Source organism: Capricornis sumatraensis, chromosome 15 (genome assembly GCF_032405125.1).
Source record: "Capricornis sumatraensis isolate serow.1 chromosome 15, serow.2, whole genome shotgun sequence".
Classification (NCBI taxonomy): Eukaryota; Metazoa; Chordata; class Mammalia; order Artiodactyla; family Bovidae; genus Capricornis; species Capricornis sumatraensis.
Window position 1 is genome coordinate 70,517,112 of NC_091083.1, and position 139,035 is coordinate 70,656,146.

General features: G+C 45.5%; 2 protein-coding genes, 2 long non-coding RNA genes, 5 other non-coding genes and 1 pseudogene across 12 annotated transcripts; 5 read left to right on the forward strand and 5 right to left on the reverse strand.

Moving 5' to 3' along the window:
- The first annotated feature begins 41,833 nt into the window (after positions 1-41,833).
- On the forward strand, positions 41,834-60,842 carry LOC138091179 (lipopolysaccharide-binding protein-like). The gene is made up of 10 exons (XM_068986819.1): positions 41,834-41,954; positions 42,669-42,783; positions 45,753-45,881; positions 46,695-46,850; positions 49,677-49,740; positions 52,707-52,806; positions 53,844-53,935; positions 56,457-56,756; positions 59,590-59,649; positions 60,792-60,842. The coding sequence occupies exons 1-10, from the start codon at positions 41,834-41,836 to the stop codon at positions 60,840-60,842; spliced, it is 1,188 nt and encodes a 395-aa protein (XP_068842920.1).
- Positions 60,843-60,864: 22 nt separating this feature from the next.
- LOC138091075 (lipopolysaccharide-binding protein-like) lies at positions 60,865-68,329 on the forward strand. The gene is made up of 6 exons (XM_068986739.1): positions 60,865-60,982; positions 63,544-63,611; positions 65,035-65,080; positions 65,981-66,044; positions 67,250-67,326; positions 68,217-68,329. Exons 1-6 carry the CDS (start codon positions 60,905-60,907, stop codon positions 68,247-68,249), a joined length of 366 nt encoding a protein of 121 aa, XP_068842840.1. The 5' UTR covers positions 60,865-60,904; the 3' UTR covers positions 68,250-68,329.
- A 4,375-nt stretch (positions 68,330-72,704) lies between these two features.
- On the reverse strand, positions 72,705-72,836 carry LOC138091979 (small nucleolar RNA SNORA71). Its single transcript, XR_011145999.1, has one exon. It is a non-coding gene; the product is annotated as a small nucleolar RNA SNORA71 (small nucleolar RNA).
- An 889-nt stretch (positions 72,837-73,725) lies between these two features.
- On the reverse strand, positions 73,726-97,951 carry LOC138091428 (uncharacterized). Its single transcript, XR_011145933.1, has 4 exons — positions 97,809-97,951; positions 96,044-96,105; positions 92,258-92,312; positions 73,726-76,049 (listed from the first exon to the last, which is right to left on the reverse strand). It is a non-coding gene; the product is annotated as an uncharacterized lncRNA (long non-coding RNA).
- On the reverse strand, positions 95,468-95,600 carry LOC138091973 (small nucleolar RNA SNORA71). Its single transcript, XR_011145995.1, has one exon. It is a non-coding gene; the product is annotated as a small nucleolar RNA SNORA71 (small nucleolar RNA).
- On the reverse strand, positions 96,573-96,707 carry LOC138091978 (small nucleolar RNA SNORA71). Its single transcript, XR_011145998.1, has one exon. It is a non-coding gene; the product is annotated as a small nucleolar RNA SNORA71 (small nucleolar RNA).
- A 12,441-nt stretch (positions 97,952-110,392) lies between the features above and the next one.
- On the forward strand, positions 110,393-117,300 carry LOC138091631 (uncharacterized). 4 transcript variants are annotated; one of them, XR_011145936.1, is made up of 6 exons: positions 110,393-110,492; positions 113,199-113,379; positions 113,930-114,161; positions 115,294-115,366; positions 116,663-116,840; positions 116,927-117,300. It is a non-coding gene; the product is annotated as an uncharacterized lncRNA (long non-coding RNA). The 4 variants fall into 4 exon arrangements; XR_011145935.1 differs by having other exon boundaries at positions 114,038-114,161; XR_011145938.1 differs by having other exon boundaries at positions 110,410-110,492; positions 113,204-113,379; positions 114,038-114,161.
- LOC138091599 (EKC/KEOPS complex subunit TPRKB pseudogene) lies at positions 111,688-112,543 on the reverse strand (annotated as a pseudogene).
- Positions 112,558-112,691, forward strand: LOC138091974 (small nucleolar RNA SNORA71). Its single transcript, XR_011145996.1, has one exon. It is a non-coding gene; the product is annotated as a small nucleolar RNA SNORA71 (small nucleolar RNA).
- LOC138091977 (small nucleolar RNA SNORA71) lies at positions 115,888-116,021 on the forward strand. The gene has a single exon (XR_011145997.1). It is a non-coding gene; the product is annotated as a small nucleolar RNA SNORA71 (small nucleolar RNA).
- Positions 117,301-139,035: the final 21,735 nt, after the last annotated feature.

Genomic DNA, 139,035 nt, shown 5'->3' on the forward strand with positions numbered 1-139,035 from the left:
GACATGAGTTTGAGTAAGCTCCAGGAGTTGGTGATGGACAGGGAAGCTTGGCATGCTGCAGTCCGTGGGGTCGCAAAGAGTCAGACATGACTGAGTGACTGAACTGAACTGAGCACTTACCCAAAAACTTATGTGAGATTTCTGAGGCCTCACTGTAGGCAATGACAAAGGCTTGACCTGATGGGCCTTGTGGAGGAAAACTGCCCTCCCCACACCAATCTTGGCGCCCAGTAAATTCACTGTGGTCCCCAAGGGGAGCTGCAGTCAGAGACGCAGACACCCTGGCTGGGCATGCTCCTTGCATATGTGCATTCCTAACTCAGAAGCCTTCATTCCTAAGTCTCTTTACCTGAAACCTTGGGCCAAGGTCTTTAGATGCCTCTGCCAAGGACCATATCAGAGAGCGAAGCAAGGGAACCTTGAAGACTTTTTCCCCACAATGACTCGTTGTTGTTGTTGTTCAGTTGCTAAGCCTCCTCTGACTCTTTGGCAACGCCATGGACTGTAGCCCAACAGGCTTCCCTGTCCATGGGATTTCCCAGGCAAGAATACTGGAGTGGGTTGCCACTTCCTTCTCCAGGGGATCTTGCCAACCCAGGGACTGAACTCACATCTCCTGCACTGGCAGTTGGATTCTTTACCACTGAGCCACCAGGAAAACCCATAATGACTCATGCTCAGTACTTGTCCACTCCCAGCACTCTCCCCATCCCCACCCCCTGGCTCAGGGTCCAGGAACCTGCTCAGAGGCTTCTGTTTGGGGATCCTCATCAATGAGATGACCCCAATGTCTACACCAATCCCCCTGACCCACCTGCACGCTGTCCAATGGAGGAAATGCAACAGGGGCATCGGTGCTTTCTCTGGTTTGAGTCTTGCTTATATTTCGGGTTGAGTGACTAAAGGCTTTGCTGTGACTTGCATTTGGGCCTGTTGTTGCTTTAATCAACTACACTGACAGCCCAGGTGGCAGCCCAGCTCTCTCTCCAACTCAGCTGAACTCATGACAATAAATAATGTTTCAGGGAATAACCTTATCCATACATCATTTCTTATTCATGCATCCACACATGTACAGGAGTCAGCTCATCCATGAAATAAATGTCCAGAAATGGAATTCAGTCATTTAAAGAGATTTTTCCATCAAGTTAGCAGCTGGGTATTTGCTCTCAGTCTCCTCTTTCACCCTCCCCACTCCTCCTGAGTATACAGAAGGAGGGGCTCCCTCAGAATCACAGCGTTGGCTTGAGGAAGGTTGTGTAGTAAAGAATTCAGCTTGGCTCAGAGAGGTCTGGGCTTTGTTCTTCTGGGGACTAGATCCCTCATGCCATGAGGCACCTAAGCCTATACACCACAGCTAGAAGCCTCCAGGTGCCACAACTAAGGCCTGAGACAGCCAAATAAATAAAGAAAAAGATGGCTCTCTAAGAACTCCTCCTGACAAAATCCAAGTGTTGGCAAGAATGTGGAGTAACTGGAACACTCGTCTGCTGTTGGTGGGAGTGTAAGTTGGTACAACCATTGGAATGACCTACTACAGTTGAATGTGGCTATGCCTCAGCGATCATACACCCAACTGAAATGCCCTCATATGTTCACCAAAGACACTTACTGGTGTGTTCATGTATGCTCGTCATCACAGCCTCCAGTTGAAAATAACCCAAATGTCCATCAGCAGCGGATGGACTCATGGTGAAATATTCACAGCAATGAATATTAAGCAGCAATGAACAGAAAGGAACTTCAGCTGAACATTTATATGCCAACAATTCATTTAGCCATCCCATTTACAGTCCCTCTCTCAAGAAAGCTATGTAACTTCATTTTCTGGGGAGGGGAGTGGGGTGGGGTGGGTTGGGGAGGGTGGTGTCTCACTATACAGCTTGCAAGATTTTGGTTCCCTAACCAGCGATTGAATGGGGCCACAGCAGCAAAAGCACCAAGTCCTAACCAATGGACCCCCAGGGAGTTCCCAGTAGCCTCATATTTTTGGCTTCTCTATTGGTTAGTTTCGGAGAAGGCAATGGCACCCCACTCCAGTACTCTTGCCTGGAAAATCCCATGGACGGAGGAGCCTGGTAGGCTGTAGTCCGTGGGGTCGCTAGGAGTCGGACACGACTGAAAAACTTCACTTTCCTTTTTCACTTTCATGCATTGGAGAAAGAAATGGCAACCCACTCCAGTGTTCTTGCCTGGAGAATCCCAGGGACGGGGGAGCCTGGTGGGCTGCCGCCTATGGGGTCGCACAGAGTTGGACATGACTGAAGCGACTTAGCAGCAGCAGCAGCAGCAGTGGTCAGTTTATAATTTCAGATACTACATCTGCACTTTTGTTTCCTGCTTCATCAACTATATATAGATTGCATCTCTTAATTTCTCTTTACTCATGGTGACCTAGGACCTCTCTGAGCCCAAGTTCCCTCAGCTGCAAAAGAGCAGATGGAAAGAGTTGGACTTGATAGCTAGTCATGAATCCATTTCTCCTTCCTGGGCACATAACTGTTTCCCAGCCTCCCTTGCAGTTAGATGTGACCTTGTAACTGACCTTTGGCAAATGGAATGTGAGCAGAAGTAATCTATGCCACTCTGGGTGTAGCCCATAAACACCCCCATATGAGTCTGACTCTCTCTCTCTCCCCCATCCCTGCCCCCAGCCAAATGTTCACACCCAAGGTAACTTGAGATAAATGTCCTGAAGATGTCAGAGCCTGCAGCAACCTGGGTCCCTGATTGATGGCTGTGTCATGAACTTCCAGTACTATGTTGAATAGAAGTGGCAATAAGTGGTCATCCTTGCCTTATTCCAAGAGGAAAAGCTTTCAGTGTTTCACCACTGAGTAAGATATCTGTGGTGAGCTTTTCATATATGGCTTTTATTAGGTTGAAGTAGTTTCCTTGTTTTCCTAGTTTGTCCAGTGTTTTATCATGAAAGGCACTGAATTTTGTCACATGCTTTTCCTGCATCTACTGAGATGACCGTGTGATTTTTATCCTTCATTTTGTCAATATGGTGTATCATTGTCATCTGTTGAACCATCCTTGCCCCACACAGGTAAATCCCACTTGGTCATGTTGTATGATCATTTTAATGAGCTGTTGAATTTGATTTGCTAGTAATTTGTTGAGGATTTTTGCATCTATAGTCATCAAAGATACTGGCCTATAGTTTTCTTTTCTGTCTTCGTTTGGCTTTGATATCTGGGTAACACCGGCCTCACAAAATGAGTTTGGGAGTGTTCCCTCTTCTTTAATATTTTGGAATAGTATGAGAAGTATTGGCACTAATTCTTCTTTAAATGTTTGGTAGAATTAGTGAATCCATCTCTCCTGGGCTTTTCTTTTGGGGGACATTTTTGATGATTGAATTTTTGATGAGTTCTATGAATTCCACCGATCTCTGTAAAAAGACATACGTGTATACCTGTGGCAGATTCATGTTGATGTATGGCAAAACCAATACAATATAGTAAAGTAATTAACCTCCAATTAAAATAAATAAATTTATATTTTAAAAATAAATAAATAAATAAATAAATAGGTTCATTGATTTGCCCTGTTCAGTTAACCCTTTTTTTCCTCCAGCAAGAAAATATGCACCTAATTAGACCACAAACAACCAAATAATCTCTCCTGGTACAGAGTTTTAAAAGCTTGTCATCGGCTTTACAGCTCATTTAGCAATCAATTGTGAGGCACTGTGAATTCCTATTTAAATATTTTGTTGTCTTATTTCTCCTGAGTTTTATGTCTAACCTCTGTAAGTAGATTATACTTTCCTTGAGGGCAGGAAACAGATATTATATGCCTTTGTATCACCCAAGGCTCATTGAAATACTGAGTCAGGCACTTAATATGTATCTGGTGATTTGATTTGAAGTCTCTTGTCACTTAACCTAATTTTCCAATCTTTTCCCCAGCTATGGGCCACCCCAGGCCCTTTTCACATAGCTTTTCCAGTTTTAGTCTGCTGTTAATTGTCTTTGTGCCTTTGCCTTTGCTATACCACACATGCTCAGCGGCCCTGTATTTCCCTTTTATATCACTCCTGTTCAGATCATAGAACTCCCCAAAGGATGTTTCACCTAATTCTCCCTCTTTGCAATGGCTCTAAGCTCTCTGCTAATGCTCCAGAGGGTACTCAGGAGGCAGGTGAACCATGAAAAGTTAATTCAGGAGGGTGGAAACCCCGGTCAGCAGGAGAAAAGAGAGGACCTGAAAGGTCAACACTTCAGAGGGTAATCAAGATTGCAGGGATTAGCATAGTTAATATTTTGGGAATTTTCTGATAACTTGCCATTTCAGGAGAGTCTAGGAATGGTTAAGTCATGCAGAGAGGGAGTATCCAGTGGGGTGGACACTTCAACAGAAAAAGTTTCTTTTAGCTCTAACAAGGAGATGAAACCAGTCAATCCTAAAGGAAATCAACTCTGAATATTCATTGGAAGAACTGATGCTGAAGCTGAAGCTCCAATACTTTGGCCACCTGATGTGAAAAGCTGACTCAGTGGAAAAGACCCTGATGCTGGGAAAGGTTGAGGGCAGGAGGAGAAGCGGGCAACAGAGCATGAGATGGTTGGATGGCATTATCAACTCAATAGACATGAAATCGAGCCAACTCCGGGAGATAGTGAAGGACAGAGAAACCTGGTGAGCTTCAGTCCATGGGGTCACAAAGAGTCAGACGTGACTTAAGAACTAAACAACAACAAGCTCTAACATTCTTTGATTCAAACTTACCATTATGTATTGAATTGTATCCTCCAAAACAGATATGATGAAGTCCTAACCTCCAGCAACTCAAAATGTAATTTTATTTGGAAATAGGGTCTTGATGGAGATAATCAAGTTGAAATGATATCATTTAAGGTGGTCCCTAATCCAATATAACTGAAAGTGAAAAGTGAAAGTGTTAGCTACTCAGTTGTGTCCGACTCTTTGCCACCCCATGGACTGTAGCCCTCCACGCTCCTCTGTCCATGGAATTCTCCAGGCAAGAATACTGGAGTGGGTAGCCATTTCCTCCTCCAGGGGATCTTCCTGACCTAAGGATGGAACCCAGATCTCCTGCATTGCAGGCAGATTTTTTACTGCCTGAGCCCCAAAAGAAGCCCCAGTACGACTGGGGTCCTTATAAATTTGGACAGAAACAGACACCCACAGAGAGAAAAGATGATGACAAAGGCAGAGATCAGACCAGAAGTGTGAGACAATATATTTCTATAGTTTTGAGCCACTCAGTTTGTGGTACTTTTTTTAAATGTTTTTTTTTATTCTGGTAAAAGTCACATAATATAAAATATATTATTAAACCGTCAGTTCAGTGATGCTAAGTATTTTCGGATCATTGTGCAACTCTCACCATCACCCATCTCCTGAATTTTTCACCTTCCTAAACTGAAACTCTGTCCCCATTAAACACTAATTCCCCATTCCCCGTCCCAACCCCACCCCACCTCCAGCCCCTGGCATCTACTAATGTACTTTCTGACTCTAGGAATCTGACTATTCTAGGTCACAGCAGTCCTAGAAAACTAACACACTTACCTTCTCCATGCTGCCTTCCCTTTACCCATAAAACAGGAATTTGATGTCAACTTCAGGCTTCCCTGGTGGCTCAGCAGTAAAGATCCACCTACCAAGGCAGGAGACATGAGTTCAATTCCCGGGTCAGGAAGATCCCCTGGAGAAGAAAATGGCAACCCACTCCAGTGCTCTTGCCTAGGAAATCCCCATGGACAGAGGAGCCTGCCGGGCTACGGTCCACGGGGTCACAAAAATTAGACACGACTTGGCGCTAAACAACAACGTCAGCCTCACAGGAGTGGGAGGGTTTTCACTGAGATAAAGATACCAATGGGTTTTTAATATCATGCAAAAGTCAGCTTATCACTGAGTTTGCAAAATAAGCACAGCTGTTCTAAGGGTGCTTTTGAGAGGAAAATCTTCTAAAGTGTTCCTTGGGAGACAGCCTCCAAGTTTGCCATGTTCTTTTCTCAGAAGACCCCAGACAACTCAGCTCCCTCAGGACCAGGCCTGCCGGCCCCTGTGAGTCTCAGAGGTGCTGAGGAAGACCATCTGCTGGTGGTAGCTGCTGATGCTTAGTGTTCGATTCTTTGGAAAAACTCTCTTTGCTTCTTAGAAGATTCAGTTTCCCCAGTCTGTGTGCCAATATCCACAATATCCATAAACAAACCAGAGCCTCCTCCCAAATCTCACTCTCTAAAGCTTATATTCAAGTGGGGAGAATGAGGTAATAAAAAAACCATAATAAGTTAATTATACAGTAGGTTAAGACATGATAATGGTTTGGGGAGAAAACTGCTACTGCTGCTGCTAAGTCATGTCAGTCGTGTCCGACTCTGTGTGACCCCACAGATGGCAGCCCACTGGGCTCCCCTGTCCCTGGGATTCTCCAGGCAAGAACACTGAAGTGGGTTGCCATTTCCTTCTCCAGTGAATGAAAGTGAAAAGTGAAAGTGAAGTCTCTCAGTCGTGTCCGACTCTTTGAGACCCCACAGACTGCAGCCTACCAGGCTCCTCCATCCATGGGATTTCCCAGGCAAGAGTACTGGAGTGGGGTGCCATTGCCTTCTCTGGGGGAGAAAACTGAACAAGGTTATAATCCAGTCTTCATTTTGTTGCTTGAATAGTCCCAGCTTTAAACCATTAGGAATGACTTCAGGTTGGTTCCTGGGTCCTTTCACTACAGCCCCATCATCTTCTGAGCACTTCCTTACTTGCTAACATCATAATATGTTCCAAGCTCATGGCTTACTTTTCCTGCCCAAGCTCTGGAATTAAATATTTCTCCAAGAAACCTTAGTGTATATGTGTGTGTGTTTGTGTATGGGCTTCCCTCATGGCTCAGACAGTAAACAATCTTCCTGCAATGCAGGAGACTCAGGTTTGGTCCCTGGGTCGGGAAGATCCCCCGGATAAGGGAATGGCAACCCACTGCAGTATTCTTGCCTGGAGAATTCCATAGACAGAGGAGCCTGGCAGGCTACAGTCCATGGGGTCGCAAAGAGTTGGAAATGACTGAGCAACCAACATACACAAAACCACACACACATGTGTGTGTATATGTAAGTATGTGTGTGTGTGTGTATATATATATATATATATATATATATATATGAAAATGGTATTTAGAAACCATGATCTGGGCACTACATCTCAATGAACAATGTGCTCATTGCTACTGTCTTGTCAGTGCCTTCTGAGAAGACAGAACTAGGAAATACACATGGACTACAAGTCAGACATGACTGAGTGACTTCACTTTCACACATTGGAGAAGGAAATGCAACCCACTCCAGGGTTCCTGCCTGGAGAATCCCAGGGACAGGGGAGCCTGGTGGGCTGTTGTCTATAGGGTCGCACAGAGTTGGGCACGACTGAAGCGACTTAGTAGCAGCAGCAGCAGCAGGAGCAGGCTAACATTCATACACATATTTGTATTTATTTCTATGCTTAGCAATCTATAAATATATGAAAACAGAAATTGGGCTTCCCTGGCGGCTCAGTGGTGAGGAATCTGACTGCCAATACGGGGTTCGATCCCTGGTCTGGGAAGATCCCACATGCCGAGGGACGACTCAGCCTGCGCGCCGCAACTACTGAGCCCACTCCACATGGCAGCTACTGAGCCCACTCACGGCAGCTACTGAGCCCACTCACCCTAGAGCCCAGGCTCTGGCCGAAGAAGTCACCGCAATGAAAAGCCCGCCCGCCACAACTAGGGAAAGCCCACGAGCAGCAATGAGGACCCAGTGTAGTCAGATAAATAAATAAACATAATAAATAAATAAATAAAATTTTAAGAAAAATCCATTGATCAGGAATTCCCCGGTGGTCCAATTGTTAGGACTTGGCACTTTTACTGCCAAGGGCCCGGGTTCAATCCCTGGCCCCGTAAGACATGCCAAAAAAGAAAAAAAAAATCTGTTGATCAACTTGTTTGGGTCTATTTATGGACTCTATTTTGTTCCCTTGATTTGTGTCTATCCCAATGCCACTGTTTTGATTACTGCAGCTATATAGATAAGTGGTAAAATCAGGTACTGTGATTCCTCTTAATTTATTCTTCATTTTCAAACGTTTTAACTATTCTATCTCCTTTGCCTTTAGGTATGCATTCTGAAATCAGCTTGTCTGTATTTACAAAAATCCCTGTTGGAACTTTGATAGGAATTATAAGTAAATTTGGGGAGAAATGTCAACTCTGATATATTGAATCATCCAATCTGTGAACACAGTCTATCTCTCCATCTATTGAAGCATTTGATTTCATAACATTTCATTGTTTTTATCATACAGATCCTGTACATATTTTATTAGATTTATATCTAAGTATTGCATTTATAGAGCTATTGTAGATAGCATTGTGTTTTTAATTTCTATTTCCAATTGTTCATTGGTAATATAGAGAAATAAGACTGATGTGACTTATTTCTGTGTGTCAGCTTCCCATCATTTGACTGTAGGTTTTTTTATTCCATAACGACATTACTGGATTCCATCTCTTGATCTCTCATGAAGAAGTTCTGCTTCAATATTCATAGATTAAATTAGTCCATGAATTTCCTTTTGCTGCTTTGTCAGGTTTTGATACTTGTCTTTGCTCAGGCTGCTGTATATAACAAAACACCACACATGGTGTGGCTTTAACAACAGAAACTTGTGTCCCACAGTTCTGGGGGCTGAGAAGTCTAAGATCAAGGCGCCAGCCAATTTGGTTCCTGGTTAGGGTCCAATTCCTGGCTTGCAGATGGCCATCTTCTGGCTGTGTCTTAACACAGCAAGGAGAAAGGGAGATGTCTCCTGACTCTTTTTATAAAGTTACTAAAGGAAATCAAGCCTGAATATTCATTGGAAGGACTGATGTTGAAGCTGAAGCTCCAATACTTTGGACACCTGATGTGAAGAGCTGACTCACTGGAAAAGACCCTGATGCTGGGAAAGATTGAAGGCAAGAGGAGAAGGGGACGACAGAGGATGAGATGGTTAGATAGCACCACCAACTCAGTGGATATGAGTTTGGGTAAATGCTGGTAGACAGTGAAGGACAGGCAAGTCTGGCGTGCTGCAGTCTGTGGGGGTTGCAAAGATTCGGACTGGATTTATCAAGTGAACAACAACAATCCCTTCACGAGGGCTCAGCTACTTCTGTAGTTATTAGTCTTTTTGGTTTTCAATGTCTTCTTAAGCCAATCCTGGTAATTTTTATTTTTTTTAATTTATTTTACTTTTAAATCATCTTGATTTTCAAGAGGATTAACATTGCATCATATTAAATAGGCTTTCATAATTTTCCCCCTTACCTTTATACTGCATAATATCATGCAACAATGGAAAAGGATAAAATAAATCTATCTGTGCTGACATGGAAAGATCTACAAGACAGAATGGGAGGGAAAAAAAGTAAATCTCAGAAAAAGAGAGAATCTATTTTAAAAAATAAACCTTTAGGGACTTCCCTGGTGGTCCGGTAGCTAAGACTCAGCACACCCAGTACAGAGGGCCTGGGTTCAACCCCTGGTCAGGGAACTAGATCCCACAAGCCACAGCTAAGAGTTCGAATGTCACGACTAAAGAGTCTGCACGCTGCAACAAAGTGAGAAGATCCTGCACACTGCCATTAAGACCCAAATAAATAAAGCAGAGCCAAATAAATAAATATTTTTAAAAGTAATTTAAAAATAAAAACAAGCCTTTGTTTTGGAATTAGGATCTCCTTTTTTATATATGAAACGGATATAAAATGGTCTGAAAAGATACCCACTAATATCTAGTTGTGAGCAAGAGGGACTTTTCCCGTGGGCTTCTTTTTAGAGGGGCTGCTCATATTTCCTCCAGGTGCACCCCACCCACAGAGAACACACCCGTCTAGGGGCTGAGACTTCCTTCCAGTCCAGCCTTCCTATTCTTGGGACCCAGAAATTCCTTCCAGAGTCTGGGGGGGTGGGGTGGGGGGGTGCCTCGCCCCAGGTACATCCTCCTGAGGATGGAATGCAGCCTTGCTGTGACCACTGCTAGGCCCAATCAGTCACCAAAAGGCACTGTTGAGGGGTGTGGGATGTGCAAATTGGAGTCTCCATGTATGTATGCAAGAAGCTCTGGTGGTGTAGACAGAGCCGGCCACAGAAAGAGAAGGGAGGCCCTACCACCATGTTCTGGGAAGGAATTCTGGAGAGCCCAGAAATTTTAAATCCAAATCCAGTTTCCCAGGTCAAAATGAAAGTATATTTGTCCAGGTAGGAGGATAGACCCTCTTATTTAACGGTTTGGTGGTTAGGTTTATAAAAAGTATGTAGATCTATGGCAGGTGGGCCTTGGTTTGACTCTTGTCCGGGACACCACCAATGTCATTGAGGGTCTGGTTCATCCTCACTACTTTTGGACTTCCCTGGTGGTCCAGTGTTTAAGAATGCACTGCCAGTGCAGGGTACATGGGTTCCATCTCTGGCCCAGGGAGATTCCACATGCCACCAGCCCCTGTGCCACAACTACTGAGCCTGGGCTCTAGAGCCCACAATTACTGAAGCCCACAAGCCCTAGAGCCCATGGTCCACAACAAGAGAATCCACCACGATGAGAAATGTGTGTGCTGCAACTAGAGAAAGCCTGTGTAAAGCAACAAAGAACCAGCACAGTCAATGATTAATTAATTAGTATTTTTTAATTTAAATTTATTTATTTTAATTAGAGGCTAATTACTTTACAATATTGTATTGGTTTCGCCATACATCAACATGCATCTGCCACGGGTGTAAATGTGTTCCCTATCCTGAACCCCCCTCCCACTTCCCTCCCCGTACCATTCCTCTGGGTCATCCCAGTGCACCAGCCCCAAGCATCCTGTATCCTGCATCAAACCTGAACTGGCGATTAGTTTCTTATATGCTATTATACATGTTTCAATGCCATTCTCCCAAGTCATCCCACCCTCTCCCTCTCCCACAGAGTTCAAAAGACTGTTCTGTATATCTGTGTCTCTTTTGCTGTCTCGCATACAGGGTTATCATTACCATCTTTCTAAATTCCATATATAGGCATTGCTGCTGCTGCTGCTGCTAAGTCGCTTCAGTCATGTCCGACTCTGTGCGACCGCATAGAAGGCAGCCCACCAGGCTCCCCCATCTCTGGGATTCTCCAGGCAAGAACACTGGAGTGGGTTGCCATTTCCTTCTCCAAAGTATGAAAGTGAAAAGTGAAAGGGAAGTCGCTCAGTTGTATCTGACTCTTTGCGACCCCATGGACTGTGGCCTACCAGGCTCCTCCGCCATGAGATTTTCCAGGCAAGAGTACTGGAGTGGGTTGCCATTGCCTTCTCTGATAGTATACTGTATTGGTGTTTTTCTTTCTGGCTTACTTCACTCTGTATGATCGGCTCCAGTTTCATCCACCTCATTAGAACTGATTCAAATGTATCCTTTTTAATGGCTGAGTAATACTCCATTGTGTATATGTACCACAGCTTTCTTATCCATTCATCTGCTGATGGGCATCTAGGTTGCTTCCAATTAATTATTTTTTTAAAAAAATCATGTTACTCCCGGGAGAGAGGTGGAATTTGAAGAAGGAAAGGGGAGAAAGAGTGTTATGGGCTAAACTCTGTCCCCACCAAAATTCATACATTAAAACCCTAAACCCCACCCCCACTCCCTATATTTTAGAATGTGACTGTGTTTTAGAGATGGGGCCTTTTAATTGGGGTGATTAAGTTAAAATATTGGCTGGACCCTAATCCAAAGTGAGTCGTGTTCCTATAAGAGGAAACTTGGACACACAAAAGGACACCAGAGGCTCATGGACAGAGGGGTGAAGGGGCAGCAAGAGGGCAGCTGTCTGAACCCCAACAAGAAAGACCTCAAAGGAAACCCATCCTGCGGGCCCCTTGGACTTGAACTTCACGCTCCAGAACTACAAGAAGGTAAATTTCTGTTGCTTAAGCCACCCAGCCTGTAGTATTTTCTTCTGGCAGCCTGAACTGACTTTAACTTTTTACTCTATTTTTTCTTCTTTGACTTTTATTTCTAATGCCTGTGTATCTGTGCATTATTTATGTAATTAAAAGATACATATTAAAATGTTCCTTTATCATGCTTATCTTTCATTTCTCATCCTAATTATGTCTTCTCTGTATGTGGTCTTTCCCCCTTTGATTAGGCTAGCTAGTGGCTTCTCTGTTTTACTGTGTGGGTTGTTTTTTTTTTTTTTCCTGCAATGAATCAGCTCTTCCATTTAGCAATTCTACCTTTGTTTTATATTTCAATTGATTAATTTCTGCTTGTCTTCATTCTGCCCTTCTTTCCTTAGATGCATTTTGCTGCTCATTTTGTATCTTCCTGGTTGGAATGCTTATTCATTTATATTTGTCTTTCTTTTTCAGAAAGATGAAATTTCCCTTTCATGATGGTTTTAGCTGTATCTTATTGCTTTAGACACAGAGTGTTTGCATCTTTTCTTTCCAAACTGGTCTGAACTTGCAATTTTGACTTTCTTTTGTTCTCAAATGAAGTTTTAAATTTTGAGGTTGGTGGGGGAGGGGGTTGCAACTAGAGATTATCATATTAAGTGAAGTAAGTCAGAAAGAGAAAGACAGATAGCATAAGATATCATAATATGTGGAATCTAAAATATGACACAAATAAACCTATCTATGAAACAGAAATAGAATCACGGACATAGAGAACAGGCTGGTGGTTGCCAAGGGGAGGAGACTGGGGGAGGGAAGGAGTGGGAGGTTGGGGTTAGCAGATATGATCTTTTATATATAGAATGTATAAACAACAAAGTCCTACTGTATAGTACAGAAAACTATATGAAATGTCCTATGATAAGGCACAATGGAAAAGAACATTTTAAAAATAACTTATATACATATATATATAAAATCACTTTGCTATATAGCAATAATTAACACAACACTGTAAATCAGTTATATTTCAATTTTAAAATAAATACATTTTGAGGAGGAGGTTTTAATTTTTCCATGTTCTTGGGCTTTTGCCTCATATCTACTTTTTAATTCCTGCTTTTTTTACTTGATGGTCAAAGAGGTCTCTACAATTTCTTTTGGGGGAGAAAGGTGCTGATATTTTCTCTATGCTGTGCTGTGCTTAGTCACTCAGTTGTGTCTGATTCTTTGCATCCCCTGGACTGCAGCCCACCAGGATCCTCTGTCCATGAGGATTCTCCAGGCAAGAATACTGGTTTGGGTAGCCATGCCCTCCTCCAGGGGATCCTCCCAACCCAGGGATCAGACCCTGGTCTCCCACATTACAGGCAGATTCTTTACTGTCTGAGGCACCAGGGAAGACGTTTTCTCTATAGCCATGGTCAATTTTTCTGAATATTCTCATGGGTGTTTCAGTGAAAGATACATTCTCTGTTTATGTATTCATTTATTGACATGATGTCATATTATCACTAATATCAACCTGATCCGTTGTTTGATTCAGATCCTCTGTATCCCCCTGTGGCTCTTGGTAAAGCCCTTTTAGCCAGTGTAGTTCAGAGGATTCATCTCTGTTCAGCTGGCATTGTATAAGGGTAATGGAAGAGAGTCCTTCTCACCTCTCTCTCACCTTGCCCTTGGCTTGTTGGTTTGATACAGGAGCCAGCTCAGAGAATGCAAGGCTGTTAATGTTACGGGGTCCTCCTGCCAGCCCAGGTTCCCATCACCCCAGGTCTTGGGGACAGTCATAAGGTATGACCTTCACTAACACTCTTGAGTCCTCCGCTGCTCTGAGTTCTCATCTTTCCAAGTAAAGATGTTGGCCAGACCCTTCCAAACCTTCTCCCTTACTTTTAGGAATCCTGCACCTACATGATATCCGAAAGATAGACAGAGGCTCCCCATGTCTTCCTTAAACATGTTACAGATAGTTCTGCGTGTCTAGAAGGTGCTTTTGACTGTTTGCTCAGCTCTGCCTTGTTCATTACAGATGACACGTTCTCCTGTTACTTGCTCTGTCATTCCGTCTCCACTGCGGCTGTTGTTCACCTGAGAGGTGTTGGAAGGGGTCATCAGGGCCGTCACTCTGCCACCTTCTCCCCCTCATACACATCAAAGCCAATAGCTTCTGTCTCTTGCTGCTTTCTGTGAAAGCCAATATCTATCTGGATCTTCACTAAATTGAGAGACTATGGGCTGAAGCATCTGACTCAAAATAAAAGCTATTAACTCCGCGGATCCCCGGGGATACCTCAAAGGTCAGTCTGAAACTTGAGTTCAGCGGGAAGCCCGTGCGCCTGCTGATGAGGACAGACATGGCATGTTAAGACGCCATTGAGACAGAATACAGTGGCTTCAATCATATCCCTCGGGGACAAAGAGATGCTCCCTATCGTGTCCCCCACAGGCAGTTCAGTGTGGCTTCCAAGTGAGCTGCCACCGTGCTGCCCTGGTTTAATAATATTCCTCTTATTTTCCCCAGCAATACCAAGGAGTCTGTTGAGCTGTCTATAAACACAGTATTCTCAAATCTCCTTTGCTTATTCTTTACTCTTTTACCTTTCTCTTTCCCGTCTTGTTCTTTTTTTCTTTCTTCTCCTGTTCCTGTAACAAATTCGGAAGCACCAGTGTTTCCAAAATCCAGGAAGTATTTTTATAACTCTGTTTGTTTGCTGAAGATCTTATTAGTTCTTTCTCCTTGTCTTGTTTTTGCTCAGTCATGTCCAACTCACTGTGACCCTTTGGATTGTAGCCCATCAGCCTCCTCTATCCATGGGATACTGGAGTGGGTTGCCATTTCCTGACCCAGAGACCAAACCTATGTCTCTTGTGTCTCCTGCATTGCAGGCAGATTCTTTGCCTGCTGAGCCATCGAGGAAGCCCCTGTTAGCTCTTTCTTTAACCATAATTCTCATCTTCTCACAGTATTTTACAAAACAGAGTAAACTCCCATTTACTGTAACCGGCAATTATTATATAAAACATTCTTCATGTGTATTGGTCAGCTTTCAGCAGGTTGTGCTGCAGAACAAACAACTCCAAGATCTTAGCAGCTGAGCCCCACAGAGGTTTATTTCTCACTCACATGACATGGCGGTTGCAACTGTGCCGTGTCCTCTTCCTTCTGGGTCCAGGCTGCAGGAAGAAAGGGAAGATCAAAGTGCAAAGTGCAAAGTGCAAAAAATCTAACCCCTTTTAGAGGGTTTTTCCAGGGAGCCCACCCTTTCCTGTTTTGGGTGGGTCATCCGTCAGCCTCCTACAGTGCAGGCAACTGCTCTAGCACCTGTTCCTGCAGTTTACAGCAGCCAGCAGCACAAAAGGCCCGTAGCTTCTCCCAGCATCCTCACCTTTGGCAATTTTGTATTTGAGTGCCTTCACTGAGATATGTCAGTGGTATCAGGAAAGCTTTCTCTGGTATGAGAGAGGGTAGTTTTCTGACAAGTTCTACCAGCGCAGACCTCAGGGACTTCTCTGCAGCTCAGTGAACCACAGTTGTGCCCAATCCAACAGTCTGGACCTCAGGCTAGAGGAGGACGTAGGGAAGGGAAGCTCTGTCTCAGCCCTGAGTGTGGAGACTGCTCCTTATACCTGCTACTTCACTGTATTCTTCAGAGTTCTCTTTACATCTTACTAGCCAACCTCTCTATCTCCCAATTCATCCCACACCCACCCTTTTCCATTACTTCAATCCTCTGTACTAGTCAATAATTCTTTATCTTAAACTTTTCCTATTCAAATTACCATGTGGTTTTTCTCCCCTGATTTAATTCAGACTAATACCCTGGCCCAGCTCACATCTCATTGGCCAGAACCAGCTGTCAGTACCAGGAAATGTAGCTCCTTAGCTAAGCGAGTGGCCACCTCAACTAATCCAGGGTTCTAGTAAGATGGCAAAAGGGGAGTCGAGATCTTTCATAAACAACAGGCAGTGTCTGCCTCAACAGCAGTACGTACTGATAAGGATGACTTCAGGATCTTTTCTAGGACACTTCCCTTGACCACACCCATTGGGGAAAACCCCCACCTGCCCACATCTCCAGGTGAAAATTCCTACCTGTCCATGTCTCTAGGCTCATTTCACACCATCTTCCCAATACCATGGATCCCTTCCCTTGAAAATCCCCTCGATGCAATCTCTTAGAAAAGGATTAAGTAAGCAGAAACAAATTCAACACATATGGTTTGTTTTATTATGAGCATTACACAGACTGAATGTTCCACAGTGTCCCCATGAAACAAGAGGGGAGGGGTCTGGGCACAACCTTTAAAAGAATGACATAGTCTTTGGATACAATATAAATTGGTTAGAACCATCTAGGTCCAAGATGGTGGAAGATTCGACTTCCAGTAGTCCTTGAACTTCATTTTATGCTCACTATAATACATTATCATATGCTAAATGACACCAGGGCCCTGACAGTTCTAAAAGAAAAGTGAAATGTGAAACAGTTAGTCGCTCAGTCAGTTCTGAGGATAATCATATAAGGCCAAAAAGTGGGTGGCAGCCTAATTTCTGGAAATCTCCACCCCTTCAGAAGAATAGTTGAAATAATCTTCCCACTCATTAGCCTATGAAATTACCCAGCCCATAAAAAGTAACCGCTTCATATTTTGGTGCCTCTCACCTTCTGAGATGGCCCACACTCTAAGGAATGTGTATCTCTCCAAATAAAACCACTTCTTACCTATTGCTTTGTTTCTTGCTGAATTCATGATGTACTGAGACATAAACAGTCTGAACTGCATAAGTGAGAAAGGGAAAAACAAATATTGTATATTAATGCATATATGTGGAATCTAGAAAAATGATGGAAATGAACCTATCTGCAAAGCAGAAATAGAGACACAGAAGTAGAGAACAAACACATGGACACCAAGGAGGGAAAGGAGGGGTGGCATGGAGTGGGAGATTGAGACTGACGTATATATACGTCTATGGACAGACTAGATAGCTAACGCGAACCTACTGTAGGGCACAGGGAGCCCTGCTCCGTGCCTGCGGTGACAAAGAGGCAGCAAACACACACATGCTGCTGATTCACTTTGCTGTACGGCAGAAACTAACACCACCCTCTAAAACAACTAAATGCCAATTAAAGAAGAAGAAAAAGAACCTGAATTTCAGTAGGTCTTGAGACCAGGTATCTGATTTTAATTAAAAGACCGTGGGTTCAATCCCAGTCTGGGTTTTGGCTGAGTTCAAGTCCCAGTCCAAGTTGTACAGTTTCACCCCCAGTGTTTGAAATCTCCCCAGTCCTTCCAGCCTCCCAGGGTCTAAAAGACAGCCATCCCATTGGCCCTCCATGTGGTATGGCCCAAGTCGTGACTGCTTTCCTGGACATTTGAAGCCCCCTTAACAGGGAAACTTACACTGTGTCTGTCCCTTGCAGCTCCCTGTTCAGTTCCCCTGGCCCCAAAGCAGGAAAGAGCATCCCCTCTTTTCTCAGGAGGCTCTCCAAGCTCTCAGAGCCTGTGCCTTGATAAATTCATTATTGCTCCCCATCTGCTCCTCTGACTTAAGTATAAGTTCCACTCAAGATGGTAGCAGGAGGTGGTGACAGGGACTTACTGTGTGACTGTGAGGAGGTTAACAATCCCCTCCCTGCGGGTAGTTGTGAATGTTAAAAGAGAAAGTAAGAGTCCTGCTAGTCACCCAGTACGTTCTCAGTGAATGCTGGCGGGAGTATTATCGGAGCTTAGGAAACTCCAAGTGAGTTCTGACCGCTCTGAGGTCCTGAGGCATCAAGGGAAGTCACTGTGAAGGGACAGGTAGGGATAGCAGAAGACAGGCTGCTTAAGCACGTTAGCTTGAATTCACAGGAAGCTTCACTAGATCTTTCCAGAAGCAACATTGAAAGGGGTAGACTGCACTGCCATCTATTGGCCATGTCTGAAATTGTTATGGCTGAAAGGAACATAGACCAATAGACAGACACCTGGTCACCTAGAATGCTGGTTAACCACACAGCTTCCCCCTTCCTCAGGGGGTACTGGGTATGTTTATCGAGTTCCTCAGGGGGAATCTCATGCAAGTGGTCCAGTGCTCCCTACCTCTTCCCATGAAGGGATGCTATTTTAAGGTGTGAGCAAAAGTGTTTACAGTGATGTGATGCACTGAGATGCACTCCTGCCTGAAACACCTAACCTGAATCCAATTGTGAGGAAACGTCAGAAAAACCTAAATGGAATGACTGGCTGTACTCTTCAAAGATGTCAAGGTCATGAAAGGCAAGAAGACTAGAGAACTCTTACCAACCCAAGGAGACTAAAGAGAAAGGACAACTGACTGTAACATATGAACCGAGATTTTCTTTTGCTATATAGGAGATTATGGGACAACTGACAAAGTCTGCTGATAATAGTATCGTGTCAATGTCAATTTCATGGTTTTGATCATTGTAATAAAACTATATAGGAGAATGTCCTTGCTTTTAGGGAATAACCACAAGTATTTAGGGGTAAAAGGCCATCAGGTCTGCATCTGACTTGCAAATAGTTCAGGAGGGAAATATATATAATAATTACATATAATTATTATAATCATTATATTATATCATACTATCATATTACATATTATTAATAAAATAATATTAAATATTACAGTATAATGTTGGTATAATATATTATATAATTTTATAGTATATTATAATTATTATATATCTATTATATAATGATTATACATATAATTTTGATAAAGAGTATTGAGGAACTCTTTGTACTATTTTTGAAACTTTTTAACAGTCTGAAATTATACTAAAATAAGTTTGAAAAATTTTTTTCACAGCCCCACTGAGAAAATGGTGACATAATGCCACCATAAGTTCAGTCACACATTAAAACCTCATCTTTTTACAGAGCTCTTAGTAGACACTGGGCTTGTGCTAATTGTCATGGTTTATCACAGCAATCCTATAAGAGCAAGGCTATTCAGTTCAGTTCAGTTCAGTTCAGTCGCTCAGTTGTGTCCGACTCTCCATGACCCCATGAATCACAGCACGCCAGGCCTCCCTGTCCATCACCAACTCCCGGAGTTCACTCAAACTCACATCCATCGAGTCGGTGATGCCATCCAGCCACCTCATCCTCTGTCATCCCCTTCTCCTCCTGCCCCCAATCCCTCCCAGCATCAGAATCTTTTCCAATGAGTCAACTCTTCGCATGAGGTGGCCAAAGTACTGGAGTTTCAGCTTTAGCATCATTCCTTCCAAAGACCACCCAGAGCTGATCTCCTTTACAATGGACTGGTTGGATCTTCTTGCAGTCCAAGGGACTCTCAAGAGTCTTCTCCAACACTATTATTCCCTTCCAATTTTCACATGAGGGAAGCTTCACCTCAGAGGGGTGAAGTGATCTGCTCAAGGTCACACAGCTAGCAGGTGATTGAGCTGGAATGGGATCTCTCAATCCAGAGTCATAAAAGTCCAACTAGCAGCACATGGGGGACAGGGTTCACGTTATTGAAAGGGCTGGGGACCACTCCTGTGGTTGCCAGATTGAACTCTACTGTTTTCTCAAACATACTTGGCCTTGACTCTGCCTCTGTCCAGCCCATTGCACCTGGATGCCCTTCTCACTGTCTTCAATGTCCCTCCCTACATATTCTGATGGGCTGAGACACTTCCTCCCCCATAGTTCCTTCCTAAGCCCTGTACCTAGGCAGGCGCTCTCCCCGCTCTGCAGTCCTGTAGCCCTCTTGTCACTTGTCTCTCAGACACTATCCCATGCTCCATCTCCCACTGTAATTCTTTGGCCGAGGCAGAAGAGTGTAGCTACGGCTGGCTCCAGCTCTGGACTCACACAGGCCTGGCTTCTAAACCTGGCTCTGCCATTTACTGGCTGTGTGTACTTGGGCAAGTCACTTCACCTCTCTGAGCATCTTTGAGATAAAACAGAGCTATGATAACCCAATTCATTATAAAGAGAAAGAGAGGACTTCTCTGGTGGTCCAGCAGTTAAGAATCTGCCTGCCAATGCAGGGGACACAGGTTTGATCCCTGGTCCAGGAAGATTCCACATGCCATGGGGTGAAGAGGCCCATGCATCACAGCTACTGGACCCACACTCTAGAGCCCACATACTGCACCTACTGAAGCCTGCATGCCTTAGAACCCATGCCCTGCAACAAGAGAAACCACCGCAGTGAGAAGCCCATGGACCACAACTAGAGAGTAGCCCCTTTTCTCTGCAACTAGAGAAAGCCCTAACACATCAGCGAAGACCCAGCACAGCCCAAAAATGAATAAATTTTTTAAATAAGAGAGATGAGTTATTACACAATCTTTCCCATAACATCTGGCAAACATCAAGTACTAAAAAAATGTTAGTTACTATTCTGATGTCCCATCTCCATAAGGACTATTTTAAATTTCTTCAGATAAATCAGTTATGAGCATGTGCCAAAGTTTTATTTCGATCGTGCCACAAAGCCCTGTCACAGCTCTCTTTTGTTAAGGACATTCCCCAGGAAAAGAGGATGGTTGGATAAGCATTATTAAACTGAGTACAAGACAAAGAATGTCTGATAATCAGCTGAGTGTTTGGGTAGATGATTTCCCCAAGGAAGTTTTAATCTTGTTAAAATTTATCAGAAAATTGCTTAAGCATTTATCAAGAATGCTAATTTCCTCCCAGAAGGCATTTGTGAATTGCATCAAGCAACAGAGTTCTATACTGGATCGTGATGGGAACACTCTTCCCTTAATCAAATTCGTGCTAATCAAGGCTGACATTATTTGAGGATTCACTATATGCCCAGCCTGGAGTGGTGTCACAGGCCTAGCCTTGAAGTAGATCCTGGGTGCGTTTTGTCATTGGCCCCTGCTCCCACTTTGTTCAGGGTCAGACCATGCAGGAGGCTACAAAATGCTGACAGAATTGGTGAACAGTAGCAGCAGCCATCACATCTCATGCTTTTGCACGATGTGGGATACCCTCTCCTGTCCTGCACACCACCAAGATGGAAACAAATGGGTTTCTGAGAGCAGAAACCATCCACTGTAACTCCAATATGATGGCATGTAAGTAGGTGCTATTCGGGAGGACATGACTTGGTTAGACTTTCTGGTCCAAAACTGTTAACAAAGTCCTTTACCAGCTAGATGACAGTGCTTAATTCTGGCCACAGAGTCCAGCAGAGCATTCCCAAGCATGGATGCCTTTCCTCTGACAGACAATAAAGATTTGGATCCAACTTGCTCATTAGCTTCTTTAGGGACTTGTTGAACATCTTGCCACTGTACGAACAAACAGATGGACTTGGCTGTTGGCCGTGAGGATATTTAGGAAGGAGCAGATCTACCTATCCATTGTGAGAAGCAAAACACTGTACCTGAAGGGGGTACACTGCCTCCCAGCTGGTTTTGGAGGAAGTCAGGGGTCTTCAGAGTGTAGTGCCCTGACCAGCAGCATCAGCATCACCTGGGGATTTATTAAAAATGAGGTCTTGGTCCCTACCCCAAACTTACTGAATCAGAAGCTCTGCGGTGGAGGCCAGCACTCTGTACTTTAACAAACTATCTAGGGACTTCCCTGATGGTCTGGCGGTTAAGAGTCCGCCTGCCAATGCAGGGGATATGGGTTTCATCTATGGGCTGGGAAGATTCCACATGTCAAGGGGTAACTAAGCCCATGGGCCACAACTACTGAGCTCATGCTCTAGAGCCTTTGCTCTGCAACAAGAGAAGCTACCTCAATGAGAAACTCAGGCACCACAATGAAGAACAGCCCCTGCTTATCCCAACTGGAGAAAGCCTGCACATAGCAACAAAGATACAGAGCAACCAAAAATAAATAAATTAAATATTTTTTTAAAAAAACAAACATTCCAGGTGAATTGGGTGCACATTCAAGTTTGAATTGTTAGGTTAAGTTGTAATATGTCTCTTCTTCTCTCTCTTTCCCTCTATCTTCTCTACCTAGCCACCTCCCATTATCCCCCATCCTTTCTCCCCTACAAAACAACGCCTTCCCTGAATCCCCTGGGATTGAATCTAAGTACTCAGCTGGATTGTGAGACTCCTGGGGGATCACCAAGAAAGATGCAAGATGATTAAACTCCAGAAAATTGTCACATTCTCTCAGCTGAACCTTTGAGAGCAGGCATACCTGGATGAGCTAGAAGACACTCTGATAGTGTCTGAGGCCACAGTACCACACGCTTCTGAGGCAGAAACAAGATCAGACCAGAGTTTGGAGTCTGTGCTCTCCTGGAGCCAGCCTTAGCTGTGCAAAGATGTTTGGAGCAAATAGCTTAGGGGAAGAACAGCAAGGGGGAGAAGAGGTGGAGAAATGGCTGTAGGCGACCACAAAGAGGCCTGGCGCAATGGAGTCATTCAGAGAAAAATACAACCTTTGTGGCATGATCTATGGAAATACATCAGCATGTACTGGGCTCTTGAGTGGATTTTCTGAAGGTCTGGGAGCTGTTACTCAGAAGTTCAAGGAAAGGGTAGCTCTTGAAGACTGGTGAACTTGGGACACCCATGAGACACCCACAAAAAGAAGACACAGTTCACTGATTCTTTATATATATATTTATTTATTTATTTATTTATTTAATTTTTGCCTGCCTCAGGTCTTAGTTGCAGCTCTCAGACTCTAGAGTGTAGACTCAGTAGCTGCAGCATACAGGTTTAGTTGCCCAGAGGCACATGGAATCTTAGTTCTCTGACTAGGGATCGAACCCACATCTCCCACACCGGAAGGCAGATTCTTAACCACTGGATGACCAGGAAAGTCCCTACTAATTCTTTTACTAAACATTCGGAAACTGCCATGGTGCATGTTGGACTTTAGGCATAGGGCAGATCTGGTACCTCACGCTGGCAATGTGATCCCTTCTAGCAAGCTCTCCAGCCAGCTCCACAGCCATCTCTTGGTCTGCTTAGACCACTCAGGATCCCTGGAAGCTCATGGAAACTAAATTCCAAAGGCTCCTGCTATGGACTGAGCTATGTACCTCCCAAAACCAGATATTAAAGCCTAACCCCCAATCAATGGTAATAGGAGTAAGGAATTAATTAAAGTTAAATGAGGTCATAAGAGTGGAGCTCTAATCTGGTAAAATGAGAGTCCTTACAAGAGACACTGGCATATATACAGTGGAGTATTATTAAGCCATAAAAAATGGCTCACCCAGGTAGGTCTGCTCTCAAGATCATGGATGCACCTGGAGGGTATGATGCTAAGTGAAATAAGTCAGACAGAGAAGGTCAAATACTATGTGTTATCACTTATATGTGAACCCTAAAATATGAAATAGGTGAGGGAGTTTTCTGGTGGCCCAGTGGTTAGGACTTCACCTTTCAATGCAGGGGTACAGGTTCAAGGCCTGGTGGGAGAGCTAAGAGTCCACGTGTCTCTTGGCCAAAAAATCAAAACATAATACAGAAGCAATATTGTAACAAATTCAATAGAGACTTTAAAAGCGGTCCACATCCAAAAAAATCTTTAAAAATAAATAAGTAAATAAAATAGGTATAACACCAACAAAAGACACAAGGGAATCCTTTCTCTCTCTCTCCTCTCTCTCCTCTCTCTTCTCTCTCTCTCTCTGTCATGTGAGCACATGATGAGAAGGTAGCCATCTGCAAGGCAGGGTCTATGGCCGACAGGTGCATGAAAAGATGTCAACGTCACTAACCGTCAAGGAAATGCAACGCAAACCACAATGAGATATCACCTCACACCTGTTACAACAGTTTTTATCAAAAAGGCAAGAAATAATAAGTTTCAGTTGATGCGGAGAAAAGGGAACCCTTGTGCACTGTTGGTGGGAACGTAAATTGGTGCAGCCACTATGGAAAACCGCATGGAAGTTCCTCAAAACAGTTAAAAATAGGGCTACCATACGATTCAGCAATTTCATTTTTGAGTATTTATTCAAAGAAAACAAAACCACTCATTTGAAAAGATGTATGCATCCCCATGTTCGCGGCAACATTATTTACAAGGTATGAAAACAATCTGAGTGTCCGTCAGTGGGTGTATGGATAAAGAAAGTGGGGCATAGACATTCAGCTATAAAAAAGGACATCTTGCCAGCTGTGACAACTCGGATGGACCTTGAGGGCACTATGATAAATGAAGTAAGTAAGACAGAGAAAGACAAATACTATATGATCTTACTTATTTGTGGAATCTAAAGAAAGAAGAGACAAAATAAGCTTATAGATACAGAGAACCGATTGGTAATTGCCAGAAAGGGGGGCAGGGAGTGGGCAAAATGGGTGAGGAGAGTTGAAGGTACAGCTTCCAGTTATAAAGTAGGTAAGTCATGGGGATATGATGTACAGCATGGTAACTATAATTAATAATACTGCATTGCATTCTTTTTCTGCATTTTTATTTATTTACCTTTTAAAAATGTGTTTTCACTGCATTGGGTCTTTGTTGTGGTGTGTGGGTCTCTTTTGTTGTGGAGCACAGGTTATAGAGTGTGCAAGCTCAGTAACTGCAACTCGAGGGCTTAGTTGCTCCGTGGCATGTGGGATCTTATGTTCTTCGACCAGAGATCAAACCTGCATCCCCTGCATTGGAAGATGGATTCTTTTTTTGGCGGGGAATATGGATTCTTAACCACTGGACCATCAGGGAAGTCTCCTGATTTGAACTTTTAGAAAGCAATTATCTCATACCATTTTCGGGAAGATGACTTAAGTTTCTGTTATGATGATTGTCAGAGGCATTTGCAAGAAATAATCTAACTTAAGTTTCACTTGCGTTCATAAGATAAACTAGATTTATTTTTTTTTTTTGCTTTCATGCTTAAATGGTTTCGCCTACTCAGGGAATTCTTAAGTCCAGTCTCCATTTTCATTTTTAACATTTCTTTAAATCATTGTTTGTAATATGCAGTCCAATCTAAGTTTAAATAATATGATGACAATGAGACACATGGGGAAGTCTCTTGAGGGGGCTTCTGGTAGTTTTTCATTCCTAAGAAAGAGATACGAGAAAGAAACGGTGTTTCTGTTTTTCCTGCGAGCGCTGTCATGTCTGGATACACCAAAGCAAACTTGAAACCAACCAGAAGATGGTTAACACACGGAGATGAACAAGTTCAAGAGAATCACAGGGAAGCAGAGCAGAACCAAGAGCACACTGCACCTGCAGCCCAACTGAACACTGCCCCTGACACTGTTATAACGGATGATAAATGCTCTTATTACCCAAGCCACAGGGCATCGTGGATTTTGATTCCTTGCTGCCAAAACCCTGATACTCACCCCTACTAAAATTTAAGGTCCATAGGGTAACATCTCTGCCCATTTTGTTCCTGGCTATAACCCCAGCCTCTAAAATACCACCTGGTACATGATAGATGCTCAATAAATCCTTGTAAAGGAATTAATGGACGAATTCGTTAAGTGGAAATAATGATATCCATTTGAGATAATTGATGTGAAAATCCTTTGAGAAATGGAAAGCACCAGGCATAACAACCCATTATTAACTATCACGGTTATCTGAGAAGAGCAGCAGCCGCCATTCCAGGCAGAGGGGTTGGCCCGAAGCTTTCTGGTAGTGCTCGGCATCCACCGTTATTGCTCAGCATCTGCACAGCCCAGTGGTCCTCAAATATCAGCCCCTCCTTCACCACCTTCACAATTTTTCCTGAGCCAAAGATCATTTACACCATTATGTACTAGTGCATTAAGTGTACTTTTTTACTATTATCATCATTTTTACTTTTGGTGGCTCTAGGTCTTCATTGCTGCGAGGCTTTCTCCAGTTGCAGCAAGAGGGGCTTCTCTTCACTGCAGTGTGCAGGCTGCTCATTGGGCTGGTTTCTCTTGTTGAGGAGCACTGGCTCTAGACGCATGGGCTTCAACAGTTTGAGGTACATGGGCTTAGTTGCTCTGCAGAATCTTCCCGGACCAGGAATTGAACCCACATCTCCTGCATTGGCAGGCAGATTCCTATTCACTGTAGCACAAGGGAAGTCCGCACTAAGTTCACTTTACATTAGTATGCTCTCTAAACTCAGTTTCCTCCTGAACAATTATATTCATGAAACCACAGTTTTCTCATGCTGGTTATATTTTTTTCTAAACTGGGTTAAAATAATTCTCTACCTGTCAAAACTTAAAATATCCATTCAGGAATCATCTAAAGTGGAGGTTGACAACGTTTTTTCTGGAAAGGGCAGATAATGTATATTGTCAGTACCATGGCAGATAATGTATATTTTCAGTACCATGGACCATATCTTCACAACTATTCAGTTCTACTGCCGTCATGTGAAAGCGTGCGTGCATGCTAAGTCACTTCAGTCATGTCCAACTCTTTGCGACCCTATGAACTGGCAACCCCAGGTCTAAACCCATCTTCAATACCTCCAAGATTGCAGGTCAGATTTGGATAGCAAGAATAGAGTTGGCCAAAAGGTCAGTTCAGGAATCAGGGAATTTGATTTCAAGCCTCTGCCATTTACTAGCTGTGTGATCACAGGCAGATACATATTTTCTAAGACTAAGTGGATCCATCTGTGAAATGAAGATGCTGTGACCTCACCAGATGGTTGCCAGAATCGGACACAATCATTAATACAAAGAAGCTCTCTGGAAGCCGTAAATAAGATGTATATATGAGGGGACTTCCATGGTGGTCCAGTGGTTAAAACTCTGAGCTTCCACTGCAGGAGGCCCGAGCTCTGTCTCTGGTCAGTGAGCTAAGATCTTACCTGCCACGAGGTGTGGCAAAAAAAAGTTATGTGTGAGTAATTGCTCAGGAGAGAAAGTCCCCTGAAATTAAGCAGATATCACCCCTTCTACTTTTCTCTTTCCTCCCACAGGCCTCCTTCACCAGGCCGTCTCCACTCTTCTCATCCATCTTGGTACCTATTCACATGAGGAAACACACATGTGTGTTCTTTGCCCCGCTTCTCTGCCTTCCCAATGGACCACACAGCAGGACGCATCACAGGCCCAGCTCCGTGTTCCCCCAACCACCTCAGTACTTGGCTTGGAGCCTTCCCAGCCAACACCTGCTTCATCTTTTTCTTAATTTCTCTTCCTACCTTCTTCTACTTGAACTTCAGATACATTGTGGAGTTAAATACAAGTTAAATGGAGACAGTGGAAACATTTCCAAGTTCATAGGTTTGAAATAGAATGCCCTCTTAAAGCTGGATGAGAAATCACTGCCCAGGCTGAATGTCAGAATCTCTGGATGTACTCTGAGAAGCAGGAGGCCACATGTGTCCAGATACTCCAATAGATTTCATTTCTATTCTATTTCCTCCTTCTTTAAGGGAAAGTCCATCTCTACTTTTCCTCAAGCAGCCTTGGGGGAAACTTAAGCCTATACATGGGAAATCACTAGAGATTATTTTCTTATATTTTTAATCCTCCCTTACTTTCAGGCAAGCTAGTTATATGAATTGTCTGAATAAAAAGACTAATTGGTCCTCCTGCATTTTCCTTTCCTGCTAAGTCTCCTTGAGCATACACCTACAGTCTGCCTGCAGAAGCTGGCAGGGAATGGACCTGTGGACACAGCGAGAGAAGGAGAGAGCAGGATGAGTTAAGAAAGTGGTACTGACATATACACACCATCGTGCGGAAAACAGTTACTGGGAAGCTGCTGTGTAACATAGGGAGCCCAGCCTGGAACTCTGTGATGACCTGAGGGGTGGGATGGAGAGCAAGGGGGAGGGAGGCACAAGAGGGAAGGTGTATATATATATATATTATGACTGATTTGCATTGTTGTATGGCAGAAACCAACACAACATTTTAAAGCAATTTTCCACCAATTAAAAAAATTTTTTAAAGAAGCGTATGCTATGTATAGTTGATTCATGTTGACGTTGGGCAGAAACTAACACAATACTGTAAAGCAATTATTCTTCAATTAAAAATAAATAATTTTTTAAAAAAGAAGCATATGGGAAAATCTTCAGTCCAGTAGTGATGTACTGAAAGACACCACCCCTATGCCAACTGTGTCCCCTGTGTGAATGCCAGGGGGAAAAGTCCCTCAAGTCTGCAGCCAGGAAATTACTGCTTTGCTTCTTATGAGCGATTGGGACTTTTCCTATGCCATAGGTAAGTCTTGGTTTGTCACTTTGCTTTGGCTACAGGGAAACTCAGCGTCTACCTCTAATAACCTCCTACATGCAGACTTTTCTTCCAACTTCACCTCACTCTTCTAACCTTATTTTCTATCACTCTTGATTTCTTTGTTTTCAGCTTACTGTCATATTATTCCTTTTGCAAGTTGCTTTAAAGCTTATTTAAGTAAGTTGGTTATAGACATAAAAACACTTTGAGCCTGGTGTGCATTACTGACCAGAGTTCATCTTGGGCACCTGGAAAAATTAGCGTGAATATATCTGAGCCCAAAGGCCAATGTCTTTGAAAGCAAAATCTCCTCCCTAAGATTTTGGATAATTCTCACTTATATTTTGTTGAGTGTATAAACTGCTCCCTCTAGGTCCAGGGATGCCATGCCTCAACCCGAAACATAAAGTGCAGCTCTTTGGTTCCTAAAAAACAGAGATGATTTTTAAATGTAGAATGGTCATGTCTTGTGGATAAGAATCTGCCTGCCAATGCATGGGACACGGGTGTGCTTCCTGGTCTAGGAAGATTCCAAATGCCTTGGGGCAAAAAGTCTGTGCCACAACTACTGAGCCCACCCTGTGCTCCACAAGAAGAGAAGCCCCACCACAATGAGAAGCCCATGCAATGTAACGAACAGAAGACCCCACTTGGTACAACTAGAGAAAGCCCTCACTCAGCAATGAAGACCTGGCGCAACCAAAAATAAAATAAATTTTTGGTTTATTAAAAGGGCCATGTCATTCAGCCATTCCACTTATGGGTATACAACCGAAAGAACTGAAAGTGGGAACATAGATATTTGTACACTGATGCTTGTAGCAGCATTATTCAAAATAGCCAAAAGGTAGAATCCATCAAATGTCCATCAACAGATGAATGCCACATAAACACAGTATGGTATATACAAACAATGGAATATTAATCAGGTCTAAAAAGGAATACCATTGGAACTTCCCTGGTGGTCCAGTGGTTAAGACTTTGCCTTCCAATACAAGAGATGTGGGTTCGATCCCTGGTTGGGGAACTAAGATCCCACATGCCTTGAAGCCAAAAATCCAAAACAGAAATAGCAGCAATACTGTGATAAACTCAATAAAGACCATTAAAAATGGTCCACATCCAAAAATATTTTTTTTAAAAAAGGATTACCATTGACATATGCTATAAAAGGATGAACCTTGAATACAGTAATGACAAGTGAAAGAAACCATTCACAAAAGGATAAATGTTGCATAATTCCACTTACATGAAGTACTTAGAGTAAGTCACACTCATAAGACAGAAAGTAGAATAGTGGTTACTGGGGCTGGGAGGAGCAGAGGATAGGAAGGAGGTGTTTGATGGGTATTGAATTTCAGTTCGGGAAGATGAAAAAGTTTGGAGAAGGATGGCAGTGATGGTTGCGCTACAATAGGAATGCTCACAGAACTGCCATAGAACTGTACACTTAAAAATGGTTAACGTGGTAATTTTCATGTTATATAAAACATATTTTCCCACAATGCTTTAAAATGTTTAAAGTAAGACAAACATGTATCACTTACATGTGGAATCTAAAAAATGGTAAAAGTGAACTTGTCTATAAAACAGAAATAGAGTCACAGATGTAGAAAACAGTCTTACGGTTACCAGGAGGCAATGAGAGGAGGGATAAATTGGGCTTGACACATAGCACACTAACATACATATATAATAGATAACTAATAAGCACCTGCTGCGCAGCACAGGGAACTCTACTCAGTGCCTTGTAATGACCTAGATGGGAAAAGAATCTTAAAAAAGAGAGAATGTACGTATATGTGAAGGAGGAAACAGAACAGGTTCTGTCTTGAAAGCAGGACTCCATCTTGGGCCGGACTGTGGACTTTGAGCTATATGCCCAGTATCTATGAAAACGACATACCAACTGGAAAACCAGGCCCCCAGAAGGAAGAGCCCCAGGGCTCTCCATCCCTAAAAGAATACCCTAATTATCTGTGTAACCGAATAGAATCATGCATTCTATTATGCTTATTGGGGAGTAACCACAAGCCTATTGATAATTGTCCACTGTTAACTACCGAGGCTTAAGGCATATGAATCACGTGTAAACTTTGATTGTATCTTTCTTTTTCCTTTGTTCAGACTAGTTTCAGGGAATTTGAGGAGGTGGGTTTGGGTACATACGCTTAAGATTTTTAAGGTTTTCACGAAAACTGGTCGGAGTCCTTGGCTAAGAGGAGACTCTGCTTTGGGCCTGCTGGTGTAATAAACTGCACTCCACTATCTGCATTGTCCTTCTGAGTGAGTTTGCTTCGTGGAACACATGGCTACAACATATGTACACCTGATTCACTTTGCTGTACGCCTGAAACTAACACAATATTGTAAATCAACTATTCTCCAATAAAAAATTTTTTTTAATGTTTAGTACCACTCCTCTGCCAGTTTTAACCAAAGGGAATCCACTAAAACAAAGATTTCTAAACATCTCAGACCTCAAAAAAGAATTAAGGGATGTTCAGAGGAGATTACATAATGCACCACCCAGAAAAAGATTCTCTAACTTTCATTCAGGATTGCCATTCTGAAAGGTCCCTTGTGGTCAGTCACCTTGAAGCCTGAGTTTTCTTTTACATTTTCACCATACTCATCTCCCTCTTCATTTTGGTTCCTCTCTGGTCCCTCCCCTCCTCTGTATTTCAACTCAGTCTGTTCTGAAATTTCTGTTTCCCCCATCATTTACCATGTAAATAAGTTCAATTGTCTCCAATATCTACAAACTTGCATTTAGTGTCTTCCACTGAATGGAAGCCACCTCCTTTGGAAGGCTGATGTGATTGTATGTACCATTATTTCTGGGGACCGGTCAGGTAAACTTAAAAGAACGTGTTCAAGGATATAAGTGGCTATACAAAAGGTTAACTCACTTCACTGCCTGGATAGTACAGGTAAGGGGATGGTCAACCCATTACCATAAAGACCTGCTCCAAATCAAATAGCCTACAAGAACCACATAGATTATTCTGCCTTTCCAAGGCAAACCCCTCCACTGGAATGCTTACTCTCTTCGAGATTCTGTTTTATTGATAATCACCCTTCTCAATTCCATTTTCTCCTCTGTCCTCCCAGTGGCTCTATGTGTCAAGAGAACATTGGGTTCAAGCATTGGAGTTCAAATGTCCGATGAACTAAAAAACAAAAATAAGTTTTCCTCAACTCCCACCAGCCCAATGGTTCATTGTGTGCATGCTAACTTGCTTCAGTCGTGGCCAGCTCTTTGCGACCCTGTGGACTGTAGCCCTCTAGACTCCTCTGGCCATGGGATTCTCCAGACAAGAATACTGCAGTGGGTTGCCATGCCCTGCTCCAGGGGATCGTCCCCACCCAGGGACTAAAGCCACCTCTCTTGCATCTCCTGCATTGGCAGGCAGATTCATTACCACTGGCACCACTTGGGAAGACCAATAGTCTTTTATCTCATCTCACATTTCTCTAGGAAGAAGAAACCTGTAAGCAAAGTCCTCAACAATGGGTTCTGTATCCACAGAGGTCAACGTCCCAGGGCACAAACAGAGTGGAGGGATGAAGGGTAGATCTATAGAGGCCGGTGGAGACTATCCAGCCACTTTACCCTGGCAGGTTTTCAACGCATCCAAATACAGAAGCCTCTCATATTTATATCTTTAGCCCAGGGACTTCCCTGGTGGTCCAGTGGTTAAGACTTCATCTTCCAATGAAGTGGGTGCAGGTTCCATCCCTGGTCCTTCAGCTAAGATCTCATATGCCTCACAGCCAAAGAAAAAAGAAGAAAACATAAAAGAGCAGCAATATTGTAACAAATTCAATAAAGACTTTCAAAATGGTTCACATCATCAAAAAATCTTAAAAAAATAAAATTTAGAGGCTGGCCAGATTCAGATTTGAGTTTGTGTCCAAAATACTTATAGGAGCCTGTGTGCTTCTGTTAGCCCCAAATCAGGAGTTATATAATATTGTTTGAGTGCAATAAGCACACTTACTGTCCAGATCTTGATTTCTAAATACTATTCTTCCATAAAAATAAACCAAGATCCTTAGAGAAATGATGGATCTCGAGGCTGAGGCAGACAAAGTATAAGGTGAGTGTGAAATACCTTCTTCCCCCAGAAGGTAAAGAAGTGCTCTAAGAAAGAAGGAGACATGTCAGAAGGACATGCAATCCAGCTTAAATGGACTCCCACTGGACAAATCTGGTATAACTCAATATCAAAATAAATGATGATATTAAAGAATTATAACCCAAGGAATAAAATACAGATCATGAGTCTGCACTAATATAAACAGATACCTATACAAGTAAATAAGAAGGAAACATTCTTCCTTCAAAGCACAATGTCAATTAATATGCAATTTCATATTTGGTAGGGATTTATTATGAAATAATTTAAAATTTATGGAACAGTTACAAAAAACAGAACAAAGATCTCCTATATACATTTCACCAAAATTCCCCAATTGCTGTTTCACTATATTTAACTACCAAAATAAAGTCTTGCATAGTTGAATTACAGTATGCAAATTTCCACCCTCATTTCCCAACCAACATGTCCTTATACATGTATGTTGGCATAGATATGAAAGCATATCCTTACAATAATTTTTTGGCAGTGGAATTAATGTGTTAAGTGTCCGCAGCTCAAATATTATCCAGTTGCCCTTTATAATAGCTTCCTAGAGCTGCTATAACAAATTACTACAAATATGGTGGCTTACAACAGCAGAAATTCATTCTCTCACAGTTCTGGAAGCCAGAGTCCAAAATCAAGGTGACAGTAGGGCTACAATCCCTCCAAAGACTCCAGGGAGGGTCCTTCCTTGCCTTTCTCAGCTTCTGGTGAGAAACACTCACCAGAAATACTCCTGGTGTTCCGTAGCTTCTGACAGCATCGTTTAGATCTCTGCCTCCGTCTTCTCATGGCCTTCTTCCCTATGTGTCTCTCTGTGTATCCTCTCTTCTTATAAGGACCCTCTCATTGGATTTAGGGCCCCCCCAAGTCCAGTGTGACCCCATCTCAATCCTTATCTTTATCATATCTGCAAAGACCTTATCTCCAAATAACGTCACAGTCTGAGGTTTCAGTAGGAATTTGGGGGCCATACTATTAAATCCACTATACCCCTCTGAAATATGTGAATTTGCACTTTTGAAATGTGGTACTGAAGAAGATTCTTAGCAGTCCCTTAGACAGCAAAGAGATCTAACCAGTCAATCCTGAAGGAAATCAATCCTGAATATTCATGGGAAGGACTCATGCTGAAGCTGACGCTCCAATACTTTGGCCACCTGATGCAAAGAGTCGACTCACTGGAAAAGATTCTGATGCTGGGAAAGATTGAAGGCGGGAGAAGGGATGAGGTGGTTGGGTGGCATCACTAACTCAAGGGACATGAGTTTGAGCAAACTCCAGGAGATGGTGAAGGACAGGGAAACCTGGCATGCTGCAGTCCATGGGGTCACAAAGAGTCAGACACAAGTAGAGACTGAACAGCAACAAAATTACTCCAGAAACATGTGTGCTTTAGGCCCCACATTGCTAAGCTTTTAAAAAAAATTGTTGTTTAAGATCAGCCTCAGTGGCTTCCCTGATGGTCCAGTGTTTAAGAATCCACCTGCCAATGCAGGGGACATGGATTCAATCCCTGGTCCGGGAGGATCCCACACACCACAAAGCAACTAAGCCTGTGCGCCACGACTACTGAGTTCACATGCCAAGAGCCCGTGCTCCCCAACAAGAGACGCCATCACAGTGAGAAGCCCGCACACCACAATGAAGAGTAGCCCCCACTCACTGCAACTAGAGAAAGCCCTTGTGTAGCCATGAAGACCCAGTGCAGGCAAAAATAAATTAATAAATTAAAAAAAAAAACAAGATCACCCCCGGTGAACTATCCCATGAGGGGACCCAGAAATTCCTAAGAAGTTCTCTGGAAAAGCAGGTGCCCAATCACATCCATGAACTCCTGCTCCAGCCTTCCGGTCCTGCAGCTGCCTCAGGCCCATTGGTTCCTACATCTGCCCTGGGTGACTTCCAGAACTCTTCGGAGGAAGAGGAAGTACTTGCCCTCGAAACCTCCACACCTTCTTGTTCCGCAAGTCAGTGAGAGGACAAAGTTCCATCCCTCCTCTTGAGGAATTACAACAAACCTTGCTGACACATACAAGCAATAACTTCCTGGCAACCACGACAATCCTTAGGGGAAACCCAACTCAAGAAAGCACAGTCTGGCAGCCCTTAAGATCCCAAGCCATCCCTCTGCTTCATATTCATAAAAATGTGTGATTTCCAGTGTTTCTTTCTTTGGGGTTTAAAACTTCCACCTCCTTCCTCTTTCACAACCCTGGGAGGTCACCATGCTCATCCAGGTTTTATAAAAGGGCTGCAAACACTTATGGGCTTCCCTCGTGGCTCAGAGGTTAAAGCGTCTGCCTCCAATGCTGGAGACCCGGGTTCGATCCCTGGGTCGGGAAGATCCCCTGGAGAAGGAAATGGCAACCCACTCCAGTATTCTTGCCTGGAGAATCCCGTGGACAGAGAAGTCCATGGGGTCGCAAAGAGTCGGACATGACTGAGTTAAAGGGATATAGTTTCCCCAGATCCCACACTGCGTTGTGGCAGAGCCGGTGTCCCCTGCACATCATATGACCCTCTTCACTGCTAAGCATCTCCTCTCCCCTGCTCGCCTCTCTGTCTTTGTGGGATAGATGGAGGTGACACAGGTTTAAGATCACCTTTGCTTTCCTTTCGGACTGACAAATCCAGAGATGATTTTAGCTAAGCACATGGTCTTCTGTCTTGTGACCAAGATGGAGAAAGTCAGGGCTGGGTGAAAGAGCATTTCAGTGGGCTCTGTCCCATCTTGTTTTAAGTTTGGAAGGAATAAAATGAAATCCAAGGAGAAGTCCTTCTATATGTTATCTCTATATATAATCTCTCTATATATAACCATATATAGAGAGAATATATAGAGAAGGAAATAAGCAAAAATAAATATATCTTATAAACAGAAAGTTATCATGATGCAGCTACAACCAAAGAGCATTGAGGATTACCAGAAACTACCAGAAGCTATGAAAGGCAAGGAAGGATTCCTTCCCTAGAGTCTTCAGGGAATGTGTTCCTACTGACACGTTGATTTTGGACTTCTGGCCTTCAGAACTGTAAGAGAATAAATTTCTGCTGTTATGTGACATCCGGCGTGCAGTAATTTTTGCAGCATCTCTAGAAAACTAATGCACCTACCTTATAAGCAATGGTGAGGATTAAATGAAATGATGCTTGTCAAACACTTGGAATAATGCTTGGGCACAGTAACATTGGTCATCTTTATTTACATTATTTAACTCTGTGCTTCCCTTTTCTAACCTCGTATTTATTTTGTTTATTATCTATCTTCTCCAACAGACTGTCCCATGAGGATAATGACTTTGTCTACTTTCATTAATACAGTCAAGTGAAAGTGAAGTCTCTCAGTCGTGTCCGACTCTTTGCGACTCGTGGACTGTAGCCCACCAAGCTCCTCCATCCATGGGATTCTCCAGGCAAGAATACTGGAGTGGGTTGCCATTTCCTTCTCCAGGGGATCTTCCCGACCCAGGGATCGAACCCAGGTCTCCCACATTGCAGGCAGACACTTTAACCTCTGTGCCACCAGGGAAGCACTTAATACATTCAACAAACATATATTGAGCCCCTATCATGTGCTCTGTACAATGAGTTGCGGATACAACGATGAACAAAATTGGCCTCCATCCCCACCTCCCTGCAAGACATTTACAGAGGGATGGGAAGGCAGACAATTACAAATAATTTTTAAAAATATGGGAATTCCCTGCTCTTCATGGCAGGGGGCACAGGTTCAATTCCTGGTCAGGGAACTAAGATCCTGCATGCCATGCAGCCTAAATAAGTAAATCACCAAGAACAAGTTTTAAACATTAAGTGCAAGGAAGGGAATGGAGATTCTTCACCACTAAAACTGGTCAAGCATCTCCTACCAGACCACCCTCTCTTTCTTTATTTTTTAAAATTTATTTATTTACTTATGTTTGGCTGTGCTGGGTCTTCATTGTGGTGTTCTGGCTCCAAAGCACGCAGGCGCAGTAGTTGCAGCTCATGGGCTTGGTTGCCCCATAGCATGTGGGATCTTAGTTCCCTGACCAGAGATCAAACCTGTATCTCCTGATTGCAAGGTGGGCTCTTAACCACTAGACCACCATGGAAGTCCCCTAGACCACCCTCCCTTACCTAACAACTCTAGACATCGGATCAATCTGAAAAACAACTCTCTAAAGGCCCTGGAAAGGAAACCACAGTGGGGAGATGCTTGAGAGAAGTTAAAACTTGAAATAAGGGGTCAGCCCTTGATGCTTCCCATGTTTATGGCTTTTAATATGAGGGAAAGACATGCTCTAGCTTGTTTGAAGAACCCAAAGACAGAGTTTAGGGAAACCATAGTGGTTGAAAGTGAGGGAAGAAACCTCTCAAAGCAAAAGGATTCTCAAATTCTGTGTATAAACTGTCTAAATCGCTAGCCAACTCCTCGATTGTGCATGAACAACACAGACTCTAAACAGCTCAAAGTGAAAGTCACTCAGTTGTGTCTGATTCTGCGACCCCATGGAATATACAGTCCATGGAATTCTCCAGGCCAGAGTACTGGAGTGGGTAGCCAGTCTCTTCTCCAGGGGATCTTCCCAACCCAGGGATCAAACTCAGGTCTCCTGCACTGCAGGTGGATTCTTTACCAGTTGAGCCACAAAGGAAGCCCAAGAATACTGGAGTGGGTAACCTATCCCTTCTCCAGAGGATCTTCCCAACCCAGGAATTGAACCAGGGTCTACTGCATTACAGGTGGATTCTTTACCAACTGAGCTATCAGGGAAGCCCCTAAATAGCCCGATTATAACTAAAATAACTGAACTGAGATTTTCTTTGCTGTCTAACAAAGAGGGGGCTAAGTTTTCAGTTAGATCAATCAAAGTGACTGCCTTCTTTAAAAAAAAAAATAATACTCTTCAGAGGAACCTAACAGAATCAATTGCTTTCACACCTCTCATAATGTCTAGGATACATGCTAAAACATTCAACGTGTGAAAACCAGAAAAACGCAACCTACGCTCAAAAGCAAAGACAATCCAAAGAAATCAGCACCCACAGGATCCAACCGTTGGAATTAGCAGACAAGGATTTTAAAGTTTTTGTTGTAACTATGTTCCAAGACATAAGGAAAAACTGCTGAAGATGCATGAACAAATAGGGCGTCTCAGCAGAAATAGAGAAACTTAAAAAAAGAAAACAAACAAATGGAAATTCGAGACCTGAAAACAACAATATCTGAAATTAAAAAAAAATTAACTGAATGGACCCAACAGTGAGTTAAATATGGTAGAAAAAATAAAAGAGTAAGCAAATTCAATAGGAGCATCCAATCTGAAGAATGGGGGGTGATCGAAAAAATAGTGAACTGAACCTCAGGAACTTATGCAACATCAAAAGACTCAACTTACATGTAACTGTAGTCCCAGAAAGAGGAAAAAAAAAGAATAAATAAGCCAGAAAAAAAAAAACACTTTTTAAAGAAATGCCCCAATTTTGCAAATCCCCTGGCAGTTCAGCAATTAGGACTCTATGTTTGGAATTAAGATCCTGGCAGCCACAAGGCACAGTCAAAAAAGAAGAAAAGGCCAATTTTTTCTCAAATTCGGTGCAAGATATAACATTGCAGTTTCAAGAAGCTCAATTAAACCTAAGCAAAATAGGGACACTGTTGCTTCTAAGATTAATTCCCACAGACATTTCACACTTGTGCACAAATACATTTGCACAATGATATTATTTACAACACCATTTGTCATAGCAAGAATGGAACTAATTCAGATGTCCATCAAAATGAGGCTGGTTAAACAGATTCTAGAGTTTTGATATAACAGAATATTCTACAGTTATTAAAATGGAAGAACTGGATTAGTATGTGCTGATATGAAGCCATCTTCTAAGCTTTATCGTTCAGTGCAAAAAACAAGGTGTAGAGATTTGTGTTATCGTATATGCTTCTGTGGTCACAAAGGGCTTCTGGAAGGGTCAGAAAGACCCTCCCCTAGAGAAAGGAGATGGAAGACTGGGAACAGGGAAGGAAGGGTTATTTTCAACCTTTTGAACCACTTTTTATCATGTACAGATACTGCCTATGAAGATAGTTTTTAATCAAGTTAGCTTGAGCTTTAGCCCCACCCTAGAAGAAACAGGTGAATGCAATTGAGCCTGGATAAGGGACCAAAGACAGACACAACGTCCTTGCTGCAGATTGAGGTCTGTGTGGGCCAGGAATTAACCCAAATAGAGGACAAGTTGTCCCATTGTTGGGGGGAAGGAAAAAATGCCAAGACCAGGCCACCCATGGGTGTTCATGGATTATAATGAGCTCCCAGTCCTGGGGAGAAGAGGAACTTGTGTGGAGAGCAGTGGGCAGATCAATTCCAGGATGAGATGGCAAAGGAAACAAATCCAGGTGCCCGGAAGGGCTGGAGGAAAAAACGCCTTAAAAATGTCTCGAAGGCATGTGTTCAGCCTGCATCCTTTGAGGAGCTTTAACTCTTGAGCTCAAAAACGTGAACTTCCAATTTCCTGTCTCTGCCCCAAGTTTCAAGTCAAAGAAGAAGTGAAAACTATGATTAGAAGATTTCCTCTATTGCTGGTTCCACATTTCCAGCAAGACAAGATATCTCAGAGGATGGTCTTCAAGGCAGATGACCTCACTGCCCAGACTCAACAGGTTTGGGCACTCTGCACATTCCCAAATGTTGTCTTATTTGATCCCCACAAGGATCCTGAAAGGTTTGTAGGACTGTGCCTGTGTGGGGGATGGGACACAGGCTCACAAAGAAACATTCATACAGGACCCTGACTCAACTTTCAACATTGCCACGTCTTTGCCATCCTTACACCTTATAGCAGTTGGGACATTGTTATGGATTGAACAGTATCCCCTGCAAATGCATATATTGAAGTCCTAGCCCCCAGGACCTCAGAATGTGACCTTATTTGGAAATAGGGTCATTTCAAAGGTAATTAGTTAAGATGTGTCATTAGAGTGGACCTCTTATGCAATATGTTGGTGTCCTTATTTTTTTTAAAAAAAAGGATATTTGGAAACAGACATACACACAAAGAGAATGCCATGTGAAGATGAAGGCAGAATTTGGGGCGATGTGTTTGCAAAGCCGAGAAATGCCAAAGCTTGTCTGCAAACCACTGAAAGAAGGGGAAACAGCTGGCTGTACCTGATTACCCCTCCCAGCCCTGGCAGGTATTGCCACCAACACCTCAATCTCATATGTCTGACCTCCACGACTCTGAGAAAATAAATCTCTGTTTAAGCTATTAGCTTTTGGTACCCTGCTATGCTAGCCCTAGCAAACTAGTACAGGCATCAAGTTCTGTCCCCTAAATCACTCTGGAGTCCAACCCCATTGTGCATCCTTCACGCAGATCTTCTCCATCCTCCAAGGGCTGCTGGACCTCCATCCAGAAGCCAAACATGACCTGCCCACTCTCAGCTATGCCCTCCCCACTCCATCCTGTGGAAGAGGAGAAAGAATTCTCTTCTGGTCCATTAAAGTCCAAGCAGAGTGAAACTAGCAGAGACTGACGTCTCCTTCCCTAATTGGTTATTTGCTGAGTCCAGGGCTTGCTGAGGGACCCTATTTAGTGACCGAGAACATTGGTGAGAGAGGCAAAGATGCTCTGGGCAGACAAAGAAGAGGCATGGACCACCTCTCTGAGATGACCCCATCTTCCAAAGGGATGCAAAACTCTGGCAACATTGGCCACAAGTATAGGGTTGAGGGCACGAATTTGGGGGCTGCAGGTAGAGAAGGAGTCTCTCACAGACTGGTTCTTGCCTAGACAGCTGTTTGGAATTGAGTTCCACATGGATTGAACTTATGGAGCCTCTGTTCCTCCGCAGGAGCTGACAGAAAATGAGCTCCGTCAGTGGTGGTGACCCTCAGGAAGGGTCACCTTCATCACCACTGAGAGAAGCAAAGAGGAGCCCCAATTCCTCCAGTTAGCCTCCCCTCCCTCTTCCTTACAGGAACAGAGCAGGGAAGAGGGAGGGGTATGTGAAAGAGAAGACCACCCCTCCACGTAGACAGATGCACACATATGCAAGCACACACTTGTGAACAAACATGTATACACACACACATATACATACTTGCTTGCTCCAAGCCATGAGAGCCACAGAAGCCTGCACAGAAGTAGAGGGAAAGCATTAAGTAGAAGATGAGATTGAGATTTTAGAAGAACAGGACCACATCTCTTTTTATTTTTTAAGATTTTTTTGATGTGGACCATTTTTAAAGTCTTAATGAATTTGTTACAGTATTGCTTCTGTTTTATGTTTTGTTTCTGTTTTATGCCTCACAGTTTTGGCTGTGAGGCGTGTGGGATCTTAGAACCCCCTCCAGGGATCGAACCCACACTCCCTGCACTGGAAGGTAAGTCTCAACCACTGGACTGCCAGCGAAGTCCCAGACCAAGTCTTATTAAACCAAACATGATGTAAAAGTGATAGAATTGGGACTGAGATGTCACGAAGTCAGCTGCCTCTCCAAGGAAAACAGAGAATTTAACAAAGCATGCATTCGTACATGCTAAGTTGCTTCCATCATGTCTGACTCTTTTTGACCCTATGGATGATAGCCTGCCAGGCTTCTCTATCCATGGGATTCTACAGGCAAGAATACTGGAATGGGTTGCCATACCCTCCTCCAGGGGATCTTTCTGACCCAGGGATTGAACCTGCAACTCTAATGTCTCCTGCATTGGCAGGCAGTATATATATATATATATATATATATATATATATATATATATATATATATATATATATATATATATATATTTTACCACTTGTGCCATCTGGGAAGCCCTTAACACAGCATAGGGATTATCAATTACTGGAAAATAAAACTATTCCATGTTCATACAAGGACTGCATAACATGGCCCTTTAAGAGGAGATTCCCCACCAATGCTCATGCCTCCTCGTCTGGCACTCTCTCCTCCATTCAGCAGGAAGCAGATCAGTGGTTCTCTGAAATCAGAGAAGGTGGGACAGGATTGAGAAGAGCCAAGAGAACTTCTTGGAGTGATGGAAATTTTTTATCTAGATTACAACGTGGGCAAGAAAAATCCAAAAGTGTCTGGGGTCTAGATTTGTGGAAGCCATTCGTTGTTTTCATGACCTGACTTGAGATGGTCTTGCACGATGCAAGTGGAGAACAGTGGATTCCAGCAGAGCCAGAGTGTGGTCTTAGCAAGCTGGGCTGGTAGAAGGAACAGTTGGAAAGACGGCTTGCAGCCAAGTTGTGGGGGCCTTCGCTGCCAGGCTGGGTGTTTAGATTTCAGTCTGTAGATAATGGGGAATGAATGGAAGGTATTCAGCTAGAGAGAGAGGTGTGGGGAGGATGGCTCCACTGGCAGCCCTGGGCAGCAGCTATTGGAAGAGGAAGCAGCTGGAGTTTGTGCTACTACTTCTGCTCTCAGGCCAGAAAGAAACCTCAAAAAGTGTCACAAGCAACCTTTGCCCCGCATCTCAAGCTGCTGAAACTCGGGCTGCCCCAAAGCCTTGAACTTTCTCAGCCCCTCCTAGCTGGCTCAGTTCCTCATCCGGCCCCTGGCTTTATAAGCACCTAAGATTCTGCTATCACCTTCACTAAGGGAGACTCCTACAAAGAGACTCTGACCCATCCCTGTCCAGAAGGAGCTGAGGACGGGATGATGGCCAGACCATACTATATGGTAGTGGCTCTACTGTTGCTGGCAGAGTTCACCGGGTTTGGAGAAGGAACACCTAATCCCGGGTTCGTGGCCAGGATCACCGGAAAAGGCCTGGAATATGGTAAGAGAGGGGTGTGATTCCTCTGGAGCTCGTTTCTGCTCACCAAACTGGTGTGGTCATCGGGTTGAGGAATCACAGGCTGGGGTTCTGCCACTGCCTGGCTTAGAAACCTTGGATATCAGCCTTAGAAACCTTGGGGCTTCAGATTCCTCATCTTGAATGACAGAAGCCAAGGATAGGACTAGATCAGTATTTCTTCCCATGGACCACCCGTATTAGAATTGCTGGGACACATATTAAAATACAGATTCTAGAGACCCACCCAAGATTGGATGAAGTTGGATCCGGACATCTGCATTGCTCACACGACCCAGGCAATAGTCAAAAACCCTAAGGTTTGACCAAACTGCAGTCAGGGATTCCTCAAAAGCCCCACTGTATCCCACTATTGCTTCCACGACCTTAATCCGGATGAATAAATAACAGTGATTGCCACTGACCTGGCACTTTGCATTCATGTGCAAAGTGATCTAATTTAATTCATGATCTAATTTAATGCTCAGACTCAGGTTAGTATCATCATCATCGTTGTTGTTGTTACCTTTTTATAGATGGGGGAACTGAGGCTCAGGGAGTATAAGGAAATTCCTTGGGATTACAATAGTATGTGGTAAATCCTGCATTTCATCCCAGTCCACATGACTCCAAAGCCCAGCCATTCAACTGTTATATTTAGCTACCTCCCACTGAATGTATTAACTCTATGTTTCCCAGCCCGTCAATATGGAGAAGCCACCCTGAAGAATGAGCTGTCCACCACCAAGTTGCCTGATTTGTCAGGAAGCTACGGAATTGGTTGGCTTGGAAGTGTGAACTATGTGTTTAGTGGGTGAGGTCTCTGTTCTCCATGGGGGCAGCAGAGGGGGAAAAATGCGGACCGAGGGTCATGGGGAAGGGGGATAAACATTGGACCATCACTTGGACTAAAGGTAAAGGGATCGTGGCCAGCTCTTGTGGGACTTTTGGAAGGTGCTATGTGTTTTTTGAATCTTCTGAGTTAGAAACCATTCATCAGTTCCTATGCCAGCCCTGCAAAGATCAGCTCTGGATTATTCCTCTGCCAGGGAAACCTGGGTGCTTTTCTTGTGGCTCAGATGGTAAAGAATCTGCCTGCAAAGCGATAGACCTGGGTTTGATCCCTGGGTCAGAAAGATCCCCTGGAGAAGAGAATGGCAACCCACTCCAGTATTCTTGCCTGAAGAATTCTATGGGGAGAGGCTAGAGTCCCTGGGATCACAAAGAGTTGGACACGACTGAGGGACAAACACACAGGGAAACCTGGCTGCTCTCCAGATCAAGGACCTGTTTGAGACGTACCATCCACCCTTCAGAGCCTGTTAGGGGTTGCAATCAAGGACTTTAAATCTTTCTGGACCCTGTCCATATTTTATTTGCATTACCCCTTGAAGATAGCATCCACACATATCCCCAATAAGAAATGAAGAAGGAGCCTCCTGGTCTCTGGTTAACAGCCCTGGTTTCCCTTCTCCCTCCCTGTGAGATGTAACTGACCTTACACTCCCTCCAGCTTTTTCATATTCAGCCCTAGAATCCTCACCCCTTACTCTTTTTTCATTCATTCTTTGATTATATAAATTCTTCTCCAGCTTCCTCAATGTCCAGAATAGGTTCTTGGGGATCGTTTGTCCATCACTGACAGAAAAGGCTGCTTCTTAGAATCCTTCTCAAGTCTCTCAAGACAATTTCCCTGAGATAGTCGGCAAAAAGAAGCCATTTTAAATTTATGCACAGACAGTAAATACCCAGGACGTGCCACTTACAGGGCGATGCTCCTTATCACAGCCCTAGAGCACCCCCTTGCACTTGGTGTTCACAGTGAGTTACTGTGGTCTGTTAACATCCGGATCTACCACCAACTGTAGACTCTCCAGGTCAAGGACTGAGTTTTGAATCTCTATGGCCCCTGTGCCTGGAGCCAGGTCTGACAGAGCAGGAGAATCTCAATGAATTTTTGTTGAGTGGACAAATAAGTGTTGATCTGACAAGAACCACCAACTTAAATGACCACAGTGAGTAATGAAGATGAGTGTCCCAGGCAAGGTGAATGTATCCATCAGTCACTAGCTGGGAAAGTAGAACCCATGCCAGGAACTTCAGTGGAGGGAACTGCATATAAGGAATTTGCTACAAATTGAGTGTTGAAAACCACTTTGAGAATGATGACGCAACCTAAAATTAGCAGCAATGAAAAGCTACTAACATCCTCTCTAAAAGCCAGAGAGAAAAAGACAAGACAAAAGACAAAATCAACCGAGTACACGATCTCTAGAAAGGATCTAAGGATCTCTAGAAGGGAGCTAAGATCATGAAGGAAGGGACTGTCTGCAGGAGCTGTCCCGGTGTGGAAATGTAACCAACACCACCAAGACACAATCTGAGGCAGAGAGGAGAAAAAATATTCTGGCTTCTCCCCTTTCCCTATCCACTCATCTCTTCCCAAAGCATCCCATTGGCCGGTTGTTCTTCGCAACACCAGTTGCAAAGAATCCTGGGAAATGTGGTTTGCACACATCATTCCCAGTTAACATATGTTTAGAGGAAGGGACAAATAAGCAATGCACCTGTGAACAAAAAAAAAAAAAAAACCAGAGCAATGTTTACCTGGAAGGCACCTGCCCTCTTTAAAGGGGTCACTGCTACTCACCTGCAGTCGATTGAGGGTGTAAGGGAAAGTGAACAATGTTTTATTTTAAACTCTATAGGAAAAGAAAAGTGTATCTACAGCATATTTCTCATATGTGTGCCCCACAGGTCCCAGGATCTAAATAGTGAGCCCTTATTTGTATTCCAAGTGGGTTAGGGTGGAAATACAAAAGGGAAGCTGAAGGATACATAACGCAAAGCCAGCTCACAGTGTTACAAAAGTGAGATCCAGATGTTTGCCACTTGAAAGGGGAAAGTTTGGTGGAAAGGAAAGTTTGTGCTATTTCAGAGGCCAGCAACCAAAGGAGAGGGTGGAGTCAGTTCCAAAGGCCAACTCCCTGCTGACAATCAGTGGGTGAGAGTTTCAGGGGTGCACAGGTGGGGGGAGCGGGCTGCATGCAGAAGCGGCACAGCCAGCTCTGCCAGTCACCCTGGAACTGGCCATCCAGCGGTCTGGTCAGCATCATCTTGACTCTTAAGTAAAATTAGTCTATAGTTACAGAGTTGGTTTGTTCCCATTTCTTGGAGGCTGATTCTTGGAATTACGTCATAGCTACCTTCTGGTTATCATGTGGTTAACCTCTTCCACATAGTGGGAGTTTCACTGTATACAAAACGGCTCAAAGGATATGGCTCAGAATATTATCTGAAGCCCTTGAGGAGGAACTAAAGGTTCTTTCTTTAATGACTAAACTATTATTGTTTGGTCTGGTTTGACAAGTTTCCTTTGTTTCTGCGTTTTCTCACTTCTCCGATTAAAACATATTCTTTGACTAAAGTTTTTCTACAGAAAGGCAGGCAGACGGCATGGGGCCAGGGGCAAGACCATCCACAGGGTCCTCAAGGTGGTGAGAATCCAGTAAGTAGGATAGACATGGGCAGCTCATGAGGGCGGGTGTCAGAGGCAAGAGGAAAGTCTTTGGTCTTGGAAGCTTGGGGAAGAAAGGCTTCCTGGAGGAGGTAAAACCTGAGCAGACCATGAAGGATGTGAACGAAATGATTTATTTGTCCTTTTTGGTTTAAGTCAGTAAACTTGAAAGAGTGTGAGAGGCTGACGAGGACTCTCAAGATTCATTTAGAGGACTGATGTGCCCCTGGTTTTTCTGAGTCTGATAATCTGTCTTCCTTCCCTAGAATGAGGATCCATCGCTTCTTACTCCAGGACTCCCAGCTGAGTCTACACCCAGGTCAGGGTATCAAAGCCTCCTTGTCCAATAACAACGTATCTGTCGGTGGGAACTGGAAGGTGAAAAAGTCTTTCATGTGAGTAGTATTGGCATTAGACTGTCTCTTGACTTTGGGCAAGGGCATATCCTCTCCTGGGCTTCCCTGGTGGCTCAGTGGTAAGGAATCCGCCTGCCAAGTAGGAGACGCAGGTTTGATCCCTGGGTTGGGAAAATCCCCTGGAGAAACAAACGGCAACCCACTCCAGTATTCTTGCCCCAGGGACAGAGGAGCCTTGCCAGGCTCCATGTCAGACACAACTTAGAGACTGCATAACATAAAACAAAATGTCCTCCCCGTGGAATTCCCTTTCTGGGTTGAAACCTCTCCAGTCAATAAATGATGCAGATCTGACCATCCTTAAGCCTTAGTTTCATTATCTGTAAAATGGGGTCAATAATAATCCACCTCATAGGTGCAGTTGTAGCTTATATAAAGTTAAGGCATAGTTATAAGGCATTTAGCAGTGGGCCTGGCACATAGCTAATGCTCGACACCAGCTGTGTGTGCATGCTAAGTCACTCATGTCCAACTCTTTGCAACCCTACAGACTGCAGCCCACCAGGCTCCTCTGTCCATGGGGATTCTCCAGGCAAGAATACTGGAGTGGGTTGCCATTTCTTTCTCCAGAGGATATTCCTGAACTAGAGATGGAATCCACGTCTCTTATGTCTCCTGCATTGACAAGCAGATTCTTTACTACTACCCTACCTGGGAAGTTTAAAAATTGAGACTCAGGACCCACAACTAGTTGGTGGGGACTGAGAGACAAACCTGGGTCTGCATAAGTTTGGCTCATCTTCTCAGAGGTGACTGACTCTATGCCCTTTGCTTCTCATTTCTCCCACCCAGCACCTTACACGGTACATTTGATCTGAGTGTGGACGGCATTTCCATCTTGGTTTCTCTGAACTTGGGCAAGGACCAGTCTGGGCAACCCAGTGTCTCTGTAATCCACTGCCACAACTCCATCAGCCATGTCAGCGTTGAAATTTCTGGACACATAAGGTAAGTGACCCCCAAACACACTTGCTGGAGATTGTCAGAGCTGCCTCAGCAGCCAGCTCACCCACGGGATGCCTCCGATGGGACATAAGAGCAAAACTGAGGATCCATCAAGATCAGAGATCAATAAACTAAGTAAGGCCTGGGGGCCAAATCCACCTGCCAACCATTGCTTAAATTTATCTATTTTTAAATATTCATTTATATATTGGGCTGCACCAGGTCTTAATCGTGCATGTGGGATCACTGATCTTGTTGCACTTGGGATCTTTAGTTGTGGCAAGCACCTTCTTAGTTGCGGTTCATGGGGTCTAGTTCCCTGACCAGGGATTGAACCTGGGCCCCCTGCATTGGGAACATGGAGTCTTAGCCACCAGACCACTAGGGAAGTCACAGCCACCAGTAAGCAAAGTTTCAGTGGAACACAGCCATGCCCATTTGTCCAGGACTGCTTTAGTCTGACAACAGCAGTGTTGAGTAATTGGCAGAGACTATTTGGCATGCAGTGCCCAAAATATTGACAATCTGGCCCTTTAAGAAACAGTTTGCCAATGCCTGGGCAAGACTGTCTTCCAAGGCAAGCCCACATTTCAAAGTGATTTCCCTGGAGGGTCCAGTCAGTGAATGTGGGATGAACGGTGGTGGTCTGTGAGGCGACAGCCTCTCACTGGGTTTGGGTTGGCAATGCGTCACTCAGATCCCAGCAGGACACACAGGGCAACTCGAAAGGCTTAACTGACAAGAGTCAGTGGCAAACAAGAGGGGAATATTAACTGGAGTGCGGGCAGGATGAAGGAGTGGTCAGCAAGGGAGGCAAGGAGGTTACCAGAGCCTGAAGGAACTGAAATCTCAGAGGAGGGGCCAGGGGACAGGACTATAGTTGTCCAACAGGGAGGCGCCTGGTATAAGTACCCCATCTCCTCTCTCCTTCCTGCCTGTGCCTCCCACTAGCCAAAATAACCAGCAGCCAGAGAGCAAGAGAGTTTGGGAGATGAATCTCTAGACATCAGCCCTCCAGGACACAGAGAAGAGCAGAATGGAGTTGGCAGGGGAGCTTCTTGCCTGGAGAATTCCATGGACAGAAGAGCCTAGTAGGCTGTAGCCCATGAGGTCACAAAGAGTCAGACACGACTGAGCGACTAACACTTTAACTTTTCAAAACATATATAATTAGACCTCTATAAATGCATTTTTAGTTTGGGAGTGAGGGTTTCTTCCTGTCATTTATTACTATAAAGAATGCTAGAAGAATAACCTTGGGGAATAATACCATTTTATACCTGGTCAAATAAACTCTAGGATTTATTCTTAAATTGGTATGTGCATTTTGTAATTTTAATATTTACCAACAAACTTCCCTCCAAGGGACTTGCTAGTTTTCACATCCATTAGCAAGGTAAGAAAGTACGATCGCCATCACAGACAGATCATCAGAGATTAAGCTTTTTGCCAATCTGAAAGGTAACAGTGTCTCAGTTTTAGTGAGTGTCTATCTTGTGAATAATGTTGTGTATCCTTAAGAGCCACATATTTCATGTTTTCTAAACAGATTGTTCATATCCATTCTTATTCTTCTCGGTCCACCGCTCCTTCTCCCCAAGAAATGTTTAAAACTTTTGACATACAAATTCACCAGCCTCCTCTAAGTTGCAAGTTACAGAAATTCAACTCAGGTGTTTAAGCATTGAGAATGGACTTGACTGGCTCACATATACCTAAAAAGTCTGTGCATGCTCAGTCACTAAGTCGTGTCAGAGGATTTTGCAACCCCATAGACTGTAGCCCGCCGAGCTCCTCTGGCCATGGGATTTCCCAGGCAAGAATACTGGAGTGGGTTGCCATTTCCTCCTCCAGGGGATCTTCCCCACTCAGGGATTCAACGCACATCTCCTGCATCGGCAGGCAGGTTCTTTACCACTGAACCACCAGGGAAGCCCCAAAAGTCCATGGAGGAAGCCAAAGTTGTGATTGGCTTCAGGTGTTTGATATTGCCAGGAATCTCTCTGTCTCCTGGGTCTAGGTCTGACAGGTCAGTCTCAGACAGGGTCCTCTACTCTTAGAGTGGCAGAGATGGTCGCAGAAAGCCAGGTTTCCTTGTCGGTTAGAGCCCATCTCAGCAAGCAGGAGCAGCCTTTTCCGTAGGGCTCCAGGTAGAGCATTGGTGAATAAGAACTTTGACCAAGTTCTTGTTGGTCAATGTGGGGTCACAAGACCGTTCCTTGGATCAATCATTTTGGACTGTTATTGGCTGAGCCAGGGTCTAGGGTCCACCTCTAGACCTAGGGGTTAGGAGTAGGGTTAATCCCACTGAACCACCAGTTCTGGAAATAGGAAATGAGTGGATTTTAAGGAAGGAAAAGAATATTGGAGATGTTGATGTATATAGTTAATACCACACCCCTAACTAGCCTACTCTCACCTATATTTCTGATTTAGCAGCATACTATGGGTCACCATCCCTCAGATTAAGTTCATCTGGCCAGGTCCCTTCTTGGAATAGCACACAGGAAAGCTCAGATCCAGGGGTAACCCTTCTCTTGGGAAGTGAAAGTGAACGTGTTAGTCACTCAGTCGTGTCCAACTCCTTAGGGTTCCATGGACTTGTAGCTGGCCAGACTCCTCTGTCCATGGAATTTGCCAGACAAGAATACTGGAGTGAATTGCCAGTGCCCCCCTCCAGGGGGTCTTCCTGACCCAAGGATTCAACCCACAGCTGTGTCTCCTGCCTTGGCAGGCGGTTTCTTTACCGCTAGCGCCACCACTAGCCCTCTCTTAGGAGTCTCAGCTAATCATAAAGTGGGTTCTGACCTGACTTCCTCTTTTCTCCAGCTGGATCCTGAACCTCTTCCATGAAAGAATTGAAAACAACGTCAAACCCATCTTGGAACAAAAGGTAAACAAAAGGATGAGCAGATTTGTAGTTAACACACAGATCATCGGCATGTGCACGTTTGCTGTGTAGACAGGCTTGGCTCTTAAATACGTTGTCACTGGAATTTGCTTAGCAAAACCTTCTTCAATCATGACGTAAAGGATAATGTCAAGGCTTTTCCAGATTCGTATCACCACACATGCTAAATTGGCATTTGGAACCGGAAGAGTGATATCTTTGTTACAAATCATGTTAGATACGGAGAAGTGACTTTAAATCCTTTCCTCACAGCATATACAAAAATCAACTCCAGGCTGTCTAAGGATTTAAATGCCAAAATAAACCTAAGAGTTTCAGGGAGAAAACCTAGGATATCTTTCTTATCTCAAATAGAGGAAAATATTTCTCAAATAATGTTCCCTCTCCTGACCCCGTAAAATGCACCACAGTGAAAATAGCAGTGAGGTCAGCCCTTGGTATCTCTCACCTCTACAAAAAGCCTTGGTCCTAGAGGCAAACAGGTACCTCTTCCACTTCCCTCTGTTTATCTTTGGGCGAATTGAGGGACCCCCTGGAGTCTCAGTTTCCTCATTGGTTAAATGGAGACAATAACCCCTATTTTGAAGGGAGCTGTGAGGATTTGGTTGGATAGAGGTACACTGGGTGTGTTCAGAGGGCTCACGTTATTACTGTTACAGAGTCATTTCCCATCTGGGTTTCACCTCCTTGAACCCTCACTGTTGAGCGCATGAACTCTGTAAGCAGATACTTTGGGTTTAAATCCCAGCTCTGCCACTTTGCTGGCTGTGATGCCTTGGTTAACTGGCCTAACCTCTCTGGACCCTAGGATTCTTATCTATAAAATAGAAATAGGGCTTCCCTGGTGGGCCGGTGATTAAGACTCTTCACTTCCACTGCAGTGGGGCAGGGTGCAGGTTCCTTCCCTAGTTGGGGAAGTTCTTCATGCCGTGAGGTGCAGCCAAAAAAACTAATAGAAAGAATCATAGCACCTACCTTGGAGGGCTATTGTGAGGACCATACGACATCATAGCTACAGGCACTGACCAGTGCCTAGTACAGAAGAGCAGCTAGGTAAAGGGAGCAAGCTTAAAAAAGGGGAGGGCAAGCTTATTTTCATAGACATGTGTGCTCCTGTAGCCCTGTGCAGCAGGTTGGGGCCGTATCTGCCCTACCCACATAGGAAACATGGGCCAGAAAAATCCGGGTGCCATGTGTCCAGTGGGAAGCGGGGCAGGTGTCAGAGAGGCTAAGCACAAGAACAGACAGTTTCCAAGGGTGCGGTCACTGACTGGCCTCCACGGGGCTGTGAGTGCAAAGCCCCAGGTGGCTCTGCAGAGAAGGGGGCTGAGGGTGGATGGACGCAGGCCTGGAAGGGCTGGCTGCCCAGGAGTGCTGCCTTTACCCTCTGCTTCAGGAGAAGCCAGGCCAGGCGCACCCGACGCAGGCTGACTTGGAGTTTGCATCAAACAGTGGTTCCCAAGGTGGGGACAGCTCCCCCATAATCATTCAAATTATGCAGAATGATAAAATGAACAAGGGATTCCCTACGTGGTCCCTTTCCTGTTTCTTCTCATGTCAAAGGGGAAGTCTCCATTTAGGGCTAATACGTGCTGAACACTTTCGTTTAACAAAGAGGGGGCATTATCTTGTGGGCAGCTATATCTAGCCCACCTTGCAGAGTGGCTTTTCAACCCCTTGGACTCTTTTTCCCAGGTATATCCTGTTTGTGCCAAGGGATAACAGTTTCCCTTTGACAACAGTGAGAGTTTTCTGTATTTTTTATTAAACGTCTGTAGCTTTTAGGGGCTTCCCCGGTGGTTCAGACAGTAAAGAATCTGCCTGCGGTGCAAGAGACCGGAGTTTGATATCTAGATCAGGAAGATCCCCCAGAAAAGGAAATGGCAACCCACTCTAGTATTCTTTCCTGGAGAATTCCATGGACAGAGGAGCCTGGTGGGCTACAGTCCATGGGGTCATGAGTCAAACACGACTAAGTGACTATATAGTTTTTAAAAGGACACTTGGTATAAAAGAAATATTAATTACTTTAACAGGTAAGAAAGGAAAATTCATAGAAATGGTATAGATAAGGCTAACGTTAGGAAATGACAAGTTTCCAACTTCTGGGATCTCCCATTTTTGACATGGAGGAGGAAGCTGGTGGCTGGCTGAGGAATGGAATTCTCCTGGTTGTGCTTTGAGGCGCCCTCTGGTGGCCCTAGTGAGTACTGCCTGCAGACCAGGCACCGAACTCCTTCACAGATCCGCTAATTCCAGATGGCAAGGAATCCCAGTAGGAAGAGAGGGTAAAGGAGCAGGAGAATGGGGTGGTGGAGCCTCTGATATAAGAGCTGCCTCCTGCACCTAGAAGCTCTTCTGTTTTGTCCCTCTGATCTCTCTCTGTCTTTTTTTCTTTTCTAAAATATTTTTTGATGTGAACCACTTTTAAAATCTTTATTGAATTTGTTACAATATTGCTTTTTGTTTTATACTTTGGCTTTTTGACCAGGAGGCATGTGGGATCCTAGCTCCCCAACCACACCCCCAACATTGGAAGGCGAAGTCTTAACCACTGGACCGCCAGGGAAGTTCCCCCAACTCCTGCTGCCTAATAAATGCACACTGCACTTCTGGGCACTTAGCAACCAGTGGGCATTGAACTGAAGACCATGACAATAGCAGACTTCAGGGCAATGCCGACTTGACCACCATCTGCTTTTAATGAGGGTTCCAGAAAAGTCTAGGAACTTAAGCTGGGCAAACACTAATGGGCAGTGACCAAGTGCTGTGGTTGATGGAGGTCTCGTCTCCATTTTCATCATATTCCCCCTCCTCTCCACTCACCTGCCTACAGGGTGGGCATATGACCCACGGTTCCTGAAGTGGCGGTGGGGAAGTGGGCAGGGACATGGCCTGGGAGGGAGATGGGGAGGGACTCACGTGGCTGTCTCGTCCACTTCCGGCAGATCTGCGAAATGGTCAGGAAGTCAGCAATCTCCCGCCTGGAGCCCTATCTCCGCACCTTGCCAGGTTTGGAGCCCTCCTCTCTCCTCCGGGTGCTGTCAGGTGCCGCGGCACCTCGTGCCCCTGGAACCATCACCATCATCTCCCAAGAACCCTGGGAGAACTTTCCCCATCGAGTATTTCTCCATCCTACATGTGGACATCTGAGGGTCTGCTCTCTGGAAACGGGGGCATAGGTGATCGAGGGTGGGGACTCAGCAACCTGCTGGGTGCACCAGTGGGCAAAGGATTACAAACACATGGGAGAATCACTTGCTGACTCTGTACTGGCTGCTTGAACAAAACAGGGGTGCTCTGAGATTCCCATGCACCCCTGAGCCTTGCCCATCCGGTGTCCACAGTACCTTGTACAATCATACATCAGGTCAGGTCCTCCCCTCTTCTTAAAGCCATCAAAGACTCCCCTGACTATCAGAATATCAACTCCACAGTGGGTGATACAGCATCGCGTGGGCAGGCCTGACTGCAGCTTCGTCATGCTCTGGGCAACGTGGCTGCCACATGGGTCCCTGTGATTCCACTAATACACCGTGTCCCATGTCCCAAGATCTCTGCATGTGTCATTCCCTCTGCCAGGAACATCCTTCCCCGAGTCTCCCCTTCTGCCCGCCCTGCCAACCAATTGACACCTATTCCTCCTTCAGATCTCGGCCCAAGCAAAACCTCCTCTGACTCTATATCCCCCATGTCACCCCCTTTATATGGCTAGCATCATCCTGTGAATTTATGCTGCGTAGCAGAGTTGTGATTTTATATCTATTTGCTCAAATACTTGTCTTGTTTTCCCTTTTGGATTGCCAGCTCCAGAAAAACAGAGACTTTGACTCTCCTACTAACCTGTTTCATTAGCCTCTTGCATTCACTGTGCCTGGTATATAGCAAGTACTCAATAAATATTGAATGAATGAGTGTATGAAGCACTCTTTTTGTGACTGAAGTTACCACTGATCAGCACCAGCCCCATTTTCACTCTCCAAAGGCTATATGGGAAAAGAGCTCCATAGATTTGCACAGTGCACAACTTGAACAACTGTGTTTGGCTCCCTTGTTCATAATGCTGTCTCTCTCCTGCTCCATAGTCACCTTGATGATTGACCAGATTGCCGGCATTGACTACAGTTTAGTAGGAGCTCCCCAGGTGACCTCCCAAGGCCTGGATACACCCTTCAAGGTAAGGGGCTGTAGAGAAAGGGCCTTGGAGCCGGGGGCTGGCAGAAAACCAATTCTCCCTCTCAGAGTTGGCTTCTCCTCTCCTCCAGACCATCTGCTTGTCAGTCCATGTCCCTGACCAGTGCCCACAGTGGGAAGATGTGATACACAGCACACACTGTGGAACAAAACCCAAGATGAGGTCTCTGAACCAGCACGGTAAATCCGTCTGGAATCCAGAAGACCTGAGGTCAAATCCCTAGCACTTATGTGCTGAAGAACCTTGGGAGAATTACTTAACTTTTCTGAGCCTCCATGGAATTTGAATAATAATAGCCTTATATCATAAAGTGACTGCAGGAATTAAGTGAGATGTGTATACCATGCATAGCCAAGTGCCCGGCACGTAGTATGTATATGGGCACCGGTATTATTAGCTCCTGCCTTACTCCCTACAGTAGACTGAAGAATGGCTCCCTTAGAGGTCTGTGTCCCAGTCCTCAGAATCTGAACATTTTACTGTATATGGCAAGTGGGATTTTGAAATATACGGTAAAATGTTTAATTAAATGAAGGATCTTGAAACAACAAGATTATCCTGGATTAATGGGCTAGCTGTTGTCATCACGTGCTGTGCTTAGTCACTCAGTCACTCTTTGCGCCCCCAGGCTCCTCTGACTGTGGGGATTTCTAGGCAAGATTACTGGAGTGGGTTGCCATGCCCTCCTCCAGGGGATCTTCCCAACCCAGGAATCAAACCGGAGTCTCCTGCATCGCAGGCAGATTCTTTACCAGCTGAGCTAACAGGGAAGCCAGTTGTAATCATAAGGGTCCTTATAAAAAGGAAAAGAAAGAAAAGAAAGTGAAGTCACTCAGTCATGTCTGACTCTTTGCGACCCCATGGACTGTAGCCTACCAGGCTCCTCCGTCCATGGAGTTTTCCAGGCAAGAGTACCGGCATGGGTTTCCATTTCCTTCTCCAGGGGATCTTCCTGATCGAACCTGGGTCTCCCGCATTGTAGGCAGATGCTTTACCATCTTTTACCATCTGAGCCACCAAGGAAGCCCCTTATAAAAAGGGGGCAGGTGATAAAGGACAGGAGGTTATGTGACAGAAGCAAGAGCTTGGAACGAAAGGTCAGAGTGATGCAAGGGAGGGGCCAGAAGCTAAGGAATGCAGGTGGCCTCTACAGGGTAGAAAAGGAAGCAGATTCACCCCGGAAGCCTCAAGAAGGCAGACTTGCCAGCATCTTGAGTTTTAACTTCTGACCTCCAGAAATGTGAAGGACTACAATCTCTGCTGTTTTAAACCGCTAAGATTACGGCCATCTGTTACAGCAGCAGTAGGAAAAGAATACACCCTGTCTTCATTCTGGTCTTTCCCACAGCCCCTGTTGAGCCAGGTCCTGGACTGTCACCCTCTCCAGTTTTATTTATTTAACTAACACCTAACACTTACAGGGCTTCCCTTGTGGCTCAGACGGTAAAGTGTCTGCCTGCAATTCAGGAGACCTGGGTTTGATCCCTGGGAGACCTGGGTTTGATCCCTGGGTTGGGAAGATCCCCTGGAGAAGGAAATGGCAACCCATTACAGTATTCTTGCCTAGAGAGCCTGGTAGGCTACAGTCCATGGGGCAAAGAGTCGGACACGACTGAGTGACTTCACACTTTCTTTACATGCTTTTTACTCTGAGCATGCATGCTAAGTCACTTCAGTCATGTCCGACTCTTTGCAACGCTATGGACTGTAGTCTGCCAGGTTCCTCTGTCCGTGGGATTTTCCAGGCAAGACTACTGGAAAGAGTTCCCATGCCCTCCTCCAGAGGATCTTCCGACCCAAGGAGTGAACCAATGTCTCCTGCCTCGGCAGGCGGATTCTTTACCACTAGTGCCACCTCGGGAAGCTCATCTCACTATAAGCCAAGTGCTATTTTAAGTATTTGTACAAATGTTAATGTATGTAAATTTCATACCGCGTCTATGAAGTAGAAACCATTAGCATCATCCCCACTTTTAAAATTTTTTAATTAATTTTTTTGGTGGTGTCGGTCTTCGTTTCGGGACATGGGATCTTTGCTGCAGCATGCGGGGTTTATCCCTGCGGCACATAGGCTCTCTGGTCAGAGTATGGGGGCTCCAGAGCGCAGGCTCCTTAGTTATGGCAAATGGGCTTAATTGCCCAGTTGCCCCCGTGGCATGTGGGGTGTTAGTTCCCCAACCAGGGATCGAACCCGCACCCTGTGCATTGCAAGGCGGATTCCTGACCTCTGGACCACCAGGGAAGTCCCACAACATCTCCATTCTTCAGGTGAGGGAGTTGAGGCACAGAGAAGTCAGAGACTTACTCAAGATCCCAGGGGGAGTAAGTGGCAGGCCAGGATCCAAAACCAAACAGTTACGCTCCAGAGTCCATACTTTTCTCTGGGCAGTGCTCCCTCCCCCTGCATCCTGGGCCTGGAAGAACACAGGACACAGCTCCCACCCAAAGAAAACAGTCTACAATAGGGGAATTTCAGGTAGCTGTAAGGGCCTTCATACTGTAGGGCCACATGAATCTTCGAAGACATCAGCCCTACAGCCTAGAGAGGAATCGCCAGCCCAGCCACCACCTGGGCCTGATGTCTCTGGTAGGGACCCTGGTGGCCGATGTGTCCTTTCGTCTGCAGGGTGAATTCTTTGGCAGAAACTGGAACACCTCCGTCCCCTTTGATGCTCCACCCATCACGCTGCCCCAGAAACATGACCACATGATCTACTTTGCTGTCTCGGAATATGCCTTCAACACGGCCAGCAGGGTTTACTACCAGGCCGGGCAGATGAAATTCACCATCCAAAATAAGCATGTGAGTAGGGGGGGGTAGAGGCTGGGGGTCCCTGGAGAGAAAATCAGATGGGACAGTAGATCCACTGTGAGTGCTCTGGGAAGCCGGGAGAAGAATGTGGTATTTGGAGCCTGCCAAATAGGGGTTTGAATCCAGGCTGTGCCTCGGTTTCCCTCTTTGTGCGTGTGAATCCCAAGCATGCCTATTCCCCAGGAATTATATGAGAGACAGCCTGTAAGAACTTGAAGTCTGATGCGTGTATGTATGTTAGCTATAGTAGCAGTATGTTCTTTTTCAATTTTTATTTTTGGCTGCACCGTTTGGCATGCGGGATCTTAGTTCCCCGGCCAGGAATCAAACCACCACCCCCTGCATTTCGAGCTTGGAGTTTTAACCACTGGACCGCTAGTGAAGTCTCGATAGTATTTTCAAAAAATAACACAGGCTGTGGTGTGTTGTATCAGGTACTCCAAGCAGCAGATGCCAAGACAACTTCCGACTTATAAGAGATTTATTAGGAAAACACCTAGAGAGATAACGGGCATTGGAGGATGGAACAGGTGGGACGAGCCCTTGAAGTGAAGTTGCTCAGTCCTGTCTGACTCCTTGTGACCCCATGGCCTGTAGCCTACCACACTCCTCCGTCCATGGGATTTTCCAGGCAAGAGTACTGGAGTGGGGTGCCATTGCCTTCTCCAGAGGATCTTCCCAACCCAGGGATCAAACCTGGGTCTCCCACATTGTAGGCAGACGCTTTACCATCTGAGCCACCCGAGATAACTGCAAAGCAGAGGGAAGGAAGACTCAGCGGCAGAAGTGCTGCTGAGTCTCTAAGTCTCAGCTAAGCCGAAGGGGAGCCCCAGCACCAAGCTTGCTTATTAGAGGAGTGTGTATCAGGCGGGCATCAAAGGACTCTGGCTCCAAGGTGAAATCCTATGTGTGATCTATTAGGTCCACCTCCAGGCAGTTACACTGAGCTTTACCTGGCAGGCCTCACCCAGTCCAGACTTGGTTCATGGCCAGTGTTTGCTAGTTTCCAGAGTGAGGTGCCCTTAGGGACTCAAGCCTGTGCCTCGCCTGTCAATCTGCATTCCTAGCCTTGATACGTCCCATTCAGAAGCCTATTTGTGGAGGGGGAGGGGGTAACTTCAGCTGAGATCCCTTCCTGGGGGCCTTGAAGACAGCTTTCTCCAGTTTGACTCAATAGTCAGTACTTTTTCTTTTTTGGCCTCCTGGTGCTTCCCTGTCTCCTCCACCACCTCCCACTGGGTCCATGATGGCATCCTATGTCCTGCCACAGGGAAAAGGGGGACACAGCAGGGCCAGCACCCTTTCCGGTTTACCCTCTTGCTTCCTCTCTCGCAGTAAGCAAATGAAACCTTGATCATGACTTTCAGTTTGACTCGTTGTCTTAAGCGATCCCCTTGAATCCTGAAATCTGACAAAATTCTCCAGCTCTACCACATGGGCTGTGCCCAGTCAGGGGCTGGGAGCTGTCTGGGAGAGGGTGGTCCCAGTGTGAATGGTGTGAGGCCTGAGTGTGAGGCAGGGGATGTGGGAGCCTGTCAACCAGCTGCTTTGCTCACAGCTGATGCCTGTGAAGGGAGGTCTGAGCAGGGCACTCTCACAGCTCCCAGTCAAGCACTGTGATAAGTGCTAAGTAGAGCTGGATTGTAAAGAAGGCTGAGTGCCAAAGAACTGATGCTAGCGAAGACTCTTGAGAGTCCCTTGGACAGCAAGGAGACCAAATCAGTCAACCCTAAAGGAAATCAACCCTGAATATTCACAGGAAGGACTGATGCTGAAGCTGAAGCTCCAATAGTTTGGCCACCTGATGCGAAGAGCTGACTCATTGGAAAAGACCTTGATGCTGGGAAAGATTGAGGGCAGAGAAGAGGGCAACAGAGGATGAGATGGTTGGATGGCATCACCAGCTTAATGGACACGAGTTTGAGTAAACTGCGGGATAGTGAAGGACAAGGAAGCCTGACGTGCTATAGTCCATGGGGTCCCAAAGAGTCAGACAACTTAGTGACTGAACAACAACAATCAGTATCAGTTCAGTCTCTCAGTCGTATCCGACTCTTTGTGACCCCATGAACTGCAGCACGCCAGGCCTCCCTGTCCATCACCAACTCCCTGCAGCCCAAAGGAACAGTGGGGATCTTTCTTTTTAATATTTGCTTATTTAGCTGCCCCAGATTTCAGTTGCAGCATGCAGGATTTTTAGTTGTGGCATTTGGGATCTAGTTCCCTGACTAGGAATCGTACTTGAGCCTCCTGTATTGGGAGCATAGAGTCTTAGCCTCTGGACCACCATGGAAGTCCCAAGGGTGAGGATCTTGAAGGGGGAAGAGATGGAGAAAGGCGTGCTGTCAACAGTTATAGGCGGGGCTCGCCAAGCTGAAAGATGAGCAAGTCCAAGGCATGGGTAGAGAATAGCACCATGAGAGACTTCTGGCCAGAAAAAGTTTGGGGTTGGGGAAGCCATATCTGAAAGCACGTTAAGTCCAGACTGTAGTGGTTACCAGCTCTTGTTGGCCCTTTAGGGGAGAATCCTGAGAAGTGATGAATAACAATCATAGACATTTATGAAGCCCTTTCTATGTTCCAGGCCCTGCACTTAGCTCTTTACCTTTAGAATATCTCGTTCAGTCTTTGCACACCCTGTACAAGTGCTATTATGATCATCCTCCTTTTCCAGATACAGAACCTAACAAAGTTTATCAACCATAAGTCAGCCAAAAACTGGCGGAAGCAGCATCTGAGGCCCCATTGCCTGACCTCCAAGTCCACACCTCTAACTACTCCGGCATCCTGCTTCTCAACTGGCTTTTTGCTTGGTGTGTTGCAGATTCCCTTGGACTTCCCAATCCAGCTGCATACCAGCTCATTCTGGGCCATTATTCCTCAGGTAAGACCTTAGGACAAGCCCATTGACATGGGCCAAATGTTGAGATTGTGTGTGGACATCTACAAGCTGTGCATAAACTTTCTCCGAACAAACAGCTTACTTATTAACATAGTGGATAAAAGTAAGCAACTAAGTAAGTTATTACGATTTTTTTGCCTCAAAATTTCCATCATTCTCTGACTTCTGGAGGCATAAAGACACAGGATCCAGATTCAGATTGCCTGTGTTTGAATCTGGGATCTGCTGTTTCCTGTCTTGGGAACTCAATCTTGTTGGGCCTCAGTTTCTTCATCTATCAAATGGGAACAACTCTAGTACCTGCCCCCACTAAGTTGCAGCTGGATTGGTCGTCATCAAATGGGGGATAACACTCAGCCAGGACAAATATTCAGGATCCTTCCAGGGTGCAAATGGGACATATTGGGCAGGCTAATAACTGGGGTCTAGACCAACAATCAGTATGTGTTTGCTGTTTATGTATAGCAGAGCTGAAAAGTAGCAGGAGCAGAGTGGAGAAGAGTTCTCAGCCTGCCCTCTCTTGAGCCAGGCAATTCAGCTCTGGCCCCAGATTTGCACACTAATCAACACAGTGTAGGAGGCAGTATAGTGACCATCCACTGTTATTGGAGCTTGCCCATTGTGGTATTTCTACCCATCCCGATACATTATCAAAGTGCTCTTTGCAACCATAAAGCCATCCACTGAAAAAGAGTTCTAAAAATATAATTCCCTACTAACAAATATTTGGAGAATATTAGTTAACTTTTTCTCTCACTATTTTGAGTGTTTTTTCTTCTAAATTGGATATTGTCGCATGTATGAAATTTTTGGCCATTTTCATGGAATAAAGTGAAACTACATTTTGTGTGCATATCCCCATTACTATTGAATTTTAACATGTATGCATTTATTTATAGCCATTGGTATTTCTTATCAACTAAATTGCTACATTAACCATTTGATATATTTTATATATTTTTTGACTTAATATATTTATATATATACATATAAAATTCCCATCATCCTATGATTTTCCACTGCCAGTTCAGGGTCCTTGAAGATTTGAGTCTTGGGGATTCTGCCCATCTGGCCTTCCCTAGTACAGCTCAAGCTCCCTCTGTCTGTCTCGTATCCTCCCCTAGTATCTGCCCTATTTTTCCAGCTGGCCATGTTGTATCCTAATATGGAACTAGAGCTTGAGACATCACCTGAATCAGCTCCATTCCTGACATTCACTCCCAGAAATGTGACGTTCATGCCAGTGATGGACATCCAGGCCTTCGTTCTCCTGCCCAATTCTGCTGGCCGCAAGTCCCTCTTCCAAATCAGGGCGGTAAGCCTGAATCTGTCCAGGGCAATAAAAGGTCATGTTTGCTATGGGTAGAAGCTCCTCCCTTGGCTAAAGGACTGGGAGACTACACAGCTGAAGGAGCTGAAGGCTATTTATTTCTGGTGTGTTGTGAGTGGGTCTTGCACACTTGGTCTGAACAGCCAAGCTTCCCGATATAGCTAATAAAATCATAACACTATCAGAGTTGCAAGAAACCTTAAAAGTCATTCACTCCAGCTGAGGTGGAAATTTTTAGCTTTCTCGCTGTTACATTTACTTAAATTGAAATTTTATTTAATTTAAAGCATTGTTGTTGTTGTTTAGTTGCTAAGTCATGTCAGACTCTTTGCAAACCCATGGACTATAGCCCTCCAGGTTCCCCTGTCCATGGAATTTTCTAGGCAAGAGTACTGGAGTAGGTTGCCATTTCCTTCTCCAGAGGATCTTCCCAACCCAGGGATCAAATACTCATCTCTTGTGTCTCCTGTATAAACCTATTTAAAATGTTATAAATAAAAATCATCAAGTTACCTTTTTAAAGAAAGTATAAAATTTAAAGAACTTTTAAAATAGCAATACTGTCCAAATTCATTCACAGATTCAACACAATCCCTATCAAAATCCCCTCTAGTTTCTTTGCTTCCAATGAAGGGAGTGAGTTTCAATCCCTGATCAGGGAACTGAGATCTGGGAACCCACATACTGCATGTGGGGCCCAAAAAAACAAATAAACAAACAACAAAACCCTCCTTTCTCCACCCAAAGAACCAGAAAAACAAAGTCTAGTAAAATAGAAAACTTTTAGACAATAATTGTTTTACCATAGCTTCCTGGTGGTTCAGATGATGAAGAATCTGCCTGCTTGAAGGGAGACCTGGGTTCAATCCCTGGGTCAGGAAGATCTCCTGGAGAAGGGAATGGCTACCCAGCCAGTATCCTTGCCTGGAGAATTCCATGGACAGAGAAGCCTGCCGGGCTACAGTCCATGGGGGTCCCAGAGTTGGACAAGGCTGAGTGACTAACATTTAACTTATTGCTAAACTCCAGAGAGAAAAGAATAAATGGACTAGAGAATAGAACAGTAGAAATCATCCAATCTGAACTATAGAGAAAAAAACAGACCGAAGAAAAAAATGAAAAGACCCTATAACAAAAGATCTAACATTCAGGCCATCAGAATCTCAGGAGAGGAGAAAGTGGGAGGGGCTGAAAAGTACTCAAAGAAATAATGGCTGAAAATTTCCCACATTTAGCAAGAGACAGACAAAGCTGCAGATTCAAGAAGCTGAGCACATTCCAAACTAGATCAACCCAAAGAAATCTATGCCAAGACACATAGTAATTAAATTTCTGAAAATTAGAGGTAAACAAAAAGTCTTGAAAGCAGCAAGAGAAAAAAAAAACACCTTATCTCTAAGGGAAAAACTTTTCCAATGGCAGCATGTTTTTCACCAGAAAACATGGGGGTCAAAAGAAAATGATTTTTTTTTTTTTCTTGGTCGATTCACTCAGCATGCAGGATATTAGTTACCCAACCAGGGATCAAACCTGCAGTGGAAGTGCAGAATCCTAACCACTGGACTGCCAGGGAATTTCCAGACATGATATATGTCAAGTGCTATCTTAGCTCGGGCTCCCATGACAAAATATCATAGACTAGCTGATTTAAACAATAGAAATTTATTTCTCAAGTTCTGAGACTGGGAAATCCAAGATAAGATCAGGAAGTAACACACATTGCATTGGCCAGAACTCAGTCACATGGCCATACCTAACTGCAAAGGAAGCTAGGAAATGTAGTCCAGTTTTGTCTTACGAAACTTGAAGCCGACTCTGCCACAGACCCTTCCCTGTTCATCTTCAATAGTTCTTGGCCACTGTTCAAACTGATAATGACCTTGTCTATGCCTAAGCAGCAGCCAGCCTTCTGTCCTTTGGTAGGGACACAAACAGTGTTCCATTTTTCCTACCACAAGCCTCTGGGATATCAATCAGGTTTCAAAGTGGAGCTGTTCAGTAATGTTGCCACAAACACTGATTCAGGTGTTGCAGGTAAGATCTCACCTCCTGGAAAGAGGAAATGGACTCAGGTAGAACAGCTAACCATCATAGATAGGACAGGCTTTATGGAGCTTCCTGATATGGTCACCTGGTTCAACCCCACATCTGTAACGGGTCAACCTTAATCATTAAACATAGATGTCAATTACTGGTGTCTTTAAATGTTCCTAGGGCTTGGGGACTCTGAACTTTCAGTGGCCTGCTTACAGATGGACAGTCTCCCCATTCAAATGCTCTGTGTCTTTAGTCTGGCCGTATTTCCCCCTTCCTGATGCTTCCATGAAGATGGAGATGTCTGAAACCTCAGCTCACCTCTCTTTAAAGTCATCTGTGGAGCCACCTTCCTGCTGCCTCCTCAGTCCATAATCCTTAGGCAGCTGCTTTTTGCTCATATGTCCCACATCTGGCTGTGGTATCTATTTCTGGAGATTTGTCTCACTCTTGGACCCAATAGCATGTCTTCATGGGCCGAGAATCTGGATCATCCTCTTTTGCTCTTCTAGAGTACCAACATCTCCATCACCATCAATGTGAACTCCACGAGGATCACTGGTTCGTTGACCACAGGGAGGTAAGAGGCCATGGGTTGGGGAAGAGGGGAGAAGGGGGTGGATTGGTGCTTGTCCTAGCAGTGTCCTCTTTTCAGAGCCTTCACCTGTGCCCCACGTTTCATCCACTCTATGCTCTGCTCCCTGCTGAGGCACACGTGCAGTGGCTTCCCTAGGAGAATGAATTCCTGGTCTCAGGGTTAGATGCTGTTGGCTCATAGAATGCCCTGACCCTGTTAAAATGAACATCTCCTTAAGAGATCTTTAAAAAAGAGAAGCTGGGCTTCCCTGGCAGTCCAGTGGTTAAGACTGTGCTTCCAATGCAGGGGGCACCGGTTTGATCCCTGGTTGGGGAACTAAGATCCCATATGCCAAGTGGCCAAATTAAAATAAATAAACACAGAAATAAAAAGTTAACAATGAGCATTTGGGGCTCTTGGAGGTCCCAGAATTCGAGTTTATGCATATGGCTTGGGGGTCTCTGCAGTGTCAGAGAAGACAGCCAAGGGCTTAGAGTATGAGACAGCAAAGCAAGGAGAATTCATGAGGACCTCACACAATTTTACCGAGGAATTATCAAAACTCCCCTGCCCTGTGAGTGGAAAACAGAGAGATTGATCCAGGGTAATTAGAATTTCTGAACAAGGGGACCAAATCAGCAGCCAAGGGTAAGCCTGGGAGGAGGGAGATCAATATGGTGGGTTATTTGGCTTTTATAGTGACAGAAGTCAACGTGCCAGCATCATTTATGGTGCCTCTCTTTTCTATATTTATTGTCTATTGCCATGCTATAAAATAACGCATGCTCATGACAAGGAAAAATTGGAAATTACCAAAGTATAAAAAAAAAAAACAGACAAAATTCCCCCATCATTTTGCCACACAGAGATCATCACCGTTAATAGTTTCATGGTTCCTTCCAGTTTTTTTATACATTTTTATATCATTGGAGGCATACATCACCACTTTTTTTTGTATTCCACTTTTTCTGGTTAATATTTACATTATCATAATTTCTTCAAATTATCAAAGAGCCTCAGCGAACAATATTTTTAATGATATCACGTCTTAAGTCACAATGCATGCTTCATATTTATTTATCTGACTGCATCAGGTCTTAGTTGGAGCACGTGGGATCTTCATCTCATCACTCGGTAGCTGTGGTGCAAGGACTTACTTGCCCTGTGGCATCTGGGATCTTAGTTCCCTGACCAGGGACCCAATCCTGGATTGCAAGGTGGACTCTCAACCATGGGATCACCAGGGAAGTCCCACACAGTGCATGCTTAAAGGCTTAAATCCACAAGCACATTGCAGAGGAACCCTTGGGTATCCAGCCCCCACAAATGCCCTTGCCCACAAGTACCACATACCCCACTGGTGGGGGAACCTGGGGGAAAGTACCAGCCATAGCGTGGGGTGACGTGTGCTTCTCTTTCTGCACAGTGACCTGAAATTGGAACTGAAGCACTCCAACATCGGTTTCTTCAATGTGAGTGATTTTCCTTCAGCATTTCTTGAATGTCCTCTCCAACCAGGGCTTCGTGGGAAGAAGCTTCATGGAAGGGCTCCAGGAGAAGCAATGAGATCCCAGAAAAGATGCACTGTAGTCTTGCAGGAATCAGGATATCACATCTGAAAGTTAATCATCCAAGAAGGGCAAAAAGAGTGACAGGACGTGAATGTTCAGAGCATGAGATTTGGAGGATGATGGGTCTGGGCTCGTCCATCAGCTCTGCCACTTGCTACCTGTGTGACCGTGGGGAAATCACTTAACCTTTCTGAGCCTATTTCTTTGACTATAAAATGGGAATGATAATAGCATCTATCTCTAATGGGGACTGCAGTTTGAAATGGGGCAATGAATTCAGTAAGACACCTTGACCAAATGTGTCACACATATTACACTCTCAGTATATGTCACTATAACAAAGGCCAGGTACACAATCTCTTCTCAAAAGCCCTTGAGACTGATGAGTTTCAGAACTGGGAATTCTTGGACGGTACTGTGGAGCATGCCCCCCTGGATCTGGGGCAGCATTCTATAATCAAACACACTCATAGTTTTGCAACAAAATTTTAAAACATTCAAATAAAGTAGAATTTTTAAAAAAACACCCACTAAATAGCACCAAGACAGTTCAAGTCATGTTTTGTCACAAAATGTGCCTATGTACACCTGTGGAGAATGAAGTTCAGAGATTTGGGATTTGGGAATTGTGAGCAAGGAACCATTTATGTGTCATGGTGATGGTCATTGTCAACCTCTATTTTGTAAATGGGATAACAGGCTGATGTCTTCAGAGTGGGGAGTCAGATGTCCTTCCCATGGATTTCTGGTTTTTTTCTTGTCTTACTTGATTCCTTTGCTCTGGCCCCTTCTCTGCTCCAGGTGAATTTGATGGAATCCATCTTCAGTTACTATGCACTCCACACTGTATACCCCTCTCTCAATGGTAAGAATAGCTGCTACAGCCTGCCCCATGCAAAAGCTGATTTCTTCCCTTTCTGTAGGACTCATGGTTCATGAATTCATTCATTCAACAAGGTGAGCCTCTCTTCTGTGGTGGCTGGGGGATTAGCGATGCATGATCTTTGCCCTCGTGGGGCTCACACGTTGTTGGGAAGGCAGACATGTAAATGACAATGGTTAGATAAATGACACCACAGAAGAAAGCTGTGGGAACTAGAGGACTGTGGCAGCTAGCAGGAGGCACTGAACACGACTTGGAGGTCAGTCTAGAGGGCTGGGTTGAGTCCCAAAGCCCAAGGAGTTAGCCCAAGGGAGACTGAGCATTCCAGGGAGTGCTGTGGAGAGCACCTGGAGTTAGCACATTTTAATTTTTATGTTGGGCTGTGCTGGATCTTCATTACTGCGAACGGGCTTCCTCTAATTGTGACGATCAGGGGCTACTCTCCAGTTGTGGTGCTCAGGCTTCTCATTGCAGTGGCTTCCCTTGCTGCAGAGCACAGGCTGTAGGCACACGGGCTTCAGTAATTGTAGTGCGTGGGCTCAAGAGTTGTGGCTCGTGGGCTCCAGAGCGTGGGCTCGGTTGTGACAGTGCATGGGATTAGTTGCCTCACGGCCTGGGGGATCTTCCTGGACCAGGGACTGAACCCTTGCCCCCTACATTGGCAGGCGGATTCTTAACAACTGGACCACCAGGGAAGTCCTGGAGTTAGCACATTTGGGTCCTAGGGTCAGGCGAGGTCGCTGACTTGCTGGATGACCGTGATGGAAGTAGCTCTTGGGATAGTGGCTGCCTGTGAACCCAGCGTGCCTCCTCTGATGCCAGGGCCTTCTCCAACTGGCCTCACCATCTAGCTTTTATGACCAAGAGATACAAGCAGCAAAACTGGCCTGGAAAAGATAAAGTGGAGGAGATGGTGGTCCTTGGGGTTGAGTCCTTGCATGTAAACACTGCTTGCTGCATGTCTCAGCCCAGGCCACTTTAGATAGTGGATGAAAGGGGGCTCTTGAAGGGGCCAGCAGAAGCTCAAGAGGCTGAAGAGTGGACAAATGTGCCCTGCATCCAGTAGCATGCCACATGTCAAAGCAGCCCACTCTCTCCTTAGCCAGCTGCAAATGCAATGTTCTGCATCTTCACATCTCCTTCATCTCCTCTGACCAGCCCACTGCTCTCTGCTCTTTATCTTTCAGCAAAGCTTGAGGAGGGCATCCCACTCCCTCTGCCAAGGGACACCTACCTCAACAGCTTGGAGTTCCAAATCCACGAGGTCAGTGAGAAGTGGTGTCTGAATTGGGATCTCTAGACCTTCTGGGATATTTGCTTTAGGGCTGATGGATAGTCAGGGGAGTCCCTGACCCTCACATAGATCCTGAACTGAATCCTCATAGGAAAAGAATTTTTGTTTTAAATTTTGGAGTATAAATGGCACGTTTTGATGATCTGGAATCTTGGCTTCAGTCAAATAGCTCAGCTCCCAATAATTCAGTTCAAACATGATAATGGAGCATCTTCAGTGTACAAGGCCTGTTAGCCATTGAAGGCAGGATGAGGGTGTAAAGGGGTCAGATTAGATGGACCACTTGAGCTGATAAGGGGCCACCTGAAAAGCCCAGAATGTCCATGGCTGTGAGCCCCCACTAGGCCCCTGACCAGGCTTCCCACCCTGGACGAGTGGTCCTGGAGAAAACCTGACTATGCTTTCTGGTGGAAGAAACATACCAGGGGCAGAGCCACGGACAAGCATAGGACACTTTCTGATATAAATCCAGAAGTACTAGTTTACCGGTGTCATCACTGTGTAGTATGTTTCTTACTCCAAGGTAAGGGCTACATCCTTAGAAGTTAATTATGTGAGGGGAGTAAACTCAACCAGCACCAGTGTGTACATGGTTCTCCCAGGGGGGTAAACAATTGAAGCAGGAAAAGGACATTCGTGGATGTCTTCCAGAAGTCAGATCAGGAAATTGCAGATAAATTCCTAGGGGCAGGCAGCTGAGGGGGAGTGTTTAAGGCCTCCACGGGCTTGGTTTGTAGACTGACTTGGTTTTTGATTCAAGTGAGAATTTGTTTTTTCCTGTTAAGTTTTCCCTTTCAGGAAGCTCCGATGCTGTGCGGCTCAGAAAATGATCTTTCTCGTCTTTTTTGCCTTCTTTCCAGAACTTCTTGTTCTTAGGGGCCAATGTTGATTAGCCTGATAATGGAAGAGTAACTGTGGCTTGGAGGAGTGGACGACACAAGTGGACTGCCCTTGACCTTGCAGGGGTCGAAGCTGCCTCTTCTCCCATGAGTGTCCTCTGTCCTGATGGACACAGGAAACAGCTGACGCCTGAAGACACACCTGACTTCCTCCACCCCTTCCTGTGTCCCTACACGTTCTTTCAGCTGTCCTCAGCCTTTCTCTGGGGAGCCAGTTCCAACTCCTTGCCCGTGGTCCCCTAGAGAAAACTTCAGTGATGGAAAAAAACACGAGCAGTGTTCAACCACCATGTAGCCCAAAGCAGGCTGCTCAACATTAAACATACACGTGCAACTTTGTCGGAGAAGGCAATGGCACCCCACTCCAGTACTCTTGCCTGGAAAATCCCATGGACAGAGGAGCCTGGAAGGCTGCAGTCCATGGGGTCGCTGAGGGTTGGATATAACTGAGTGACTTCACTTTCACTTTTCACTTTCATGCATTGGAGAAGGAAATGGCAACCCACTCCAATGTTCTTGCCTGGAGAATCCCAGGGATAGGGGAGCCTGGTGGGCTGCCATCTATAGGGTCGCAGAGTCGGACATGACTGAAGCAACTTAGCAGCAGCAGTGCGACTCTGTAGATGTTATTTGATGTCATGGTTAAAGAAGCAAGTCAGACAGAAATGGGCTTAAAGCCTTGTTCTGCTACTTTCTTGGTGGTCTCACTGAGACCACAGACCACCCAGCTCCTACACAGATTACAGATCTATCTGATAAATGATTTCAATTTTGATTTGCCTGCACTGGCTTCTGTCCCTGGGCTGAGTGCTAGAAGAGGTGGGATCAGAATAAGAAAAACACAGGCTCTGCCTACATCAAGCTTAGAGCCAAAAACAGGAACCAGCAGATTTTTTCTGTAAAGGGCCAGAGAGCAAATCTTTTAGTCTTGGCTGAATATATTGTCTCTGTTGTAACTACTCAACACTTCTGCTGTAACAGAGAACAGCCTGCTAGAGTATGTGTGGCTGTGTTCCAGTAAAGCTTTATTAAAAAAATAAAAATAAAAAAACAGGCAGCAGGCCAGATTTGAGCAATGGGCCACAATGTACAAACCCCTGGTCTAAAATAATCCACCAAGAATAAAAGGGATTTACACCATGAATGCAACCCTAATCTATAATACAATTAGGAAATTTACTAACATATCATACTCAGTTACAGGAGTAATAAAGAGCATAGACTTGGGGCAAGTGTGACCTGCTTTATGACTGTGGTTCCATCACCTCTTTGCTCTCTTAGGAAAAAATCTATTAAATCTCTCCAAACCCCAGATTCCTCAATTTTAAAATAGCAAGAGAGGACTTCCCCAGAAAGTGGTAATGAACCAAAGCCAAGTATTATCCTGAAATGTTTGGTTAGTTAGCAAAGAAAGTTACCATTTTTCCTGCAGATTACTGTTTATTGTTCTAATCATAGGCTGTTTTTGATTACAAAAACCTCATTCTCTGCTTCTGCATCTTTTGGCAGCAAAGGATTCCAGTTCATGGGTTTTCTTGGCCAAGGTCATTGGACAAACCTACTTTCCCATATTTTCAGGGAAAATCCCACCAAAAAGGCCCACTTCACACACACAACCTTTCCTGCTGGCAGGAGGCATGCCTATTGCTTTAATTAATTTTGGCTGCTCTAGGTCTTTGTTGCGACATGCAGGCTTTCTCTGGCTGCAGTGAGCAGGGGCTACTGCTTTATTTTTAATGTCAGCAGACATGTAGACTGACTGAAAAATACCTCTGAGAAGGGACCATTGTCTGGAAGCTGAGAGTGAAGGATGACACACACTGATTGGAGTTCAGCGGGTCCCCTTGCTTCTGGCCTCCTGGGTTATCTAGGCCAGCATCACAAGCGGGCAAGTCTTCCTAATGAAGTACAGCACCTGCTGGGCTTCATGCCAGGGGCAGGCCCATCACAGGATACCCTAATAAGAAGCATCATACCTCACAAGTTTAGAAAAAGTCAGTGATGCTTTGGTTTGTAGTGACAGACCCCCAGTTTGATTGGCATATGGGCTTATTGCCTCAAGGCATGTGGGATCTTAGTTCCCTGCCAGGGGCCCAACTGGTCCCCTGCTTTGGATGGCAGATTCTTAACCACTGGACCACAAGGGAAGTCCCAGTACTATGTACTTTACACCCCAGACAAGCTGACCAACTTGTTCCAGCTTGCCCAGGACTTTCCTGGTTTTGGTAAACAAAGTCCCATGTCCTGGGAAACCCCTCAATCCCAAGCAAGCTAGGCCAGCTGGCCACACAAGCAGGTACATGCTGCGCCTACCCCTGCAGCTTTTCCAATGACGTCAGCACCTGTCTCACTCTGGCACTCTGCTTCCTGTCACAGCTCTCAACTCTCACGGGTCTAACCTGAGCCAACCACTAGCACTTGTTCACCTCTGTCCTAACACAACACCTCAAACAACAGCCCACGTGCCTAGCCTCAGGAGCAGGATGGAAGGACTTGAAGGGTGAAAACAGGATCCGGCCCATAACCCACATTCACGCTGCCCTGCTTCACTGGCATGTGGCTGTTGTGGATTTAAAACACAGGTGAGGTGGGTGTATACAGTTTATTGAATGGGCAGGTGGAGAGAAAAATCACAAATAGCTGCCAACTCAACAGAAAAACTCTTGGTCACCAGTCACCGAGGGACTGGGGCCAGCCTTCTTGGTCTACACCCTCCGAGGGCACCGCTGTCAGCAGTCAGAGCGGCTGAAGGGGATCCAGGCTGCCAGTCCCAGAGCTTTGCCCCGGATCTCTAGTGCTTAGTGAACACGGCTCCTGTGACACTGTGGGCAGATGGCGGGCAGCTCTTCACATGGGAATGGCACTCTCCATTCTCTGCTCCACTGGTGTCCACAAACAATAGGGATCTACAAGAAAGGACAGGCAAGACCAATGGTTGGGAGTTCCCATCTGCATATACTTAAACCAGCCAACCCTCTGGGGGTTGTTTCCACCAGGGCTGGTTTGTTTCCCACCTCAGGGAGAAATACCAGCCATTCCAGATCCCAGGTGACCCCAAGGTCACTGACTCAGGACCTTGGGACTTCCTTAGCCACCTCCAGATCTAAGACTGACCTAGGAGGGAAGAACCATACAAGCATTTAGTCTCCAGCACCATCTTCTCATGAGGCAGCATCACTGAGAGCGTTCCAATCGACCAGGCCCAAGCTTCTAATTTATGCAAGCTCAACTAGAAATCACCAGAATAGATGCGGTAACAAAGAAAAACACCTCAAAGGTTTGATTTTTAGAACAAAGGATTTTCTTTCAAGCAGTTTCCAGATCTGGGCAGACAGACTAGACTTTAGTGCTATCAGGGGCTGTGACACCAAACTCCCACTGTATCTTCATCAGAGGATGGACCACCACCCTCAGGAGCTCTCCCACCATCATCCTATTCTGCAAAAGTTAAAGTTAGTTAAGTGGCTCAGTCATGTCTGAATCTTTGCGACCCCATGGACTGTAGCCTATCAGGCTCCTCTGTCCATGGGATTTTCAATGCAAGAGTACTGGAGTGAGTTGCCATTTCCTGCTCCAGGGATCTTCCCCACCCAGGGGTCGATCCTGGGTCTCCTGCATTGTAGGCAGACGCTTTTAGCGTCTGAGCCACCAGGGAAGCCCCTATTCGGCAAAGACCCACTTAATTTGGCCAGCCAAGGAAAATGGAAAGGCTAGCTGAGGAGCCCCAGGACCAGGGACTGGACAGGAAAGCCTCTGATGCATGTCAGGGGCAGAGGGCAGGTTTGAAAGCCAAGGGAACACTCAGGCTGTTGGATGCCTACCAAGTACCCTGTGTCTTACATCTAATCGTCTCACTACCTTCACATTATGAGATGCAGATAGAAACTTCGAGCAAAATAGGATCAAACTCAAATGTAGATGGGAGAGAACTAGACATGAGCCCTCAGACCAAATGTAGGGAAGGCGGGGGGCAATGGTGAATGGGACCCCACCTCACCTTTATCCTGGAGCCAGACACACCTCCTGGGGTGCCATGTTGCATCATCGGAGTGTACTAAGCAAGGGCACTGGTGGAGGGTTTCTGCCTCCCACCGAACACATCTGCAGCATAGGACAAAAAGCAGGTCATCAGCCCTCTGCTGACGGCAGGGCTGGGGACTCTGTCAGCCACACCAACAAGCACATCAGTCACGGGCTGTCTTGAATAATACATTACAGATTGTCCTCCACTCAAGTCCACAGGGCAGAAGCCACGGTTTACAGCCCTCCCTCCCCACCCCATGTTCTTTCGCACTACATTAACTTATTCCAGAGTGAAGACCAAGTATAAATGTGTTGACGCGTTTCTGCCATGAGGCCCCTGAACTTCAAAGACAAAGTGAACCCCTGCAAGTTCAGGGACCAGCCGAGGTCTAAGCTCTGAAGGGAATGGCAGGAGAAAAAAACTAGTGTGTGAAAGCTCCAGGGTTTGGAAAGGACAGCTGGGCCCTTCAAACATGGGGAAAGGTCTTTCAGAGACTCCTCTCCCTGCAGTATCGATGACCAGGGCACGGGAAGCCCACAATCACTTTCGATGCAGGAGCAGAAAAGGGCAGAAGGGGAGCCAGAAAGGACAGGAGACTGGCGCCAGGGGCCTGGGAAATGCCTGAGTCAGGGGGAGCAGCCCAGCCCAGCTACATCGAGTCCTGGCAGCTTTGTAGCACCCTGCCAAGACCCCACAAGACCTCCCTGCCAGGGGGAGTCAACACACTCCCAGCATAAAAAACAGCTTTCTGACTGAAAACGATCAGGATGTTGGTCAGGACACAGCCATGAAAACTGTTTTAAAACTATCACTGCTATCCAGGCTTCACTTTTCAGGTAAGCGCAGTCTGAGATGGGGGTCACAGGGCTAGACAGGTTCAAAGGTGGAACCAGAGTCTCTGGAAGGGAGGTGCCAGGCAAGCAGGTTTCTTCAGAGCTTACCAGGGTCCAGCCCCAGTTGGATCCAGGGTTATCTGAAGCATGAACGGCATCGGCAACTGAGAGAGATACAGAAAGAGATAAGGAAAGAATTATGCAGTTAAGAAAATAGAGGAGAGAAAGAGGTTGATATTCCTTGGTTTATGCAGAAAGCCAATAAAGCTCCAGCACGGGACTTGCTCTGTTCACATAGACCGCAGGCGCCCTCTCGAATAGCTGAAGGTGCCCCACCTTCTCTTAGAAGCCCAGGCAGGAAAGTGAACTCAGAGGGCCCCTGTGCTGCAGGGAATCAGCCTGAAAAGGAAAAGGAAAGAGAAAGAAAGAACGACATGGGGAGACCAAGTTTCGGTGAGCAAGGCCCGTCACTTTATTTTCAGAGGGAGCTTTTATACCCTGAGTTGTACATTGAGCAAAGTGAAAAATGTAGTCAGCTCAACATTCCATCAGTATTAACTTTTATCAATAGTAGGTTTCTTCCTGCATACTATTTCATAAACAAGGGTCTTATTTTTTGTACATTATCTTCAGGCCTGGAGGCCTATTGACATTTTATGACCCCTTTTTTATAAAAGTTGGTCAGCTAAAACACTTACTTTCCCTTGAAATGTTTTTTTCTTAAATTCCTTAGCCTGTGTCACCCTTAAAGTACAGAGTTACATTTTTATGGAGCAAAGATTCAGTGGGTTACAGCAAAGAAAGAACTTATTAACTCAAAGTCTAATGTTGCTAATGTTAAGGCTACTACTTTTTTTTTCTACATCCTAACTATATGCACTCCCAGGAACACAATGGATAAGGGATGTGGGAATTTGGCAGCAAGCATTGGCTCAACAATGTTGCAAGAGTCTGGATAAACCTGCCAAGTAAGCTAGAATGCTAACAGGGGGTTTGAATTGAAATACTCCTTTCATGCCCAGGAGTACAGGGGTCCAGCCCTGGTTGGATCCAGGGTATCCTCAAGGGGATGGCATCAGGGACCTAAAAAGATTTATTTAGAGACATAGAGAGAGATAAAGAAGGAATATAGCAGTTAGGAAAATACAGGAGAGAAAGAGGCTGATATTCCTTGGTTTACGCAGAAACCCAATAAAGTTCCAGACAAGGAACTTACACCGTTCACCTAGGCTGCAGGCGCCCTCCCAGTCTCCCGAAGGAGTGAAGACGCAGAGCGCCTTCCCATTCAGGTCTTAGAAGCCCAGGCAAATAAGTGAACACGGCGAGACCCTGCACTCCAAGGAATCAGCCTGAAAAGGAGAGTAAGAGAAAGAGAACGCAAGAACGACATGGGGGAAACCAGTTTTTCGAGGAACTGGTCCAGCTCTTTATTTTTCAGGGAAGCTTTTATACTTTAAGTTGTACATAGAGATAAATGTAAGAAGCAGAGTCACACAGGGTCAGCTACTCTGACCCTTATCTAAAGACAGAGTGTTCTTTGCATATCTTTGTTCTTACAAGGGTCTTACATTTGTTTACAATATCTTCTGGTCTGGAGACTGATTAACATTTTATGGCTCCATCTTTGTTTCTATCAATAAAGGTTAGTTAATCAGAAAACTTGTTTTCCCTTAAGATGTTTTTTTCTGAAATCTGCTTAGTCTTAAGAAAGTGATAAAGTTACATTCTTACATAGCAAGGATACAACGATTTATAACAAAGAAAGAGGAGTACAGTGATTTAAACAAAGAGAAAATTCATTAACTCAAAAGTCTAACATTGCTAACATCAAAACGACTGTATTTCTTTTTCTACATTCCAATTACATTGACTAAGACACTCCCAGGTGCCTGAGGATATAGAGGCCTGGCAGCAATCATTAACTCAGCAATGAAACCCTTCACCAACATGATTTTTATCTTTAGAAAAGCCCTATGCTAACTAAGACTTTCAAAATACTCCAAACTCTCTGTGCTGTTTATGGTTGAGAAGTTATAAACAGTCATGTGTGTAGCAGTAAGAGTGTGGGTAAACCTGTCACACAAGCTAGACTGCCAGCAGAGAGGTTTGAGCTGAGACACTCCTTTTATATGCTGGAGACTATTAACTGGAGCTGTAAGTTAATTTTCCAGAGGAAGGTGGTTGGGGATAGCCCCTGTTAATGTCAGAAGAGTGTAGTATAGCAGACAGTAAACAGACAGATTTTGGTTTTGGGGTAGATGCTCGGGCAGAGGACCCCTTGAGACCTGAATCCACCTTGCCCTGTCAGGCTCTTCCGCGTGACTTGTCATGGGTGAGGATGGGGAGTCCCTCGAGTCCTGATCCTGCCTTGCCTGCCAGGCTCTCCCACATGACCTTGTCATGGGTGGGATCTCCCGTGTTGGCTCCCAGCATCTCCCCCTATTTTATTTCTTAAGACAGCCAGATGCAATTCAGTCGTGAGCTTCTGGGTGCTCTGCCAGAGAATTCTGGCAGGATAATAGGGCAAGCATAGCAACAAACACGTTCTCGGGGGAGTTTGAAGATCCCTGCACAGAAGCTATTCCCTGTGCCTGGTGACAGAGCATCTTAATCTGTCCCCAGGTAGGTATGGAGGCTTGTTGAGTTGCCCGAGCAGGGCGTCCTGGTGGTCTCCTGCAGGGTAAAGGACTAGAAGGGGCAATGTCTCTTATACGGAGTCGTGTCATCTGTCTGGTGGATGGGTCCTCTTCTTGCTCATCCAGGCTCTCCGGTGTCAGTCGTCTCAAGAACAGTGGGACGTCCCATGTTGGCAGAGGAAGTGGATGTAGAGGAGGCCCCTTTCTTTTTCGTGGTCAAGGCAACGAGGGAACCGGGTGCCTGGGGGGCTGTGACATGGTGAATCAGTCTGTTCAGGATCCAAATTGGAGAATCTGTGTCCTGTGGAAAAATACAAGCATATCCTCAGCTGCTGGGTAACAGTGGATCAGGATGCCTCCATTGTCCAGAGAGGAGGTTCTTACATTTTACCAACGGCTTTGTATTCTGTTGTTCCAGACACCAATGATGAAGCATTGCAGTGGTTCTGGACGAATCAGGATTTAGGTTATTTATTACAAAGAGAGCATGTTGCAAGATTGGATGGGGAGAACTATATTTATATTCCCCTTCCTGTAATTTTTGAATTTGTACTTTTAATGTCTGATGTGTTCTCTACACTATGGCTTGTCCCTGTGGATTATAGGGGATGCCTGTGTTACGTTTTATTTAAAATCTTATGCAAAATTCTTGAAATGACTTAGAAATATTAGCAGGGGCATTATCGGTTTTCAAAGGTTTTGGCAGGCCTAAGTATGAAAAACAAATAAAGAGATGTTGCACTACATCCCTATACACCTCTCCAGTGCGAGCAGTGGCAACAATAACATGAGAAAAAGTATCTATAGTTACATGAACAAAAGGCAATTTTCCAAATGAGGAGACATGAGTTACATCCATCTGCTAGAGGGCATTAGGTCTGAGATCTCGAGGGTTAACTCCCATAGGCAAACTATTTATAGTAGTAGGACAATGTGAACAGGAATGAACAATGTCTCGAGCAGACTCTCGAGGAATCTGAAACTGATATCTTAATGCAAGAGTATTTTGATAATGAAGTTAGTGAGAGGCTTGGGTGCCAGGGTCCAGCCCCTGTGGATCCAGGGTAATTCGAAGCGGGGACGGAGTCGGCGATCAGATAAGATTGTTTATTTAGAGATATAAAGAGAGATTAGGAAAGAATAGTGTAGCGGGGAAAATAGAGGAGGAAAGAGGCTGTATTCCTTGGTTGACATAAAAAGCCAATAAAGCCCCGAGACAAGGGACTTTCAATGTCTACGAAAGGCCACAGGCGCCTACTTGAATAGCAGAGGGTGCCCTGCCTTGGGCTCCCTCTCACATGGATCTTAGAAGCCTGGGCAAATAAGTATACACGGCGAGCCTCTATGCTCCAGATGGGAATCAGCCTGAAAAGGAGGAGAGAAAGAAAAGAAGACACGGGGGGAGCCAGTCTCTCCAGGAACTGGCTCATCTTTTTATTATTCAGGAAAGCTTTTATACTTTGAGTTGTACATAGAGATAAATGTAAAAAGCAAACTCATGCAGGGTCAGTAGCTCTGACCCAGGCTTTCTTTCTGCATACCCATTTGTATACACAGGTCTTAGGTGATTTACATCATCTTCTGGCCAGGAGGCCTATTAGCATTTATGGCCCTTTTCTGATAAGGGTCCATCAACCAGAAAACTTATTTGCCTTTAAAGTGTTGGTCTTGCTAAAGTCTGGTGCTACTCTCAGAAAGCACTAATTAAGGTTACATTCTTACATAGCAAGGACACAGCAATTTATAACAAGGAAAGAGGAGTACAGTGATTTATAACAAAGAGAAAGTTCATTAACTCAGAAGTCTAGTGTTGCCAACATCAAAACTACTATATTCCTTTTTCTATATCCCAATTACATTGATTAATATCCTCCAGGTGCCTAAAAGATAAAGGATATAGAGGCCTGGCGGCAGTCATTGACTTAACAATGAAACCCATCACCAATATAATTCTTAGCTCTTTAGAAAAGGCTCTATATCTTTAAGATGTTTTAAGCTTCGTGCCTCTCACAGCTGGGGGGCACTGTAAACAATCACAAGTTGTAAAAGTCTGGATAAACCTGTCAGGCAAGTTAGAGAGCCATCAGAGGGATCTGAGCTGAGACACTCCTTTTATATGCAGGAGACTGTTAACTGCAGCTCTAAGTTACCTCTTTCTAGAGAAAGGTGGTCAGGGATAGCCCCCTGTTATGTCAGAAGAGTAGGTGGAAAGCATAGCGCAATAAAGCAGGCACTCTGGAGGCTGTGGAGGTAGATGCTCAGGAAAATCCAGGGGGGACCCTTGAGACCTGATCCCGCCTTTGCGTTTGCCAGGCCCCCTTCCTCATGACATTTGCCATGGGTGGGATTCCCCATGCTGGCTCCGGGCAATCAGGCTTCTTTAAAAGCAGAGGCCACTGTAACCCTAGTTAGTGAATCTTCCAAATCGTTTAAGGCATTTAAAGGTCCAGGCAGTCCAGAATGAGCTTGAATGTGGCCAATAAAAAATGCTTGGTTTCATTTCCAGATTTGTTTCTGCAATTTAGTTAGCAAGTAAAAGATAGTAAATTTGTTCTTGGGCAGAACCGCAGTCTCAATATGTGGAAACAGCTTGACCACATACTGAGAGTCAGAGTAAAGGTTAAATTCCTGCTCTGCAAACATAACAAAAGCCTCTATAACAGCTGTGAGTTCAGCTCTTTGAGCTGAAGTTTCCTGTGTTTGTAAAACATTATGCTGATTCCTTGTAACTATAGAATCTCTGCCATTAGCTGACCCATCAGTAAAAGCTGTCTGAGCTCCTGGAATAAGGAACTGTTTGCATCTAACAGGGAAAATAACTGGGTGTCTAGATATAAAATTTAACAAAACATGCGAAGGTAAATGATGCAGAATTTGACCAAAATAGTTTCCTATAGCAATTTGCCAATTTTCACCAAACATTAAAAGAGCATCAAGCTGTTCTTTGTTATATGGAATTACAATTTCTGATGGCTCTTTACCAAATAATTCAATGCTCCACTTTCTTCCCTTTAATAACAACGTAGCTATCAACCCTGGATAAGAAGCCACTACTTTTTGAGCTTGAGTGGGAAGATGGACCCACTCTAGGGGGCCGTTTTGCCACAAAACTCCCATAGGTGCAGTGGGGGTAGCCAGGCAAAGGAATTGCCAGGCAGCTGTTCATTCAATCCTTTTTACATAATTAGAGATACCAAGGGAACATTTCATGCAAAGATGGGCTTGATAAAGGACAGAAATGGTATGGACCTAACAAAAGCAGAAGATATTAAGAAGAGGTGGCAAGAATACACAGAAGAACTGTACAAAAAAGATCTTCACGACCCAGATAATAATGATGATGTGATCACTCATCTAGAGCCAGACACCCTGGAATGTGAAGTCAAGTGGGCCTTAGAAAGTATCACTACTTTCGTCCGTCTAGTCAAGGCTATGGTTTTTCCTGTGGTCAGGGATTGGGGGCAGGAGGAGAAGGGGACGACCGAGGATGAGATGGCTGGATGGCATCACGGACTCGATGGACGTGAGTCTGAGTGAACTCCGGGAGATGGTGATGAACAGGGAGGCCTGGCGTGCTGGGATTTATGGACTCGCAGAGAGTCAGACACAACTGAGCGACTGAACTGAACTGAACTGAACTGAACGAACAAAGCTAATGGAGGTGATGGAATTCCAGTTGAGCTGTTTCAAATCCTGAAAGATGGTGCTGTGAAAGGGCTGCACTCAATATGCCAGCAAATTTGGAAAACTCAGCAGTGGCCACAGGACTGGAAAAGATCAGTTTTCATTCCAATCCCGAAGAAAGGCAATGCCAAATAATGCTGAAACTACCACACAATTGCACTCATCTCACATGCTAGTAAAGTAATGCTCAAAATTCTCCAAGCCAGGCTTCAGCAATACGTGAACCGTAAACTCCCTGATGTTCAAGCTGGTTTTAGAAAAGGCAGAGAAACCAGAGGATCAAATTGCCAACATCCGTTGGATCATGGAACAAGCAAGAGAGTTCCAGAAAAACATCTATTTCTGCTTTATTGACTATGCCAAAGCCTTTGACTGTGTGGATCACAATAAACTGTGGAAAATTCTGAAAGAGATGGGAATACCAGACCACCTGACCTGCCTCTTGAGAAACCTGTATGCAGGTCAGGAAGCAACAGTTAGAACTGGACATGGAACAACAGACTGGTTCCAAATAGGAAAAGGAGTACGTCAAGGCTGTATATTGTCACCCTGCTTATTTAACTTCTATGCAGAGTACATCATGAGAAACACTGGACTGGAAGAAACACAAGCTGGAATCAAGATTGCTGGGAAAAATATCAATAACCTCAGATATGCAGATGACATCACCCTTATGGCAGAAAGTGACGAGGAGCCTCTTGATGAAAGTGAAAGTGGAAAATGAAAAAGTTGGCTTAAAGCTCAACATTCAGAAAATGAAGATCATGGCATCTGGTCCCATCACTTCATGGGAAACAGATGGGGAAACAGTGTCAGACTTTATTTTGGGGGGCTCCAAAATCACTGCAGATGGTGACTGCAGCCATGAAATTAAAAGACGCATATTCTTTGGAAGAAAAGTTATGACCAACCTAGATAGCATATTCAAAAGCAGAGACATTACTTTGCCATCAGAGGTCTGTCTAGTCAAGGCTATGGTTTTTCCTGTGGTCATGTATGGATGTGAGAATTGATGCTTTTGAACTGTGGTGTTGCAGAAGTCTCTTGAGAGTCCCTTGGATTGCAAGGAGATCCAACCAGTCCATTCTGAAGGAGATCAACTCTGGGATTTCTTTGGAAGGAATGATGCTAAAGCTGAAACTCCAGTACTTTGGCCACCTCATGCGAAGAGTTGACTCATTGGAAAAGACCCTGATGCTGAGAGGGATTGGGGGCAGGAGGAGAAGGGGACGACCGAGGATGAGATGGCTGGATGGCATCACGGACTCGATGGACAGGAGTCTGAGTGAACTCCGGGAGTTGGTGATGGACAGGGAGGCCTGGCGTGCTGTGATTCATGGGGTCGCAGAGTTGGACACGACTGAGCGACTGAACTGAACATAACTATCAGATAAAGCCTTTTCTACTTTGCCTAGGGCCTCCAGAGTTGTTAATTTCGGTTTTGAAGTTGGATCAGGATCCCAGCAAAATGTTAAGAGGCTTTAGCTCAGCAGTGTTAGTTTAAGATAAGGCCTTATCCAATTAATATCACCTAAAAGTTTTTGATAATCATTCAGAGAAACAAGGTGATCTTATCTTAATTCCAGTGGGGAATGAGTCACTGTTTCTGAATTTGTAACAGTTATGGGTGGGTTGGTTTGAATTTTTTCCAGGGCAATTTTCAAGCCTCTAGCTGACAGTGGCTGAGTGAAATCTTGGAGAACGGTTTGTAAGTGAGCTCTATCTGGATGAGCTACTGAAATGTCATCCACATAATGAATCATATAAACCTGTGCATATTTAGCTCTGCTGCTGCTACTGCTGCTAAGCCACTTCAGTCGTGTCCGACTCTGTGCAATGCCGGGGTCCAGCCCCGGTGGGTCCAGGGTAATTGGAAGGGGAGACGGAGTAGGCATCCTAGGAAAAAACTTATTTAATTACAGATATATAGAGAGATTAGAAACAGATAGTGTAGTAGGAAATATTAGTGGAGAAAAAGAGGCTGAATAACTTGGTTTATGTGGAATACCAATCACCACCTACGCAGGCCACAGGCGTCTTTCCGTTCTCCCAAAGGAGAGGAGGCACTGAGGCCTCCCCGGTCTGATCTTAGAAGCCCAGGCAAAATTAGCAGGCTTGGTGAGTACCCACATTCCAGTTGGGAATTCAGCCAGAAAAACGGGGAGCAAGAAAGAAATGACACGGGGGAATCAGTCTTTCCAGAAACTGATCCAATTTCTTTATTTTTCAGGTTTGCTTATATACTTTTTGTTATACATAGGGATGAATACAGAGTCACACGGGGGTCAGCAGACCTGACCCTTGTCACAATAAGGCGCTTCATATAAAATTATACAAAGGTCTTATGGGTTTTACATCATCTTCTGCCCATGAGGCCTGGTGACATTTTATGGCCCTTTCTGATAATGGTCAGTCAATAGAAAACTTATTTTTTCCAGGGGTGATTTTTCTTAAACCAAGCGCCACCCTCCAAATAAAGTTGCATTCCTATAGGGTGAGGGTGTAGTGGATTAAAATCAAGAAAGGAATTTACTTAGCCTAAGGTTTAACATGATTAAAGTTAATACTTATTTCTCCTATATGCTAGTTATATTCAGTATAAGGGCAAGGAATATGGAGATTTAGCAGCAAATATTGGCTCAACAAATGAAAACCCTTCACCAGTGTTCCCCTTAAGATCTGTTTAGTCTTAAGATAGTGATAAAGTTACATTTTACATAGCAAGGACACAGTGATTTATAACAAAGTACAGTGATCTATAACAAAAGAAAAAATTCATTAACTCAAAAAGTCTAGTATTGCTAACCTCAAAAACTACTATATTTCCTTTTCTATATTTCAAATACATTGATTAATATATTCCCAGGTGCCTAAGGATATGGAGGCCTGGTGGCAATCATTGACTCAACAATGAGAAAAGCCCTATGCTAATTAAGACTTTCAAAATACTCCAAAATCTGTGCTGTTTATGGTTGAGAGGTTGTCACACAAGCTAGTCTGTCAGCATAGAGGTTTGACCTGAGACACCCTTGTCACACCCAGGGCAGGGAATTAGCAGCAATTATTGGCACAACAAATGAAAAACCCTTCACCAATATAATTCCTAACCAACCCACTATACTATCCACTATACTATATTAATAATCTTCTAACTTCTCAAAGGAGCCTGTATTTAGAAAGTTTTAAAGCATCTCATGCCTCTCACGGTTGGGAGGCTGTAAACAGGCTATAAACAATCACGTGGCCGGACGAACCTGATCAGGCAGGCTAGAGAACCTTCAGAAGAGTTTGTAAGTTGAAACACTCTTGTCACGCCCAGGAATTTTTATTAACTGGAGCTGCAAGTTAGCTCCTTCTCCGAGAGAATTGGTGATGGGGGAGAGCCCCCCGTAAAGTCAGAGGTGTAGGTGAGAGCATAAAACAGACTCTGGTTTTGGGGGGTAGATGCTTGGGAACAGGGGGTCTCCTGAGGCTCGATCCTGCTGAAGCCTCCTTCCTCATGACATTTGCCATGGGAGGAGTTCCTCACGCTGGCTCCCAGCAGTGCGACCCCATAGACAACAGCCCAACAGGCTCCCCCATCCCTGGGATTCTCCAGGCAAGAACACTGGAGTGGGTTGCCATTTCCTTCTCCAATGCATGAAAGTAAAAAGTGAAAGTGAAGTCACTCAGTCATGTCAGACTCTTAGCGACCCCATGGACTGGAGCCTACCAGGGATTCGTCCATCTGTGGGATTTGCCAGGCAAGACTACTGGAGTGGGTTGCCATTGCCTTCTCCGATAATTTCTTCTAAAGCAGCATTAACAAATTTTTGACACAGGGTAGGGCTATTTTTCATTCCCTGAGGCAACACTTTTCATTGAAACCTTAAATAAGGCTGTTTAAAATTCTCTGATGGCAGACTGAAGGCAAATCGCTTTTTATTCAGCACTTAAGTGAATGGTAAAAAAGCAGTCTTGTAAATCAATTATATTATATCCCTGTGGAACAGCTACTGGGGAAGGGAGCCCACACTATAAGGCGCCCATGTCTTCCATGGTGGCATTAATAGCTCTCAAATCTTGTAAAAGTTGCCATTTACCAGATTTTTTCTTTATGACAAAAATAGGAGTGTTCCAGGGACTACTGGATGGTTCAGTATGTCCCAATTGTACTTATTCAAAAATTAACGTTTTAGCTGCCAGTAATTTTTCTTTAGGCAGAGGCCATTGTTCCACCCACACTGGGTCTTGAGATTTCCATGTAATGGGGTCAGCAGCAAAAAGAATGGCCTCCATTTTACATTTGGATACCTGCCAGGGTCCAGCCCCGGTGGATCCAGGGAATTCGAAGCGGGGATGGAGTCAGCAAGGAAAAATTTATTTATTTAGAAATATAAAGATTACGAAAAAATAGTGTAGTAGGAAAATTAGTGGAGAAAAGAGGCTGAATAACTTGGTTTACTTGGAAAACCAATAAAGTTCCAAGACAAGGAACTTGCACCATCCACGTAGGCCACCGGCACCCGCTTGAACAGCGGAGGGTGCCCCACCTTGGGCTCCCTCTCACGTGGGTCTTAGAAGCAGGGCAAATAAGTAGACTCGGTGAGCCTCCACACTCCAGATGGGAATTCAGCCAGAAAAACGAGAAAGAACAACATGGGGGAGTCAAGCATCGGTGCCAGACCCACATATTTATTTTCAAAAGCAGCTTATATACCCCAAGTTGTATATAGAGAAATAATGGAATATGCAGAGTTATGCAGGGGCAGCAGTCCTGACCCTTATTGAGATCAGACTTTCTTTCTGCATACCTTCCCGTATACAAAAGGTCTCAGGTGGTTTACATTATCTTTTGGCCAAGAGGCCTGTTAACATTTTTATGGCTCTGTTCCTAGATAAATGTCTATCAACCAGAAAACTTTTTCCCTTGAAGTGTTTTTTTTTTTCTTTAATCTGCATCACCCTCAAAGTACTAAATAAAGTTACATTCCTGTAGAACAAAGGTGCAGTGGGTTATAACAAAGAAAGTACTTAACTCAAAGATCTAATGTTGCTAATACCAGGGCTACTACCTTTTTTTCCCTACCTATCAACTATACCAATCAATAAAAGATATAAAAACTTGCCAGCAAGTATTGGCTCAACAAATGAGACCCTTAATCAGTCCTATTCTAATGATTTTGACTCCTCGGAAGGCCCTACATTCCTAAGATGTTTTAAGCTTCCTGTGCCTCTCGCGGTTGGGAGGCTGCAAACAATCACAGGCACAGCTGTTAAGAGTCCAGCAAGCAGGCTAGAAAGCCATCAGAGGGGTTTTTGGATTGAAACACTCTTATGCCCAGGAGATTTATTATCTAAAAGCTCTAAATTAACTTTTTCCAGAAAAAGGTGGTGAGGGGACAGCCCCGTTAATGTCAGAAGAGTAGGTAGAAACCATAACACAGTAAAGCAGGCAGACTCTGGTTTTTGGGGATATGCTGGGGTCCAGCCCCGGTGGATCCAGGATAATTTGAAACGGGGATGGAGTCGGCGTCTGGGAAAGGACTACATAATTAGAAATATAAGATTAGGAAAGAATAGTATAGTAGGAAAATTAGTGCAGAAAAGAGGCTGAATAAATTGTTTTACGCGGAAAGCTAATAAAACCTCGAGACAAGAAGTTTGCACTGTCTACGTAGGCCACCGGTGCCTGCTTGAATAGCGGAGGGTGCCCCGCCTTGGTCTGCCTCTCATGTGGGTCTTAGAAGCTAGGGCAAGTAAGTAGACATGGTAAGCCTCCACGCTCCAGATGGGAATTCAGCCTGAAAAGGAGAGGGAGGGAGAGGGAGAAGGAGAGAGAAAGTCGACACAGGGGAAACCAGTCTTTCCAGAGACTGGCCCATCCTTTATTGTTCAGGCAAGCTTTTTATACTTTTGGTTGTACACAGAGATCAATGGATAATACAAAATTATGCAGCGTCAGCAGCCCTGACTCTTATCGAGACCAGGCTTTCTCTCTGCATACCTAGCTGTATACACAAGTCTTAGCTGATTTACATAATCTTCTGGCCAGAAGGCCAATTAGCATTTTACGGCCCTTTTCTGATAAGGGTCTGTCAACCAGAAAACTTATTTGCCTTAATAGTGTTGTTCTTTTTCCAAAATCTGGTGCCACTCTCAGAAAGCACTAAATAAAGTTACATTCTTACATAGCAAGGACACAGCAATTTATAGTAAGGAAAGAGGAGTACAGTGATTTATAACAAAGAGAAAATTCACTAACTCAAAAGTCTAGTATTGCTAACATCAAAACTACTATATTCCTATTTCTGCATCCCTATTACATTGATTAATACCCTCCCAGGTGCCTAAAAGATAAAAGGATATGGAGGCCTGGCAGCAGACATTGACTCAACAGTGAAACCCATCACCAATATAATTTTTTGCTTTTTAGAAAAGGCTCTATATCTTTAACATGTTTTAAGCTGCATGCCTCTCGCGGTTGAGGGGCTGTAAACAATCACAAGCTGTGAAAGTCTCTAACTGTCAGCCAAGTTAGAGAGCCATCGAGGGATTTGAGCTGAGACACTCCTTTCATATGCAGGAGACCAGTTGGAGCTCTAAGCTAACTTTTTCCAGAGAAAGGTGGTCGGGGATAGCCCCCTGTAATGTCAGAAGAGTATAGTATAGCAGACAGTAAACAGACAGATTTTGGTTTCAGGGTAGATGCTCAGGCAGAGGACCCCTTGAGACCTGACTCGCCTTGCCATCAGGTCTCTCCACATGACCTTGTCATGGGTGGGATCTCCCGTGCTGGCTCTGGGCAGGGGTAGATGCTCAGGAACAGGGGGTCTCCTGAGGCTAGATCCCGCCTTTGCGTATGCCGAGCCTCCTTCCTCATGACTTTTGCCACAGGCGGAGTTCCTCACGCTGGCTCCCGGCATCTCCCCCTTTTTTTATTTCTTGAAACAGCCAGATGCAGCTCAGTCACGAGCTTTTGAATTCTCTGCCAAAGAATCCTGACAATACAAGGAAGACTGATTATGAGGAGCAAGATTAGAGCACCCACAGCAACATAACTAAACACAGTAGACAGAATAGTCTTTCCAGAAATGAAGTTAGAGAATGTATGGAAAAAGTCATTGGCTTCTCCTGCGGCAGTAAAATCTAGTCAGGAGTGTTCCATGGTCTGTATCTGATTATGAAGCTTCCCTAAATCTAAACTAATATCTGAGCTATTCCAAACACCTAAAATATGATTTTTCAACATATTGGGCATTTGCACTTGTTGAGTCAACGATATTGCTGCCACAGTAACAGTAACAGTAAGAGTAATAGTAACAGTAACAGAAGTAATTGCTCTTACTAATGCTGAATTCTCTAAGATTAAGGAGGATCAACTCCAGTACTTTGGCCACCTCATGCGAAGAGCTGACTCCCTGGAAAAGACTCTGATGCTGGGAAAGATTGGGGGCAGGAGGAGAAGGGGATGACAGAGGATAAGATGGCTGCACGGCATCATGGACTCCATGAACGTGAGTCTGAGTGAACTCCGGGAGATGGTGATGGACAGGGAGGCCTGGTGTGCTGCAATTCATAGGGTCGCAAAGAGTCAGACACGACTGAGCGACTGAACTGAACTGAAGGAGGATGACGTCTTTTATGTAAAGCCATGACCTCTGCTCAGTGGGTGGTTCTTCTGGGATCTCTGCTGCCGGTTGTCTTAGAGTCTGATGGACTTTTCAGGTGGGCGGCGGAGGCAGGGGCAGAGGAGTGCCCTTTCTCTTTTTTGTGGTCGCAGCAGTGGAGGAACCAAGTGTCTGAGGGACTGCGACATGGCCAATCAGTCTGTCCGGGATCCAAATTGGCAACTCAGCACCCTGGGGAAAAATACAAGCATACCCTCTCCCACAAGTTAGCAGTATAGCTGGCCCTTTCGACTCTCCTGTAAGGAGATCTTTTCACTTAACCAGAGGCCAAGTCATAGCCCCTTTCAAAGGCTGAATAGAAAAATTTTCAGAAAAATTACTGGATGTGTTTTCAAAAAATGCAATGGGGGACTTAAGGGCAAATGAAACAAAATTTGACCCCTGAAATCTATCAAGGCAACTTGCCAATCATCACTATTTTGTAAAAGACTTGCAGTTGATCCTTACTGAATGGAATTACTGTATTTGTTACTTCTTTTCCAAAAAGTTCCACACTCTTTTTTTTTAAATAATATAATAATATAATTGTGCCACCAAGCTGGGATAAAACTATTTTTCTTGGGGTCACTGGTAGATGGAACCAATGGGCCTTCTTGTCACAAGCATCCTGTAGGTGTATGTTTTATGGCAAGAATAATTTAATCTCACCTTTTGGTAATATTAATCCTAATTAACAGGTCTATGAACACAGGTCTATGAATGTCCGAGTTCTTGTTTTCACTTTTTTTTCCTCTATACTCCACAGGTAGAACTGCCATCATACTGCAATTCTGTGTCTAATTTTTTTGAGGCATCAGCACACTGTTTTCCATAACTAGTCACCATTTTTACCCAGCACTGTTAATCTGAAGTATCAGTTTACCACCAGTTTGAGACCATAATCTTATGAAAGATCATGGCATTACGTATGTCGGTTCACTTCCCTAGTAGCTTAAAAAGTAAAGCATCTGTTTGCAATGCAGGAGACCCAGGTTCGATCTCTGGGTTGGGAAGATCCCCTGGAGAAGGAAATGGCAGCCCACTCCCATATTCTTGCCTGGAAAATCCCATGGACCTGGAGCCTGGTAGGCTACCATCCATGGGGTAGCAAAGAGTTGGACTCGACTGAGCGACTTCACACAGTCCTAATTAACTGCTCATTTAAAGCCTCATCCACTTTAACAAGAGCTGACTCTGTCTCACTAGTCAACTTCCCTTAGAACTGGGATTAGGATCGCTTTTTTTTTTTAAGCTATCAAACAAAGGCTTTAAATCTGCAGTAGTCAGTTTTAAATGTGGGCGTATCTAATTAACATCTCCTAATAATTTCTGGAAATCATTTAAAGTTAGTAAACAATCTCTCAGCAGCTTCAAAGGGGCATTATCAGTTTTCAAAACTTTTGGCAGACCTAAATATAAGCAGCAAGTAAAGTGGTGTTGCACAATATAAGCTTCTCCAGTTATCCCTCTGTAACCTAAATCAGGTCTATAGCTCTTTAGATGACAAGCAACCATCTAATCTTTGCTTGAATACCTCCAGCAATGGGGAACTCACTACTCCCAAAGGTTCTAAACTCTCCCTCACCTTTTCTTCTGCAGCGTTCCCACTCCACATACCACTTTCTCTAATCCCACCAACTCATTTTCAGTAGTATGTGTTGGCCAGGAGCTGGCCAGTCTTTCCCAGCAATGGAAGAGACATCTGTGTCTAACAGCCCTGACATTTTTATTTTTTTGAATTAAAAGATCTTTCAAAGGCCTAGAAGCAGTAATTTCCTGCACCCAAAAAGCTAGATCACTAGATCCAAATCCTCTGGGGCCTCTACCTTGAGAAGTCAAGGTTTTTCTTGTCTGTTAAGGTAAAAGCAAAAGCTGTATTATTCTTTGACCTTTATTAATTTGCAGTTTTAGCAGGCGACGAGATCAAAACTTTAATTTCCTTAGTATAATCAGAATCTACTACACCAGGCACCGCCGAAATTCCTTGAAAAGAAAGCAAGTTACACCTTAGCACAAGTCCAAAATGTCCTCAGGCAGGGGGCTAGCCGCTCCCATTGGAATCTGAGTAACCGTCAGGGGTTAATATTGTTGCTGTGGTGGAACTGAGGTCTAGTCCTGAGCTACCTGGGGTTGACTGGCACAGCTTGTTGTCTCTGTTTAGCAGGACATTGCTGACAAAAATGTTCTATTTGGCCATAAGATAAATATTTTTATTTGTAGAATCCTTTTTATTATGATTATTTTTCTTTCTTTTTCTGTTTTTCTCTTTGCCACAGGCGGAGTTCCTCACACTGGCTCCTGGCAGATACTCCAATAGAGTACATAGCTGTTGAGGGGTCAGGCAAATTGGCTCAATTATTCCTGTCTGTTGTTTACCCAAGCCTTTTGATGGATCATAGCCCATATGGAGCATTTGGGAGGTCACTTTATCATCAGGGCTAAAAAAGTAGCACTCCCATTTGAGACAGCACGTCCCTCCCCCATAAGGTAAAGGGGAACGAAGGAACTACATAGGGTTGGAAAGTTCCACAGGTATCCTCAAACTGCCAATCTAATATTTTTGCACTCTTGACTACTGTGGGGGCTCTCCCTAACCCCAGCAACTCATTTTCAGTAGTATGCGTGGGCCAGGAGCTGGGCCAGTTTTTCCCAGCGATGCAAGAGATGCTCCTGTATCTAATAGCCCCAAAACAGACTTGCCACTGACCAGGATATTTTTCATGGGGCGTTTCTGAGTAATTTCTGTTATCCAAAAGGCCATATCACTGGACCCAAATCCTTTTTCCTGCCTTTCCCTTTGAGTAGCGGTGTGTCCCATAGCAGTGCAGTAGGGCAAAAGTAAAAGTTGAGCTATTCTTTGTTCCTGCCAAATTTGAATAGTTTTAGTTGGGGGTGAAATCATTATCTGAATTTCTCCTGTATAATCTGAGTCAATCACTCCAGGGATAATTGTCAAACCTGGCATAGCTAAGGAGCTTCTGCCTAATATAATTCCTACCAAGCCTGTCGGTAATGGACCTTTAACCCCTGTAGGGATTTTTATAGTGGGACTATCTGGTGTTAATATTGTTGAGGTGGCAGAACTGAGGTCCAGTCCTGTGCTGCCTGGGGTTGCTCTGATGAGTTCTGCGATGGGATGAAGGGTATGAATGGGTTTAGCGTTGTTGCCCCAATCATTGTCAGGGCCTGAGGCTGGCCCCTCAACCTGTTTCCCAATTGCCGGTCAGGAACTAGCAAGGTTCCATTTTTATGGAATCTTGATCTACAATCCTTTGCCCAGTGATATCCCTTCTGACAACGAGGGCAAAGAACCTTAGGAAGATTAGGAGCCGCAGCCAGGGAGGCAGGATTTGGCGCAGAAGAACCAGCTGCTTTTTGGGGGCAAGCACGGACAAAGTGTCCCTCCTGTCCGCAAGAGTAGCAGGCCTTGGATAAACTAGTATTCTGGCCTGGATTACTGGAACGACTCTTTGACAAGTTATTCCTGCTTGCAAAAAAGGATTGTACTTCCTGTTGATAAGAATTTCCCTTTATGGCTGCAGCTATGGCAATGGCCTGTATCACTGCTGGTCCTATGTCTGCACACTGTCTGATATAATCTTCTATTTGTCCCGATTCTTTTATAGGACGTAGAATGGCCTGGCAGGTAGAGTTAGCATTTTCAAATGCCAGGTGTTTTACCAGTATTTCAGCTGCCTCAGAATTGGAAATTACTCTGTAAACTGCCTCTGTAAGTCGTGATATAAAGTCCTCATATAGTTCTTCTGGTTTTTGTCTAATGTTTAAAAAAGAGGTTGATTCTTTCCCTTGAGGCAAATGTCGCCAAGCCCCGAGGCTGCAGGCGGTTACTTGATCTAGAGTTCTTCTGTCTAATCCCATCTGTTCTCTTAGTGTTCCAAATTCATGAATCCCTGTCAACATACTTTTTACAATATATCTTGGGCCATATTTTTGGTTAGCATCAGCCTGTTTTTGGGCAAGATCTTCATATTCAGCTCTCCAAAGTACATACTGCCCTCTAGACAGACAAGCTTTAGCAACTGTCTTCCAGTCATGGGGTGTCATCCATCTGGCTGCTAAGGCCTCTAATACTGTTATAGTGTACGGGGCTGTAGCCCCATACAAGGCACAAGCCTGTTTGAGTTCTTTAATCATTTTCATTGGAAGGGGTTCCCAGTAGGGGGTTTCTCCCCTATCGCTAAAACAAGCCTCAAGGTGGGGATCAAATTCATCCTCGGGGCTAGAGAGAACCCTTCTCCAGGGAACTGCTAGCGGAGGCCCCTCATCCCTATGAGGAGGGGGAGGCATGGGGGAACAAAGGCGTCCCATGTTTTTCTTCTCCTGTTCTAGAGATCCTTTAACTGTCTGATGTTTAAATCTTACTGATGGTCTAGTTGGGGATATTTCTCTTAGGCTCTTAGGAGTATCTTTAGCTAAAAAAGACGAATCCTCATCAGAATGATATCGAACTGCCACTTCTTTTGAATCTTCCTCATCTTGAGGTGAAAGCTGATCTTTCTTTTCATCTCTGTTCTCAGCATGACTATCGGTGTTCATGGCAGACAGCATGTTTAACTGTCGATAGTCAGGCTTGGACTCTTCCTCCTCACTTCCCTCTTTAACATGTACCTTTTCAGATTCGTGAGCTGGATCTAAAGTATCTCTAATCATATTCCATAAGGAAAAAGTATCAGTAGGTACTTTTTCCGGACCATGCTGAGTGTAATAAGTTTTTAGCTGTTTCCCTACCTTTTCCCAAGTATCTAAGTTAACAGTGCCCTCTTCTGGAAACCAAGGACACTGCTCTTGTACAAAAGTAAAAAAACATCGAACATTAGTTTTCTTAACCTTAATTCCTCTTTTGTTTAACAGTTGCAAAATTACTTCTATAAAAAGCTGTCCTTCTTTAGATTCACTGTTACCCATGTCAGAAATTTTATAGAAAAAGATTTCAGATTTCAGTACAGATTTCTTGTCTTATATTGCAACAATCAACACTTCAGGTTTCTTTCAACCTATCAACCAGGTTTCTTTTCAACCCAAAACTTCCCACCCCTCTTTCCCTATCTATCTTATGCAGGGGGGTCCGCGGCACCCTGAGTGGGGGCCTAGCTGTCCGAAAACTGCACACTGGGGGAGACCTACCTTCGGATAGCCTGTTCCGGGTACCACTTACCAGAGTCCAGCCCCAGTTGGATCCAGGGTATCCTCAGGGGGACGGCATCAGCGACCTAAAAAGATTTATTTAGAGATATAAAGAGAGATAGGACTTCCCTGGTGGCTCAGACGGTAAAGTGTCTGTCTACAATGTGGGAGACCTGGGTTTGATCCCTGGGTCAGGAAGATCCCCTGGGGAAGGAAATGGCAATCCACTCCAGTGCTATTGCCTGGAAAATCCCATGGACAGAGGAGCCTGGTAGGGTACAGTCCATGGGGTCACAAAGAGTCGGACACGACTGAGCGACATCACTTTCATAGAAAGAGATAAAGAAGGAATATAGCAGTTAGGAAAATTTAAGAGAGAAAGAGGCTGATATTCCTTTTTTACGCAGAAAGCCAATAAACTTCCAGACAAGGAACTTGCACCGTTCACCTAGGCCGCAGGCGCCCTCCCAGTCTCCCGAAGGAGTGAAGACGCAGAGCGCCTTCCCATTCAGGTCTTAGAAGCCCAGGCAAACAAATGAACATGGCGAGCCCCTGCGCGTCAAGGAAGCAGCCTGAAAAGGAGAGTAAGAGAAAGATAAAGCAAGAACGACATGGGGGAAACCAGTTTTTTGAGGAACTGGTCCGTCTCTTTATTTTTCAGGGAAGCTTTTATACTTTAATTGTACATAGAGATAAATGTAAAAAGCAGAGTCAGGCAGGGTCAGCTACTATCTAAAGACAGTGTTCTTTGCATATCTTTGTTCTTACAAGCCTTTGTTTCTACTGATAAAGGTTAATCAGAAAACTTGTTTTCCCTTAAGATGTTTTTTCTGAAATCTGCTTAGTCTTAAGAAAGTGATAAAGTTACATTCTTACATAGCAAGGATAAAACTTATAACAGAGAAAGAGTACTGCTGCTGCTGCTGCTAAGTCACTTCAGTCGTGTCCGACTCTGTGCGACCCCATAGACAGAAGCCCACAAGGCTCCCCCGTCCCCGGGATTCTCCAGGCAAGAACACTGGAGTGGGTTGCCATTTCCTTCTCCAATGCATGAAAGTGAAAAGTGAAACGGAAGTTGCTCAGTCACGCCCGACTCCTAGCGACCCCATGGACTGCAGCCTACCAGGCTCCTCCATCCATGGGATTTTCCAGGCAAGAGTACTGGAGTGGGGTGCCATTGCCTTCTCCTTATAACAAAGAGAAAATTCATTAACTCAAAAGTCTAACATTGCTAACATCAAAACAACTGTATTTCTTTTTCTACATTCCAATTACATTGATTAATACACTCCCAGGTGCCTGAGGATATGGAGGCCTGGTGGTAATCATTAACTCAGCAATGAAACCCTTCACCAACATGATTCTTATCTTTAGAAAAGCCCTATGCTAACTAAGACTTTCAAAATACTCCAAACTCTCTGTGCTGTTTATGGTTGAGAAGTTATAAACAGTCATGTGTGTAGCAGTAAGAGTGTGGGTAAACCTGTCACACAAGCTAGACTGCCAGCAGAGAGGTTTGAGCTGAGACACTCCTTTTATATGCAGGAGACTATTAACTGGAGCTGTAAGTTAATTTTCCAGAGAAAGGTGGTCGGGGATAGCCCCTGTTAATGTCAGAAGAGTGTAGTATAGCAGAAAGTAAACAGACAGATTTTGGTTTTGGGGTAGATGCTCAGGCAGAGGACCCCTTGAGACCTGATCTGCCTTGCCCTGTCAGGCTCTTCTGCATGACCTTGTCATGGGTGAGGATGGGGAGTCCCTTGAGTCCTGATCCTGCCTTGCCCGCCACGCTCTCCCACATGACCTTGTCATGGGTGGGATCTCCTGTGTTGGCTCCCAGCATCTCCCCTTTTTTATTTAAGACAGCCAGATGCAATTCAGTCGTGAGCTTCTGGGTGCTCTGCTGGAGAATTCTGGCAGAACAGGGCAAGCATAGCAACAAACACGTTCTCGGGGGAGTTTGAAGATCCCTGCACAGAAGCTATTCCCTGTGCCTGGTGACAGAGCATCTTATTCTGTCCCCAAGTAGGTATGGAGGCTTGTTAAGTTGCCCGAGCAGGGCATCCTGGTGGTCTCCTGCGGGGTAAAGGACTAGAAGGGGCAATGTCTCTTACACAGAGTCGTGCCATCTGTCTGGTGGGGCAACTGTGATCAACCTGCTGCACATCCGCCTCAATAAAAACAACATGTTCAGGTCAGGGTTTGCAGAGCAGCCTGTGGCTGACTGGCAGTGACCAGAATGGACTGCGAGGGCCAACAGCTGCAGGGAGAGGGCCGTGGGGCCACCATCTAGTATAATGGATTAAGTACATATATATCCTCAACAACACTGTGCTCTGACCAGTCTATTACTAGAAAATCACCCCCAGCAGGATTAAAGGCAGGTAACAGTAAGCCTACCTTTCACTAGAGAAACAACACACCCAGGTGTAAGAACCGCCACAAGAAGGAGTCACCTTCACGGACTTTTGATGGAGGGGGCCTTTATTGGGCGGTCGCTCTCGGGCAGAACTCCCGGGCAGCGAGGAGACAAAGGGAGTCTGCGAGGTAGGAGGGGTGGGGAAAAGGTTTTATAGCCTTGGCCGGGGCTCCCATATAAGGAAGAAAACGCGGGCACGCGGACTCAGCGGTGATTGGTGTTCAAGGGCTCCGTGTCGGCTCCTGGTTGGACCGCGAGAGCTTCGTGCTGGCTCCAGATTGGTCAGCTAGGTTGCCGGGCAGAACTTCTAAGAGGTGTGTATAGTCTTCTGTCGGGGCATGTCCAGACATGCCCGGGCAGGCCTAGGCCTGCCTTAGTCATCTCGTCCTAACCTCTCACCAGGAAAAAAGGAAAGGAGGCTGACCCAGCAGGCTGGCTTGCCGGAGGGCATGGTGCCCTGACCCTCCGCAATGGGAGGAGTCCAATCTCCTTGCAACAGATAGGGCATCTCTACCTCTTTGGTTCCCACCCCCCCTTTTATGACCAGCTGCTATAGTCAGGTCAGAAGAGGCACTACCCTCAAGATCACAGCATAACGGGCACAACCAGCAAATCAAGTTTCCTATGCGGGGTTAGTGCTGGGTGGTGGGGCTGAGGATGTGGGAAGCGGTGCGGGGAGGAAGCAGAGAAAGCTTCCAGGAGGGGAGCCCTCCCCGGCCAGCCCAAAGACCCGAGGCAGGGGCCTACTCCGGAAGAGGGGAGCTCAGTGAGCACACGGCACTGGGTGCCAGGAAGCAACACAAATCAGGGGAAAGACAGACATGTACGAAAGCGCCAGGGTTTGCAAGGGACAGGATGGACCCTCCAAACACGGGGAAAGGCTTTCGGCAATTCCTCTCCCTGCACTATCAATGACCAGGGCACAGGCAGCCCACGATCACTTTCGAATGCAGGGGCCGAGAAGGGCAGTGAGGGACCCGAGCAGAGACGCCACTGCCAGCACCCTGAGAAGCGGCCTGGACGAGGAGCAGACCAGCAGAAGGAGCACTGACCAGACTCACAGTCTAAGACGGCAGATCTACCCAGTCCCTGCCAAGAGCCGAAGGGAAGACTGACGGCAGAAACGCGGAGAGACCCTGGGTCCCGAAGGAGTGAGTGTACACACCACCAGGGTTGAACACCATACAGAGCTCTTGCTCAGGCTCACAGAAGAGCCCTCGGCTGGTCACTGGGTGTGAACCTCCATCCTCTCAACATCACTGCAGCCTCCACCCAGGGCTCTCAGCAGCAGAAAGGGGCCGGGCCTCCAACTGCGCCCTCACTCCCCACACCTCTGGCCTCCCAGCCTGCACAGAACTGGGAGGATGAGCAGGACAGAACAAGCAGGACACCACTTACCTGGGTCTCAGTCTTGGCTCTCCCCGAGGACACCTCTCACCCAAAGCAGCCACGTGACACTCCTGCAGGGGACAAGAGGCCAGCAGATGATTAGCCAACCGAACAGGAAACCATCATGCTCAGCAGCAGGAAAACCCAGGGTGTGAATGCTGGGGAAGCCGGGTCTGAGGCTCCTGACACCCTCAGTGCACGTTGGGCTTGGCCACTGTCACAGCAACTAAAGGGCTGTCCGGTTTGGAAGGGACAAGCAAGGATCACCTGAATTATGAGAAGAATTCTTGAAACTTTTCCTTGGCCCATATTACCAACAACTAGGACACAGGCAGCCTGCAATCACTACAAATCCAGAGGCAAACAAGGTCTTAGGGCTGCTGAGACCAGAGACCAGAGTCACAAGACCACTGCAGTGGCAGAACCCACCCACATTCTTTCCCAAAGCCTCACGGAAACCAGCACTGAGCCAGGCAGAGGGCAGTCAACTGACATCAGCTGCCAGGAAGTGTCTAAAAAAGCAGTAGGAGGGGGGAGGTGTGTGACAGCTCCAGAGTTCAGAAGGGACAGGAGTGAACCCTCCAAACACGGGGAAAATGCTTTCAGCAGTTCCTTTCCCTGCACTATCAATGACCAAGGCACACGCAGCGCATGATCACTTTCGAATGCAGGGGCAGAAGAGGGCAGATGGGGAATCAGGCAGAGGAGCCCGGGTTAGAAGCCGGGACACCAGGCACTAGCCTCACTTCCTGAAAAGGTTCCACCTCCCAGGGGAAGACCAACTTCCGGTTAAAAAAAAAAAAGCCTCAATTACTAATCCACCCCACAAATAGCAACTGAGGACCTACTCCATGCCAAGTTCAAATAAAAAGAACACAGACCAGGCCTCTGCCCTTCCGGAGTGATTGCCATTTTCCCCCTTGAAGGAAAGGAACGTTCAGGAGAATAAAGGAACTCATCCCTGGTTCCCCGGCTAATGAGGGGCTGAGTCAGGATCCGAACTCTAGCCTTTATGGCCCCCAAACCCACCCCATCCTCCTGCACAAGGGCTTTGCAAGGCAGGTCCCAGAACCCTCAAGCCCAGGAACCATCCCCTCTGCAGTAGCTCAGTCCCTGGACACGGCGGGGGCGCGGCAGGCAGTGAGGGTCGGGGTCCTGCAGGAGGGGATGGGGAGCCGCCCGAGGCAGGGTCTTCAGCTGCGCAGGGCCTGGCCCGGAAAGAGAGGGGAAGGCCTTCAGTGCGAACCCTTCTAGGGCCCTGGGGGCTTTCTCAAAGTGGAGGTTTGAACACTTTTCCCTTAGAGGTTACCGAGGGGAAATGGGCTAACGGTCACGAAGGTTATCTGCCCGGCAACCGAGGAGCGGCTGCAAGGGATGAAACACTGGAGTCGGAGGTGATGGGATGTGATCGGGGGGCTCTGGCGCAGCACGTGTGCGGTTCACACCGGCTCCCCAAGAACCTCCCTGCAAGACCTGGGGCCCACGCATCCCCTGACCCGCTTTTCACCGTCGGCCAGCCCAAGTTTCCCCACAGATGGGTGAGGCCAGGGGACCCCCATATTCCGAAGCGGCGCCGGCCGGAGGCCACACGACCAGAGGCCCCTCTGTCGAGAAGACGAGTCCCGAGAGACCCACATGCTCAGGGGACGGGCTCGGAACCGGGAGCGGAGGGCTCTGAGGCGACCTGCGGCCTGTGCTCCCCGCTCGGGTCTGTTTCCCCTTGGGCTGGGGAGGGAGCTGACCACGTGCCCAGCGCTTCCCGCAGAGGACTCACCCGGAGTGCCCCACGACCAGACGGCGCGGGAGAGCGGCGGAGACAAAGCCAACAGTGCGGGAAGATACCGGTGTCCGCGGATGGAACCCGGATACGTGCAGATGGCGTGGGATCCACGACGAAACGTGGACAAAGGGGCAAGAACCGCCTCCACGCGCACAGCGACGGCGGAAATGCAGCTGAAACGGGGCTTGTGGCCTAGAGCGGCGTTGCCCGGAGTGGATCCCGCGCAAGCGGTTTTGTAGCGCCCTCTTGTGGAGCGGAGTCCAAGTTCTGCGTCTGCATGACGGTAATTTCCAGAAGCAGCCTGGAATTTTGGCAGTAACGTTCCCTCATCTGCTCTGCTTTTCTTTGTGTTCTGTTTGTTGTCACTGATTTGTCATTAATCTGTAGGAATGGTTACTCTTCTACCTGTTGTTTAATTGCTAAATCGTGTCCAACTCTTGAAACCCTTTGGACTGGTAGTCCGCCAGGCTCCTCTGTCCCTAGGATTATCTGGGCTGGAATCCTGGACTGGGTTGCCATTTCCTCCTCCAGGGGATCTTCCCGACCCGGGGACTGAACCTGCCTGCTTGGCAGGCAGATTCTTTACCAGGGAGCCTAAAACAGGAACTGTTATTAGCAAGAGCTTGTGTTGACTGTGTTGAGTTTGGACAATAGGGATCTTAATCTGATTTACCATTGTATTCAGAGTACCTAGTTTCGAGGCTGGCTCAGTTGAACAAATGAATGAATTCTGACTGTGGATTCATTAGGACTTCGCCAGACTAAAATAGTGTTCTGATGACCTGCAACTGGAACGTGAGGATGACAAGGAGATAAACCTAGCGTGTACCAGACCACCTAACCTGCCTCTTGAGAAATCTGTATGCAGGTCAGGAAGCAACAGTTAGAACTGGACATGGAACAACAGACTGGTTCCAAATAGGAAAAGGAGTACGTCAAGGCTGTATATTGTCACCCTGCTCATTTAACTTATATACAGAGTACATCATGAGAAACACTGGACTGGAAGAAACACAAGTTGGAATCAAGATTGCCGGGAGAAATATCAATAACCTCAGATATGCAGATGACACCACGCTTATGGCAGAAAGAGAAGAGGAACTAAAAAGCCTCTTGATGAAAGTGAAAGAGGAGAGTGAAAAAGTTGGCTTAAAGCTCAACATTCAGGAAACGAAGATCATGGCACCTGGTCCCATCACTTCATGGGAAATAGATGGGGAAACAGTAGAAACAGTGTCAGACTTTATTTTGGGGGGCTCCAAAATCACTGCAGATGGTGACTGCAGCCATGAAATTAAGACGCTTACTCCTTGGAAGAAAAGTTATGACCAACCTAGATAGTATATTCAAAAGCAGAGACATTACTTTGCCGACTAAGGTCCACCTAGTCAAGGCTATGGTTTTTCCTGTGGTCATGTATGGATGTGAGAGTTGGACTGTGAAGAAGGCTGAGCGCCGAAGAATTGATGTGTTTGAACTGTGGTGTTGGAGAAGACTCTTGAGAGTCCCTTGGACTGCAAGGAGATCCAACCAGTCCATTCTGAAGATCAACCCTGGGATTTCTTTGGAAGGAATGATGCTAAAGCTGAAGCTCCAGTACTCTGGCCACCTCATGTGAAGAGTTGACTCATTGGAAAAGACTCTGATGCTGGGAGGGATTGGGGGCAGGAGGAGAAGGGGACGACCCAGGATGAGATGGCTGAACGGCATCACGGACTCGATGGACGTGAGTCTGAGTGAACTCCGGGAGTTGGTGATGGACAGGGAGGCCTGGCGTGCTGCGATTCATGGGGTCGCAAAGAGTCAGACACGACTGAGCGACTGAACTGAACTGAGCCCTGAAGCTGCTTTTGATCAAGAAGGACTTCATCATGTTTGCATTGACTGATACAACAAAGAGGGAGATGGCTGGGGGTGGTGTCTGAGGGTGAAAGCACTCCATCTTCTGTAGCTGGGAGGAGCTGGTGCAGTTCTAAGACTGTGAGACCCTCAGGGGTCTCCTGAGGAGGAGGGGCCGGGGGATGCTGTGGCTGGTAGGACACTAGACTAACGAGCTGGGTGTGCACACAGTGCTGGTGCCCTCCTGCCTCCTGCTCTTGCCCTCACTCTCCGTGTGGCTATGACCTAACTTTGTCCAGCCTTAGTTTTCCTTTCTGGAAAATGGGCAGAGTCAGAGCTCCCCTCCTCATAATGTTGCTGTGAGGATTGAATGAAACAGTGCACATCAAGGACATAGCACAGAGCAGATGGCCAAGCATGGTAATTGCTCTACGTAAGTATTTTTTTTTAAGTCCAGAGTTTCTGTCACTGTGAGGACACCATGGATTATTTAGGACACGATGGGATTATTTATGAGGCATAGAGAGTGCTCCGTATTTGAAGGGTCTAAAGGCAGCGCTATCCAGTATAAATACAATGCTGACTGAATGTGTAATTTTAAATTTCCCAGGAGCCACATTAAAAAGGTTAAGCAACTATACTCCAATAAAACTTAATAAAAAAGAAAAGTAAGATTAAAAAGGGGAGGGGGCTTCTCTCATAGCTCAGTTGGTAAAGAATCTGACTACAGTGCAGGAAACCTGGGTTCAATTCCTGGGTCAGGAGGATCCCCTGGAGAAGGAAATGGCAACCCACTCCAGTATCCTTGCCTGGAGAATCCCATGGACAGAGGAGCCTGGCAGGCTACAGTCCATGGGGTTGCAAGAGTCAGACACGACTTAGTGATTAAACCAGCACCAAGGTTAAAAAAAAAAAAATGTGTAGAATGTACAAACAACAAGGTCCTACTGTATAGCACAGGGAACTATATTCAATGTCCTGTGATAAACCATCATGGAAAAGAGTATAAAAAAGAATATAGCGCACTTCACTGGTGGCCCGGTGGTTAAGAATCCGCTTGCCAACGCAGAGGACACAGGTTTGATTCCTGGTCCAGGAAGATTCCGCATGCGGCGGGGCACGTGTGCCACAACCACTGAGCTCATGTACTGCAACTCTTGAAGCCCACATGCTCCAAAAGTCATGCTTCACAAGAAGAGAAGTCGCCACAATGAGAAGCCAGTGCACCACAACTAGAGACTAGCCCCTGCTCTCCAAAACTGGAGAAAGCCCAAGTAAATAAATCCATAAAAATTTTAAAAGAATATATATGGAGAGAGTCACTTTGCTGTACACCAAAAACTAACACAACATTGTAAATCAACTATACTTCAATAAAAATAAATAAAAAATTTAAAAGTACCTAGAAGGCAAAATTGATTTTAATACTATATTTTAGTTAATACAAGATAATCAAAATATTATTTCTATGTGTAACCAATATTTTTAAATTATTAATAAGATATTTACTATTTCTTTTCCTTTGTGCATAGTCTTTGGAATCAGTGCATGTTTTATGCTGACAGCACATTGCAACTGGGACTGGAGATTATCCTCAGCGCTCTGTGGCCACATGGGCCTGGTGGCTGCTGTGTCCAACAGCCCAGGTCTCAGGCCGTCTGGCTTTGATCAGCCCTTTGGAGCCAGAGGAGAGGAACAGCAAGTGGGAGACTGACAGCAAGTCCCTTCCGCAGGCCTCAGCCACGAGCCTGGGACCTCCTGAGAGGGGCTGGGTCTCCTGTACCACTCAGACGAGGAGCCTCGTAGTTCTAAGCTGCAGAGTAAAGGAAAGCTGCTTTCAGAAGCCTGGGAAAGGTCAGAGCCATGATTCCAGCCTAGGTAATCTGCATCTTTGTGCCCGTCATGCCAGGGAGGGAATCTGGGAAGGTTCATTTCTGCATCCCCAGTCTCTAGAGGAGGCTGGCCATCTAAAAGGTGCGGTTGATGCTTGTTAGTGTAACAAAATATTAAAATAGGTATTTCAGCCGAGGTACCAAGGAGGCACCAAAATACAGGAAAGAATAGCTGAACAACAGCAAATCATGGTTGTAACTTTTGAAGGTTCCACCTGATAAAATGGCAGCTACCTTCCAAAGAGTGTATTGGGTTAGATGTAGAATTTAGAAAGAAATAACTGGAAAATGGTTGCTTGTGACTCAATCCTCTCTTCTAATCTGAGGGTATTAACAGTATAGTGGGGCTTCCCTGGTGGTCCAGTGGTTAAGAATCTGCCTTGCAATGCAGGGGCAACAAGTTCGATCCCTGGTCCGGGACGATCCCACGTGCTGCTGAGCCACTAAGCCCGTGTGCCAGAACTACTGATCCTGCGCACAGCAACTACTGAAGCCACATGCCCTAGAGCCGTTTTCTGCATCAAGAGAAACCACCACAAGGAGAGGCCCACGCACCACAGCTAGAGAGTAGCCCCTGCTCTCTGCAACGAGAGAAAGCCTGTGCAAAGCAATGAAGACCCAGCACAGCCATAAATAAATATATATATATATATATATTTTTTTAAGTACAGTGTTAGGCATGAAAAAGAGGGAATCGTGGGCTCTATGTGTTAAAATAGTCCCTCCTCCTTTGCCCCCAAGAGGAAGAGTAGGAGGATGTTCCTTTTTCTCTGGTGATCCTCATACCGGGAGCTCCAGCAGGAACACCTCAGAGCTTGATTAATGTCACCTAGCATTGGAAACCCCAGGTGACCCGTGCCCAACCCCTTCCTCAGTACATTGTCTCCTTTAGCAGGTGTAGAATCTGGGCTAGGACTGGCTACCTGCTGCCCAAGAGGTTCTAATTTAGACAGAGCCTGCTAGAAGAGGGCCTGTTCACACCACATGGGGTTCAGTCAAAGGGCACCAGGAGGAGGCTCGCTGAAGAACCCTTGAAATAGGGGCCGAAGGAGAATGCACAGCCTTAATTTCAGGTCCAGCCTGGGGAGAAATGTTCCCCCATCTCACTCTTCATTTCACCTGATCCTGGAGGTACTGGGAGTTGGGGGGTAGGAGGACTGAGCAGAAACTGGTGACTAGAAACACATCTGGGCAAGTAAAGGGAGAAGGTTCCCATTCCCTCCTAGCAGACAGCAGCCCACCCTATGCTTGGTCCCAGACGGTGGAGAGCAGAGAAGTCTTAACTATCAACAGTCACTGAAAGCATGATGAATATATGAGATGAACATTTAAATTAATGGAATAGAAATCATGTCCGCTATTTTTAGTAACACAAGTCTTATTACCTAAGAAGGATCAGAGAAGTTATGAGGACTGCCTGATATTTTTCTAAGGATAGGGAAAAGATATTTAGAAAGTTCAAAGAGAGAGGCAAAATATATATATATATATATATAATATATATGTTTTATGATGACATACGAAAAGTCTCACTTTCAAAATACTAATCGCATTTATAAAGGATAGGGCTGTGACTGGGAGACCAACATTCTGCCATCTTGGAGTTTGTGACCTCACAGTGGCTGAGAGATTCCTGCTGCCTGGACCTGGGGTGGGATGGCGGGGGGGTGGGGCTTGGAGATGAGGTCTCAGCTGACTAAACAGATTGTCCCAAGGAAGTGATGCCCAGGGTCTAGGCCGGAAGTCAGCAGCTGGCCTGGTGAGCCCTGCAGGAGCTCCAAGCTCCATCCCCACACTAAGAATGAACAACATACTGGCAGTTTTTATTTTTCTGTTCCTCTTCCTCCTCCTCACCTTATTGATGCTCTGTTACTACGTCTTTCAGGAGGAATAGGCTTGGACTGAGGCCCAGTGGTAGCCTTGGCCAGTCCAGCCGCCCAGGGCCTCTGCTGTCCTGTGGCCCAAGTCTGGGCCTGTTTGGGGGTCTCCAGCAGCCCCACACCCTCACTGGATGCTCGGACAGAGATGAGACAGAGGGTCTCTCCACCAGGGTCAGTTCCCACCGAGGTCTCCACACCCCCACTTCCCTGGGTCCCCCTAGCTGGGTTCTCTGACTTTCAAACCTCCCTGTGACTAGTCTTGCTTCTGGTTCATTTTTGTCCTGGGGTGAAGGCCACTGATGCTGGAGAGGGAGTCAGTGTGAGCTCACTGAGGGTTTATATAGCTCAGGCCTCTGCCATGGGGACAAACAGGAGAAGAGGTGGCTTTCTCCCTTCAGAAACTGGCAGGCTGGGCCCTGGGGGACTAGAGCCCAAGAGAAAGACTGATAACTTTGCCTGGTGACATTGGACTTTCCTTCATTCGGCGGTGGACAATCCTTGAATCAACCTTCTTGACTAATGACTCTGGATGGTCTTAGCTATTTAACTTGAGTTTCCCTGAGCAACAGTTTTGGGCCTCCTTTGCTAACTAAATAACTGAGATGTTTGTGGCTAATTAACTTAAACTTTCCTGACTTGAGAATCATTATCTATCTTGCCTGAATACTTGAGCATTCCAGGATAACAATATTTGACTTTGGCTCATTCTCTCTCACCATGCTAGTTGATGATATCAATTCTGTACTCTTAAAATATTTATTTATTTGGCTGTGCTGAGTCTTAGTTGCAGCATACAGGACCTTCTGTCTTTGCTGTGCCGTGTGAACTCTGGTTGTGGTGTTTGTGGGGGATCTAGTTTCCTCACCAGGGATGGAACCTGGGCCCCCTGCGTTGGGAGCACAGAATCTTAGCCTCTGGACCACAAAGGAAGTCCCCAATTCTTTACTTTTATGATCTTGGGTCATTCTGGCCAAGGGCAGCAGACATCCCTGACTATTTTTCTGGAGCTTCTAGGATAAAAATAGAAGAATTCTTCCATGATTTCACCATTATGTATGATATTGACTGACAGTTTCCCTGGTGGTTCTGTGGTAAAGAATCTGCCTACCAATGCAGGAGATGAAAGAGATGCGAGTTTGATCCCTGGGTCAGGAAAATCCTCTGGAGGAGGGTATTCTTGCCTGGAGAATCCCACGGACAGAGGAGTCTGGCGAGTTACAGTCCACTGGGTCAGAGTCAGATATGACTGAAGTGACTGAGCACAATGTTTTATGATGTATATTCTATTTTTAGAAATCTAAGAATTTTTATGCCGTCTATGGGGTTGCACAGAGTTGGACACGACTGAAGCGACTTAGCAGCAGCAGCGTGAATGAATATTAATTTTTAATCAAATTATGATAACCATGGTAATAGCTAAAATGTATTACTAGTTTACTATTTAATGTAAGATATCAACTACTGAAAAAAGCACTTATGGTATTCACATATTTCAATGCATTATTTTACCTATTTTAATTTTTTAAAAATGTTTATATATTTATCTGGCTGCGCCGAGTCTCAATTGCGGCACATGGGATCCTCATTGCTTCATGTGGGATCTTTCTTTGCGGGGCACTGACTCCAGCTGTGGCTTGGATGGCTTAGTTGCTCCAAGGCATGTGGGATCTTAGTTCCCCGACCAGGAATCGAACCTGTGTCCCCTGCCTTGTAAAGCAGATTCTTAACCTCTGGACCACCAGGGAAGTCTCCTAAATTTTTGAATTGTAAAATAACCATAACATAAAATTTACCATCTTAGCCATTTTTAAATATTCAGCTCAGTAGTGTCCAGTACATTCACATCGTTGTGCAGTCAATCCCCAGAACTCTTCTCATCTTTCAAACTGAAACTTACAGCCATCCAAAAGTAACTCCACTTTCCCCAGTCCCTGGCAACCACCATCCTACTTTCTGATTCTGAATTGGACTAATCAAGGAAACTTGCATAAGTAGAATCATTCAGTTGTTCTTTAGTTGCTAAGTCATGGCCAACTCTTTGGGACCCCATGGTCTGTAGCCCGCCAGGTTCCTCTGTCCACGGGATTTCCGAGGCAAGAACACTGGAGTGGGTTGCCATTTCCTTCTGCAGGGGATCTTCCCAGACCAGGTATCAAACCCACATCTCTTGTGTCTCCACCATTGGCAGATGGATTCTTTACCACTGAGCCACTAGGGAAGCCTGGAATCATTCAGTATTTGTCCTTTTATAACTGGTTTATTTCACTTGGCATAATATCATTAAGGTTCATGTATGTTGTAGCATTTGTTAGAATTTCCTTCCTTTTGAGGGCTGAATAATATTCCATTATGTGATAAACCACATCATATTAATCCATTCATCCATCAATGGACATTTGAGTGGCTTCTTTCTGGCTATAGTGCATATATGGCCATGCACGTGGGGGGACAAATATCCCTTAAAGACCCTGCTTTCAGTTGTTTTGAGGATATATCCATAAGTGAAATCATTGGATCCTACAGCAATTCCATTTTTAATATTTTGAGCAACCACCACACTATTTGCCCCAGCAGCTGCACCAGAGAGTTCCCTGGTAGCCTAGTGATTAGGATTCAGCACTTTCACTGCTGTGGTCTGAGTTCGATCCCTGGTCAAGGAACTAAGAATCTGCAAGCTGCATGGCGCAGCCAAAAAAAATTTTTTTTTCACACAGCAGCTGCTCCATTTTGCATATTCGATCTACTTTAGAGTCAAGAAACTGAGATTCAGAAAGATTAAGTAGCTTGCTAATACAGGTAAGATGTGGAAGAGAAAAAATTTTTTTATGTGTATTGAATTTATTCCCCAGGGCTGCCATAAGAGAGTGCCACAGACTGGGTGGCTTAAGACAGAAATGTGCTCTCTCACTATTCTGGAGGTCAGAAGTGCACAATCAACGTGACGGCAGGGCCATGTTCCCTCTGAAGCTCTGGGCAAGATTCTTCCTTGCCTCTCCCTAGCTTCTGGTGGTGCCCATCAACCTTGGGAGTCACACAGCATTCTCCTGGAGTACCTTTCTCCTTACTTGTAAGGACACCAGTCATATTGGATTAATGGTCCTCCCTCTTGCAACGTGACCTCATTTTAACTTACCTCTTAATTACATCTGTAAAGACTGTTTCCACGGCAGGTCACATTCCCAGGTACCAGGTGTTAAACGACTTCAACATAACACCTTTTGAGGGGTCCTAACTCAATCCATCATATCTTGTCTTCTTCCCGATTCTGTGATATCTACCACACTCTTGATGTCACTGGGATAAATTACTAGACTTCCCAATAGAAACCCATGCTTGCATTTGTGGGACAGAGCTAATTGGATGTTGGTGGATTATTAGACCATAAGCTTGGAACGAGGCAGACACAAAGGGTTTCTTTCATTCATCCCTATACCTCCCAGTCATTAAGTGAAAGAAGTGAAAGTGAAGTCGCTCAGTTGTGTCCGACTCTTTGTGACTCCATGGACTGTAGCCTACCAGGCTCCTCTGTCCATGGGATTTTCCAGGCAAGAGAACTAGAGTGGGGTGCCATTTCCTTCTCCAGGGGATCTTCCTGACCCAGGGATCGAACCTGGGTATCCTGCATTGCAGGCAGACGCTTTATTGTCTGAGCCACCAGGGAAGTCCCAGTCATTATACAGTAGAAAACAAAAAGCAGCATTTGAAAAGGGGCATGGCTTTTCCAGTGCCTTTATGGGAAAAAATCATTATCTTAACAGTTGTTTGGGGAATTGTTTAGGTGGTAGTTTTCGTTGTTCCTTTTTTAATTTCCTGCCAGTCAGGCGGTGATTGTCATCTGCTGGCCACACCCACTAGCACAGTGCCCGCAGAGTGGAAGCACTTACTCACTGTGTATTGAATGAATGAATAGAAGGTTCACTGGCAGAGCAGTGCCCTTGCCCCCTTTTCGCTGCTACTGTTCTGTTTTGATGACCAGTAGCAAGTGGCTGGTGGCTTCTCCTCCCCGTAGAGCCTCCTTAAGCCCACTGTGTCCACTCCTGAAAGAGCCTTATTCCAGGCAGACCTAGTCATCAGCCTACTCCTGTTCTGGATAGGTCCCCAACACATCCCCGGCAGCAGTAGACTCCCTTGAAACATCCATCCCTTCAGGAGCTTGCAGAGCATACACTGCAATTTTGTTTTGTTTTTAAGGTCTGCAGACACATCACGGACTGACAAAAAAGGCCAAGCCACTGAGCATGGACTGTTATCTGAATGCCCCAAGCAAAGGTTGTCACAATACTTTGATTTCAAGACTTCAACATGCTGCCCTGTTTGCCGCAGTCTCCAGTTAGGCAGGCCAGTGTTGTAGATGAGAAAGTCATCTGAGATAAGCACTCACAGTGCATCAGGCAACTGCCAACCTCCCATGCTCCATGCCACTGGTGGAATACCTTAATAATTGGCCATTTATGGGCTTTTAGCCAGGAATGTTGGAGACAGAAACCTAACTTATGCTAACAAAGAATTACTTTATTGGGAAGCTTATATAATTGAACAAGAGGAAGGGCAGAGGTGGAACCGAGCTTCCAAGGTGACAAACACCAGGACTGAAATGCTACCAGGACGTATCTCCCCCTTTCTCTGTGTGTGGACTTCTGACTTTACATTTACTCCATTTCTTACATGTGAGGTAGCAAGGGGACACATGCTGGGTGTGTCCTGAAGTGCACATCCATCCACCTTCCACTGAAGGGAGGCAGGATTGCCACATATGGTCGTGCAGGCTGTGCACTGCCCAACTCATGGACATGCCATTCATATTATAGTCTCTTGCTGAGAAGCAGAGATGTTAGGGATGCTTGGTTGAACACAGAAAACACTTGATGTTTTCCTAGCACATCCTTCTCTGGCCCTGCAGAGTCACCCTATTTTCTACCACCCTGAAGGAGGGGGGAATTCAAAAAAATCTCCATTCTAATCCTTAAATGGTGGGCCCTTCTAATGAAGACTCTTGGGAATATCTTTTTTTGCCCCTCCCATGCTGCACAGCATGCGGGATCTTAACTCCCCAACCAGGGATTGAACCTTGGTCCCTGCATTAGGAAATTCGGAGTCTTAACCACTGGACCACCAGAGTAGTCCCTGGAAATATCTTTAAAGAGCAACACTTGGGGGGAATTTTCCCACCAGCTTCATGAGGACAAGCGGAAGATATTAATAACTCAAGCTGACAGTGTAACCCATGAAGGTCCACTAGAATAAGAGAAAGGTTTGCAAGAAGTAGAGGGGCTTCTGAGAAATGCAGTCCTTAACTCCACAATCTTGAAACTCTCAATTCTCAGTTACTTTCTAGGCCAAAGGACAGGCACTTCCACCTTTTTGTAGCTGGGGGAAGAGTCAGGCATCTGGGAGGTGTCTCATCTCATCGGTGGGTTGAGAGGTACTGACCGTGCAGAGATGCCTAGGTGTTGAGCGTGCATACATCTCAGGGTCTCTGTGGCTTGCCTTGCTTGGCATGCTTGGCCAAGACCCTGCTTCTTCCTGGGTGAGCTCACTGGGCGGGCAGGCCATACCCAGGGATACAGTGGGTGGAGGGTGGGGAACAGTGAAAGCAAGAGGAGTCGAAAGGCAGTTGAATCTGAGCTGGGTCCTTTGCTTTCCTGTTATCACTGACCAAGCCTGGTTCTACCTGAGATTTACCAATATATTTTTAGGATGTTTATATTTCTAAATAAATTAACCTATAATTTATTTTTTATTTTATTAACCTTTTCTAATTTGGGAATTATGTGAACTTAGAACTGTTTTCTCTTTTTCTCTTATCCAGGAGGCTGTATAATATCATAAAGCTTTGTAGAACTTACTTATTAAGGCACTTGGTTATGCTGTTTTCTTTGTGGGAAGACTTAACTATGGATTCAATTGCTTGCAGTGTTATGAAATTATTTGGATTTTCTATTTTTTCCTTAAGACAATTCTGTTAAATATTTTCCAGAAAAGTGCTCATTTTACCTAAGTTTTAAATTTTACGAGCAAAAAGTCAAATAGATTTGTCTCTCATTTTTTTACTTTCTGCTCTGACTGTACCAACTTCCTCATTGCTAAAATTGCTTGGCTCTGTTGCTCTACATATGATTATGCTCATTTTCTGCTATTTTAGTTTCTACTCTTGTTGTTTTATGGACTTTCACTTTGCTTAGATCCTTTCAATTGTCCTTTTTCTCATTTTTTAAGCCCTCAGGAGCCAGGAGCTGACTGAGACACATGGAATTTTTCTTACACTTCGGAATCTAGTGAGCCCCTCTCCCGTTGCAACAATGAAAATTTCTGTTTCTTCTCTTGCATCAGAATTTAAAGATCAGGCAATGAGATGCCCCATGCAGTTTCTAACTTCTTCACGTCCCAGCACATGCATCCACTCCCCCATCCTTACCCCGACATCAGCTTCTTAGTCTTTCTCTTCCTCCCTTTTCTGAACATCTTCCCATTTCCCTTTTCTGTTTGAGTCCTTCAGAACCCCAATAAGTCGCACCTCCACCGTGCAGCCATCTTAATTCGGAAATTGGCTGAAGTATGATTCTACTCATAGCCCCACAGCTAGCCTCTAAGCTCTTTAGGATCCACACTCTCTCACACTCGAGATACAAAGTTAAAGAAGAAAGTATAGTTTCCCCAGCTTCAGCCCCACACACAACACTTTGTCAGAAGGCAGGACACCATAATTGACGTTCCCAGCAAGACTGAATTCAATAGGAAGAGTGAATGCAACAAAATCAGAGAGAAGGAATAGACAGCTCAAAACTACAGACGTCCTAACCATTTAATAGTCGGATGGATGGTTGGGGAGATGAAAGAATGCTTGAATACTTGGCGGGTAGGTTTCAACTCCGATCCACTAGGGGGCGCGAAGAGACTGGCTTGCGCGGGGTCCATCCGGGGATTCGCCGCTCTAGGCCCCAGCCCGTCTCTCAATGGCAGTTCCGCCAGCACCCAACAGATGGAGGACGGGTTCTGTCTCCGAGTCGCCGGGATCGTCCAGCATCTTAATGCAGTTTGACCTGCAGCCGACATTCCTGGCGCCCCGGGTGAGTCACCGCAGGACCGCACTGCCCCGGAACCCCCAGAGGTCTCTAAGGCCGGTTCTCCGTACGCCCCTGCCCCCGACAGGAGAGGAAACAGGCCCGTGGGGTCGGGGAGTTCAGGTCAGCTCCAAGCCTAGGCCCACTCTTGGTTCTGAGCCGGTTCCCTGCGCTGCATGTGGACCTCTCTGCACTCGTGTTCTTGACAAAGGGCCCTCGGGTCACCGCACTACCGGCCGGCGCCGTTTTGGAGCGTCGGGTCCCGGGCCTCAGTCGCCCGGTGGGGAGACTTGGGCCCACCGACGGCGAGAAGCGGGTCCCGGGATGCGTAGGCCGGAGGTATCGCAGGGAGGTTCGTGCGGAACCGGTGTGAACTGCACCCGTGCTGCGGCGCCAGATGCCCCCGATCACATCCCATCACCTCCGACTCCACCGTTTCATCCCCTGAAGCCGCTTGTCTGTTGCCGGACAAATATCTTCGTGACCTTCGTGATCTCGGTAACCTCTAAGGGAAAAGTGTTCAAACCTCCACTTTAACAGAGGGTGCCCCCAGGGCCCTAGAGAAGAGCAGTCTGGCTTCCTGGGCCCCTGCTTCGAACTGAAGGCCTTCCCCTCTCTTTCCGGGCCAGGCCCTGCGCAGCTGAAGACCCTGCCTCGGGCGGCGCCCCCTCCCCTCCTGCAGGACCCTGACCCGCACTGCCTGCCGCGCCCCCGCGGTGTCCAGGGACTGAGCTGTCCCCTGGGGCAGTGGTGGAGCTGTGGCCTTCCTGCCCTAGTGCAGAGGGGGTGGTTCCTGGGCTTGAGGGTTCTGGGACCTGCCTTGCAAAGCCCTTGTGCAGGAGGATGGGGTGGGTTTGGGGGCCAGAAAGGCCAGAGTTTGGATCCTGACTCAGCCCCTCATTAGCCTTAGCCGGGGAACCTGGGGTGAGTTCCTTTATTCTCCTGAGCGTTCCTTTTCTTCAAGTGGGAAAATGGCAATCACTCCGGAAGGGCAGAGGCCTGGTCTGTGTTCTTTTTATTTGAACTCACAGTTCTTGGCATGTAATGGGTCCTCAGTTGGTATTTGTGGGGTGGATGAGTAGTTGAGGCTTTTTTTTTTTCTTTCTTTTTTTTTTTTTTTGTGATTATCTTTTAAAATATGAAAAGGTAGGACCAGGAGTGGTTTTTTTTCCCTTTGTTACCATTCTGTGTTTTAAAACTTTATACAATACAACATAACAGATTTTATGATCTAGGAAAAACAATGTTTTTTATAAAAGCTGAAAAATTTTTAATATTTCTGTCATTTCACAAAACATCTTTTGTTGACATTCTACAAATGATACCATCCAATAATGTTCCAATACTTTCTTCTTGTGAAGATAGTTTATATACCTTTTTGACTTCTGTAATATTTGTTATTTCAGGGAGATTTTCCAGAGGAACCTGATGACCTTCTACCTGAGATATTAGGTGTTCTTGATTTATTTGTTTTTCACCCTCTTCAATATAAGCAATCAGAATTGAAGTATCATTTGCTGAGATACCAAATTTTTTCAAGGCCTCTGAAATATTGTTATTTGGGGAAAGATTGAAAATAACTTCAGTAGATAGAGTTCTTGTCTTCATTTTCCCCAGTTTGTAGAGGTGAACTGCTTTGTTTGCGGCCACAATTATCTGAAATGGATCGACAATCACTGTAGGATTTATTAATGAGCCATCAATGGCACCTTCCATGGCCTTTTTTCTCAAGCCCGCAGCATTTTTTACATCTTTAAATAACAGAAGGGTCACCCTTGGCAAATGCTCGATAAACGAGGGCGCCGAGAATCACAGGTATCATCTGGAAAATCACTGGTCTCCAGTCGCCGCCCGACCCGGCCAGCGATGTGATGCCAGGAGTCTTTTTTTCTTTTTAACCAGAAGTTAGTCTTCCCCCGGCTTCTTTTGATGGGGGGCGGTGGAACCTTTTCAGGAAGTGAGGCTAGTGCCTGGGGTCCTGGGCCTGGCTGCGCAGCTTTCCCCTGCCTGGGTGGAGAGCCGGCTTCTAACCCGGGCTCCTCTGCCTGATTCCCCATCTGCCCTTCTCTGCCCCTGCATTTGAAAGTGATCGTGGGCTGCCTGTGCCTTGGTCATTGATAGAGCAGGGAAAGGAATTGCTGAAAGCATTTTCCCGTGTTTGGAGGGTTCACTCCTGTCCCTTCTGAACTCTGGAGCTGTCACACACCTCCCCCCTCCTACTGCCTTTTTAGATCTGCCTCTGGGCACCTGGTGTGCAGCTTACTAAGTGCTCCCTATGCCAGGCTCAGTGCTAGTTGCTGAGAAGCTTTTAACTCATTGTTGACCAGGGGATTTTTGCAGGAAACTAATGTCTGGTGCCAGTGATTTGTTATGGAAGTGATATTGATACATCTGTGGTCAAAAGTGTTTGGGTGAAAAAAAGATGCATTAATAATAAGTCTCTGGTCAATAATGTGTTTAAAAAAAAAAAAAAGGAAGGTAAAGCATGGGCTGTTTCTTAGACGCTGGGGCTAGTTGTGGAGCCACTGGGTAATTTTCACCACGAGCTTCCCTCCAGAAAGCCAGGTCTACCTCCCCTCTTCCCCCTTTCCAGGTCCTTAGTCCAGCTTGTGGTCTGGAGAGTGGCTTGACACAAGGTGAGGATACTAATCATACTTCATGGGAATCATGAGTTTTCTTGTTTTTTCTGCCTCTCTCTGCTCTCATCTCAAGGTCAGTATCTGAGTGTCATCTGCTCAGTGCCTGGCAGGTGTCTGGTGCTCAGCAGCTGTGGAACAGTTGCCCAGCAGGAGAGGACAGCACAGACTCATCCCAGTGAGGTGGCGTGGCCCATCACGTCATGGACAATCAGAGAAAGACTGCTTTTGGCCAGCCAGCCCAGGGAGAGGTGGAGGTACTTGCTGTGTTTTCTTTTCTTGGAGTTTTTCTCCGTGTTGACCACTGTTTATCCATCGGAGGTTCCTTGGTGTGAGACAGAGCCTAGTCTACTAAGGGAGAGTTTCCCCATGACCTGTGGTTATGGTGGCAGGAACTAGAACAGTAATGCCCTTGGACAGGCTTAAATAACAGGAATCACAGTAGTAATGCAATTTGGAGCCCCTGGTGGCTCAGACAGTAAAGAGTCTGCCCGCAATGCGGGAGACCTGGGTTCAATCCCTGTGTTGGGAAGATTCTCTGGAGAAGGAAATGGCAACCCACTCCAGTATTCCTGGAGAATGCCATGGCCATGGGATTGCAAAGAGTCGGACACGACTGAGTGACTTCACTTTTAATGCAATTGGACAAGGCTTAAACAGACACCAGACCTCACCTCTGCAGGAGGCCGGAGGTGCCTTTACCTCCTCACACACACCCCCAGCCCCCTCATGGTGGGTCCTCAGGGGTGGGTCCTCAGTCATCTGAGTTTGCACAAAAGATGATCTGGAAAGCCGTCTCTGTCTCAGACGCAGATGAGCTGTTGTCCTGTGTGGAGTAGTCGACTTCCGTCCTGGGAATAAAAGGTGTGGCTCGTGGGTTGGGAACACAGCCCACCCAGGTACTCTGGGTTCCAGGACGTGGTGACCAGGCGGCATCCAGGCTGCTCATCCAGGGCTTCTTGACCGTCGCAGAGGAAGCAGCACGGTGCACAGGGGTCCCTGCGAGGTGTCCCGTCCTGTCAGGAGACAGCTGGCCCAGGTGAGTCCTGTTCCCTGGAGATCTGGGGCGTTGCCTCCCGCAAGGTGCATGACGTCCCCGCGTGGTCTGGGAATAGATAGAAGAGAGACCAGGGTGACTTGGTCCTCGCACTCAGCTTCACCCTCTCTGGGGTCTCTGAGGACCCACCCTGTTCCTCTTCGTGTGCTTGGTCCTGAGAGCCCTTGGGGAGCCCTACACGTTGGCAGCAGAGCGTGTGGAGCAGGGAAAGGATTCTGACATGTCCACCTGTACTTGTGTGTCAGTCACTTCTCTGCCTCCTCCTGACTCTGGGACCTTCTCCTGACTCTGGTTTCATCCTCCAGAAAGCAGGACTGCAGTGAGGCTGTTTGTCTCCGGCTCATGTCATCGCTGTCTGTTACAACCTAGGAACTCCGTCACTTTTCTTGCAGAGGTGTCCTCCCTTTGGCTGTCCCTTCTGGGTCACGTGGATGGCTTTTTAGCAGGACTAGAAGCAGATACTGGGTCCTCATGCCCAACTGGGCTGACTGCTCCAAGCCTCTGCCACTGGCCTCCTTTTTCAGTAAGCCCTCTGTCCTTTTCAGCCGCTGCGCTTGGAAGTGATGCTGGGCTGCCTGTGGCCTACTTATTGGTAGTGCAGACAGAGGACACACAGTAGGGCTGCCTCGCATCCTCGCTCCCTAGTTCTGGGAGATTTCTACACTTCTGTGTCTCTCTGCCCAGCCCTTGGGCCTCCAGGGTCTGTTGGGGTGTGTCCGTGCCATCGCTGGGGCGTTTCCTTCTGGCTCCTGCTGTCGGGAAACAGGCTCCTTTTGTGTGTTGCTTCAGTTCCCCTTGATGCCCAGTTGCTGTCAGTTGGCCATGCACATTCCCATAAATCTGGCGACGGCATCCTTTTCTGCCTGTCCCTGGTCAATTACACATCAGTCAGCATTGGCACCCTGCCACAGAGCATCCACTGTCTCCTTCTTCAGAGTTAACTACTGTTTTTTGTCTGAAGAAATAGCATGTCTTTTCAGGAAATAACAACAGCCGACACTTGGGGGATGTTTACTGTCTGCTAACTCTAGTGCTAAGCCCTTTCCTGGTGCCTTTGCCCTCCTGTGAGCAGGGGCAAGTCGAGCGCTCACCCTTGGCTTCTGGTCTGTTGCAGACGAGTCCACTGTGTGCAGAGGCGTCATGGAAGCTGTCGTGTCAGGAGCATTCTAGACCGCACTGTCCTTGAGGTAAGATCTCTGGTCCGTTCTCTAGAGTGTTGGGTCCTCCCACATGGTGGTCATGTGTGTGTTCCCAGAGGCTTTGGGTGAAGATGTAGGGGAGCTGAGAGGTGGGATGAAGGCCGCATCCATGAGTTCCCAGGTCCACTCACCAGCCCAGCCCTGGGCAGCCTGGGTCACATCTGGAGCGTCACTGTCTTCAGTGGTTGCTGCAGGGATGGCACCTCTCGAGTCCCATTAGGGCACTGAGAGTTATGGGGTATCTGCCTTCCTCCCCGGAGTGTGGGCAGAAGCATGTGAACCTGGGCGCCAGAGATTCCGCCCCTGGGCTTGAGTCTCCTTTGACTGCCGTCTCAGTCAGCATCCTATTCAGAACCTTGTTTCTGTCATTTGAAAAACCACAGCTATGTCAGAGGTGACTTTGTTGTACCCAAGACCACGTGAGTCCTGTAATCTCCAGTTGTAGTATTTTCCCAATGTTTCGCCCACTGTTGGCCTTCTCTTCCCAGAGTGCTCTCTGCCCTGTATGCACCTGCATTCAAAAGAGACCATGGGCTGTCCGTGCTCTGGTCGTTGACAATGCAGGGAGAAAAGTTGTGGAAAGCAATTTCCCGAGTTTGGAGGGTCCGCACCTGTCCCTTTCAAATGCTGGCGCTTTCCCACACCCCTGCTTCTCTCCAGCCTGGGCTTCCCCCTCAGGCGCTGGGGGCTCCTTTGTGACGGGCAGTGACGTCTCAGCATAGCCTCCTGTTACCAGAGCCAGGCCATGGCCATGTCAGGCTTCGAGACGTTAGCAGGTGTAAGGAGCCAGGCAGCATTACGCATAATGAACACGCGCGATGTTGGGTGGTGTGTGGGGACTGCTGTAAGATTGTCAAGGGGAGCAGCTGTTTGGAGGTGGTGGTGGACCAGCCTTGGAAGGACTGAGACGTGATAGACCACAGGAGGGACTTCGGGGGGAGGGTAGGAACGTGAGGATGATCTGAGGCCGGGGTGAGTGTGTGCACCTGGAGTCAGGTGTGCAGGCAGGTAATGAAAGTGTGGGGGGAGGGCTGCTGGGCCATGGTGGTCCCCCTCTGACATACAGTGGGGGTGGACCGAGTGGGAGGAGCTCCTGAGAGCAGGCTCTCCAGCCATCTCTTTGCCAGTACCTACATTTGCTCTGTTGCCCTCAGAAGGTGCATTTTTAAAAAGACAGTGTTCCTTTTGATTCTTCTCTGGGAGCTTTGAGATTTCCTTTTTCTGCTGAGGTTGGTATGAAAAAAGCCACAGCGCATCCCTGACTATCTGGGGGCATTCTCACAGATGTTGGCTTGAAGAAAGGCGAGGTAACATTGGAGAGCAAACCCTTGTCGTGGCCTCCTGCCCTGTGACCTCCCCATCACACTGGGGGTGCTGCCTTGGAGGACACCTCAGGGATGGGAGCACTGGCCTCTCAGGATGGTGTCCTGGGTTCCAGCTCCCCTGGAGGAGCCTCCTCATGGTGAGTTACTGCCAAGGGGCTAAGTCGGCCTCTGTTTCTGAGACACATGTTCCAAGCTGCCAGCCTCATCTGACTTCCTCCTTTAGGCTGTTTTGGGTCTGATCACAGGCGAGCAGACTGAAGAGGGGTGTTGCTGCGTGACCACCGCCAGACCTCCTCCTCCTGTTGCCTCAGCACAGTATGGAAGGACTTGGCCCCATGTGACCAGGTCAGGGGCCTGGTTAAGGCCTGAGACTCTGGGACCTTGGGATTCACAGCTGGAGACCTTCAGCTGGCTCTGCCCCTTCCCAGCAGGTGCCACAGGGCACAGCGGACCCAGAAGACTGGTTTCCTTCCATCTGGACCAGGTCCTCCAGTGGCTTCCATGTCCCCCTCTCTGTTCCTGGTGTAACTTTTAGAACCAGGAGTTCCTGTTGGAGGCGTCTCTGCTGGGCATCTTGTCCTCTCACCCACTTCAATAAATCTTGAAACTGCCCTGCCGCTTGTTTCTTTTGTTTCCTTTAATCCCTGCCTCCATGTGCACAGCTGGGTGGAGAGACCGTGGGTCACGGGCAGGTCTTCCAGTTTTCAATCACTGAGACTTTCTACTTCACACACTCCTGAGGCCTGACCTGAGGATGGGATGTAGAATTGCAAATTGCCATGGGTTTAAACCATCCCAAGTGCTCTGGGGGCTCAGGTTTTGGAGAGAAGAGAGCTGTTAGAATTGTTGGCAGAGGAATGTTTGTACCAGGGCTTTGGAAGTGAGGATGAGGGTGGGCTGGACGTAGAGTCAGGCACTGAAGTCCTCCAGGAGGGCAGGAGAGCCCTGGGCTCTGGGGTGGAAGTACATGGGGTGAATTTAGGGAGAGGGTTTTGAGCAGAGAAGGCAATGGCACCCCACTTCAGTACTCTTGCCTAGAAAATCCCATGGACAGAGGAGCCTGGAAGGCTGCAGTCCATGGGGTCACTGAGGGTCGGACACGACTGAGCGACTTCACTTTCACTTTTCACTTTCATGCATTGGAGAAGGAAATGGCAACCCACTCCAATGTTCTTGCCTGGAGAATCCCAGGGATGGGGGAGCCTGGTGGGCTGCCGTCTATGGGGTCGCACAGTCGGACACAACTGAAGCAACTTAGCGGTAGCAGCAGCAGAAGAGGGATACAGTAGGAATAGCTGCCCTCGGGAGGACTCTGGGGGTGTGGTGGGCAAAGGCCAGGTGTTGGGCTTATATAAGAGTTCATGGTTAGTCAAAAATCTAAAGTGTATTGTAACTTCCCTGGCGGTCCAGTGGTTAAGACCATGCTTCCACTGCAGGAGGCACAGGTTCGATCTCTGATTAGGGAGCTAGGATCCCATGTGCCGTGCAGCGTAGCCAAAAAAGAAAAGGGGGGCATGTTTTTGACCATTCAACTTGTTCACTTTCAAATTATAAATGATGCTCACCCCAACCCAGCCTCTTAGGTCTGCCCTCCCCTGCCTTCTGCGCCCCTTGCCCACCTGACCCTCAGCCCCAGGAGAGGCCTCCCACTGTTCAGGGAAGACACGTGGGGCCTCCTCACGGCCCATGGTCTGTATCTACCCTCATCTCACACATCACACTCCAGAAGCACCACAGGCCCAGCCATGCTACCACATAATGTTCCTGATCATGCTGCCACTTTCCCAGCCTGTGTACACGCCTGGAAACCCCCTTTCATTTCAGATGCTTGCCTGACTCAGCTTGTGTCACTTCCTGCAGGAAGCCATCAATGGCTAAACCACCACCCAGCCTGGATTCCCTGCCCTTCCTTTCATTCACATCAAGTGTCAGTTTTGTGCACAGTGGGCTTCTCAGGTTCGATCCCTGGGTCAGGAAGATCCCCTGGAGAAGGAAATGGCTTTCATTCACATAAAGGGTCAATTTTGGGCAGGCCTAATTCTAGGAATTGGTAAATGGAAGAAGGCAGAAGAGCAAAACCCCCTGACTTTATGGTGTTTCCATTTTAGATAACAGAGATAGACCATAAAGTGTTGAAATGTCTAGTGTGCTAGGAAAAGGACTGTCGCGTTGTCGTGAAGTCGCTCAGCTGTGTCCGACTCTTTGCGACCCCATAGACTGTAGCCTATCTGGCTCCTCTCTCCATGGGGTTCTCCAGGCAAGAGTACTGGAGTGGGTTGCCATTTCCTTCTCCAGGGAATCTTCCCAACCCAGGGATTGAACCCGGGTTTCCCGCATTCCAGGCAGACACTTTACAAATTGAGCAGAGAGCTAAGACAGGAAGCCTGAGGGCAAGTAGGGGGTGTGGCCTTCTGAATCTGGAGATGGGGAAGGCCTCCCATAGGAGATGTGATTTGAGCAGAGTGAGGGGCTTTCACCTCTGGGTGTTCATGGCAACCTGTGCACCAGCTGTCACAGCATGGACTGGGGCTGGGAAGCATCTTTCCTCTGGGATTCAGGCCCAGGGAACTGCAGGACTAAGGCTAATTAGCAACGTCTGCCATGTGCTGAGGGGTGGCGGCTGAATCAAATTAGGGTTAGCTAGTCAGACCAGGCTGTGTACGTCTTGAGGGCAGGTTCTCCACTGTCAGCTCTGTGGCCCCTTCACCCAACCCCCCATCCTCAGCTCAGTAGACTTGGTGCTATCACCCAAGGACAGGCCTAGCCTATGACCTGGTCAGGGAACTAAGATCCCATGTGCCATGCAGTGTAGCAAAAAAAAAAAAAGGACACGTTTTTGACCATTCACTTGTTCACTTTCAAATTATAAATGATGCTCACCCCAACTCAGCCTCTTAGGTCTGCCCTAGGTTGAGGACCAAGAGCATTGTTAACCAAACCAGGCATGTCTTCCTTTTGAGCTGAGTGTGTCATGCGTGTGTGCGTGCTCTTTTGCAACCCTGTGGACTGTAGCCCACCAGGCTCCTCTGTCCATGGGATTTTTCTAGGCAAGAATACTGGAGTAGGCAGCTGTTTCTTACTCCAGGGGATCTTCCCAACCCAGAGAGTGAACCTGCGTCTCTTGTGTCTCCTGCACTGATGGGTGGATTCTTCACCACTGCGCCGCCTGAGTGTGTCAAGGGCCTGAGTAGTTGCTTGCAGGAACAAAAACGGAGAGATGGAGGATTTAAGTCCCTTTAACAGCAGAGTCTAAGACTTCCCTGGTGGTCTAGTGGTTTAAGAACCCACCTTGCAGTGCATGGGACTTGGGTTCAATCTCTGAGCTGGGAAGATTCACATGCTGTAGAGCAACTAGGCCCACGTGCCCCAACTACTGAGCCCATGCGCCCCGGAGCCCATGCCCTGCAACAAGAGAAACCACTGCCATGAAGAGCCCTTGAACCGTGAAGTAGAGAAAGTCTGCATGCAGCAATGAAGACCCAGAGCAGCCAAGAATAAAATAGAGCCTAGAGGTGCAGAGAGCTGAGCTCCTGTTGTAGACAAGAGAGCCATTTCTGGAATTCTTACAGGGACAGGATGAGATTCCAATTTCCAAGCCACATTCATGCTCCACAAGGCCTGGCTCTGGAGTCAGAGCAGCACTCATACTTGATACGAGGCCTGGGGTTCAGCTTTCCCTGAATTTTAACAAGGTGTGGTTGGTCATGTGACCAAAATTGCCATCTTCCTTTTCTTTCTAAGAGTCCTTACATTCACCATCACTGTGCCACTAAATGAGTCTCTGCTGATAACAGCCTATAGTGTGTTACAAGCTGACACAGGTGAGGAGCTCAATGTATATTTAATGAAGGATGAAGCCAGTGGTAGCCTGGACCAAGGGTACAAGGAATAGTTCACCAAGGCCCCTCTGTTTCTGTGACTACAACTGCCATGTCACCAGGATACCTAATTCCACCTACATTAGGAAGAAACCTAAGGAAATCATTAACAGCCTGTTGAATTTTTTTTTTTTTGGCTGTGTCCTGCACCATTCAAGATCTTAGTTCCCTGACCAGGGATCAAACCTGTGATCCCTGCAGTGGAAGCATAATCTTAACCATTGGATCACCAGGGAAGTCCCAAGAGCCTGTTGAACTCTGATGTTGTCCCTTAATTGTCGTGGGGCCTAGAGCACATTATTTTGCCTTCTGAATCTCAGTTTCTGGCTCTGTAGTTTGACCATTATAAGGACCTACCACAAATAGTAACGATGAAATAAGACGATGCGTGCTAAAGGCATAACAGTACCTACCAAACACCGAGTGCTCTGTACACATCAGCTGTTTTTGATGAGTATGTCTAGCTTGCTGATAGTTAAAAATGAATAACAAATATAAAATGTCATTATGATAGACTCATCTGTTAATGTGACACCATGAATACTTCTGTGCAGATCTGCAGGCATCCCAGTGGGGCTGGTGTTAATCATCCCTACCATGGAATGAACTTTTATTAAATTCCATGTGCTCTACTAAGTGAGCCTGTGTATATAATTACTTCACTTAATCTTCACAACCACCCAGTGAGGTAGACTTAATCATCCTCCATTTTATAAATGAAGAAACCAAAGCTCAGAGAGCTCTCCCTTCCAATGAGCAGCCCAGCTGGTTTCCATCTCCTAGTGTATGAAGTAGTGAAAAATGTTGCAGGCTTATTTCATAAATAGCACAAGCATACGAGGTTGTCAGATGCTTGTTTGTACTGGAAAACAGGAAATTAGGATATTTTACTATTCCCTCCATCTGTTTCAAATTATTGCCTATTATCCAGTCTTCCTAAAATATTCCACATTCAAACCACCAGTCTTGAGGACTGAACTTGTGAACCTGACACATACACAGACAATGGGCATGTTTCAGCCAAGGCCAGAATATTGTGTGCATCTCATTATGGTTGTGTCCGAAGCAGGACTCGTCCTAGGTCTTCCAAGCTTGAGGAAACCTTTGCAGGGTATGATTGAAGTGCCCCAAGAACCAGGATTAGGGTCACGAAGAGCCACGAGGGCCTTCCCTGGTGATCCAGTAGTTAAGAACCTACCTTCCAATACAGGAGAAGCAGGCTCTATCCCTGGTCGAGGGACTAAGATCCCACATACCTCAGAGCAACTAAGCTCTGACTGCTGCAACCACTGAGGCTCCACATTCTGGATGACTAGAGTCTCTGCACCACCATGCAAGATCCCACATGATGCAATTAAAATCCTGTGTGCTGCAACTAAGACCCGGTGCCACCAAATAAAGAAACAATTTAAAAAAATACAACTAAAGTAAAGGTTATTTAAAAAAAAATAAAGAAGAGCCATGATCCTATCAGCAGGAAGCAGAGACATTACTTTGCCAACAAAGGTCTGTCTAGTCAAAGCTATGGTTTTTCCAGTGGTCATGTATGGATGTGAGAGTTGGACTATAAAGAAAGCTTAACGACGCAGAATTGATGCTTTTGAACTGTGGTGTTGGAGAAGACTCTTGAGAGTCCCTTAGACTGCAAGGAGATCTAACCAGTCCATCCTAAAGGAAATCAATCCTGAATATTCTTCACAGGAAGGACTGATGCTGAAGCTAAAACTCCAATACTTTGACCACCTGATACAAAGAACTGACTCAATTTGAAAAGACCCTGATGCTGGGAAAGATTGAAGGCGGGAGGAGAAGGGGACGACAGAAGATAAGATGGCTGGATAGCATCACTGACTCAATGGACATGAGTTTGAGTAAACTCTGGGAGTTGGTGATGGACAGGGTGGTCTGGCATGCTTCAGTCCATGGGGTCGCAAAGAGTCGGACACAACTGAGCGACTGAACTGAACTAAACTGACCAGAGGCCCTGGTGAAGCCACTGGTGGGAATTATACATAGTAGCATCAAGGCAGGAGAAGGGAGAGCTGGGAGAATGAAGGTTCATTTGTCCCTGTAAAAAAGCTGAGAATCGGAATACAAGGATCAATAAGAAAGTTTCTGCCTCCGGGACTTCCCTGGTGGCTCCGTGATAAAGAACCCATCTGCCAATGCAGGAGACACCGGTTCCATCCCCGAAGGCTCCACATGCCGTGGAGCAACTAAGCCTGAGTGCCTCCACTGTTCAGCCTGTGCTCTAGAGCCCAGGAGCTGTAACTGCTGAAGCCCACGAGTGCCCTGGAGCCTGTGCTCTGCAACAAGAGACGCTATTGCAATGAGAAGCCCACAAAGCAACAAAGACTCAGCACTCCCCAAAATAAATAAACAAAATTATAGATATATATGTTAAAAAAGTGTCTGCCCTCCCAGGGATCATATACAGCTCTAAATTCTATTTTTAGGTACTTATGGAACAGTCACTGTGTGCGGGCCTGGCTCTAAGATGCGCACAGAAACCCTGAACAAAGCTGAGGAGGGGCCTCATGGAGTGTACGGTCTAGAACATCACTGCCAAGAGAAACCCACACGTGCAATCGACAATTTTCCAAAAAAAAATAAAATAAAAATTTCCTAGGCGCTGCATTAAAGAAATAAAAAGCAGATGAAATAATTTCAGTGATAGATTTTATTTCACCCACTACATCAAAAAATACTGTCATTCCAACAATATAATCAAGGTTAAAAAATGATTGAGATGTTTTCTATTTTTTTTCCCAAACTCAGTCTTGGAAATCTGGTGTGCATGTTACGCTTACAGCACCTCTGGGTTATGCTTATAGCACATGTGGCTGGTGACTACAGCACAGATCTAGATGATGAGGGGCTCAAGGCTAATTCCATCAAAGAAGAGTGTTGCAAACATGCCTCCTTTACTGAAAGATTGCTGCATCTTGTAGGGGCTTAAAAGAAGCTGCTCCAGCCTGGGTTCACCATCCTCTGGTATCCCTCTTCCTTATCTAGTCACAGTGGGGCCAGGTATATATCAGGTGTGCCTGATCGAATCCCTGAGGCCTGTTCCCAAACTTTCCTGAGGCAGGATGCCAAGTTCTGTAGTGTTAGCCCAGCATAGGCCCCGCCTCCTAGAGTTAATCTCAGTGTGCCCGGAATGTGTCATTTCATCAGTTACCACTTGTTAATTGAGCACTTACTAACTGCCAGCCTCTGTGCTAAGTAAGCACTGGGAACACACACCAATGAACACAGATAACTTAAAGCTCACACTCCCATCATGATAAACAAGTAGCCCCAAATGAAGAAACCATTAAAAACTAAGACGGACTTTCCTGGTGGTCCAGTGGCTAAGACTCCAAGCTCCCAATATAGGGGCCCGGGTTCAATCCCTGGTCCAGGGAACTAGATCCCACATGGATACAACTAAAGATCCTGCATGCCACAACTAAGACCTGGCAGAGCCAAATAAATAGTAATAATAATAATAAAAACATCACTAACTTGGGAAACAAAAAAAAGAACAAGCTGTAAGAAATGCTATGGAGGGCAAATGACAGGTGCTGTGAGTCTAAACACAGATACCTGACCTCTTGGGGGTCAGAGAAGTTCTCTTGGAGGAAGAAGAATTAACTGGGCAGAGGAGGAGTGGTCTATGTGCAAAAGCAGTGTCAGGGATGCTGGGAGGTGCTCTAACATGGCCAGTGTGGATGGTGAGCACCACAGAGGTTTAGTGCAGCAGCCTAGAGTGGATGGGAGAGCCCTGGCTTCAGAGTCACACAGACCTGGTGCAACTCAGCCAGAAACTTGGGTGCCAAGTTTCAACCTGTCTGGGCCTCAGTTACCTGCTTTAGAAGGAAACACATGCTTGCTCAGTCGCTTCAGCTGTGTCCAACTCCCTGCGACCCCATGGACCGTAGCCCACCAGGCTCCTCTGTCCATGGGATTTTCCTGGCAAGAATACTGGTGTGGGTTGCCAGGCCCTCCTTCAGGGGATCTTTCTGACCTAGGGATCAAACCCATGTCTCTTGGGTATACTGAATTGTAGGCGATTCTTTACTGCTGAACCATAGGGGAAGCCCTTAGGGGGACATGGTGAAGATTAAACAGAGTGATGTAAGAAAACTCTTGGTATACCAGCTGCCCTGCCTCATTAAATTATTGACCCTTGTTATTATTTATTGAAGGGTCTTCTGTACCATATCAAGAAGATGGCCAAGTTTTGTGTTTGTTTCCTTGTCTTGGGGACTTTGACAGGAAGATGCCCTGGAGAAGGAAATGGCAACCCACTCCAGTATTCTTGCCTGGAAAATTCCCTGGACGGAAGAGCCTGGTGGGATACAGCCCATGGAGTTGCAAAGAGTCAGACATGACTGAGCATGCACACATGCATCACAATGGGGACTCTGGAGTTGAAGGTTGTAAATTAGAAGTGTTTGGAGAAGGAGAGGCAGAGCTCCCCCCTTTAATTTTTTCCTGACTTTATTTTTACTAGAAAATTTGAATGATATGATTAATAGGCTTAACTTTAAAAACGAACATTTTATTGGGTTGACCAAAAAGTGCATTCAGGTTTTTTCATAAAAAATTATGGGAAAATTTTTCCCATAATTTCCCATTATGGGAAAACCTGAATGCACTTTTTGGTCAACCCAATGTTTTTGAATAGTTTTAGATTTGCAGAGAAGTTTAAAACCTAGTACAGAGTTGCCACATATCTTTTACTGAGGTGTTCCTAATAAGCACATTTGTCAAAATTAAGAACTTCATATTGCTATTAAATACCATTAACTGAACTCCAAGCTCAACTTAGTTATCCCTAGTTTCCCCTCTCATGTCCATTTTCTGTTGTCATTGCTCAGTCACTCGGTCACGTCCAACCCTTCGCAACCCATGGACTGCAGCACACCAGGCATCCCTGTCCTTCACCATCTCCCGGAGCTTGCTCAAACTCATGTTCATTGAATCAGTGATGCCGTCCAACCATCTCATCCCCTGTCATCCCCTTCTCCTCCTGCCCTCAATCTTTCCCAGCATCAGGGTCTTTTCCACTGAGTCGCCTCTTCGCATCAGGTGTCCAAAGTACTAGGATCCAATCCAGAATACCACATTATATATAGTCATTATTTTTTCCTTATTTTCCTTAACCTCTAATCTGAAAGAGTTTATCAGTCTTTCCTTATTTTTCATGGCCTTGACTTTTTTTTGAGTGTTGGTAAAAGTATTTTGTAAGAATGTCTCTCAGTTTGGATTTTTCTGATGTTTTCTCATGATTAGACTGGAGTTATGGGTTTTGGGAAAGAGTATCACAGAGGTGAAATGCCACTCTCATCACGTCATATCAGAGAGTACATGACATCAACACGCTTTATCACCTTGATTACTTGGTTAAAGAGGTTGCTGCCAGACATCCCCACTATTTTTCCCTATCCATACTCTAGTCTTTGGAATATAGGCTTAATTTTGATAGCTATTTTAGAAAACATATGCTCAACAATGAGAGAGTTTATCTCTTTCTCAAGCACATTTGGAATATTTACAACTACTGACCACGTTATCTGCTGCAAAGCAAGTCTCAAATACCAATGCATCAGAATCACACAGATTACAATATGTGACTACAACATAAAGACACAAAAGCAAAACTTCAGGGGTTCCCTGGTGGCTGAGTGGTAAGGAGTCTGCCTGCCAATGCAGGAGACATGGATTCCATCCCTGGTCTGGGAAGATTCCACATGCTGTGGAGTGGCTGAGCCCATGCACTACCCAACTCCTGAGCCTATGCTCTAGAGCCCAGGAACTGCAACTACTGAGCCCACGCATCCCAGAACCTGTGCTCCGTAACAAGAGAAACCACCACAGTGAGAAGCCCGAGCACCACAGCCATAGAAAAGGCCATGCAGCCACGAAAACCCAGCACAGCCAAAACAAATAAGTAAGTAAAATTAAAGAACAATACCTTAAAAAAAAAAACACTCAAAACTTTAGACAACACTTAGACTTGAACCATAATGAAAATAATATATATCAAAACTTGTGGAATGCAGCTGAATCAGTATGTAAGGAGAAGTTTATAACTGCAAATGACTTCATTGAGAACTTCTCTCCAGTAAAGGGAACACGTGACTCAGCACACAGGAGACTTACCTGCACTGTGGACAGGAGTGTGGCCAAGAGTTCAGAGGGTTTCTCCCCAGTGTTCTGGTCTTGGGAACTCCACCAGGACTTTAGCCTGGAGAACCCTGACAGAATCAGAACCACAGTAAAACACTAAGATTGGATAGCCTACCCCATCCGAAAAGTGGAGGTACAGAACAGATTCTTTTCAATTTTACAGAGAAAAGGGATGAGATGTGTTCCCTATCGTAGCTTTGTGAAGTAAGTCGGCCTTGTGGTTTCCATCAGAGGTGTTAAGGGAAACCAGGCTTTATGTTGTTTGATTTAGATCCGCTAAAGACATTGCTTTGTTGGGAGCAAGCGATTTATCCTTTAAAAGAAGCTGTCCTTTCCAAATCCAAGACAGACAACTTCCCAGTAGTGAAAAAAGTCACACAAGAATACAGGTTTAACCTCTTTTTAAAATAAAAATTTCTGAGTAATGAAGTTTGCTCCAATGTCACAGGTGTTGCCAGTAAGTGCTACCTTTTTTCAGAATGTGCTGCCTCCTTATAAACATCGCACCACTTCTAATAGACCCTCTGCGAGCTCTGCTCTCACGGGTTTAGCTGTGTTCTGCTTGAGGCGAGTCAAGACTGGGAAATACAAAGCTTCACGGAGACATCAGTGGGAAGAGTGCATTGGCACTGCAGAGCTACATCTCAGAAGTCCGCAGAGGAGACAGGCTTGGCTGCTTTTGCCAAAGGGAGTGAGGTGACCATGCGGGGGCCAGCTGGGGAAGAAGCTGCAGAACACACAGAGTCAAGGCCATCGACTGCCCTTCTCTTCACTGCTCTGGCTGCAGGTCAGAGAGGCAGTGTGGTCTGAAGAGAGCGGTGCAAGCCAATGCCTGGGCCCATGCTTGCAGCTCAAGCATCTGCAGGGGACTGCTGGTAGCTCAGAATCTGAAACCCAGCCTGGTTTCAATGTGAGTGAGAATCATCAAAATCAGCATGTTAAAACCATTTTGGCAGCCCAATCTTTCACAAATTCATGAAAAAATTACTGCACCAGATACCAAGAGTGTGGTCCTTGCCAGACTGTCCACTTGGAACCACAGCTGGCTATAAGGCTCATGAGTCCTGGAGTATCTCAGGGCATCTGGTCAACCCACACATACATGAGGGAACAGTGAGGGGTAAGAGAGAGGGTCGAAGAGTTCTTCAAAGAGAAGAAATGGAGAATGAGACACACAGGGGATGGATGTGGTCTGGGACTGCTTAGTCCTGCTCGGATGACACTTCTGGCTCTGGTCAGTCCCAACCACTGGAGGGAGCCTTAGAAAATTTCAAGTTAGAAATTTCTAGCTAACGGGTCCCTCATGAGGACTGGTCTAACTGGGGCACCTGACCAAGATGGCATTGTTGGCCTAAGAAAGGCACTTAGAAAATTTTGAGAAATACCATTCCAAAATGAAGTACTGCTTGAAGCACAGGATCTGGGGCAGGGTACCTCTTGCTGTGCTAAGTCGCTTCAGTCATGTCCAACTCTTTGCGACCCTATGGACTATAGACCTGCAGACTCCTCTGTCCATGGGGATTCTCCAGGTAAAAATACTGGAGTGGGTTGCCATGCTCTCCTCTTCCCAACCCAGGGACTGAACCTGTGTCTCCTATGGCTCTTGCACTGCAAGCAGATTCTTTACTGCTGAGCCACCAGGGAAGCCTGGGGACTTCTTACCCAGGTCTAATAATGGTTAATACCATTACCAATGGATATTATTCATTAAGACTTTAATGGTCCAGCAAGAAAGTGGGTTCAGTGCTGAGCCAATGAATTTTCCACCCACTCACCTATCCATCCAATTAATGTTCACTGACCACCAACGCTGTGGCAGTATTGTGTGAGGTTCAGGAGAAATAGAAGTGGGTCTTCTCAACCATTATCTACACCAAGCAAGTTCTGCTCAACTAAAAAAAGGAAAAAAGAAAATTGGCTACAGACAACATACTTCTCATACATCTGTTCAGTTAACAACTTTTCTCAATTATGGCTCTTGAAAACTGTCCCAGTTACTATGATTCCATACAATTTACCCTAAAACTTAGTGGTTTAAGACAATGACAGTATTTATTTTGCTCATGAATCCGCTGTTTGGGCTGAGGTTATCTTGTCTTTGTTCTGCTTGGTTTTAGGTGGGCTGGCTTGAAGCCTGGGGACTGGAATCATCTGAAACCTTTCTCATTCACATGTCTGGCCATTGACGTTGTCAGCTGAAACATTCTCAAGTTGTCAACTGAAACATCTCCATATGCTCTCTTCCTGAGGTCTGAGCTTCCTCCCAATATGGTGACTGGGTTCTGAAGGTGAGCATTGCAAAAGAGGGAAAGCCAGGTGGAAGCTGTATCCTCTTTATGACCTAGCCCCAGAAGTCACAAAGCATTACTTCTGCCCTATTGGCAAGAACAGTCACAACTGCCAACCAGACTCAAGGGGAGGGAGTATAGATCCCATCTCTCAGTGGGAAGATGTTGGTTACATTGTAAGAAGTACTGGGGGATAGATTATGTATATTGGTGTCATCAATTTAGGAAAAAAGTCTGCCAGAAAAGTTGATGTAACTGTTCCATTTCAGTTTCAGACAATAATTCCCCACTTTATTCTACTTTTATAGTTAGGATTTACAATGAAGAACCAATCTGTTTTGGAGAATCGAAGTTTTTTTCTATATAGCATTTCACGTCTCTTCAGTCTATTGTGTATGCATACTTTTCCCCACGTTTCAAAGTGTTCTGATACTTCGTCTTCATTTTGCCTCAAGGTGCTTTGCGTGTGCTATAATTTTATTTTTATGTTGGTTTAAGAGAAACCCTCAAAGTTTGTTCTTAGAAACTGATAATGAAAAAGGTGCAGAAATATCACCTTTAAAGAATGACTCACGTGCATCTTTCCTCTACCTCCCCTGCCCCCACCTAATATTAAATTTTATCTTCTTGGTCAGTGTATTAGTCCTTATACCTTACATTTTATGTAGAAGTCATAGTCTTAAGATTATTTATTTATTGCTTATGATTTTTGTTTGCATTGTTTCATTGCTATATTTTTTTGTTTAAAATATTTAGGTGTCTCGAGTTGGAATTAAACATATTTTTTCCCATCAAAATTAATGGAAATATAATTTTTTTCATTTATCAGCTTTTCACTTAGAGGCAGAATTTGCAGGAATGAATTCAAGTCACCAGGTAGGAGACAGATTATTTTCATCATCTCCCTAAAAACTCTGACAGGTTCCCAGTCCTCTATGTCTGTCATTTTCCCAGTTTCTATCATCCCTCACTCTTCTAATTTGTCACCTCCGTTATTAGCCCCTTACCTGTCTATTACAGGAGTTCCATATTTCTGTTAGGAATGAGTCTGATTGAAAGTAACAGATAAATAAAAAAAAAACTGTGATCTAAAGAAGAATCTCCTCTAGCCCCCACCAATTCCCCCATAAAACAGGAAGGCAGTCCAGGGTTTGTTCAGCTGTTTGAGTATGTCCTAAACCAGGCTTCTTTTGTTCTTCTGTTTCACATTCCCTAGCACAATCCTCCTCCTGGTGCCAATATGACTGCTGTACCTCCAGGTGTTGTGCCTCAGTTCCAAGCACGAATTAGGGGAAGGGTGAAGCTCACAAACTTCTCCAGAGTTCCTTCTTATTCCTAAAAGGAAGCTCTCCCTTGAGACTTCTACCTTTATCTTATTGGCCAGAACTTTGTCTTACTGCCACTCCCAACTGCAAAGGAAGTTGGGAAGTGTGTGCTTTGCTTTCCAGCCTCTGTAGTTTAGAAAAGCAAGTTTAAGTGGTTGGAATAAATACTGAGAGCCTCTCATAACATTTGCCACACGGTGTTTAATTGAAATGTATAGCTATGATCCACAAAGTGACCTAGACTTTGCTCTGTTCTAGCTACTTTCGTGTGTGTACAAAATCTTAAACACTCCTCTTTTCTTTCCATGAGGATACCAATTCCTTTGTCACTCTGTGCTCCCTGGTCTCTTCTGAGGGCAAGGAGGAGGAGTCAGTATCTTCTATGCTCCATTCTGCTCTTTGCAGATAGTGACTGCAGCGCTATTACCCTGATCCCTTCCTCTCTTAATATCAAGGACAATCTCAAGGCCAGGTTCTCCCTCCTCTCCTCTCTCAGCCCAAGTTTCCTCTTCTACACCCCCAAGGCACTTGAGCTGTATCTCTCTAATGGCATTTATCATTTTCTTCATTGAAGCTGAAACCAAACGATTGGAAGTGGTACTGTTTACGAAACGTGTGGTGCTTTGTAGGTGCTCAAACTGGTATCTCTTGCTATTATTACTACTATTAATAACGTCTTATTGCCTTTATCAGACTCAGATCCTTAATGACAGGCTCTGAAGCTGATGTCTGATTCATCTTGGTAACTCACATGTGGCCTGGAATTGTGCATTGCTCATATTGCTATAAGGGGGAGGGGGGTAAAGGCCACATTTCAAAAGAAGGGTGCTGTAATGGTGGGACGTGAGAAATTCCTGGAACCTGAGTAGGAGCTAGAAACTTGCAGAGAAGACCTTACTTCGTTCGCATCAAAAACAGGCAGAGTTCCGACTGATTCGTACGGACGCAGGTGGACCGCCTCCACGCCTGTATTGCGATGAGACAGGAGTATCCGTCACTCCACTCCTGCTCCTCTTGATCCGGAAAAGAAGGAGGGACTATGTCCCGCGCGCGGCGATCTGGGATAGCTGCGCACACGCAGCTTCCGGCTCCGTGTCTTGGGAATTATTTGACGCCGCCGTCTGGGACCCGCACAAGTCTCTGATCAGGCGCGCTGCGCACGCGCAGTGGCCCAGTCGGCTCGGGGAGCTATTTGACGCTGCCGCCCCTGGCAGTCGGAAGTTGCCTGAGCAGATACCAGCCGGCCGGCCCGACTGGCCTTCGTCGTCCCCGGGCGCCGTGGGAGAGTCGCTGACGGGTGGACAGAACGACCGCCTGAGGACAGCCGGCCAGGGCAGCGAAAGCGCCGGTCCTATGCCGCGGGTGGCGTGAGGTGGAAGGCCGAGTGCGGCCGGCGGCGGCGCCCACCCCAGCGATGCGGGCCCCGCCCGTCGCCTCAGGTAACCGGGCGGGCCTTCAGGTCTCGGCCAGACCCTCCCCTCTTCTCCCCTCAGGTTGGTCCAAGGATGGCTAAGCCTTGTTTCTCGGCCCCGGAGGCTCTAAGGGCCCGGCCTTCGGAAGCGCATCTCATTTTGGGTGGGGGGGGCGGTGCGGACACGGAGTCCGGGGGAGCTTGGCCCTGGAGTCAGTGGCCTCTGTCGGGTCTGCTCAAACCCGGGGTGGTCCTTGAGAGCTGCCCTGGCCAGGAGAAGCTCTTTCCTGGCAGCCTGGGGGAGGGGGCGGGTCTGGAGCGGAGCTAGACAACTCCGGCGAAGAATCTGGTCCAGCAGCAAGGTTGGTCGAGTGGCTGCCGCCCAGTGGGAACGATGCTGCCCATTGCATGGTGACTCTAGAGGAGGAAGAGTTAATAATGAAGATGAACAACTAACCCTTGTTTAGCGCTTACTATACGCCGGGCGTTGTGCCAGGCCATTACGTTCACCCCATCCAACTTCACAACAACCCGGTATGGGAAGATGATTATCCCCATCTTCCTGATCAGGCAACTGAGGCCCTTAATGGTTAGGTGACATCTGTGCCCAAGGTCACAGAGCTGTAAATTTGACTCCAGATCCAAGTTCTTAACTATTAGGTCAGTGGCTCTCCAACTTCGCTGCACGTAAAAATGACCTGGAACATCTTTTAAAGATTTCTGATGCACAGGTAACAGAGCCAGGCCAATTAAATCAGCGTGTCTGGGAGGGGAGCTGGGGGGCGGGGGGTGGGGACAACACCAGACAGTTTTTCTCGAAGATCCCCCCCCATGAATTCAGTGTGCAGCTAAGTTTGTGAACTGCTAGATAATTTTGCATCTCAAGGAAACGTTTCAGTGTTTCTCCAGTTTAAGTATGTAGGAGAATCTTATGGGACGTTTTTTTTTTTAAAAAACTCTGGTTCCACCTGCACATAATCTTTTCATTAGGCTCATTGCACCTTGTGAAAGTCTACTGGGGGTGGAAAGTAACTTTCTGTGCAGGATTTCCGAGTCAGCTGGACCTTGTAAAGTGCGTGCATCTCATGTGAAACTGTTGCCTTGCAATTTTCCTAGATACACAGCACTCATGGATATAGTGTCTCTGATCTCAGGATCTTGTTTGCATATGTTGTTCTTTGCCTAGACTGTCCTCTTTGGTTTCTCCCTGCGCCACCCAAACACACACTTCTGCTCTTTCTTACACACGTGCACGGAGCCTTTTCTTCCTATCTTTGGCTGTATAACACCCAGAGGTTTTAACCTTCAGGATGCCTCTCTGTGACCCTTGCCTTCCAACCCCTCACTCCCAACAACCTTGGGTCTTTCCTATCTGCTCCTTAGCATGATTCTAATGAAACTTACCAGTGATCTTTCTGTGCCATATTTCTCTTTCTTCTGCTAAGATTGTGAGCGACTTGAACCATCTTTTCTCATCTCTGTATTCCTCCCAGTGCTTTGGCATACAGACTCAGCAGAGGTTTTACTGAATGGAATGTTTGAGTCCCTTTTATGCCACATATTGCATTCGGCAAACAGATCCTTCTCTATTTCCATTTTTGCAAAAGGTGTTTGGTAGTTCTTAGTCTACAGAGTTTTGCTCTTTTTTGCTTGAAAATACTCTAGTTAGGTTAATTAATTTCCCCAAGTTGAATAAACACTTTGCATTCTTAGCACTCAAACTGCACTAAGTTGCACACTTAGCATTTAGTGACACACTCAAAAGGACTATGTGCAGTCAACATTGGTTGATTTTTAATATCTAGTTTTATCACAAGCAGATACAATCAGTTCTGTAGTGGAAACCTTTTTATTGCTCTTAGACCTTTGTCTGTGTTCCCTGCTGAACACTATGCTGTCCAAAGTAGTGTTTAGTTATCATCCACTCAGTGTAATTGGGCTTCCTTGGTGGCTCAGAGGGTAAAGAGCCACCTGCAATGCAGGAGACCCGGGTTCGATCCCTGGGTCGAGAAGATCCCCTGGAGAAAGGAATGGCTACCCACTCCAATATTCTTGCCTGGGAAATCCCATGGATAGAGGAGTCTGGCAGGCTACATCCCATGGGTTCACAAAGAGTTGGGCACCACTGAGCAACTTAATACTTTAAAATGTTACTATCTTGTTGGCACTTGGTAAATACTAATAGATGGAAGTGCTGTTGGTAGTTCATCCTATTACCGGGAGGGAGAATTTAAGAAATACTTAACAAAGATTAAAACCTTGATGTCAGAAGAATTGATAAAGTTAGTATATATTTATTACAGAATGCCTGAACTGCTATTGTCCAACATATTTACAAATTATAAAGGAAGGCAAGCTGGTAATTCAGATTATATTTGTTCTTGGCTAGTCTTAAAACCATGTAAGGTTTATAAAAGTGAGTGAGTATGTGTGTGAAGGTAATTATGAAGAGGTTTTTTGACAATAAAGATTTTTTTATTGCAGTTAAATATGGTGAAGTATATGGACTGAATAAAAAGCACATTTCATGTAATGGCACTTTTTACATTATACAGATTATTATAGAAAGATTTTCTTGGTTCAGTTTTGTATTGTTTTCTCAAATTTTAGGCTAAGGCTAATGTAGAAACTGATGGAATAATTTGTTAAATTCAGATACTCAAGAAACTTGCCCTTGTTTCTCTGATCAGATATGGCAGACTATCCCATTCTGGCCTCAGCACATGGAAGAAACTCAATCTTTAAGCCTCGGGTTTAAGTCTCTAGTTGATCCCCAAGAAAAGGTGAAAAGCTACACAGATTCAGTTAAAGACCAAAAGTAACTAATCATGAGAGCCTGAGGACTAAAAATGATTCTTTTAAATATGAGGTACCCATCGGTGTTAGTAGATGTGTTGCCTGACATCTGTAAAGACCTTTCAGCTTTGTTTCAGATAGAATACATTATTTTCTTCGGTGCAAGCTGATTAAGAGTTTTAGAATTAAGGTACATGGCGTTTAAGTCTAAGTTTTTATAGATGAAGATAGCAGGTAACTTGCTCAGGACTGCATGGTTGGCTGTAGCACATCCAAGGCTAGAATGCAGGTCTCCTTGCTCTGGACACAGCATCCCCTTCCACCCTCACACCTCTCATGAGAGGATTTCTTGTTTCGTGTGTGTGTGTGTTTGTGTGTGTGCTGGGGATAGGGGAAGTGGACAGAGTAGTGTGCTATGTTTGAGATACTAAGTTAGATGAATAGTGAGTGCTTTTCATTGTATGACATGTACTTTGCTGTATAAATTGAGGATGTTACGATAAATAAGACACAGCTCCTTTTCTTCAGGAATCTATAGTCTAATAAGGGTTGTCATAAAAGTGTAGTATCTAAGGCAGCTTTGCCAAATAGAAATTTCTGGAACTGTTCTATATCTGCACTGTCAATATGGTAGCCATTAGCCACATGTGATATGTGAAATGTAACTAGTGTAACTGAACTGAATTTGTAATTTAATTCAAATTTAAGTAACATGTAGCTATGGTTACTGTATTAGAGCAAGTGTGAGGCATAAAAGATGAGCATGAGCACTGTGGTGGTGGGGACAGGCAGAGTATTCTTTTGTGGTGGTGGGGGGGTAGGCTAGCAGAAACTACCTGTTTTCACTTTTTAGAAGGAATGCAGGCAGAACTTGTCTCTTTCTTGTAATTCAGGCATTTTATAGGATCCCTAACAGTTAGAATCTGGTGCACAGGTGAATACGTTCCTTTTTGGCCAAGGTTGATTGATATTTGCCATGGGGGTCAATAGGACTACAATAGAAATAGGAAATATGTTCTTTTTGTCTTTGTTAGTTACAAAAGTTCTCTGCGTGACTTTGAACACATGTATGTGCCTTAAAATCCAGCGTTTATTTACTCAGTTCATTTATCCAGTGTTTTGGCACCCTATACCCTATTTTTCCTTAGAGAAATAAAGCATGCCTGATAGTGTCTATCTTAAATTTGTACTACTCAGAGTATGTTGACTGACATTGCTTTGTTTGATCCTTCTCCCGAGTCAGTGTAGCTAGGTACTGCAGGTGTTCTCCCTGTTTTACAGGTGAGGAAACTATGACAAAGAAATGCCAAGTGACTTGTCCAAGGTCATATGGTGAGGTGTGGAGTCTGAACAAAAGAAGGATCACTGGACTTCGTGGCAAGAGGTGGAATTTCTTATCCCAGCTCACCTGTTGCTTGATGTGACCATGAGCAAGTCATAGTGGCTAGTGACATCTGTCTTCCTTAACTTGTTAGGCTTGTTATGGAACTAAAGTGAAGTAATGTGAGAACTGTTTGAAAATGGTCAATTGTATCCAGCTGCATTGTTATCCAGCAGGATCTGTAGTAGTTTTTTTTGTTGTAGGATGTTCCCTTCATAAATCATCACTCAGTTGTCACGTTGAATGCTACTGTATCATGGATTTATTCATCATGGGTTTCTCTTCTTCACTATGAAACTTTTTCTTGGGCAGCCATTGTGTTGTATTCATATTTGCCTCCCTACATGTTAGGACAATATCTGACACATAGCAGGTGTTTAATAAATGTTTTTTCAGTGAAATAACTGATGTATGAATGTATTTTACAAGGTTAAGAAAAGTTGTTTTCTGTAATTAGATTTGAAGCTCCTTAGGAACAAGAATGATGTTTATTCATTATGATATTCCCCGTGCTTAGTGTATAGAAGGCATGTAATAAATATTGGCTGAGTCAGTTGATGTAATTAGTGCCAGACTGTGGTCTTAGTGTGTCTACCACCATATTGATCATTTTGGTAATTTGTCAATTAGACCAGACCTTCATGTTACTCTGTGGTAGTACTTAGAAGCCATAAGCTGTTACCTAGCACACAATGACCTGACATTAGATACATCCAGAGATTACCTAGAAAGTGGAAATGTGTAGAGTTGGCAAGGATATTAAGTGATCTTTAGGGGAACACTGTCATTTTTGCCTTCCTTCTATCTGGTAAAAAATCCACCTGCAATGCAGGAGACCCCGGTTTGGTTCCTGGGTTGGGAAGATCCATTGGAGAAGGGATAGGCTACCCACTCCAGTTTTCTTGGGCTTCCCTTGTTCTTCAGCTGGTATAGAATCTGCCTGCAATGTGGGAGACCTGGGTTCGATCCCTGGGTTGGAAAGATCCCCTCGAGAAGGGAACAGCTACCCAGTCAAGTATTCTGGCTTGGAGAATTCTATGGACTGTATACTCCATGGGGTCGCAAAGAGTCGGACATGACTGAGTGACTTTCAACTCAATATCACATTTACTTCTGGAGTGTTGAAAGTGGAGACTTTGCTGTTAGCAGCTCAGATTGATAGCCGACAGCCCTGATAGCTGGGAAGAAGACTCATAAGATCCTTAACACAGCAGTCAAAGCTCTCAACCATCTGACTTCAGTTATGTTTTCCTGTTTCACCACAGTGCCCAACCATCCCAGCCATGTTCCCATCCTTCCTGCCCTTCCCCTCCTCAGTGTATCAGACACACTGGAGTCTGTTTTTCTGCTGTCCCCTCAGTCTGTGTTGAACACTTCCATCAAATTTCCTTAATAGGAATTCAGTTCCTGTTGTGTTATTCCTGTGATAAAGTTAACCTTTTTCTCATCTCTGCCCCCAGTTTTTACTACGTTAATTTCAGATCTCCAGTCCTAGTATTCATAGGCTTTCATAATTATTAATTATCATTATAATTATAATAATGAACTTATGGAAGTGTCCTTCCATGAGTGTCCTTCCTTTTATATATTAGCTGACCCTTGTATTCTCTTATCCACTCCATTTTCTTATCTCTTGTTAAAATTTATAATCTTCCTTCAGTACCCAATTCATATGCCCTATATCCTATAGTCTTCCCTGATTGTATCCTTTTGTTTTCCAGTTCAGCCTTTCTTTCATCCAGAAGTCTTTTGTCCTCTAAACTTAGATAATATCTTGCCTATAGCTTTTCTTTCTTTTTTTTTTAAGGTGTTCAGAACTTGAATTTTTGAACTTATTTATATATTTTTTAACCTCGATTAGACTATAAACTTATTGAAATAGCAACCAAGTCCTAGTAATCTCTTTCCTTCCTGATCTACTGCATTGTACGTAATAGATAGTTCAGTTCAGTCGCTCAGTCGTGTCCGACTCTTTGCGACCCCATGAATTGCAGCATGCCAGCCCTCACTGTCCATCACCAACTCCCGGAGTTCACTCAAACTCATGTCCATCAAGTCGGTGATGCCATCCACCCATCTCATCCCCTGTCATCCCCTTCTCTCCTGCCCCTAATCCCTCCCAGCATCAGAGTCTTTTCCAATGAGTCAACTCTTCGCATGAGGTGGCCAAAGTATTGGAGTTTCAGCTTTAGCATCAGTCCTTCCAAAGAACACCCAGGACTGATCTCCTTTAGAATGGACTGGAATAGATGGTTAATAACTGTCTGTTGAATAAATCAACTTGATGCCAGTGTCTGAATATTTGTGTGTATGGTGAAGTCTACCCATATATACTTAGCAATTCTTTGACATGTTGTTGTTCAGTCACCAAGTCATATCTGACTCTGCCACCCCATGGACTACAGCACACCAGGCCTCCCTGTCCCTCACCCTCTCATGGAGTTTGCCCAAGTTCATGTCCATTGAATTGGTGATGCCATCCAACCATCTCATCCTCTTGTCACCCTCTTCTGCCTTCAGTCTTTCCTAGCATCAGGGTCTTTTCCAGTGAGTCAGCTCTTTGCATCAGGTGGCCAAAGGATTGGAGCTTCAGCTTCAGCATCAGTCCTTCCAGTAAGTATTCAGAATTGATTTCCTTCCTTTAGGATTGACTGGTTTGATCGCCTTGCTCTCCAAGGGACTTTCAAGAGTCTTCTCCAGCACCACTGTTTGAAAGCATCAGTTCTTTGGTTCTCTGCCTTTTTGACATGAAGAGTTATTAATTAGGGGCTTCCCAGGTTTGGCACTAGTGGTAAAGAACCCACCTGCCAGTGCAGGAGATGCAAGACACCATGGGTTTGATCCCTGATTGAGGAAGATCCCCTGGAGGAGGGCATGGCAACCCACTCCAGTTTTCTTGCCTGGAAATCCCATGGACAGAGGAGCCTGGCGGACTACAGTCCATAGGGTCACAAAGAGTTAGACATGACTGAAGTGACTTACCACGCATTCATGCTATTGATAAGAACTTATTCATCATCAAACTGTACAGCAGTTCTACTACGCAGCTAAAACTACTCATTTTTTCTGTGATCCG

Bases quoted from the DNA above. Each gene is read 5' to 3' on its own strand.
- LOC138091179 (XM_068986819.1), top strand. From the start codon at position 41,834: ATGGCCAGACCATACTATATGGTAGTGGCTCTACTGTTGCTGGCAGAG. The intron at 41,955-42,668 runs GTAAGAGAGGGG...TATGTTTCCCAG, and splicing joins CGGAAAAGGCCTGGAATATG to CCCGTCAATATGGAGAAGCC. The intron at 49,741-52,706 runs GTAAACAAAAGG...CACTTCCGGCAG, and splicing joins AACCCATCTTGGAACAAAAG to ATCTGCGAAATGGTCAGGAA.
- LOC138091075 (XM_068986739.1), top strand. From the start codon at position 60,905: ATGCCAGTGATGGACATCCAGGCCTTCGTTCTCCTGCCCAATTCTGCT. The intron at 66,045-67,249 runs GTAAGAATAGCT...TTTATCTTTCAG, and splicing joins TGTATACCCCTCTCTCAATG to CAAAGCTTGAGGAGGGCATC. The intron at 67,327-68,216 runs GTCAGTGAGAAG...CCTTCTTTCCAG, and splicing joins TGGAGTTCCAAATCCACGAG to AACTTCTTGTTCTTAGGGGC.